This window comes from Zingiber officinale, chromosome 6B, assembly GCF_018446385.1.
Source record: "Zingiber officinale cultivar Zhangliang chromosome 6B, Zo_v1.1, whole genome shotgun sequence".
NCBI classification, from domain to species: domain Eukaryota; kingdom Viridiplantae; phylum Streptophyta; class Magnoliopsida; order Zingiberales; family Zingiberaceae; genus Zingiber; species Zingiber officinale.
In genome coordinates, this window is record NC_055996.1 from 135,192,823 (window position 1) to 135,335,176 (window position 142,354).

A 142,354-nucleotide genomic window follows, 5' to 3' on the forward strand; every position below is an offset into this window, starting at 1 on the left:
CAACCTTTGCATCTCGTGTCCATCGTTTGAGTATATACTTATCAGGCAAATGAAACACCTGGTTGATACGAAAAAAAGCTAACATATGCCTGCATGGAATGCCATCAAACTCAAATTTCCTACAGCTACATGATATGTTATCCCTCTGTTTGTCATGCGTGAGAACCCTTGGTTTGGAGGAAGAACAACTTTGAAAATTCATCACATGATAAACAACTGAGTCGACTCCTATAGATACTTGTTGCACATAATAACCATGACTCTCACTCATTTCACTTTGAAACTCCACCCATTTTTTTTTGTATACAACTTAACCATTTGAGATTCCATTGGCCAGTTTGTCTTCATCCTAGGATGCTCATTCATATCAATATGATCTGCAACAAATTCATTGTGTCTTTGGTGTCTCAGTGCCCTATTGAAACGAGTGATAAAGTCCATCAATGAGTTTTTATTTGAGACATATCTCTTGAAAAAAGCATGAGAGCCTTCAGATCTCTGACTACTTGACATTCCAGCACAAAATACATGACTAAAATAAGCTGGCACCCACTTATGTCGCAATTGATACATCAAAGATAACCAATCATTTTTCTTTAAATTAGCACACTTGATAACCTCTTCCCATGAATTCTCAAATTCATCAGGCGTTGTAGAATTTCTAATAACATTATTTATACTTTGATAGTAGTCACGAAAAGTCAAAGGATGCAATTTTTCTGGAAATTTGTTCAGTATGTGCCACAGACAATATCGGTGCACTGTTTGAGGGAAAACTTGGGCAATGACTTTTGTCATAGCAGGATCCTGATCAGTGATAATCACATTTGATGCACCTTTAGGCATGACTTCTATGAACTTGTTAAACAGCCATACAAAAGATTCAGTCTTCTCATCACTTATAAAGCCACAACCAAAAATAATTGTCTGGTGATGATGATTCACTCCTACAAATGGTGCAAAAATCAACCCATATTTGTTGGTGTTATATGTTGTATCAAATACAACTACATCACCGAATACACTATATGCTGTTCTTGATACATGATCAGCCCAAAAACATCTACTGAATCTGTTATCTGAATCAGTCTGGTATTCAAAGAAAAAAACTGGATTTTTCTCTTTCTCAGATGCAAATAGCTCGATTAGTGTTTCAGCATCGATACCTTTTTGTTCATCCTTTAGCTCTTTCTCAAAATTTCTAATATCTCTTTCTGTACATCCTACTTGCTTGGGCCCTCCATATTCTATCTCTAATAATCGCATTTGTTGGCAAGTTGGCACATTGGCTTCTGAAAACCGTTGAGTCAATGCTTTTTTTGCTGCTGAAACAGTACGATGTGAGCGTAGCAAATGCACCTTTGAAGGAGTCGATAGTGGATGATTATGACCTTCTGTGAAATTAGTGACAACCCATGCAGATCCAGTTTGTTTCTTGACAAGTGAAATCTTTGACTTACAACCAGTTCTAACTTCACCACGTGTTCTTTCCCTTGTCCGTTGATCACCCTTTGCTTGTTTATTCCGTTGATCATCCGTATGACATTCTTTAAAGCATACAAATGTTTTCCACACAACCTCATTTGTTATCTTATTTTTCTTGCTACTATTTATCCTGGCACTAAATCCGGATTCACGTGCATATTGGTTATAGAATAAAAAAGCCTCATCTATTGATGAGAATTCCATCCCATATTTTGGCTTTCGATCATTTGCAACTTGAGGAATGTATAGCTGATCTTCACCATGATTTTCACCCATTGCTAAGAAATTTTAGATGTAGATGAAATGAAATTCTGCATATCATTATCAAATAGCCAGAAAAAATATTGTAAGAGTGATACTTCAAGCTCATGTATGCAACCCGAACAAAAACACAAAGATAACAATAAGACATAAAAAAAAAACACAATCAGTTGCTAGAAAAGCAGATGTGACTTTTTATATAACGAATACAAATTGATGTAAGAACTCTTAGTAAAGAAAAAGAAATATTATAAAATTGCACATTTCCCTAATTATAAGTAGCTAAAAATCTCAATTGAATCGTTAACCAAAATCAGTTGTTAACCACCGGATTGCCCAAACTCATCTTGAATCTTACTATTAATTATCTGCCATGGTGATTAGCGGTCAAGTTGCTAAACAAAAACATAAATTTTAATATTAAGCTTTGAATCATTTCATTTAGGAATGGGTAAGAAAAATGAATCTTCTAAAGTCACATGAAAATAGAAACAGTGTGATCCTTTAGATACATGTCAAGAAAAATGAATTGCAAATAGAAATGAGGTATAGGAGTCTCACATAGAGGGGTGAAACTAGGGCTAGAAGTCGATAGAAAACCCTATATGCCTGGAGAGGAGACGACGGTGAGCAAGAACAATGAAGGAGAAACTTTGTTGCACAAGCCTCGCTACCCTAGCTTCGCTACGAAGCTTCCCCGTCGAGGGAAGAGGACACCGCACAGGGAGGGAAAGCTTCGCTGTGAGAGGATGCGGCGAGTGTCGGGGCGAGAATGTAGAGCTTCGCTTCGTCGCTTTGAGAGTTGCTGAGCACAGAGAGCGTCGCCAGGCTACCCTAGCTTCGCTACGAAGCTTTGTGGCCGAGAGAACAGCTTCGCGGCGAAGCTTCGCGGCCGAGAGAACAGCTTCGCGGCGAGGACGGCGTGCCCTAGCTTCGTCGTTTTTCCTTGCCGAACAGAGTTGTGCGGGACGTTCTATGAAAAAGCAAAGCCAAGTAAAAGTCAAATAAAAGAAACATCAAATAAAAACGAATTGCAAATAAAGCCACGTAATGGCTAAGGAAAAGAAGGAAATAAAATAAGCCACGTCGACTTTGCTTTTCTGCAGTCACGCACAAGCGCGCAAATGGAGTCCCGCAGGATATCACCATTATATATATATATATATATATAACCTAATACCTAATATCAAATTCTAATATTTTTCTTAATTCATTGAAAGAAAGTGAGAGAGAAACAGTCGCACTTAACAGTTGTCTTCGTGGCTCATCAAGCGAGGGAGCTAAAAGTAGTTTTTTTTTAAAGTTTAGTATTTTAAAAATATAAAAATAATAAAATATCTAAAAAAAATAGTGTGAGAAAATGTGTGACCATAAAAAAAATTGTTAGAAGGTTTTTTTTTTAACCTTGAGAGATGTGTAAATTTTTTTTATTTTTATGTGATTCGAAATTTCTAATGTAACATAAAGTTCTCATGATTATAATTATCATAAGAGTATCCATAATGAGAGTTTTTAAGATAAACGTGGCACACGAGAGGAAGCTTCCTCCTCAGCACCGAGCGTTCCCCTAAATAAGGAGCCGTTCCTTGCCTTTTTTTTTAATTAAAATAAAATTTTAAATTAAAATTTTGTAGTGAGAGATTTTTTTTTTTAATAATAGTAGATAGATGTATAGGTAGATATGTAAAAATTTTTATTTTTGTGTGGTACGGATGCTGCATTGAGACTCGAGAGTTCTTGGAGCGACCTCCCACTGCTGGGTGCCCTAACGGGCAGCTGTGTATTTCTGCGCCACGTCATCACATATATTTTTTACCGTTGATATTCCTGAAATAGGATACGAACAAAATATGGCTCGCTTCCCGATGCTCTTTAATATCTGCGTATTAACTTATAAACTGTGACTAGTGAAGAGTGGAAGCAGGCAGCCGCTTTCCAAACTTTTGAGACGAGCCCTAGCTGCCTTGCTCCAGCCCTCTAGCCGTTCTACTTCTCCCCCTCGCCGTGGGTGGTGGATCAGCCGATCAGGCAAGTTCAAGTTCAAGTTCGTCGCCATCGTTTCGGAAGACTGCGACTTGTTTCTATTAACCCCTTTTTTTTTTGTCTTCCTTTTCTAAAATTTTTTATGTTTCAAATCTGAGCATTGATCATGATGAGTTTTTTTTCCTGATCAAAACATGGAAACATGGAAGAAGTTCTCATCCTATATAGAGAAGATATGTGGGCATTTATTTTATGATATTTCTGTTTTTTTGTTCATTTCTCGGATCAAAACATGGTGAAAGTCAGTCTTTTTAGTAATGTAATCTTCTGCTAGTCATCATGGTCCAGCCAGATGCAGATTTCTATGATCTAAATCGTATGCACTATCTATATTTTGACATGGATTGGAAAAATCTGCTCTCCCTGTTGTGCTTCCCTGAGTGATAGATAAGACATGAGACTGCCTATTGATGGTAGTGTTTGCTTTGATGCTTTTAGTAAAGTTTGGGATAATCTTCTTCTCGATGCCTTTTTGCTGTTGATTTTAAAGGATTCGTTTCTTTCTTCTCTTATCCCTAACCCTAGCTCAAAGTTTCTTTTTAGCAGGTTGCTTTCCTGGTTTTCATCGCGTCGTGCTGTTCAGACTTTGCATTTTAACTTTCTCAAGTGTTCCTGTTACCGGTTTATTTCTCTAGTTTTCAGCAATTTTATTCATATTGGATCGTTGAAACTAGCTGTTTACTTTTCCCATTTTACTTGTCTGAGTGTTTCTCTTTTCTTAAAAGAAGTTCTTCTGGAGTCCTTTGTTTTCTAGAGACGATAAATTCCCAAAACCTAAAATCATACCCAACATATCCATTGCAATGCTGTTCCTACTATACGGAAAGTATTTGAACTCCTCTAGAACAAAAAAAAATTGAAAACTGCTCATCAGAAAATACCTTTTTCTGGTCTTTCATCCTATTCTTTTAAAATTTTTAGCTTGTTAATGGGTGAAATGAGTTGAGAGAAACTACATGTTGGTCTCTTTTCTCATTTTTTCTCTCCTTTTACATATGTTTGCCATGGAATTTGAAGGTTTGCTTTCTGGCTTGGCAGATGCTGCTTGGTGTGTCTGTTAAGTCTGACAGAGTGATGCTGTTCTTCAGAAGACACTGGACTATACTTGTGGAGCAGGAGCTGATTGCTCCACCGTTCTCCAAAATGGAGCTTGTTACAACCCCAACACAGTGAAAGCCCATTGCTATTATGCTACCAACAGTTACTTCCAGAGTAACGGGGAAGCACAAGGGGCTTGTGATTGCTTTGGTACTGCCACTCGCTCCACAACAGATCCAAGTCAGCTTCTTTGTCTCTTCTTACACTCCATCAAATTATTCTGCGTTAACCTCACGCTACTTTCTTTCAGGTTACAGTGGCTGCACATACCCCCATCGAGCTCCTCCCAGAACCACCGTTTCTTTGTGGGTCAGTTCGCCTTCCCATCCCTCCTATCTATTTTGATATTCTAGCTTTCTTTCATATTCCATTAAATCAGTTTTTCCCCAATTCCATTAAAATTCTAGCTGGCACATTAATCATTTTCAAACATCATAAAATCTCTATCACATTAATATTATTTTATTGTTTCTATTACATGAAGATGTCGGAATCAAGCATATTTTATTTCATTGCTCGTCCTGATTGTATCCTCTTTGTAAATATATACCATCATCCCACAAGGGATGGAAACAACTTTTCTTCTCTGTATCTCTAAATTCTCTCCTTCGATCCCTACTCCTCTTCCTGGGCAACCCATGTTCCTACTCTACCGTCCCCTTGGGACGGACAATAGGCTAGCGCATGTGTGCAACTAAAATCTAACTAATTGAAAAGACATTTAATCAAACACTTGTGCGTGAGTCAATTAAACCAAATGTGTGCAATTTGAAACATAGTAAGTCAAGTTAATACAAGCACTTAACATTCACATGAAATATATCAACCCAACACATGAAAAGAATCCAACGCACAAAAACAACCAACAAACATAAACTACATATAAGAGTACGACCCAAGCTCACGGATGGATTGCGGTTGTAGATGTGTCTTCAAATGTAGTGGTTGATTGGAGCTTGGATGAAGTAAGACCTCTGGTTAGAAGAGAAGAGGGCTGCTGGAATTTGGAAGGGCCTGACGTCGTAAGTGGAGATGGATTCTCCTCTTTTAACCCTAAGAGGAGGTGGAGATGAAGTGGCCAGATCTCCCTCTTCTAACCCGAAGATGAAGTGTGGCCGGATCTCCCTCTTCTAACCCGAAGAGAACAGATGGTCGGATAATAAAGAAGGGGCTGCCCGAAGTGGAGGAAGAAAATGAAGCTTCGGTTCTCCCCCTTCTAACTCGAAGAGGGATGGCCGGAGATGGTGTGATAGGAACTCGGAGACCTATCACGTGGAAAAATCGAAAGAGAAAAATGAAAAATGGGATAGGGTGATCGCTTCGAGGGGATCAACCTCCAATAATCAAATTAAATTGATTAACTAAAAGGGAAGTTACTTTTCTTCCAAAATTACGTAACATCTCTTTAAAAAGACATCTAAACGACCTTTTCAAAGGAAAAGGTCTAAAATAAAAATAAAATAAAACTATATTTTCAAGAGAAAATGTTGTTGGTGCAATCATGCCCTGGAAGTTTCAATGTGTTGACAATTATTTAAGTTTAGGTTAATACGGTGGAACTAACATGCATTGTGAGTTTGCAGGAGGAGTTTCTTGCAGGTCAGAAGATCAGATGCAAGAGAAGACCAAGAAGGTCGAGGACTGGATTCTTGGCAAAGAGAGTTCTTGCAGGTCAGAAGACCAGATGCAAGGCAAGAGAAGTCCAAGAAGGTTGGGGACCGGATTCTTGGCAAGAGAAACTCCTGCAAGTCACAAGATTATGTGTGTGATAGGCTCACTGTCAGAGATCGACTGGAAAATCGATTCAGACATGGCTGTGCGGCAGATTGCCTCTGAATCGATCAGCCGATCGATTGAAGGTTAGACAATCGATTGGCTGATCGATTGGTAAGGTTCTGCGCAGCACAGAATGCGTCTGGATCGATTAGCCGATCGATTTAAGGAACTGAATCGATCGGCCGATCGATCCGTGAACATTCTGTGCGAAGCACAGAATCGTTCTAAATCGATCAGCCGATCGATTCAAGGGATTGAATCGATCGGCCGATCGTTCCATGAACATTCTGTGCGAAGCACAGAATCGTCCTGAATCGATCATCCGATCGATTCAAGGAACTGAATCGATCGGCCGATCGATTCACGCAGCTGCGATTTCATGAGCAAGCGGCTGAATCGATTCAAACGCTGCCCCCAATCGATCCAAGTCAAATAAAAGAATTTGCACCGTCGATCTTGACGCGATGGCTTCTAACGGATAGTTGTGAATCGATTGGAATATAACCTCAATCGATCCACGGCGACGGCGGCGCGAGAAACGGCTAGTTTTCTCAACGTATAAAACACGGGAAGAAACTGGAAAACCATACACAACGAAAAACATACTGTTCCATTGCTCTCCAAGCCTTTTGAAAGCTCTCAAGTGATCAAGATTCAAAGCAAAGGGTTCAAGCTCCTCTCCATTACGTACTGAAATCTCACCTGCAAAGAAGAAGCTGATTAAAGCTTGTAATCCTTCTCTACTTCTTCTTTGTAGCGTTTGTGATATTTATTTTGAAGAAAAGGGAGAGGTGTATTTCTGTTAAGGTTTCTCCACCTTCGGTGTGATTCCGAGAAGGAGGGTTTTTGATAGTGAAAGAGTGTGAGTGGTGTGGATCCTTGGACTAGTCACCTCCTTGAGGAGGTGGATACCAAGTAAATACCGGTGTTAGCATTGCCTTCGATTGCAAAACAAAGTTGGTCAGCAAAAGAAGTGAGCCATTCACCCCCTCTAGCTCAACCGATCCTAACAAGTGGTATCAGAGCATTGGTTTGCTTTGAGGATTCATCGTCAAGAAAGCACAAGTTAAAGAGCTACAAGATGTCAATGAAGGAGGGATAGTACTTCACGACCACCATTCTATGAAGGCAGTAATTTTGCTTATTGGAAGAGCCGCATGGAACACTATCTCACGATCGAAATTGATATGTGGTTCTCAATCACGGAGGGATTCATGACGCCAACGAAAATGGAAAATGCTTGAGTCATCCAAGTGGATCGTTGAACAAAAATGAAGGCTCAAGCAAATGCAAAGGCGATTGTGACTCTTCATGTGGATTAAGCTCGGAACAACTCAACAAAGTTGGACCTTTAAGAGTGCCAAGGATTTGTGGGATAAGCTTATTGAACTAAATGAAGGCACCAAGGATTCAAGAATTGCAAAGAGGGATTTGTTGATAAATCAACTTCAAAACTTCACCATGAAGGATGGAGAAACGGTAAGCTCACTACATGGGAGATTCAAGGAACTCCTAAATGGTCTTCATTCAGTTGGAGAGAGTGTGGAGAACCGAGATCTCATAAGGTATGCTTTAAAATCTTTCCCAAGAAACTCTTTATGGTCATCCATGGTGGATGCTTATAAGGTTTCAAGGAATTTGTCAATAGTGAAATTGGATGAATTATTTTGTGAACTTGAATTGCATGAGCAAGCTAACACAAACCATAAGGAGAAAGGTATAACCTTGGTTGCAGGTGAAAAGAGCAAAAAGAAGCACAAGGAAAAGAAAAAGGAGTCATCTTCAGAATCCGAACAAGATAGTGATAGTGATAGTGATGGAGAGCTATCATCAAGTGAAATGGCAAACTTCGTTCGAAGAATGATGAGACATTCAAGGAAGTTTGACAAAAAGGATGTTAAGAAAATCTTCAATGATAAGAAAAGAAAAGGTAAATCTCTTGTGGATTCTAAGAATAAAACTGATGTAATTTGCTATGAATGTAAGAAAAAGGGGCACTACGAAACGGAGTGTCTAAAGTTGAAGAAGCAAGAGGAAAAGATCAAGAAAAAGAAGAAGGCTTTGAAAGCCACATGGGATGACTCATCATCAAGCTCATCGGAAGAAGATGAAAGGAAGAGCTCAAAGCACATGGCTCTCATGACCTTAAGTCATGTAGAAGATAGTGAAGATGAAGATAGTCATGAAGAAGATGTGAAGTCTTCAAGTGAGTCATCTTCTAGTGATGATGAGGTAATTTCTCCCAAGCTTGATAAGATGTATGCCACCATTGCATGCTTAACCAATGCACTAGCTAAATCAAAAGGGAAGGTCAAAAGATTGCAAAATGAATTGAAATCACTCAAAAATGAAATTGTGCCATGTGAAAGTTGCATGCTTCATGAAAATGACAAAAATGATGTTGATGATCTTGAAAAAGAAAATGTATCATTGAAATCACAAGTTGATGATCTTAGATGTGCTCTAGTAAAATTTACTTCAAGTTCAAAATACTTAGACATGATTCTAGGAGCTCAAAGAGGCGTGTACAATAAAGCGGGACTAGGTTTTAAATCTCAAGATAAGGAAGTTAAATTCATGTCCCTAATTAGTAGAAACCATGCTTCAAGGGTTAAGGTTGTTCAAGCTTGGGTACCCAAGCAATTTGTTATTGATGCTACCGGACCCAAAGTGTGGGTACCAAAACATTTGGTTCATCGTGTTTAAACAGGCATGCGCAAAGGGGGAGCATCCAACAACATGGTTCGTAGATAGTGGATGCTCTAAGCATATGACGGGAGACTCATCAAAATTTTCATCATTTAGACACAAAAGTAAAGGTACCGTTTCTTTTGGTAATAGTGGTGAGCTAAAAGTTATAGGAATTGGAGATATTAGAATTTCCGAGAAATTTGTAATAAAAAATTGGTTACGAGTAAAAGGCATGGCTTTTAATCTCTTGAGTGTTAGTCAACTATGTGACTCGGGGTATAGAGTTGAGTTCAACTCATCTCAATGCCTAGTCAAACATAGTGAACTAAACACCAATGTTCTCATAGGCCATAGAAAAGAAAATATTTATCAAGTTGAACTATTTGGTGCTACTAATGTGTTTGCTAAGTGTCTCATGTCCAAAGAAGAGGAGACGTGGCTTTGGCACCAGAGACTCGCTCACACCAACATGAAGAATATCAAAAATCTCTCAAGGAAGGAGTTAGTGCACGGATTGCCAAAGTTGAAGTTTCAAAAGGACAAAATATGTGATGCATGTCAAATGGGTAAGCAAACCAAAGCTACTCATAAAGGTAAAAATGTTGTAAGTACTTCAAATGCTTTAGAGCTCATTCACATGGATTTATTTGATAGTAGCAAATATATTTTTTTAAATGGTAGTAGATATTGCTTTGTGATTGTGGATGATTACACTAGATATACATGGGTATTTTTCTTGAAACATAAGGATCAAACTCTAGATACCTTGATTGCTTTTTGTAATAGAGTAGAAAATGAAAAGGCTCATAAGATAAACAAAATAAGAAGTGATCATGGAGGTGAGTTTGAAAATGATAGATTCACAAGTTTTTGTATGGAAAAAGGCTACAAACATGAGTTTTCAACCCCTAGAACACCTCAACAAAATGGAGTTGTTGAGAGGAAAAATAGGGTGTTACAAGAGGCCGCTAGGAGCATGTTAAATGAATATTCACTACATAGTTTCCTATGGGCCGAAGCAATCAATACGGCTTGTTATGTCCAAAATCGAACTTTAATACATAGGTTTCTAGGAAAAACACCTCATGAATTGTGGTTTGGTAAACAACCTACAATTAAGCATCTTAGAGTATTTGGGTGTAAGGTCTATATTCTAAACACCAAGGATCACTTGGGAAAGTTTTCCGCTAAGGCGGATGAGGGGATTCTTATAGGTTACTCAAGTCATAGCAAGGCATACCGAATTTACAACAAAAGATCAAAACTAGTTGAAGAATCACTAAATGTTGTATTTGAAGAAAATCGCTCTTTAAACTCTATAAGAACAAACGATGAAGAATTACAATTTGAGTTAGAAAAACTAACACTAAATGAGGTAAATCATCAAGGAGAAGAATATCAAGAAAGTGATGGTGAGAAAAATGAACCTTTGCCACTTGAACCCGAAATTATAACAAATCAAGACTCAAGACCTACTAGGACTCATGTAAATCATCCCGTAGATCAAGTAGTAGGAGACATTACTCAAGGAGTGAGAACTCGATCTTACTTTAGAAATGAAGGAAGTCAAGTTGCCTTAATATCTCAAATAGAACCAAAAATCATTGATGATGCCTTGTTTGATCCAGATTGGATTTTAGCAATGCAAGATGAATTATCTCAATTTGAGAGAAGTCAAGTTTGGGATTTAGTTCCTAGGCCTAACAACAAATCAATTATTGATACAAAATGAGTTTTTAGGAACAAACTTGATGATAAAGGGATAGTGGTGAGAAACAAAGCTAGATTGGTCGCTAGGGGTTTCAATCAAGTAGAAGGGTTGGACTATGATGAAACTTATGCACCCGTAGCAAGATTGGAGTCAATTAGAATGATGTTGGCCTTTGCCGCTCAAATGGATGTAAAATTAGCATTTTTAAATGTGTAATAAAGAAGAAGTATATGTTGAGCAGCCATGGATTTGAAAATTGGAGTGTCCAACCCATGTATATAAACTTAAAAGGCCTTATATGGACTAAAACAAGCTCCTCGGGCTTGGTATGAACGATTGTCAACATTTCTAGTATCAAAAGGGTTTCATAGAGGAAAAATTGATCCTACTCTATTCTTGAAAAATAATGGTAATGATTTGTTTGTGGCCCAAGTATATGTAGATGACATTATTTGTGGTTCCACAAATAAAGATTTTTTAAATGAATTCATTAATCACATGGAGAGTGAATTCGAAATGAGTTTGGTTGGTGAGTTGACATTTTTCCTAGGATTACAAATTAAGCAAACAAAAGAGGGCATTTACATTCATTAATCCAAATATGTCAAAAAGCTATTTAAGAAATTTGGAATGGAAAATGCAAAGGAAATATCTACCCCTGGCCACAAATACTAAGTTAGATAAAGACATTGAGGGAAAGAAGACTCGACATAGTGTGTGCCGTAGGTCTATCTCACGGCTAGTATCAATCTTGTGCCAAGGAGTCACATTTGAGCGCCGTTAAGCGAATTCTTCGTTATCTCAAGGGGACTCAAAATGTTGGTCTTTGGTATCCTAGAACCGAAACTTCTGACCTAGTGGGCTATACCGATTCCGATTATGCCGGATGCAAGTTGGATCGCAAAAGCACTAGTGGTAGCTGTCAATTTCTAGGGTCCTCTTTAGTAAGCTGGTCAAGTAGAAAACAACATTGTGTAGCTCTCTCCAGAACCGAAGCGGAATATATTGCCATGGGAGAATGTGTATCGCAATTATTGTGGATGACTCATACTCTAGAAGACTATAAACTTACCTATAACAATGTTCAAGTACTTTGTGATAATGTGAGTACAATCAATTTAACAAAAAATCCCGTTCATCATTCAAGAACAAAACACATAGAGGTTAAACATCATTTTATCCGTGATCATGTAACTCGAGGTGATATCATTTTAAATTATGTTGGATCAAAATCTAACTTAGCCGATATCTTCACCAAACCTCTTCCCGAAGTTGAATTTAGCTTTCTTAGAAGAGAATTGAGAATGTGTTGTATTGATTAAATCAAACCCTTCATGGTCACTTTATAGGTAGAGCCTTTGGGTTCTTCACCTTAATTTTTGCCCCTCACAAACACATAGGGTTATCTTTTTTGTGTGATTTAGATGGGGGTGAGAGGTTAGGAACATTTATCTTGATCATAATGCTTGTTATGATGCATTAAGTTGGCCAAGAAAAATGATTTTCACATGAAACATTCATTTGTCCAATCATAGGGAAAGCAAGTGTACAACTCATGTGCCCGTTGCCCTACGATTATGATTGGAAATTTTCAATTGACCATATAACAACTCACTTCTGAAACATTGGTTGAAGTGTGTTATTGGATGGGGATTATTATGAAAAAGATAGATACAAACTTCCTCATATCTTTGAAGTTTTCAATAATTTGTGGTTTTGTGTAAGTTTTCACTAAGATGAGTTTATTTTTATTAAAATTTATTTTTCCTTGATAATATGGGACACATATAGTGTCTATGCAAAATTTCGTGATTTTTGGAGTAATGTACAATTTTCTGTTTTTGGTCGAATCTGGGTTCTGAAAGTTCGTCAGAAGTGCAGAAATATCAGGCTTCTCAATCGATTGGGAGGCTCGCACTCGGTCACAGAAGGCATCTGAATCGATCCATGGATCGATTCAGAGAACCTCGATCGATCAATGGATCGATTGAGACGCCCTGTCGATTTTCCACAGAAGGCGTCTGAATCGATCTATGGATCGATTCAGCCGTCTGTTCGATTTTCACAGAAGCATTGTGAATCGATCGACCGATCAATTCATTTACTCTCAATCGATCGGTCGATCGATCGAGACCCTAAAACCCGTTTTAAACCCTTAGATCCGAATCGATCCCCTCACTCTTTTTCCTCTTTTCTCTCTCTCGACGCGGTCTTGCCCTAGGCGACTTCCCAGGCGACGTTTTCCTCTGTCTCGTTCGTCACTCCGGCGTGCTTCTCCGGCGAAGAGGAGCTATTCCACTTCTCTTCCAGCTCTCTCTCGACGCACTGGGCAGCTCCCTTCCTCGTCTCCACGTCCTCACACAAGATGCGGACTCCAAACCCTAACCCTAGGTAACATTCCTTGCTCTACTCCTTGTTGCTCTTTTTGCTCTTATTTTTGCCTAATCTGTATTTTTTTTGTGTCTTTATGCATTGCATTATCCCTCATGCATTGCATTCCTTGCATTACCCTTGAATCTTTGCATTACTTGCATTCCTTCCTGTTCACTGTCAACCCTGGGCATCTCGTGCATTTGTTTTCTATCCCACAGAAAGAAACAAAAGGTTCGTGAATCGGGCGAAGGGTCGTCTGTCCCTTCCTCACGTCCTCAACCTCCCACTGACCCTAGGTTTCCAAATGCTACAATGCAACAAGCTTTCACCAAAAATGCTTTCAAACTTATATCCCCTAGATCAGTGAATTTGCAATATTATAGATCTTCTTGTTTTGATACCTATAATAGGTTCAAGCATTATAAACTTGACTCTTTGTTGACTTGTGAGAGGGACATCAATATAGGTCTTGTCTCCGAATTCTATAATAATTTACACACTTCAGATGGTGTAAATTATCGCACTCGTGTTGCAAAACGGAGCCTGGATTTCTCTTATGAGATTCTTCAATCTTATCTCGAATGTCTTTTATCCAAATCTTCCCGATGAGCTGCCTCCACCTTTTGAGCATATTAGTATTGTATCCATGCATCAGTTCTTCTTTGGTCGTCCTCGTCCGGATGGGCCAGATGCTCATATCACTAAGTTTTCTTCTCTTGAGTTATCGGCTGAGAATGCCGCTTTGTTTAAAGTGATCATCAACTGTCTTTTCCCCATTGCCTCTCGTGCCCTAGCCACTCTACGACCGCCTCATATGTTTGCTCTCTATGCCATTCGTCACATCAACATCGCTCTGAACATCTTTCATTGCATCATTCATTTTACCCAGCCCGTGCAGCAGACGATACATATGCCTTTCGGGCATCTTATCACAGTTTGGCTGGCGTCCCAGAAGGTAGATGTCTCCCGGGGACGGCTGGAGCATATGACAGTGGCTTATTCTCGGATTTCTTCCCGCTCTTTCAAGAAGTCGGGTCTGATTGGTGGTCCAGCTGGAGTTCGATGGATCGATAGCCGTGCTTTTGGGGAGGGACCCCGGGCTCGCCACAGGGGGGATGCACAGGCCTTGGCTCATGCGGAGGATGAGGCTGAGGAGGAGTTCCAAGGGCCAGCTTCTCCGACTTTGGAGGAGACGGTTTCCACTCGCCTTGAGGAGCTGACCTTGGAGGTAGCCAGCCTGCGTACCACGTTGGATACCGTGGTCCAGCAGCAGACTTCGATGCAGCGGACTCTGGATACACTAGTGGACTTAGTGGGCTCATGGGTGACGGTTCACCCGTCTTAGTCTGGTCCATCCACCGCCCCTGTTCCTCCTGCTGAGGATGCCCCTGATCTTGACTCTGTGGCGGTTCCTGCTCCGGCTACTACGTCCGCTCCAGCTGCTGATCCTGATCCCACCCCTCCTGGAGACGAGCTTATCGAGTTTTATGTTCCTATATGATGTATTTTTTTCTTGTTGTATGGATGGTTGTTCTGGGGTCCTTTTTGTGAACTCTCTTTTATTTTGAATGTATGATATACTTTTATGCTACGCTCTCCTTTTGATTCTACATTTCAGTGTTGTTATGTTCTGTTGATATATGTGTGTTTTAGGGGGAGCATTCCTTGGATTTATCGTATTTGCTTTGTGCACTTATTGAGGGGGAGTTATTTGCTTTTGATTTTTGACAAAGGGGGAGATCTATGTTGAAGTTTATGCTTATTGCTTATGCTTATCTCAGTAAATTAAAATCAAGCTTACTGCAATTATGCAATTATTATTTCAGCAAGCTACAATCATTATTGGAAATTAGCCTAAATTTAAATAGATTGTCAAACATCAAAAAGGGAGAGATTGTTGGTGCAATCATGCCCTGGAAGTTTCAATGTGTTGACAATTATTTAAGTTTAGGTTAATACGGTGGAACTAACATGCATTGTGAGTTTGCAAGAGGAGTTTCTTGCAGGTCAGAAGACCAGATGCAAGAGAAGACCAAGAAGGTCGAGGACTGGATTCTTGGCAAAGAGAGTTCTTGCAGGTCAGAAGACGGATGCAAGGCAAGAGAAGTCCAAGAAGGTGGAGGATTCTGGCAAGAGAAACTCCTGCAAGTCACAAGATTATGTGTGATAGGCTCACCGTCGAGATTGGAAAATCGATTCGACATGGGTATGCGGCGGTTGCCTACAGATCGATCACCGATCGATTGAAGAAGCGATCGATTGGCTGATCGATTGGTAAGGTTCTGTGCAGCACAGAATGCGTCTGGATCGATCATCGATTTAAGGAACCGAATCGATCGGCGATCGATCCGTGAACATTCTGTGCAAAATTGTTTCAATCGATCACCGATCGATTAGGGATTGAATCGATCGGCCGATCGATCCATGAACATTCTGTGCGGACTGTCTGAATCGATCATCCGATCGATTCAAGGAACTGAATCGATCGGCCGATCGATTCACGCAGCTGCGATTTCATGAGCAAGCGGCTGAATCGATTCAAACGCTGCCCCCAATCGATCCAAGTCAAATAAAAGAATCTGCACCGTCGATCTTGACGCGATGACTTCCAACGGTTAGTTGTGAATCGATTGGAATATAACCTCAATCGATCCACGGCGACGGCGGCGTGAGAAACGGCTAGTTTTCTCAACGTATAAAACACGGGAAGAAACTGGAAAACCATACACAACGAAAAACATACTGTTCCATTGCTCTCCAAGCCTTTTGAAAGCTCTCAAGTGATCAAGATTCAAAGCAAAGGGTTCAAGCTCCTCTCCATTACGTACTGAAATCTCACCTGCAAAGAAGAAGCTGATTAAAGCTTGTAATCCTTCTCTACTTCTTCTTTGTAGCGCTTGTGATATTTATTTTGAAGAAAAGGGAGAGGTGTATTTCTGTTAAGGTTTCTCCACCTTCGATGTGATTCCGAGAAGGAGGGTTTTTGATAGTGAAAGAGTGTGAGTGGTGTGGATCCTTGGACTAGTCACCTCCTTGAGGAGGTGGATACCAAGTAACTACCGGTGTTAGCATTGCCTTCAGATTTTCGCTGTGCAAAACAAAGTTGGTCAGCAAAAGAAGTGAGCCATTCACCCCCCCCCCCCCTCTAGCTCAACCGATCCTAACAAGTGTCTTATCTAAGACTTGTCTTATAAAAGGAAAATGTCTAAAACTAATCTTAAAATAAAAAGGCTGCCCGGTGCACAAAACTCCCGCCATGCGGGATCCTGGGGAAGGATCCATTATACGCAGCCTTTTCCTGTTTTTTACAAGATGTTGTTTTCAGGATTCGAACCCGTGACCTTTTGATCATAAAACAATAACTTTACCGTTGCACCAAGGCTCCCCTTCATGTAAAACTTATCTTAGAAAAAGAAATAAAGTTAAAGGATTTATTTGAATAGATCCATTAAAAGATCCTATCATTCCACTGCCCTTCAAAACAACCTTGTCCTTTGTTTAGCAATAAACTCTGGAATATTTTCTTGAATGGTATCATATAATTCATAAGTACTGCTCCAATTCTAACTTCGGATGCATCGGGTTCAGGGACAAATTGTTTATTAGGTAGTGCAAGAACTAGTGTTGTCATTATAGTCTCCTTTAAATTCTTGAATACCTTTTTTTGCTTCAAAACACCATCTAAATGCATTTGTGAGACCAGAAAATCACGTAATGCCTTGATACTCTTTGGGGTGGGCCACTTTATCATAACTAGCACCTTTGAGGGATCAGTAGCTACTCCTTTTTGGCTTACAATATGACCAAGGTATTCCACCTTAGTTGTCCCAAAGTTGTACTTTTCTCTTTTCACAGAAAGAGAATGTGTTCGAACTCCAAGGTTGTTTTGGTGTGATCAACAAGTTAAGTTAGGTCCTGTGTGTTTCTAACCTTGTGTCTAAGTGTGCAGGAGCTTAGGAGCACAGGTAGTCGAGCGGAAGACGCAGCTAGCGAGAAGGAAGCGTGCGGTGGTTCTGAGGGACGAAAGCCGGAGCGGAAGATTGCTCGGGGAGCAAGAGACGCAGCTAGCGAGAAGGACGGCACGCGGTGCGTCCGAGGGACGAACACTGCGGATGAGTACGCCGGCGGACGAGAAGGGAACACGCGACGATTCAGAGGGACGAGAAGCCGGAGGGAAGCCCGCTCGAGAAGACTGGAAGTTCGGTTCGGGTGAGCCCTTTTCCGGATGATAGAGTTCACCCAATCAAGCGGATCTTGATCAGAGGACCCGGACGAAAGTTAACCAGAGTTGACTCAGCATCCGAGGCGCCCGGACCAGCCCAGGGCTCCCGGAGCAGTCCGGGGCGCCCGGAACCTGAATTTTAACCAGATCGAGCTTTGACTCGATCTGAACGTTTCCCCCCAGGGAGCCCGGAACCCTTCCAGGCGCCCCGACCAAGGCTATAAATATAGCCTTGGTTCAGAAGCTTCGAATCAACTCAGAAATTTACATTCCAAACACTTGTGCGCTTCTTTTCTAGTTTAGCTTCTGTCTTTTGTGCTTTCACTGCTGTAAGAGGCTTCTCCGCCTGAAGGAGATATTTTAGTGCACGTTCATTCCTTGGATTAACAACCTCCTTGGTTGTAACCAAGTGAAGTTGTGAGCCTCTTCTTTATGCTTTTTATTTACTGCTAATTTACTTATGCACGTGTTCTGTTGAAAGTTCGAGAAGGGTCTTTGTTATTTTTTTAGGCTATTCAACCCCCCTTCTAGTCGGCCCAACGGTCCTACAAGTGGTATCAGAGCCGAGACGCTTCAGGAGGACTTGAAGGGGACTTCACTACCTGGAAAAAGCGAATGCAGGTATTTTTTACAACAGATTTTGAGTTAATTCTAATAATGAAATTTGGTTTTGTAGCTCCAGAGGGAAAAGAAAAATACCAATGGACGAAAAAGGAGCAGACCGACTACATGGCGAACGGAAAAGCAGAATACCATATGCTGAGCGTTCTTCGGCCACAAGAAGTCAACTGAATCAGCAACTACAACTTCATGAAGGAACTTTGGGAGAAGTTCCTCGAGCTGCACGAAGGGACGTCCAAAGCCAAGCTCGCCAAAAGAGATTTGCTTCGCAATCAGCTCACCAGCTTGCGACTTGGGGAAGACGAGTCAGTCACGCATCTGCACTCGAGAATAAAAGAAATTAACACCGGACTTTCGAATCTCGGAGAAAAGGTAAGTAACCGAGATTCGCTCAGGTACGCTTTAAATTCCTTTCCTAGAAATACCAATTGGGCATCATTAGTAGATGCATTTTACATTTCTAAAGATTTAGAAAAGATTTCATTAGAAGAATTCTTTTCAACATTTGAAGTGCATGAGTCGAAATGTGCAGGAATAAGGGAGCCCAATAACAACGTCGCCTGAAGCTTCGAGAGACGAACCTGAATCAGAATCTTCTCTCGACGACGAGGAAATGATAATAATGGCAAGAAGATTCAAGAAACTTTGTAAATTTAGATCTACTAACCATCTGCAGGGGAAAAAGAAAAGGACAATCCGCTGCTATCACTGCGACGAAGAAGGGTACGTTAAGGACAACTGCCCCAAATTGAAGAACAAAGACAAGGAGAAGGGTAAGAGGCCTATCCAGAAACGAAAGGCCCTGAAGGCGACGTGGGACGATACGTCGTCCGAATCGGAAGTCGAAGCATTCTCCGGACTTGCACTGATGGCGAGTCATCAAGACGACGACTGCGATTCAAGCTCTTTCGAAATGAGCATCGAGAGCATCGATGAAGGGGGAGACACGTCGGAAGAAAGCAACAGCTCAGGGGGAGAAACAGACAACGAGATCGACAAGGTAAGTCAGGTACGACCTCTTCCTCCCGATAAAATGTTTAAGTTCGTTAAACTTTTAACAAAAGATTGATGCAAATTAGAAAATGAAAATAAAAATTTAAAAGTAATTCTAGCTAAGTCTTGTTCCTTAGAAGAATTAGATAAATTAAAACTAGCAAATGAAAAATTGAAACTTGAAAATGATGATTTGAAAATTCAAGTAGATAACTTGAAAAACTATGCATGTTCATCTAAAACCAATTTTAGAAGATTTAATAATTTAAATTAGTACTTTAAATATCATCCGGGACAAATTAAGAACATTTCAAGAAAATGTCCCTAAATAGTTTTTGATTAATCCAGTAGGCTGGAACCTATATTGAGTTCCGAAGTCATGCTTAAATTAATTTTAAAATTAAAATTAGCGCTTTTAGTAAGAAAATTAAACAAATAATTTCTTTATGAGGCTTTGTCAAGGAAGTGGTTGTTACTTCAATAACCAAGAAAGCCTAGTGCCTCGTCACGACCTGGAAGCCAAAATATTAAAATAAATGTTTAATTAACTTACTAATAAAGCATTAATCCAAGAATTAATTAATGCTTTAAAAAGGTTATTTAAAATATTTTTTTCAATTTAGAAATTTACTTAAAATTTTTTTTTACTAAAGTCATTTTTTTCTACTTAGAATTTTTTTTAAATTCTCAAATGATTAAGTTAGAAAAATTTCTTTCAAAAATAATCTTTACTTAGAAATTTTTTATGTTTTTCTTAAGTTAAAATTTTTTCTAAAATTAGAAATTTATGCTCAAATTACTTAGAAATTGTTTTTAACTTAGAATTTTTTTTTAATTTACTAAGTTTTTAACCCTTAGATTGTTTCTCTTGGAACCCCATTTTTTTGTGATCAAAGGGGGAGAAGGGAAAGTATAAGTCTAGGGGGAGGTAGATAGATTTAATTAAATTTTTTTTCTATCTTTTTGTACTTAAATTACAAATTAAGTTAATTTACTTAATTTTATTTAATGTCTATTTTACCCTAGCTTAACTTGGGTTGATCACACAAAAAAGGGAGAGATTGTTGGAACCCCAAGGTTGTTTTGGTGTGATCAACAAGTTAGTAATCTTGTCGTTCTAACATTGTGTCAAGTGTGCGGGGAGCTAGGAGCACGGTAGTGGAGCGGAAGACGCAGCGAGAAGGACGGCACGGGAAGAGTGTACACCGGCGAACGAGAAGGAAGCGTGTGGTGGTTCCGGGGAGCGGAAGATTGCTCGGGAGCAAGAGACGCAGCGAGAAGGACGACAGCAGTGCGTCAGGGACGAAGCTGCGGATGAGCACGCCGTGGACGAGAAGGGAACAGCGATGATTAGGGGCGAGGAGGAAGCCCGCTTGAGAAGACCGGAAGTTGGGTTTGGGTGAGCCCTTTGGATGGCAGATCACCCAATCAGCGGGTCGGGAGGCGAGAGGACCCGACGAAAGTCGACCGAGTTGACTCGATCCGGCGCCGGGCAACCGGCGCCGGAACCTGAATTTTGACCAGATCGAGCTTTGACTCGATCTGAACGTTGGGGGATAAATTTTATCCCCCAGGGCGCCCAGAACCCTTCCAGGCGCCCCGACCAAGGCTATAAATATAGCCTTGGTCCAGAAGCTTCGAATCAACTCAGAAATTTACATTCCAAACACTTGTGCGCTTCTTTTCTAGTTTAGCTTCTGTCTTTTGTGCTTTCACTGCTGTAAGAGGCTTCTCCGCCTAAAGGAGATATTTTAGTGCACGTTCATTCCTTAGATTAACAACCTCCTTGGTTGTAACGAAGTCAAGTTGTAAGCCTCTTCTTTCTGCTTTTTATTTACTGCTAATCTACTTTATGCAAGTGTTCTGTTGAAAGTTCGAGAAGGGTCTTTGTTGTTTTTTTAGCCTATTCAACCCCCCCTTCTAGCCGGCCCAACGGTCCTACAGAATGCTGACGCAAAAGTGTGAGTACTTTATAAAGATGATGCAAATGATCTTCAAACGATGAACTATAAACAAGGATGTCATCAAAGAAATTCAAAATAAACTTACGGAGGTAAGGCCTGAAGATATCATTCATCAAACTTTGGAATGTAAAAGGTGCATTAGTTAAACCGAAAGACATGACTAAAAATTCATAATGACCATCATGAGTCTGAAAGGTTGTTTTTGGAATGTCTGGTTGATGGATTCTTATCTGATGGAAACTTGAGCGAAGATCCAACTTTGAGAAGAATGAGGAACCTCCTAATTCATCAAGTAATTCATCAATGATGGGGATGGGGTACTTGTCTTTCACTGTAATTTTATTGAGTGCCTGGTAATCTACACATTCGCCAATTTCCGTCTTTCTTTCGTACATGCAGTATTGGAGAAAAATATGGAATTACACTTGGGCGAACGATACCAGCTTGAAGCATCTCTTGTACAATCTTCTCAATTTCCTCCTGTATGTAAGGGTAGCGATAAAGCCTAACATTTGCTTTAGGATACTTTTTGATGGAGAGTTGCATGAGAAAAATGGAGCAATCTTTCTTTAATAGTTGCTCTGCTTGATAACTACTAATTGATGTGATAGTATCTTGTCTCTTGCCTATGATACAAACTTCTTTTCCTTAGTCTTAGAAGCGCATTGTGTTGAGAGAAATTGTATATTATGTCTCTTAATGTTCTCAACCATTGTGCTCCAAGTATAATATCACATCTATCTAGGGGTAAAAAAATTGATTTGTTATTAATTCATAATTTGGTAAGAAAATTTTAATACTACTGTGATCTTCCATCCGCCACCTAAACATCAAATGTAAATGCTTGCTCTATTTTTTGTCTAAGCATGCTTGCCAAGGTTGAGTCTAGAAAATTGTTGGTGCTTCTTCAATCTATAAGCATCATCACTGGTTGTTTTAATGAATCCTTTTTACTTTTATCGTTTGCGGAGTTTGTAGTCCTTGTAAGGCATGAATTGATATTACCATAGAGTCATATTGTACTTCGTTGATATTATTTTGTGTTTCACCTTCATCGAAATCTTCTTCCTTGGAGTTCTCTATTGGTTCAATCATCACTATCCTCTTTTGTATGCATTGATGACTACGGTGCCACTTTTCATCGCAATGCCAGCATAATTCCTTTGCTATTCTTTCCTTGATCTCTTCTTTTGTTAATCTATGGGGTGTTGAATAATGCGATGTGTTTTCATGAATTACCTTATTATTTCTTCTTCCTTCCTCATTGATCTTCTATTCTTATAGTCGTGCAAAAGCTAAAGCAACCTTCATGGTGCGGGGTTGATTCATTTTTATTTCTCGTCGTATATCAAGGCAAGTCCTTCAATAAAAGTGCCTAGTAATTGCTTTTCTGACCAATCATGAGTTCAATTAGAGAGTCGCTTGAATCGTCCTTGGTACTCCAGTACAGTTGTAGTATGACGAATTTTGGCCAATTCTCTATCAACATTCTCATAATCGGAGGGACCAAATCGAGGAGTTCTTCTTTGAATTCCTCCCATTTTGGAGGTCCATGGCATGCTTCAAGCTAGTCATACCATTGGATGACATCGCCTTCGAGGTTTATAGATATGCTAATTCTACCTTTGATAGTTCGGTGTGCTGTGGAAGCGAAAATATTTTTCAGCCCTTGAAATCCATCCAATCGGATCGTTGTTCTCCCAGCGAGGAAATTCTACCTTCATACGTGGAAGGTTGTGCTCTCGATCCTCATTTGAGTTGGCTCTATGGTCATATTGTTGTTGTCGAGATTGCTGATTTATTTCCCTTGTGATTAGTATGCTTGAGTTGGAATATGCTTTTAAACGATCCTTCAATTCTTCCACTATTGTGACCAACGATGTCATAGTTTTTTCGAGTTTATCCATCCTTGTCTCGTGCTCAGCTTCAAACTCCATAGCCCATTTGGCATCAAGATGAGATCCTCCGGTCGTCATATCAAAGTGGATTTTCTTCTCTTGAAGTCGGGTTATGACCATGCGCTTGTTAAGTTGCTGCAAGATACTATAGGGCGATGATGAAGTGAACGTGCTCTAATACCAAGTTAATAGGAACCCGGGGGCCTATCACGTTGAAAAATCGAAAGAGAAAAATGGAAAAGGGGATAGGGTGATCACTTTGAGGGGATCAACCTCCAATAATCAAATGAAATTGATTAACTAAAAGGGAAATTACTTGTCTTCCAAAATTACATAACGTCTCTTTAAATAGATACCTAAACGATATTTTCAAAGGAAAATGTCTAAAATAAAACTAAAATAAAACTACATTTTCAAGAGAAAATGTCTTATCTAAAACTTGTCTTATAAAAGGAAAAGGTCTAAAACTTATGTTAGAAAAGGAAATAAAGTTAAAGGATTTATTTGAATAGATCTTGTAAATCTTCGACAACCAATAAATGTTATATCTCTTGAACATTCAAGGCCTTCTTCATGATCCTCATTGCTTCGAGTAACTGATAATTTATCACCAATAATGGCATCTAGAATTTCTAGTATTTCAAGATCTTGCCTTGTGTTGTGGCTATTCATGGTTCTCTCAAATAGTTGACTTGGATTAGTCAAGCCTCTTATGTTTTCTAGTTGGAGTTTCCATGTAGATAATTGTGGTATAGTTCAATCGTTCAATTGAGTATATGGTAATTGCAATGTATTTCCAAGATCCTTTAAATTCCTCAATCCGATCCCTGTCAATGTACTTGCTCTCATAACAATTTCAACAAAGGTAAGTTGTATATTGTTCTCTTGGGTACTTGGGTAAGATTCCGAGTCCCTTTCAGAAGCAAGTACTTGAGATTAGCAAGGTTAATCAACTCTACTGGTAGTGTTTTGACTGGGGTGAAGTTCAAGTTTAGATATTGGAGCTCGGATAACATGTTGATTTCCCTATGAAACATTGTGATGTTTCTACCCAAGAGATCCAAGAATGTCAAAATACGAAAAGACGGGACAAGTGGCCAAGAATTAAGTTTAGCTTACGGATCCATTGGAACATGAGCATGGAAAGTTTACGAAATGTGGGAGTCCACAAGTTGAAGATGTTAAAAGTGATACCGTACATATTTTAAATTATATACTGTATATCATATACTAAAAAGTTTGGTATAAAAAAATTCATATTGATAACGTATCAAAATTTTAGTATACTGAATTTTCGGTATTGTATAAAATCCATATTAATTAATTAAAATTTCGGTATTGATGTGGTATACAAATTTTATATCAATACCAAAAATTTTAATAATATATTATACCATATTAAAACTTTTGGTATTTCGATAATATTAATATGGTTCAATATATTCTGATATGATATATGTGATAAATCAAAATTTTAATATTTTTTCCGCCTATAAAGTGAATATTAATATTGACGGAACTTTCAATAGGACTTATTAATTATTACATATCACAAAATAATATTGTTAAGACAGTGAGATTTAGTAGCTGATAATCCATGTCACATTTCTAACTTTATGTATTTATCAATATTGAAGTTTAGAAATCTAAGAATCTTGTGAGCATATTATCCTGCCAAATCATTTCATCTTTTTTCCAAAAACATCAAAGTCCTAGGCACATTAGTTTTTGTGATTTAAACAAAAACAGACAGAGCTATTTTACTATTGTAACAAGCCAGATTAACTAGATTTACCATTTAAATTGGTTTTAGAGAAAAATTATTATAATAAGACAAGAGTTCGAATTTCGATAAAATCAAAGAAAAACAATCTTTCTAGTACTAGTCAACTACAACTTCCTGATTTATTTCATCACAGATAATCGTGAGATCGGAAATGGCTGGGATGATGGATTCACTTTGTGTTACAGTGTTCGAGCATTCGAAATCAAAAGCTCTTCCGTAACATTCAATCACAATTCAATATTTGGAAATGTAAAAATAAATATATAATACAAAATCTATATTATTTCTCCAAAAAATAATTAGGCCATCCACAACGGCGTTAATGCCTTAGGCATTAACGCCGACGTGGACCATTTTTTTAGCACTGTGGTGCGATTCATTAAAAAAATAAAAAAAATGTATTAACGCATTGAGATGTTAAAAGCGTTACAAATGCTCTTAGAATGAACCAATAAATCAATTACAGAGGGAAATATACATTCAAAAGCTCTCACATGGGGTGGATTCAAACCGGAGCATTCTTGAAGCTACATCGTAGATTATGTGCATATTTTGTTGTTGGTAGTTGCCGATGATGGTCAATTTGTCTCCGTTTTGCCCGGGTCGCATAACCAAGCAATAGGCTCTCGTTCTTTTATCGGCGAACATGTAGTTCATCTGCGGCATCCTCATGTCGGCGCCGTTGTCGAAGTGGAACACCATGTCTGGCAACGGCGGCGGTGGCCATGACGACAAACCAAAGCAGAGGTCAAGGCCAACAGTCTTCGACATATCTTTCACCCGAAGACCCACCAGAGACTGCAGCTCCTTCTTGATCACGTCGAAGGCCGACTGCGGCAGCTGCGTCTGCCCGGTGCCGGAGTCAACGAGCACTCCGGTAGATTCTTCTTTGTTGTACTCAAAGACGGACGCCGGAATGGGCAGGAGGTTCCCGCCGATGGAAATACCTCTCATGGCGACGTAGTACTGGTCGGTGGCATTCAGAAAAGGCGTCGATTGCACTTCGCCGGAACTCGCCTTCTTCGCGCTTGCTAAATCGCCAAGGAGAAGGTGGCTTTTGCTCGAACTTTTGAACGGAGTGAGACAATAAGAAAACCTTCCCAAATTAAGCTGAGAAACCAACGAGAGTTTGCCTTGGCCGAGGTCGACGACGCCGGAGGCGCCTGAGAAAGTGCCCTTGACAAGTCTGTTGCAGCCGAAAGTCAAGTTGACCGTCGGTGACTCAGCGCCGAGCGAAAACATCTCTGTCGCCAAGAATCCGTTGATCATCGCCGACCCATAAACATAAACATATTCACATTTTGGCACGCTGACGGACTTGAGTGGCTGGTAATCATACAGAGGACTGGAGCAGGGGAGCTTGGAGAAGGTGGAGGATTTCGACGGGTCATAAATACTTATGCCTTTATGATCACATTGCTCACATGGCTGACACTTCGCCCAGACAACCTCACTTCCGGTGTCTAGGACGCCAGTCACGGGGAGCTTTGGAGTCCCTATGGAGTATTCTATGAAATAATCGAACATGGAAGCTTTGAGAAGAACATTGAAGGATGCAGAGGAGTTATTTGCTAGCCTAGATTCGAGAACTTTTCGACGATGGTGACTCCGTTGCACGAGGCGATGAATGCGGCCAGTCGAGCTAAAGGGTTGGCCGGAGTCGACGTGGGTCAACCGGAGATGAAGGCTGGCGGTATGAGCAGCAAAGATTGAGGGGAGAGAGGAGGACAATGCAAGCAGTGTAAACAAGAACAAGTGTGCCATCTTTGTTTTTATTTATGGTATTGAAGATTGCAATGTGGAGAGGGATACGCTAGCATGCTTTTATAAGCGAAGAAGGAGAGTCAAAATAGACTTCCAACAAATTGTTATAACGATTTGTTATATATAGATTTAGGTGTTTAGTTTATTATTCTAAATTAAATTGAGATATCCATTAATTAGTTGGGTGTATTATATGTTAACCTAACTTTCTTTTCACTTGATTTAGACGCCCCCAATATGGAAAATAATATAATTCAATTAATTGTTTTATAAAATAAGATAAAAATATGTAATTCAAAATTCAAATAGAATAATAAATTGAAATTTAATAATTAATTTAAATAAAGTTAATGAAAAATCTTTTTTTTTCCTAAATTGGGCCTTGTTCTTACATTTGGGCCTCTTATTAATTGGATCTAGTTGTCTTAGGCTTGACATTATTAAATGCGATTTCGCCCGTTGTTCTTGTCGCCTCTCATGGCCGTCCTCATCGCCGTCTTCTTCTTCTCCTCCTCCAGCGTCGGGGCCTTCCTTCTTCGTCTTTCTTGCATCCGTCCTCAGATCCAATGACGGCGCGTAGCTTCATCCTCTGGCTGCATGGGTTGAGCGACTCCGGACCGGTCAATGAGCCCATCCGGACCGTCTTCTCCGCTCCCGAGTTCAAGCTCTCCAAGTGGTCCTTCCCGTCCGCCCCTCGCTCTTCCGTCTCCTGCAACTGCACCATCCCTTATATGCTCCTTTATTTCCTTTTTTTTTTTTTTATAAAGATCAACGGAATGGGGCAAGGCTTCGTGCTGATGCAATTGAAGTAACCTTTTTTTTATCAGTTTCCGCTTCTGATCCAGCGGTATTATGCCATAAGTTTACCATTGAATTTCTGTGTACAAGGAAAAACACTTTTTTTTTAATGCAAAATGTAGTATTTCTTCCCATTTTTGTGCAAATTTGGGATGCTTCTGATCTAGGGTTTATGCTTTGGAAGGGGTACTAGTTGTGCTTGGTCAGTAGAAACCTTCTAAATGAAGTTTGATCTATATGCATTCATCAAAAGAACATTCTTTCATTTGATACTTGTAGTATTTCTACTAGGAGATTACATTTTCGCCTGAGTAGTGTTTTCTTACTTTGCAGATAGTGGTGTTATGCCTTCCTGGTTTTACATTTATGAGATACCTGTGACTTCTGTAAGTTTTTCTTTAACTAATTCACGTTTTAACTCTTGTTCATTGCTAATGCTAGTCATTGCAAATTGTATTCCTGTAAAATAGCTGTTCACTGTCATCCATTCCAATATCTTGTTGACCAGACGTGTGTTTTTTCACCCATCAATCCTGAGAGGCCCGTAATCTAAATTTTAAGTAGTTGGACATTTTCCTAACCTTCAGAACGTGCATGCTATGATAGAGAAAGAGGTTGACAATGGAGTAAACTCTGAAAACATATTTGTTTTTGGATTTACCCAAGGAGGTATAGAAAGAAATCACCCCACTTTGACGATTTATAATAACATGATCACAAAAGCTGATTTGGGTGATTAACATTTTACAGGTGCCTTGAGATTGGCAAGTGTGTTGCTTTACCAAAGAATTATGGGAGGTGGTGCAGTTTATAGTGGATGGGTCCCTTTTAATTCATCAATTATTGAACGTATTTCACCAGAAGCAAAAACGGTATTTCAAGTTATTTTGAAACAAAATGGAAGAATTGTTATATATCTTGTTTAAAAAGATCAAGTTAGTTTAAGTTAATGGATATCAATTACCAATATCTGGAAATAAAGATTATGAAAGCATATATACCAAATTGGATTGTGAAAATGTCAACATCTAGATATAAGTTATCTATGAAATTATAGCAAAACTCCAATAATTAGATGCTTATTATTCTTTACATGTCCTTGTGGTAAGGAATGATTGTAGTTGAAGGAAGCTATGTGCGTAGCAAAGTTTATGTTTTTAATCTTCCTGTTGAGATCTATGGTGTCCATCCTAGTGGCAAAAGGTGATTCGTTCGCCCCCATGGTCTCCGCCAACCCGTCCCTAGCCAACACGGAAAAGGTAAATCACGAGTGACTACTAGCTTTGGGTAGTTGAATAGTGCATAGGGGAGGCTAGGATGTCCATCCTGTCAAGATATTTAAGATTTGATTTATTGAGTCTAATCAGTATCTTCTTTTTGCTTGTAACAAGAAGCAGTTAAAAACTCAAAATAAAAATAAAAAAATCAATAAATGAGCAAATTTCAACACTCACCAGGTAATGATCTAGATAAGAAGAGTCCAATTTCTTACTTGAATAAGATACAAACCCATCCCCCAAATGCTCGTATTTAACAATTGGCTTGTGAACATTAAATAGTGATTTCAGACACCCTAGCATCTCCCATGCGCTATTTAACTGCCCAAAGCTAGTAGTCACTCGTGATTAACCTCTTTCGTGTTGGTTGGGGACAAGCTGGTTGAGGCCGCGAGCGAGCGAATCACTTTTTGCCACCAGAATGGACACCCTAGATCTTAACAAGGGGATTAAAAACATAAACATTGCTACACACATTGCTTCCTTCAACCATAATCATTTCTTACCACAAGGACATGTAAACAACAATAGGCATCTAATTATTGGAGTTTTTCTATAATTTCGTAGATAACTTATATCTAGATGTTGACATTTTCACAATCCAGTTTGGTATATATGCTTTCATAATCTTTATTTCCAGATATTGACAATTGATATCCATTGACTTAAACTAACTTGATCTTTTTAAACAAAATATATAACAATTCTTATGTTTTGTTTCAAAATAACTTGATACACTTTGATTAGAATATCTAGAGTCTTAAAATTAGATGGTGTATTGATGCATGATTAGGTGGTGTATAAATTTATACTCATCTTGTTCATTTGCATCTTTTCACAATTCTTAGTGTACAAGTTTGAATTATATTTTACTAGTCTACTCCCTCAAATAGTTGAGGATTGTGTTTCTCTAGAAGTTTCTATTAGCAACATCTGCATACTTGCATTTTTTTATACTAATTCTTTATCTAGATCTTACAATGCGCATTGAATCTACATTGGACTAAAAAAAAGGATTTGCTTCTCCATGATTTCTTCTTTTGGTTGAAGCTTATGCTTCCTTTTCACCAATTTAGTCTATAGGCTTATAATTTAGCATGCATCATCTGTTCTAATACTTTTACTATGATACCTCATGCTCGTTACATACCATCAAGCTATATGTTTCTTAAAGTCAAGATGTTGTGATAATAATCAACTATTGCTATTATTTAACTAGTTATGTTATATTTTCACTTACAATGTGTTATACATTTGTTGTCGACATTATAGATAATTTAGCCTCAGAAGCATATTATAAGTTGCATTCTTGATTGACAACCGTGAAAGAGTAATTAAATCTTGCATGTCATTTGTGACAAATTGTAAATTATATGGTAAGTTTCACTTGTAATGTCAGTTGCCTGTCTTAGCACCACTAGGCAAAAGAATCAAGGTATCAACTCAAAAAAATTAAACTCTTTAGTTACTGGTTGGGTTTTTATTTGATCCACAATGCCCTTAGGTGTGGTCTAGCCAAATGTTGATTTGGCAGGGAAAGCGGAATAAACACAATTGAGACGGTTACAATATTTTGTAACTTACTTTTGTCATATTTTTATTAAATGATATTTTAGTTGCAATAGACTTATATCTAATAGTAAACAAGCTAAGTGGATGAGGACTATATTAAAACTTATTTGATTTCATCTTGACATGCCTGGGAGCAATCATATGCATACGTCAATATGATCTATGATGGTGAATCAAAAGTATGTGTTGTTAGGGTGATAGATGTACTGAGTGCTAACAATAACTATATAGAGTAATGCTTTGTCTGAAATTATAGTCTTGATATCAAGCTAGGCCTACCCTGCATATACCATGTCAAAAGTATGTGTTGTCTTTTTTTACTTTCATAAGCTAGAATATTCTCATTTTATGGTAAAATTTCATTGAACAATTTGAAAAAATAATAAAGTATGAAGAGACACATCAACTTATAACATGTATAGTTACGGATCTCCCTACTGACATTAGGGAATCTAAATGATTTGTTTATCATATAAGACTAGTTTATTATATAATTAATTATGGAATCAGATTGTGTATCCACTTCTATAAAATCAAATATAAAGAATAATCTCATATTATATCACCATCATTATCAAACAATATTGGTCTTGATTATTTTAGGTTGTATCTTATTCATCCATTGTACTTGCATCGTGCAACCTTCTATCTTCTTACAAGAAAGATGAGGATGTTGAAGTACAAGAAGAAGAACCGATCGTAAAAGATGAGGATGTTGAGGTACAACAAGAAGAAAAACCGACCGAAGAAGATGAAGTTAAATTTATTAAAATCGAAGAGTCAGAAGAAGAAGATGCTATTTGTCTTCTTCAAAAGGCAGGAGCATCATTTGACAAGTCTTTAGTAAGTAGCCTGTGCTGTTTGCTTACAAATTGTCTTTTTTTTTTTTTGCACTGTTTGATACATCAAAGATTAGGGATGGGAAAAAATGCTGAAAATTTAGTATACCGTACTCATTGTATAAAAATATACCGTACGATATTATACTATACTAAATTTTTTGGCATTCGTATAAAATTTATATCAAAATTTTTAGTTTACTGCATCAATATCGAAATTTTACTATAAACAGTATGGAATTAATACTATATCTGAATTTCGGTATATCGAAAATTTGGTATACCAAAATTCCGGTACGGTATCTGTATGAAATTTCTTATACCGAATTGTTGGGTATGATAACGGTATATGAGTTGGTGGTTCGGTATACCGTAATGAACACCACCCCTATCAAAGATAGTCCTTTCACTATTACAAAGTGATCCTGTCGAGAATCTGAGAAGATGGAACTGTCAGTGATGTGTCTGGAATGTTGACCACATCTCCATGACCCGGATGGCGAGCTGTCTTTTATGTTGACCAAGTCGTCAGAAGTCCTCTAGTCAGCAATACCTGTAGCCAGCGATCGGGTTGCCTCGGTCCCTGGTACCTCGATGCTCGAGGCGGGTCCCACGAATATATAAACAGTCGAATAATAGTAGAACAACTAAATAAATACAAGATGAGTACAGTGACGTACCCTGACCCCGGGAGGGTGGGGCGCTCTCAGATGGATCGATGAACTGGTTGCGATGCTGTTCGAGCCGTCGCGGGCCTGAAGGGTAGATGAATGTGAGTCAATTGAGGAACTGGATTTACATGGGCCACGCGCGACCTGGGTCCGGAAAGTGACACGTCGGCCGAGAGATAGTAGCGGCACGTAGGCCGAGAAGTGACGTCGGTATACAAGCTGGGAGATGACATCGGCATGCAGCCTGAGATATAATATCGGCACGCAAGCCGAAACACCACAATGACACGTAGGATGAAACACAACAATGGTGGCTCAAAGGCCATATCAGTGCCGAAAGCGTCCGTCGGCATGGATCGACATCAAAACTATACGGCAACGCGGATTATAGGATGACAACAGCCGTGAAATCGACGGAGGTCGTGGATCGGCCGATGGATGCCGCTGGATGCAGCAGCCGAAAAGGGGACGAGGATGAGGAACGTAGTCTGACAGCCGGTAAAGGCAGTGGGGTGGCTAGCCGGAAGTGGTGTTGATGGTTAGAGGTTGCTCGCCGGAGGTTGTCGAGCGGACGACAGCGCTGGGAGGCAGAGGCGTGGTCGGTGGTGGCACCCGCTGGGGGCAGAGGCAGAGGCACTCGCTAGAGGCGGCGCTCGCTGCAGGCGCCGACCACGGGAGGCGCCGGCCACTGGAGGCGGCTGCGGTAGCTGGCTGAAGCGATGGTGATGCTCCTTGGCGACGTTTGCGCTTGAGAAGAAAGGGGAAGAACAGGGTTATGTATAAGCTCAAAGCTCTAATCGTAAAAATACCAAAATGCCCCTCCCTTATTTCCTAATTACTCCTATGCCCTCAGCTACATCCGCATCACAAGCCTCCCTTTAAGTCTAGTCGTAGGAGGCGCAAGTCCGATTGACTAGATAGTCTGTCGCAAAGACTGACTCGCTCTCGATATCAAAGTCAAATCACTGAACCCCTCGTATAATGGCAGGCGAGCGACCGCTATCGTAATGGTGTCACATGAGAGATGGTAGCGATGCCGAGCGAATGATGAAGCAACGAGTGAGGCAAGTGCTGACAGAACGACGCACACTTGGCAGAGTGGCGAGAAAAACGTGTGTCGACCGAGCGACGAAAAATAGTGTCGAGCGGATGCCAAACAAGCTATCGGCCGAACGCCAAGTGAGTGCATAGGCGAATACCGAGCGAGCGATAAAGCAGCGCCGAGCAGGAGTGGAGCCCAAAAACTGAGCAGGAGCATAGCCCGTAAAATCGAATGCGCACGAAAACGAAAGTCATGAGCCGAGCGAACTCAGGGCCCATGAGATATTCTGGTCCGAAATCAATAGAGGTGCTCTCGTCCGCGACCATTGGAGATAGCTTGATCCCGAACGGCGAGAAGGATGTTCTAATACATTGAGCTGTGCCTAGTGAAAATCGCTCGACCCTGAACATGGAAGATAAGAGAATGCGCTAAGTTGGTCCGCGACCAGTGAAGACCGCTCGACCCCAAACAAGGGAGATATGAGATCCAATAAGCTGGTCCGCGACCAGTGAAGACTGCTCGACCCCAAATGGGGGAGATAGATGCTCTGATAAGCTGGTCCGTGACCAGTGAAGACTGATCGACCTCGAACGGGGGAGATAGAATATCTAATATGCTAGTCCGAGACTAATGATGATCGCTCGACCTCGAACGGGGAGATAAAATATCCGATAAGCTAGTCCGAGACCAGTGACGACCGTTCGACCTCGAATGGGGAAGATAAGATATCCGATAAGCTGGTCCGTGACCAATGAAAACTGCTCGACCCCGAATGGGGGAGATAGACAATCTGATATGCTGGTCCGCGACCAGTGAAGGCTGCTCGACCCCTAACGGGGGAGATAGATGCTCTGATAAGCTGGTCCGTGACCAGTGAAGATTGCTCGACCCTGAACGGGGGAGATAAGATATCCGATAAGCTGGTCCGTGACCAGTGAAGACTGTTTGACCCCGAACGGGGGAGATAGGTGATCTGATATGTTGGTCCGCGATCAGTGAACGTTGCTCGACCCCGAACGGGGGAGATAGGAGATTTGATATGTTGGTCCGAGACCAGTGACGATTGCTCGACCCCGAACGGGGGAGATAAAATATTCGATAAGCTGGTCCATGACCAGTGAAGGTTGCTCGACCCCGAACGGGGGAGATAGGCGATCTGATATGCTGGTCCGTGACCAGTGAAGGCTGCTCGACCCCGAACGGGGGAGATAGGAGATTTGATATGCTGGTTCGAGACCAGTGACGACCGCTCGATCCCGAACTGGGGAGATAAAATATCTGATAAGCTGGTCCGAGACTAGTGACGACCGCTCAACCCCAAACAGGGAGATAAGATATCCGATAAACTGGTCCGAGACTAGTGACAACCGCTCGACCCCGAACGGGGGAGATAAAATATCCGATAAACTGGTCCGAGACCAGTGATGACCGCTCAACCCCAAACGGGAGATATAAGGGAATCTACTAAGCTGGTCCAAGACTAGTGAAGACCGCTCGACCTTGAACGGGGGAGATAGAATGTCCGATATACTGGTCCGTGACCAATGAAGGTCGCTCGACGGTGTTCACATGGGTTTAACGTCGTCGCTCGACGGTCTTCACATGTGTTTAACGTTGCCGCTCGATGGTCTACACAGGGGTTTAACGTCGTTGCTCGACTTCTTGGGTTTATAGTCGCCGCTCGCCTTTTAGAGCACTCTAATATAACTTAAACTCAGTCGATCGGCTCAGGAGTCTCTGACTCAAGGGTTTATAGTCGCCGCTCGACTTCTTGGGTTTATAGTCGTCGCTCGACTTCTAGAGCCTGTGGCTCTAATATAACTCAAACCCGACCGATCCACTCGGGAGTCTCTGACTCAAGGGTTTATAGTCGCCGCTTGACTTTCAGAGCCCGTGACTCTAATATAACTCAAACCCAGCCGATCGGCTCGGGAGTCTCTGACTCAAGGGTTTATAGTCGTCGCTCGACTTCTTGGGTTTATAGTTGCCGCTCGACATCTAGAGCCCGTGACTCTAATATAATTCAACCCCGGCCGATCGGCTCGGGAATCTCTGACTCAAGGGTTTATAGTCGCCGCTCGACTTCTTGGGTTTATAGTCGCCACTCAACTTCTAGAGTCCGTGACTCTAATATAACTCAAATCTGACCGATCGGCTTGGGAGTCTCTGATTCATGGGTTTATAGTCACCGCTCGACTTCTTGGGTTTATAGTTGTCGATCGACTTCTAGAGCCCGTGGCTCTAATATAACTCAAACCCGGCCGATCGATTCTGGAGTCTCTGACTCAAGGGTTTATAGTCGCCGCTCGACTTCTTGGGTTTATAGTCGCTGCTCTGCCCGTGGCTCTAATATAACTCAAACCCGGTCGATCGGCTTGGGGTATTCGACATTGAGCCCGTGACTCTAATATAATATAAACCCTGCCGATTGGCATGGGAGTCTTCGACATTGAGCCCGTGATTCTAATATAATATAATCCCGGCCGATCGGCACGGGAATCTTCAACATTGAGCCCGTGGCTCTAATGATATAAATTCGGCCGATCGGCACGGGAGTTTTTGACATTGAGTCCGTTGCTCAAATATATCTTAAACCTGGCCAATCGGCACGGGAGTCTTCAATCGGGGAACTATGGCAGATTCTATGACCGAAAGAGAAAATATAATGGAAAAACTGACCTGCCGACCAACAGAGGATCTGACTCAATTCCTCAACTCTCGAATACCCGTGAAGTGAGGAGAACATGATATGCTCGTCGAAATCCACCAAGGTCATGAGTATAATAGAATTTTCCGGCGTCGTCCATCTTCACGTTCCAGATCAGGTGAAGTTCCCACAAACGGCGCCAATATGATCCTGTCGGGAAACTGAGAAGACGGAATTGTCGGTGTGATGTGTCTGGAATGTTGACCGCATCTTCATGACTCGGATGGCGAACTGTCTTCTATGTTTACCAAGTCGCCATAAGTCCTTAAATCTCTAATCAACAGTACCTGTAGCCAGCAACCGGGTTGCCCCGGTCTCTGGTACCCCGATGGTCGAGGCGGGTCCCACGAATATATAAGCAGTCGAATAATAGAACAACTAAATAAATACAAGATGAGTACAGTGACGTACCCTAGCCCCGGGGGGCACCCTCAGATGGATCGATGAATTGGTCGCGATGTTGTTCGAGCCATCGCGGCCCTGAAGGGTAGATGAATGTGAGTCAGCTGAGGAGATGGATCTACTTGGGCTGCGCGTGACTTGGGTCCGGAAACTGACACGTCGACCGAGAGATAATAGCAACACGTAGGCCGAGAGGTGATGTCAGCGCTAGAGCTTATGAGCTTCGGAAAAAAGAGGAATCATGTCAGTTTATCGTAGGCGGAGAGGGAGTTGTTGTCGAGAGGGATAACCTCTTTGGGGAAAAAACTACGACGCACTTTTTGAATATTCCGCCTTTTTTAGATTTACCTCAACAAAATACCGATATATATTATTCTAAACACTTTTCGGTTTGAACTTAGTGCATCAGCACAGTTGATTTCTTCCTCTTGTATGGCGAAACTTCCATCGGCTCTGATGAGGTAAAGGATCTTTTCTTCTCGATGGTTCTATTTTATTTGCAAGGCTAATGGGATCTTTTGTTTGATCCTGAATTTGCTTTATGTAACCCGTTTCCTTGTAAAGCCTCGTTGATAGATTTCTTAGCTTGTTGTATCATTCACTTAGGTCTACTTGAATAAGAGTTTATTGAATCTGGTTTGTCGTTGAAGATGATCCTGTGGAGCAATATTACTATCTCTCCCCTGCATTCATGGAGGTTAGCTGGGTAATTGTTATTTCCTGCTAAATATCTACTTTCTCCTTCGATCGATTAATGTTACTGCTCTTCTCAGACAAGCGATCGATCTAAGAACAATTTAAATATTACTTTAGCATATTTTTGTTTAATTTCTATGGATTAATTGGATGTATGTGTTGGTTATGTTGTTTTCTCTTTACTGTGAAGCATAATCGCCAGTCCACCATTTGGCCGGCCTAATCCGAGAACTTCTCGATTGTTGATGTTTCCCTCTTCCCAATTCCTTATCCACTGATTGCAATCCAAGCATTTGTTGTTTCGCCTCTATCGCCATGGCCACCATCGACTTCGGTAAATTCCTCAACAGGATATACGATATAGCTTTGTTCCACCTCGTCAGGCCTCGATCCGGCGTCGAAGACTTGCAGAGAGACGTGGAGCTATTGCGGGCCAAACTGGAAGACATCGATCGGGCCATCGATGAGGCTGTGCGCAATGGGCAAATCGTCAGCGTAGAAACTCAATTGTGGAAGCGCCAGGCCGAGGCATTTATATCTGACGAGGTCGCCGCCATCCAACGGGACTATAGGGCGATGGTGTGCTTCAGAGGCTTATCATGGAATTGCATCTCCATCAATCAGAGGGTCAAGAAGATGAAGGAGATGTCGGCGTTGATTTGAAGTAGATAGTTCTAGGATTGCCACGCAGCTGCCTCAGCCACTCCTGCCGTGGAGGTTTGTGCCATTTCAAATAATGCCGTCGGGATGCCGTGGAGTTTTGTGCCATCATCAATGGCCCGATCGACGTCTTCTGCAAGTCTTCGACGCCGGATTGAGGCCTGACGAGGTGGAACGAAGCTATATCGTATATCCTGTCGAGTAATTTACCGAAGTCGATGGTGGCCATGGCGATGGAGGCGAAACAGCAAATGCTTGGATTGCAATCAGTGGATAAGGAATTGGGAAGAGGGAAACATCAACGATCGAGAAGTTCTCGGATTAGGCCGGCCAAATGGTGGATTGACGATTATGCTTCACAGTAAAGAGAAAACAACATAACCAACACATACATCCAATTAATCCATAGAAATTAAACAAAAATATGCTAAAGTAATATTTAAATTGTTCTTAGATCGATCGCTTGCTTGAGAAGAGCAGTAACATTAATCGATCGAAGGAGAAAGTAAATATTTAGCAGGAAATAATAATTACCCAGCTAGCTTCCATGAATGCAGGGAGGAGATGGTAATATTACTCAACAGGATCATCTTCAACGACAAACCAGATTCAATAAACTCTTATCCAAGTAGACCTAAGTGAATGATACAACAAGCTAAGAAATCTATCAACGAGGCTTTACAAGGAAAACGGTTACATAAAGCAAATTCAGGATCAAACAAAAGATCCCATTAGCCTTGCAAATAAAATAGAACCACCGAGAAGAAAAGATCCTTTACCTTATCAGAACCGATGGAAGTTCCGCCATACAAGAGGAAGAAATCAACTGCGCTGATGCACTAAGTTCAAACCGAAAAGTGTTTATCGAGAGCGATGAGCCTCCTGAAGTAGCTCTTGTAAGACCGAGTGAGACCGAGGTACGTATACTCTGCCTCGGAAATATAGAATACCCTCCTCATCTCGGGTGAACTCGGCCTGCTGCCCGGAAGCTATCTGGCTGCTAATGAGCTGAAAATGCTGATCACCGGCCTGGGCCTCTCGGATCCTCGTCCTGATCGACGACTAAGCAACCATGATAACAAGAATACTCTGCTCTGTCTGTCCCTGCTCCTCAAGGCCTAACTCGGAAAAACCCTGAATCAAGTTTGTGACTGAAGCCCGGTGGCAAGCCAAAGTCCCTCTGGACTTCCTGCTGAGTGCATCGGCAACCACATTAGCTTTCCCCGGGTGGTAGCTAATGGTACAATTGTAATCTTTCAGGAACTCCATCCATCTCCTCTGTCGGAGATTAAGTTCCTTCTGGGTAAAAATATATTTGAGACTCTTATGATCAGTGAGAATCTTAAATGTAATTCCATACAAATGATGCTGCTAAATCTTCAGAGCAAATATAATAGCAGCCAACTCCAGATCATGAACTGGGTAGTTCTTCTCATGCCCCTTCAACTGTCGAGTAGCATAGGAGACTACCCTGCCGTGCTGCATTAGAATAGCGCCCAAACCATGAAGAGAAGCGTCGATGTAGAGTACAAATCCGTCCTCTCCAGAAGGTAAAACCAAAACTGGAGCCGACACTAATCTCCGCTTCAGCTCCTAGAAGCTGGTCTCGTAGTCCTCAGACCACGTGAACTTCACGCCTTTCCTGGTCAAGCGTGTCAGCGGCATAGCAATCCGGGAGAAACCCTCGACGAAGCGTCTGTAATATCGTGCAAGTCCCAAGAAACTGCGGATCTCCTGTACTGATTTCAGCTGCTCCCAACTGGTGACAGCCTTGATCTTCTGGGGGTCTACTGAAATACCTCTGCTAGAGACCACATGACCCAGAAAATCGACTGAAGATAGCCAGAAGGCACACTTGCTGCTATATGTCGTCGAAGAGTCTCCAAGATTATGCAAAGATACTGTGCATGTTCCTCCTCGGAACGCGAATAGATCAATATGTTATCGATGAAAACGACAACGAACTGATCTAGATACTCCAAAAAGATACGGTTCATCAAGTCCATAAACACCGCTAGAGCATTGGTAAGCTCAAATGACATTACCAAAACCTCATAATGTCCGTATCTGGTGCGGAATGCTGTCTTCTAGATATCAGAATCTCGGACTCTCAGCTGATGATATCCGAACCATAGATCGATCTTAGAATACACTGATGTACCTCTGAGCTGATCAAACAAATCCTCAATCCGTGGTAAAGGGTACTTATTTCTGACGGTCACTACATTCAGCTGTTTGTAATCTATGCACAACCTCATAGTACCATCTTTTTTCTTGACAAACAACACTGGAGAACCCCATGGAGAAACACTAGGGCAAATAAATCCCTTGTCCAAAAGATTCTGGAGTTGAACCTTCAGCTCATTCAACTCTTTTGGTGTCATACGATAAGGAGCTTTCGATGTCGGCGTGATCCCCGAAATCAGCTCAATAACAAACTCCACTTGCCTTCTGGGAGGCAAACCTGGTAGCTCTTTTGGGAATACATCAGGGTACTCTCGGACCACCGGAATGTAGAGCTGCGAACTACTGTTGTCGTCAGTACTAATCAAAGATAACAGAAAACCTTGACAGCCATGCGACAGCAGCTTCTGAGCCTAAATCGCCGAAATAGTCGATATGCTGTCGTCTCTGATGCCAATGAAATTCCACGAGGGTTGGTTCGGAGGCCAGAATGTGACCACCCTCGTCTGACAATCAACAGTGACATGATATGCTGACAGTCAATCCATACCAAGAATGATATCGAACTCAACCATCTCCAGTACTAGAAGATCTACCGTAAGTATCCTAAGTTTAACGGGCAACCTCTTACCTCCTGGGTGACATCCAATGTATTATCGGACGGTAGAGAGACGGTCAGTCGTTGCAGTCTAAGAGTGAGTAATCTACCAATCTCCCTCATAAAGGTACGGGAAATAAACGAATGCGAGCTACCAGTATCTATCAGCATATGAGCAGATAAGGCATAAATAGAAATCGTATCGCAGAAAACGGATCTGTCGGCCCGCTGCGCATCCTCTCTGGTAATCGCATGAATACGCCCAGTCTCTGGCAGAGGTGAAAGTGGTAGCGCTACCAGCGGTCGCTGCATCTGGCAGGAGCCTGCCACTGAGAGGGTGCTGGATACCGTGCCAGAGAAATCTGAGAGGGCTGCGACTGATACTGTATCGGTGGCTGGGACTGAGTCTGGTATTGAACCAGAGGCTAAGGCTGCAGATACTGGGCTAGGGCTGAGGCTACAGCTGAAACTGAGGTCCCACGCCAGAACTCTGGGTACCAGTAAGGCACTGGGGTGCTCCTGTCCATGCATGTCATACGCAGCTACTGCAGGGGGGGCGGACATCTGCTGACGATGCGAAGATTGGGGACTCTGCCCTCCTCGCCGAGTCCTTGACTGGCTGTGCTGTCCTCCATGAGCAATGACTCCGGAGGCAATATGCTGAGTTTTCAGCGGACAATCCCGGCTCTGGTGCCCAGGCAGTTTGCAATAATTGCAAACTGACTGTCCTAGAGAGCAGGCTGGGGTGATGTGGTCTCTGGATCCACATCGGAAACAGTGAATGTCGCTGGCGGGTTGTTTCCTGTTCTGCTGAGAAGACCAGAAATGTCTGAAGACTGCCCTGACTTCTGCAGCTGACCAGATGCCCCAGAAGTACCCTGACCTGGCCGACCAGTCTGCTGCTGTCCGGTAGCCTGAGGCGGCTGAATCTGTCCTGATGTCCTGTCAGTCTGCTTCCTTTTCCTGTCCGGAAACGCTTTCTGCTGAGCTGACTCAATCATGAGGGCTCTGTCCAACATCTCTAAATAGGATGAACTCCCAAATCCGGCAAGCTTTACTTGCAGATGACCATCCAGTCCCTAAATAAACTATAGCATGCGGGATCTGTACTCACAAACTAATTCTGGACAAAACCTGGTCAATCTGTTAAACTCTACATTATACTCTGTCACCGAGCGGTTGTTCTGCCGCAGACTCAGAAAATCCTGCCGGCGGATCATCTGATATGCCCGTGGAAAGTAGCGGCTCTCAAAAGCCTCTCTGAATCTGGCCCAAGTGATGTTCTGCTCGCCTATGATAGAACGCTGAGTATCCCACCAGGTGTCGGCCTCATCCCGTAGATGGAAAGCAGCCAGCTCTGCTTTCTCCCACTCGGAGCAAGCCATATAGAAGAAAGTCCGCTCTATCGTCTCAATCCAGGACTAAGCCACACCCAGATCAGTCTCTCCGCGGAACAGTGTGAATCGACTCTTCATCGACTCTGCCAATGCTGGGATCCTGAATCGTGTCGCGACAATATCCGTGAGGTGGGTAGCGATCGCCGCGGGAGCTGGCGGAATCACCGGGGTTGATGCTGCAGGTGGTACTGCTGGATAGACCGGGGGAGGTACTCCCGGTGCTGCTACATAAACTGGAGCAGGTGCCGCTAGTGGCACTGCAAGGTCAACATGGGTAGCCCCAGCTGGAGGTACGGGGGGTGGTGGGTATACTGTAGGCACTGGGGGCGTCGGTGCCGCTGGCGCCGGGTGCATGGTAGGTCCAGGTGGCGATGGTGCCGGGTATGCCGCAGGAGGTACTGTGTGTACTATATGGGTGGGCACCTCTAACGAAGTCATCGGTGTCTACGAGCCTGACGCGCCCGCAGTATCTTGAGTTTGTCCCTGAACGAGAGGCTCAACTCCAGTAGGGATCTTGGCGACTCCGTTGCCAGAGGTTCCAAAGTCCTCTTACGTGGCCGTCCTGCACCACGTCTCGGCGCTGCTGCACGAGCAGATCTCCCAACCAAAACTGAACCTCATCGTGGATTGATCAAGGGCAGAGGACACTAGAGCAGCGGCGTCGGCGGGGAACAGTGGCGCTTAGTGGCTGGCACAGAGGAGGCGATCTGTGGTGGGTCGGCGTTGCTCCGTGCGGCGGCGATCTAGGGCAGAAACGTCGCAAGAAAAGGGCGATCAACACTAGGGTTCCTGTGGCCGGCGGTGTCTCAGGAGGGTGAGGGAGTCGCGGGTCGGCCGGGGCTAAGGCAGAGGAAGCCGCGACGGCGTAGGCTGTTGCGACGATAGCGACGCAAGGCTTGGATGCCGGTGGATCGGGGGTCGGCGTTGCGTCGGCCAGAGGAGAGGAAGAGGGGCGGCACGATGTGGCGTCGCTAGCGGCAGTAGGAAGAAGGGTTCGACTCGGGGAGGAAGAAGGAGAAGAAGGGGATCGGCTCGGCTTTAATCGTGGGGCAGAAGGGAACCGTCGCAGCGCCGGTTAGGGCACGTGAGGAGAAGGCGTAGGCGAGGCTCGGCACGCGGGGGAAGGAAATGAAGGGGAAAGGCACGGGGAAAAGAAATAAAGAAAAAGAAAAGGAAATAAAAATAATTAAACATTTCCTCGTTAAACGGAGTAGCCTAAACAGGCTTTCCCGTGACCCTATATTTATCCCCGTAACCTACACCATACGACCTCCGAAAAATTCTCAGAAAATTTTCAAAAATTCCGGAAAATTCCCTTATGATGATTCGCCCATTTTCGGTATTTTACATCTTCTCCGCTCCCGAGTTTAAGCTCGGCAAGTGGTCCTTCCTGTCCGCCCCTCGCTCTTCCGTCTTCTCCTGTAACTGTACCATCCCTTATATGCTTCTTTATTTCCTTTTGTTTATAAAGATCATCGGAAAAGGGCAAGGCTTCGTGCAGATGCAATCGGAGTAACTTTGCTATCGGTTTTCGCTTCTAATCCACATCGGTATTATGCCAAAAGTTCACCACTGAATTCCCGTGTCATTTCGACGAGGAAAACACACTTTTTTTTTTATGCAAAGCTTATCATTTCTCCCCATTTTTGTGTAAAATTAGGATGCTTTTGATCTAGGGTTTATGCTTTGGAAGGGTACTTGTTGTGTTTGGTAAGTAGAACCTGCTAAGTGAAGTTTGATCTATATGCATTCAGCAAAGAAACGACCTTTCATTTGATACTTGTAGTATTCCTACGAGAATAAATTTTCATCTGAGTAGTGTTTTCTTACTTTGCAGATGGTGCTGTAATGCCTTCTTGGTTTGACATGTATGAGATACCTGTGACTTCTCTAAGTTTTTCTTAACTAATTCACGTTTCGATTCTTGTTCAATGCTAATACTAGTCATTGCAAATTGTATTACTTCACTGGTAACTTCCTCTTTTGATCAAATGCTCTTTGGCAGACAATCTAGCTATGAGTGGCAGGGAACAAACATATCAAAACTAGCCACATTATTTGGTCAAGCATTGTAGCTACGTGCATATTTTTTCCCACTATATCTAAGTTCATTTCTATTTACTCGTGTTCATTTGTCATATGGGATGGTTGCAGACACCTATTCTCTGGTCTCATGGTATGGCTGACAGAACTGTATTATTCGAGGCGGGCCAAGCTGGACCTCCTTTTCTTGTGCAAGCTGGTATGAGCTGCGAATTCAAGGTAATTGAAGTTATCTTCTTGCCTTTTGCATCATGGGAATTAGAAGATAAAAAAGCTTTAAAATGTCTTCCTTTCCCTTGGCTTTTCTTCCTTAATAAAACAGGCGAAAGAAGCTTAATGAACTTTTCCTTCTAATATGCAATTACAAGTTTACAACAACAACCAACCCTTATCCCACTAGGTGGGGTCGATTATTCCTTCTAATCTGCAATTAAGTAGTCAAAAAGGAAAACAATTTCGAATATTTTCTCCCTTCAGCTCTTCCATTTTGTTCCCAAAAGTGTTAACTTCATTCTACTATTATCTTCCTTCTACAACCTAGGAATATTTAGTTGCTGTTAAGTTTTCTGTGTTCAGTAGTTGATGGGAGATTTGGATGTAATATTTAGAGCATCCACATCAATTACCCTAAACTAAACTTTTACCTTAAATTTTACATTTTGCATTAAAAAAACATCCGCATCAGGTACCCTACTCATTCCCTAAATATACATTTTATGAATAGTAGTTCTTTAAATTTAGGGAATGGATTTCATTCCCTAAACATTAAAATACTATTTCTCTCTCCTCCCTTTAATAATAAAAAATTTCTCTCTCCTTCCTCTATTAATAAAAAATTTCTCTCTCCTCTATCTCTTTCCTCCCTCTAATAATAAAAAATATGAAGGAAAGAGAAAAAATAATAAAAAAATAAACATATGACAAATTATAGAGAAGCTGATGTATCATGCAGTGGAAAATAGATATCTAAATTTAATAAAGTAGTTCTTTTACCCTAAATTTTAGATTTTGGATGAGGATACTGATGTGGATGGTCTAAATATGAGATTTGTATAACCACGGTGAATTGCATTTATAGTGCCTAGGAGAACACATGGAGTGGATGCTGGCTATTATTTCAGTGTGACATATTTATAATCACATGAGATGAGATGTTGTCAATTTCTTTTAACATTTGACCATTAGTGAAGGATTGTAACTCAGAGAACTTCAAGTGGGAATTTGTTCAAGTAAGGACGTTTTCCATTCAGTAAGAAAATAGTGGGTGTATGCTGTGATGATGTGGAAGGATCATGGGAGTGTTCTCAGACATACTGCTGCAGGTCCCAGACATAGGGATAGCTCATTGGAGTCTATACTGCTTGGCTCCTGTCCAAGATGTGGTGTTTCTTTCCAACTGTAGAGGACCACACCAGCCAAGGCATGTGGGTTTTACCATCTTGCTGTCACCTCTACTGTATGACGGAACTAGATGTATGCTAAGCGTGTCTTCAGTAGAAGAAGGGGCATAGTTGAGGCCGTTAAAGATTCTACAGTGTTCAGATTATGCTGCCACGGTTTGTTTCACAAATTGTTTTAGAAATTAAATATGTTGTATGCAAAAAAATTTTTGGATGCAAAATGTAGCATTTGCGTCCAACTATTAATTGTGTATTTTTTTTTTTTGTGAAAAATTATGATGCTTCCAATCTAGGGTTTATGCTTTGGAAGGGGTACTAGTTGTGTTTGGTCAGTAGGAACCTGCTAAGTGAAGTTTGTGGATTTAGCCAAGGAGGTTTAGAAAAAAAACGCCCTACTTTGACAATTTATAATAACACGGTAACAAAAACCGATTTAGGTGATTAACATTTTACAGGTGCCTTGACATTGGCAAGTGTATTGCTTTACCCAGGAACTTTGGGAGGTGGTGCAGTTTTTAGTGGATGGGTCCTTTTTAATTCATCAATTATTGGACGTATTTCACCAAAAGCAAAAAAGGTATTTCAATAGGATCCTTTGCCAATTTGCTGTGTTGTAAGAAGAGAATTCCCTGTTGATCACCATTTGTGCTTTAACTTTTAAGGTCCCTGTTGATCACCTTCTAGTTATTCTAGTTGGTCAGGCATTTGCAAGAAATGTACATGTTGAGGAATTTAACTACCTACATTTTTTTCCCACTATATCTAAGTTCATTTCTATTAACTTGTGTTCCTTTGTCGTATGGGATTGTTGCAGACACCTATTCACTAGACTCATGGTATGGCTGACTGTACTGTATTATTTGAGGCGGGGGAAGCTGGACCTCCTTTTCTGGAGCAAGCTAGTATTGAGTTGTGAATTCAAGGTAATCGCTGTTATGTTCATGTGAATTAGAAGATAAAAAGGCTGAAATGGGTTCTTTTTCTTCATTTTATTGTTTTGCCTGGAAGGAGTAGAAACGCAGAGAAACTATGATACCTTCTTTCCTTACATTTTATTGTTTTATCAGCTCAAAAGTAGACCAAGAAGTAGTAGATTTATGATGAAAAATGCTTTTCATTCCCCTTCACTTTTCCTCCTTAGTAAAACAAGCGAAAAAAAAGATGAGTGAACTTTTCCTTCTACCGTGCAATAAAGTAATCGAAAAGAAAAAGCTTTCATTTATTTTCTCCCTTCAGCTCTTCCACTTTGTTTGAAAAAGTGTTAGCTTCATTCTACTATTAATATCTAAGATCCTTTCGAATTTGCAGGCTTATCCTAATGTTGGTCATTCTATCACCACCGAAGAATTGTTGCATCTTCAATCGTGGATCAAGGCTCTCGTCTGAAGAGTTCATGAAGACCATCACCAACTTCGCTTCACAATTTTTAGATCAAGCTTGGCAATAGAAGAAGAGATCATGCTTGGCAAGTGTTAGCTTCATGCTATTATTATCATTTAAGATCCTTTCAAATTTGAGGTGCCGCAAATGCAATTGCGTAATTTGAGGTTGTTGGTGTTAGCTTCCAGGAAATGGTTAAACATCAAGGCTCATCTGTGTTGGCTGTCGATCAGCAGTTATCTTCCATATTATATTCATTTTTGATAATCGTGTGATTTGATTTTGAAATATTTATAATTTCCAGCCTTCTTTGTGAATGCCTAACGCAGTGTTAGTTAAATGATTACTTGCTAGTACTATTGGTGAATATATTTTCATCATATCTTAGAGTTTCTATCTAACTCAAAATTCAGATTCTTAATGCTTCCCATTGATGTATTATTAAAAAAAAATAGTTATCTTTTAATAAATTAATTGATTTATCTTTAGATCTTATTTTGTCATGCTCAGCTTTTTTTTTTTTTTTTTTGTATTTTTTTTCCTTTGAATATAATGTGAAGGTAGGGGAATAAGAAAGACACATTTGAAGCTCATCAAGATCTCCAAGCTCAAGTTTGAGCATGTCGTCTGAATTGTGGCCTTCAAAGGAATGCAAAAGCTTTAGATGGATCTGGCTAAGGTAGGATTGAATCTGGAAGATGATAAAAGTGAAGACGATTGTGCTTATAAGCTCTGTAACTTTTTAAAGAAAACTAATTGCTTATTATTTCCGGATGACATTTGGCAATCCTGTGCATCGTGAAAACTACCACCAGACACTGCTCCTGAATCTCTCCGCGTATGGCATTTCCGTTGTGTTTCTAAAGTCCCATCTTGTATTTGCCCCTTGTAGACGATTCGAAAGACTACCTTTTCCGAGCAAGATTTTGCTGCTGAAATTATTTGTTGCAACTTGAAGCTCCCTGAAGTAGGGATGATAATGGGGCAGGGTAGGGGCGGATTTGTCATTCTCATCCCCGTCTCGTTTTTATTTTTTTGGGTTCGGGGATTCCCCGAACTCACGGGGATTGAATCCCCATCCCCACCCCGATCCCCGCTTCATTCCCAAATTTAATTTATATTATTATTATTATTATTTAATAATTATTATTAATGATAATATTAATATCAATATTAATAATATTATTATTAATCATATTTTCAAAAATTTTAATATTAATATTAACACTATTATTAATATTTTTTTTAAAAAAATCATATTATTATTTATTAATATTAATAATAATAATATTCGGGGCGAGTTCGGGGATAGGGATAGTATTCCCATACCCGCCCTGAATCCGCCCCATCCTCGAAAAATCAGGGATCCTCATCCCCATTTCGGGTTTTCCCCATGGGGCCCTAAATCCGTGGGAAAAATTGTCATTCCTACCCTGAAGTGCAGAGTTCTTGCTTTTCTTGGTCTGAGAAAAAGATATCATCAAAGATGTAAGATTGGGCAATGTCAGTCATTGATTTTGCGTATAATAGGGGGCTCTAATAATATGGCAAAGTCAATAGTCAAGCGGCGTAGAGGTCAAAAGTTAAGAAGAGGTGACAATTAAAATTGGAGAGTTCTTTAAAGACCACGTCGACGATCCACGGAAGCAATTCTCAAGATCCACTCTTGGTCGGCTTCTCAGCAGGCCGGATCATCAGGGCTTAAGCCCCTCATCCATTCCTGGGTGTTGTCCCAATCAAAAGTCCCAGCCAACTTCTCAGTCAATCAAGATTTTAGAGCTCAATTCCCTCATACATTCCGAGGTACCGTCCCAGTCAAAAATCCCGACTGGCTTCTCAACTGGTTGAGCCTTTAGAGCTTAGTCCCCTTATCCACTCCAGGGCATTGTCCCAGTCAAAATTCCCGACCGACTTATTAGCTAATCGAGCATTTAGGGCTTCGTCCCCTTATCCACTCCTGGCCACCATCCCAATCAAAATACCCGACTAGCTTCTCAGTCGATCAGTCTTTAGGGCATAGTCCCCTCCCCTTGCTTACGGGTATATGACCCTAATTAATGCCCAACTTATTGCTCAGCCGGACGAGTTCTCAAGGCTGACCTTTACTACGAGATGACGCTCCCTACACTCCTGGGTGGCCCTAACATCGGTCTAACCATAGGTTAACGACAAAGCTATCGGAGAATTGTAACTACTTGTAGAGAATAACGACTATACGTCAGGGAATATTTTGATACCTTGCCACCTACGTCATACGGAACTTTCCTCCACCCAATAGGAGTTCTCTGTACTTTATCCACTGCCCAGCATATTCTGATACTAGACATTCTCTGATCTCTCATCATTGCGGAGGTTATAAAAGATAGTATACAAATGGAGGTTCTTCCCTTTGGCCAAGTAGCATACACATACGCATCTACTTCATTTCTTCAATTCGTGAGGCTCTCAGTTTGACTTGAGTATTAGAGAGCCTTCGTCAATGACCTCTTCCCTAGTTTTTAGAGCTAACGCTCCTGGGTGATTGATCTCTAGTGTGCGCAGGTCCTCCCTCCGTCAACATTATCGCCTCGTCATTGGCACCCCCATCTGATGCAGCTTTCAGACGAGATCAAATTTGACGTCGTCTGTATTGGTGCCATATGATAGCGTTCTAGAATTTTCGGAGGTAATCCTCCAAGTCATTGTTATCCCTATATTCTCCAATAGTCGGGGGCTTATAGCCTTTCGGTAGTTTTTCATCCAATACTTCTTGAAAGAAAGGCACGCTAAGTTGTTCATGTATTTCACGAACGACCAGGGCCTCCCCCTTCCTAGGTCTCTACTATCTTTCATAACCTTCGCAATGATAAGAGATCAGAGAATGTTGAGTGTCAGAGTATGTTGGGCGGTGGATGGAGTACGGAGAACTCCTATTGGGTGGAGGAAAGTTCCGTGTGGCTCAGGTAGCAGGGTAGCAGGGTATCAGAATATTTTCTGACGTATAGCCGTTATTCTCTACGAGTGGTTACAATTCTCTGACAGCCTTGTCGCTAACCTATGGTCAGAATGGTGTTAGGACCACCTGAGAGTGTAGGGAGCGTCATCTGGAAGCAAAAGTCAGCCTTGAGAATCCGTCTGGTTGAGCAATCAGCCGAGCGTTAATTAGGACCATACCCGTAAGCAAGGGAGGGGGACTGTGCCCTGAAGACTAACCAGCTGAGAAGTCAGCTGGGTATTTTGACTAGGACAATGCTCAGGAGTGGATAAGGGGACTAAGCCCTAAATGCTCGATCGGCTGAGAAGTCGACCGGGACTTTTGACTGGGATGGTGCCCTGGAGTGGATAAGGGGACTAAGCTCTAAAGACTCGACCGGCTGAAAAGCTAGCTGGGACTTTTGACTGGGACAGTGCCCCAAAATGTACGAGGGGATTGAGCTCTAAAGTCTTGACCAACTGAGAAGTCGACTGGGACTTTTGATTGGGATGACGCGCAGGAATGGATGAGAGACTTAAGGCTTGATGATCCAGCCTGCTGAGAAACCGACTAGGAGTGAGTCTTGAGAACTGCTTCTATGGATCATCGACATGGCCTTTAAAGAATTCTCCGGTCTTAGTTGTCATATTCTCTTAACTTTTGATCTCCACATCGTCTACTATTGACTTTGCCATATTATTGCCCCGTATTACATGCCACATCAGTCATGGATTCTGAAGTAGAAAAGAAGGCATTCTCTTCGGCAAAATTTAATGTTGGATTACCATTTGCATTCAAGAACATTTGTCGATTAAGCTTTCGACTGCACCAGATAAATAATCCCAATGCGATGCTCAGGGAGGAGATTGATTTGTTTGTATCAATGACAAGCCCTACTCTGTGCCTTTGTGGATTTGTGAAATTGGCACAGTGCCACTGAAGAAACAAAGGCGAAGTGCTCGCCCCCTCGACCATTTCTCCTCTTCTATTAATTTGTTGTTAATGATTCTTTAGAGAAATAATACAGATTTGAGAAACAAAATAAATGGAAGAGATGTGGCAGCTTTTGATTTAAAATTGTGAAACCTACCGTCTAACTTTATGGGACTGTCTGACTTGTCAGTATATTAAAATAGCTCTTCTAAAAAAAATTATAAAACTAATTTACTGAGAAATAAATAGTCATTTACATTAAAAGCTACCATCTGTTCTTGATGGACTCCAGGAGGGATATCCCGTTTAGGGAAAAAAAACTGCGTTAACTTTTTTAGATGTTCGGAAAAACTTTCAGTTTGCCCGTCGGTCTAAACACTTTCGCTTTGAACTTAGTGTTCCAGCGCAGTTGATTTCTTCCTCGATCGTTGGCGAAGCTTCCATCGGCCATCGGACCTGATGAGGTAAAGGACCTTTTCTCCTTGATGGTTGTATTTTATTTGCATTCTTGGAGGCTAATTGTTATTTGCTGCTAAATTTCTACTTTCTCAGGCAAGCGATCAAAGAACAGTTTAAATCTTACAGCATATTTTTGTTTAATTTCTAAGGATTAAATGGATGTGTGTGTTGAATTTTGAAACAGGGACTATGTTGTTTTCTCTTGCGGCGGTAGCGACGGGGGCGCCGTTGCTATTAAAGCATAATCCCCAATACACCATTTGGGCTAATCCGCTTCTCCATAGCTGAAGTTTCCTTCAGTTTCTCCACTGATTGCGATCCAAGCATCCGCTTCTAGATCGTTATGGCCACCATCCACTTCGGGAAATTCCTCGACAGGATATACGATGTCGTTCCACCTCGCTAGGCCTCAGATCTGGAGTCGAAAACTTGCAAGAGAAGTGAAGTTATTGAGGGCTAAACTGGAAGAGTGACGCGGATGAGGCTGTGCGCAACGAGGCAAACCGCCAATGACGAAACTCTACTGTGGAAGCGCCGGGCCGAGGCGTTTGTACCTGAGGAGGTCCATCCGCCACCTCCTCCTCCTCTTGTTGCGAAGCTTTTTCCCATTTCAAGCCACTGCCTCCTCCTACTCCTGTCGTGAAGCTTGTTCCATTTCAAATGATATCGTCGGGATGCAATTGAATCTGATCTATATTGTGAACCAGATTAAGAATGAAAATGTCAGGGTTATAGACATCTATGGCATAAGGGATAGGTACAACCATGTTTTTGAAGCTAATCAACAACCATAGGATCTCCGAGCTCAAGTTTGATCAAAGTCGTCTGGATTGTGGCCTCCAGAGGATGCAAATTGCCACATTATTTGGTCAAGCATTTTAGTTACCTAAATATTTTTTTCCCACTATATCTTAGTCCATTTCTATTGACTTGTGTTCCTTTTGTCATATGGGAGGGTTGCAGACACCTATTCTCTGGTCTCATGGTATGGCTGACAGAACTGTATTATTTGAGGCAGAGCAAACTGGACCTCCTTTTCTTGAGCAAACTGGTATGAGTTGTGAATTCAAGGTAATCACTGTTAGCTTCTTGCCTTTTGCATCATGGGAATTAGAAGATAAAAAAGGCTTTGAAATGTCTTTCTTTCCCTTGTCTTCTTTCATATATTTTCTCCCTTTCAGCTCTTCCACTTTGTTCCCAAAAGTGTTAGCTCCATTCTACTATTATCATCTAAGTTCCTTTCGAATTTACATGCTTATCCTGATGTTGGACATTCTATCACCACTGAAGAATTGCTGCATCTTCAATTGTGGATTAAGGATTTAAGGCTCGTCTGAAGAGTTCTTCATGAATACCATCACCAACTTCTCTTCACAATTTTTCGGCCCTCTCTTGACCATATTCTATAAGCTTTGCTATGGCTATGCATCAAGTGATACACCATCTTGTTTTCCAATTCATGTGAGTGGATATTCAAAACTGTTATCTAATTTTTACACACAATTATTTATCTGCATTGAGTTGGGACAGCTGCGAATATTGATGAGCATGTTAATGAAGTTGTCATTTTTAAAATTTTGATTGTGAATTGTTACTCGCTGAAAAAGACCTAGAAAACTTCAATCCAATGGATATGATGGGTTTACATCAGATTTTATCATAAAAACAGTAATTTCTTTTGTGAACCTCTTTCAATGGGTCTTGTGACAACTCTAGATTCTATCACATCAACAAAAGTTTGATCTTCATTATACTCCTACCTACCTCTTGTAGCAACTCTGTATCTATCCTGTAATGTTGGGTAAGCTTCATGCTTTGTTGTTAGCCAATTATTTCAGGAACTATACAGTTTTTTTGGATTCATTTGTTTTTTTACTTCTCTTTCCAAACCTGATGTTGGGATTCATTTTGTTTTATTATGTTCTTATTTCCCAAATTCCCAGTATGTGACTAAACATGCCTTGTTTGCCAAATAATGGGATGATGGTATCTCAACTCTTCCAGGGCTGATATTGTTGTTTGCTTGTTTATATACAGAGAGAAGGAGGCTTCAACTTAGCCAGAATGGTCATGAACATTCTGTTGCATTCTCCAGGAAAATTTCAACTTAGCCAAAAGCAAACTGCAAGAAGTCGATCATCAACAATCTCAGCCACTCCCACAAAAGGTAATTTTAGTGCTGTCTCTTACACAAATTTGAGTAGATCTTATCAATCTTATTTGAAAATTTATATTTTAAATGAACTCTTATCATCCTTTGAATTTCGCCTAATTATTCAACCTTTTAGATACCTAGAAACCTATGAAGCTTGACGATGCGGGCCAGGGGTTCCCTCCATGGTTTGATGGTTTACGGGTTATGATTCAACCAGAAATCAGATCCCAATGTATAAAGATCATAGAAATCCAAAATGTTATTGACAAACAAACAATTATTTTACCTGAGGAAGATGAAGAGGTTAAAAGCGCAATCTTCTTCACTCTGATCATCTTCAAGATTCAATCCTACCTTATGAGCCAAATCCATCTGATGCTTTTGCAATTTGTATCCTCAGGATGCTACAATCCAGATGACAAGATCAAACTTGAGCTCGGAGATCCAGCTATGGTTGTTGATTAGCTTCAAAAATGTCGTTTTACCGATCCCCTATGCCGTAGATGCCTATAACCCTGGCATTTTCATCCTTAATCTGGTTCACAATATGGATCAAATTCTATTGCATCCTGAAGATATCATTTGAAATGGGGCAAGCTTCACGACAAGAGAAGGATGCGGCGGTTAAAATGGGAAGAAGTTCACAACAGGAGGAGGAGAAGGCGGAAGTGGCGGATGGGCGATCTCCTCAAATACAAACGCATCGGCCTGCCGCTTCCACAGTCGAGTTTCTTCATTGACGATTTGCCCATTGCACACAGCGTCATCTGCGTCACTCTTTCAGTTTAGCCCTCAAAAGTTTCACGTCTCTCTGCAAGTCTTCGACTCCAGATCGAGGCCTGACGAGGTGGAACGAAGCTATATCGTATATCCTGTTGAGAAATTTTCCAAAGCCGATTGTGGCCAGAAGCGGATGATTGGATCACAATCAGTGGAGAAATTGAGAAGAGGGAAACTTCAGCGATCAAGAAGCGGATTATGCTTCACAGTAAAGATAGCACGGGCACCCCAGTCGCTACCTACCGTCGCAAGAGAAAACAACATAGTCCCAATTTCACGATTGAACATATCAAAAGCTGACCCATCTCTTCCATTGTTTTGCTTCTGCCATGGCATTCAATCACATTTAAACATTTAGAAATGTAAAAAATAAATATATAATACAGAATCTTTATTATTTCATCAAGGAATAATTAGAATGAACAACAAATCAATTGTAGATGAGAATATTCAGTTTAAAAGCTCTTGCAGGGGTGGATTCAAACAAGAGCATTATTGAAGCTACATCGGTGCATATTTTACTGTTGGTAGTTGCCGATGATAGTCAATTTGTCTCCGTTTTGCCCGGGTCGCGTAACCAAGCAATAAGCTTTCGTTCTTTGATTGGCGAACATGTTCATCTGTGGCATTCTCATGTCAGCGCCATTGTCGAAGTGGAACACCATGTCCGATAATAGCGAAGGCGCTTGAAAAAGTGCCCTTGACAAGTTTGTTGCAGCGGATAGTCAAGTTGGTCGTCGCAGACTCAGTGTCGAGCAAAAACGTCTCCGTCTCCAAGAATCCGTTGATCATTGCCGACCCATAAACATATTGACATTTTGGCATGCTGATGGGCTTGTGTGGTAATCATACAGAGGACTGGAGCAGGGGAGCTTGGAGAAGGTGGAGGATTTCGACGGGCCATAAATGCTTACTATGATGTAATAAAACATGGAAGCTTTGACGGGAACATCGAAGGAAGTAGGAAGGCTATTTTTTTAGCTTGGATTCGAGAACTTTTTGACAATGGTAATTCCGTTGCATGAAGCGATTAATGCGGCCGGTCGAGCTGAAGGGTTGGCCGGAGTCGACGTGAGTCAACCGGAGATAAAGGCTGGCGGTATGAGTAGCAGAGATTGAGGGGAGAGAGGAGGACAATGCAAGTAGTGTAAACAAAGAACAAGTGTGCCAGCTTTGTTTATGCATTGCGATGCGGAGAGGAATAAGTTACAATGCTTATAACGATTTACCATAACGTTAGTATGCGAAGAAGGGGGACAAAATACACTACCAACAAACTGTTATAACGATTTGCTATATATAGATTTACATTGATTGTTGCACACTAAATTTAGATATCGATTAATTAGTTAGTTATGAGAAAATGATGATCATCTTGAGTTATAATTATGGCTTTAAACTAGCAAATAACTATGGTTATAAGATTTGCTAACCTAATCAATTAGCTTAAACTTCTCTTCAGTTGATTTAGACACCCCCGATATGGAAAATAATATAATTAAATTAATTATTTTATAAAATAAGATAAAAATATATAATTCAAAATTCAAAAAGAATAATAAATTGAAATTTAATAATTAATTTAAATAGAGTTAATGAAACATCTGTTTTTCCCATAAATTGGGCTTTTGTTAAAATATTTGGGCCTCTTATTAATTGGATCTACCTATCTTGGGCTTTACATTAGTAAATGCGACTCCGCCCTATGTTCTCGTCGCCTCTCACGGCCGCCCTCGTCGCCGTCTTCTTCTTCTTAGCCGTCCTCCTTCAGCGTCGGGGACTCCCTTCTTCGTCTTTCCTGCATCCGTCCTCAAATCCGATGGCGGCGCGTAGCTTCATCCTCTGGCTGCATGGGTTGGGCGACTCCGGACCGGCCAACGAGCCCATCCGGACCTTCTTCTCCGCTCCCGAGTTCAAGCTCTCCAAGTGGTCCTTCCCGTCCGCCCCTCACTTTTCCGTCTCCTGCAACTGTACCATCCCTTATACGCTCCTTTATTTCCTTTTGTTTATAAAGATCAACTGAAAAGGGCAAGGCTTCGTGCTGATGCAATTGGAGTAACTCTGTTATCGGTTTCCGCTTCTGATCCACACCGGTATTAAGCCATAAGTTCACCACTGAATTCCCGTGTCGTTTCGACGAGGAAAAACACACCTTTTTTTGGATGCAAAATGTAGCATTTCTCCCCATTTTTGCGCAAAACTAGGATGCTTCCGATCTAGGGTTTATGCTTTGGAAGGGGTACTAGTTGTGTTTGGTCAGTAGGAACCTACTAAGTGAAGTTTGAACTATATGCATTCGTCCAAGGAACTATCTTTCATTTGATACCATGCAGTATTCCTATTAGGAGAATAAAGTAGTGTTTTCATTCATCCAAGGAACTATCTTTCATTTGATACCACGTAGTATTTCTACTAGGAGAATAAAGTAGTGTTTTCTTACTTTGCAGATGGTGCTGTAATGCCTTCCTGGTTTGACATTTATGAGATACCTGTGACTTCTGTAAGTTTTTGTTTAACTAATTCACGTTTCAGTTCTTGTTCAATGCTAAGACTAGTCATTGCAAATTGTCTTACTTCACTGGTAACTTCCTCTTATGATCAAATGTTCTTTGGTAAACAATCTAGCTAGCTGTTAAATAACACTGCTTGAACATGAATATTGGGAATAACACTTGTCCATATGAATCTAGCATGACTAAATCCTGGAAAATAGTTGTTCACTGTCATCCATTCTTTTATCTTATTAGACCAGACGTGTGTTTTTTCACCCATCAATACTGAGAGGCCTGTAATCTAAATTTTTAGTAGTTGGAAATTTTCCTAACCAATTTAATGCCTTGCTGATAAATTCAGGAATCCCCCAAAAATGAAAGCGATGTTCTTAAAGCTGTTCAGAACGTGCATGCTATGATAGACAAAGAGATTGACAATGGAGTAAACCCTGAAAACATATTTGTTTGTGGATTTAGCCAAGGAGGTATAGAAAAAAAAAACACCCTACTTTGACAATTTATAATAACACGATAATGGAAGCTGGTTTGGGTGATTAACATTTTACAGGCGCTTTGACATTGGCAAGTGTATTGCTTTACCCAAGAACTTTGGGAGGTGGTGCAGTTTTTAGTGGATGGGTCTCTTTGAATTCATCAATTATTGAACGTATTTCTCCAGAAGCCAAAAAGGTATTTCAATAGGATCCTTTGCCACCTTAACAATATATATAGTTTAACTCATACATTTATGTTTTAACTTTTAAGTTCCCTGTTGATCAGCTTCTAGTTATGCTAGTTCAGTATTTACATTACACCCAACGATACACAATTCTTTAACAATGATCGGCAGGGAACAAACATATTGAAAACTAGTTGGTCAGGCAGTTGCAAGAAATGTACATGTTGACTACGTACATTTTTTCCCCACTTTATCTAAATCCATTTCTATTTACTTGTTCCTTTGTCATATGGGATGGTTGCAGACACCTATTCTCTGGTCTCATGGTATGGCAGACAGAACTGTATTATTTGAGGCGGGGCAAGCTGGACCTCCTTTTCTTGAGCAAGTTGGTATGAGTTGTGAATTCAAGGTAATCGCCTTAGCTTATTGCCTTCTGCATCATGGGAATTAGAACATAAAAAAGGCTTTAAAATGTCTTTCTTTCCCCTGAGTTTTCCTCAACAAAAAAGGCGAAAAGAAGATTAATGAACTTCTCCTGCTACTCTGAAATTAAGTAGTCAAAAGGAAAAAGCTCTCCTGTATTTTCTTCCTTCAGCTCTTCCACTGTCCCCAAAAGTGTTAGCTCCATTCTATTATTATCATCTAAGTTCCTTTCGAATTTGCAGGCTTATCCTAATGTTGGTCATTCTATCACCACGGAAGAATTGCTGCATCTTCAATCGTGGATCAAGGCTCGTCTGAAGAGTTCTTCATGAAGACCATCACCAACTTCTCTTCACAATACTTCGATCATGCTTGGCAATAGAAGAACAGATCATTTACCCTCTCTTGACCATAGGCTTTGCTATGGCTATGCATCAACTGCTACACCATCTTGTTTGCCAATTCATGTGAGTGGATATTCCAAACTGTTGTCAAATTTTTAGGCATACAAGTGAGAATATTGATGAACATGTTAATGAAGTTGTCATTTTTTTTATTGAGGATTTGTAACATCTTAAAAATCGGATTAGTTATAGTGCTAATTTGATTTCCCCACTGCAAAATTTTAAGAATGTTATGGGGGGAATATTTGAGCAATGCATTTTAACATTAATTAAACAATCGACAATGCATCCCTACAAGTCTAACCAATAGGAAGTAGTAATTTCCCTCCCCACTTTCCCTTCTTCCACCAAACCCTCTTCTTAAACCAGACAAAACACAAACCAGGAGCCCTTTTCCTTCATTAATTAATGGTGTCTGTGGCTCAACAGCTACACGGGAGCTAAAACACTTCCTGTTTCCATCACTCATCCTCCTTCCTCACCAAACTCTCAATCCAAAGCAACCATTTTTACTGCGCCTCCCCTGCTTCCTTCCGCATCCAGACCTTCAAAAAGCGATCTTGCAGATGAAGAAGCCCTCCAATAGTGTCGCGGCGCGGGGGGTTCACCCCGCCCCGCAGCTCGACCGCCTGGCGGCGCTCCCGTCGGCGGTGCTGGCGCTGGCGGTCGCGTTGTCCGCCGAGGAGCAGGAGGTCCTCGGCTACTTGCTCTCCTCTGGTGGGGAGTGGCCCCGCCAGCGGGAACACCTGCCGGAGCTGGGATGCCGCTGCTTCGGGTGCTACAAGAGCTTCTGGGCGCGGTGGGACGCATCGCCGAACCGGAAACTCATCCACCGCATCATCGACGCCGTGGAGGAGGGCATCGAGTGGCAGGAGCAGGAACGCGGCCGCGTCCGCCGCAACCGGAGGCGGAGGACGAAGGGAGCCAACTTGGAGGCCACCTCGATGGCAGAGGAAGATAAATCGGCGCCGGAGGCGACGCACTTCCCGGATGACGACGACGGCGACGAGTGCGACGATCGTGCCAGTGACTCCACCATTAATGGAAGCAAGAGCTCTGCGAGGGGATTGATGAGCTTCATCGGTGAAAATTTTTGGCGCGTTTGGAAGTGAACTCATTGAGAAATTGAAATGGGAAAGAAAAAAAGGCAGGATTTTTGACATTCGAAGGTCAGATTTTGATGGAAGAAGTGATCTTACTCTTGTTTTTGCTTTGTCGCAACGATAACTAGGGTTCTAACTTCTTGGCACACAATGGCCTTTTTGCTCAGTGTAAACAATCACTCCTTCAGGAACAAGATAGTTTCCATAAAATTTTTGATTTTCTTTTAATTCAATTTTATGTTTTTTCAAATAAGAAAATATGGAACATGAATTAACTTATTCGCTAAAAAATAATTTATTCAAGGAAAATATTTTTTTAATATAAAATTGCACGAATAGTGACGTAATAATCCAAACCGACAAAATTAATAAAGAAATTTAACTATTTAATACCTTTTTATATTGGTAATTACTTAAAAGGACTGCTGATAAGATATTCTGAACTGTATCAATATATATCATTTATCAAAAATTTTAATACGGTAATTTATTAAAAGGCTTAAGTAGAGATTTAAATTTATCAAAATACGTATTACTTTGATATTTATCAAAGAACGCACTTTTTAAAGTGCATTTCCTATTTTATCCTCCTGAAAATTTTATTTTTTCTACCGTTTTCTTTTTTTCATTATATTTCTCTCTCTCTTTTTTTTTTAATCAACAGAACATATAGACAACACTAATTAAGTTTTTCATAACATTTTAATACATTTAAAGAAACAAAAATAAACAACAAATAGCATATTTGAATTCCTTACAATTTCAAAAATCCACTGGAACTAAAATAAGTACAATCGGAGCTCTCTAGGTCGATAAGTGGGTTTCGGTCAAAATCCACTGATGGACCTAAAGAGCTCCGATTGCACCCATTTCAGTTTCTATGGATTTCTAAAATTACAAGAAGTTCAAATATGATGTCCATTATTTATTTTTTCTTTTTATAGATGTTAACATGCAAAATCAAAGAATCGGCAAAAAAAACCCACGTTGGATTTGATATGAGTCCATATCAGGCCCAACATGGATTTTTTTATCGATTCTTTGATTTTATATATTAATATATATTAAAAGCTGAAATAAATAATGGACACCAAATTTGAACTCCTTGCAACATCAGAAATCCATAGGAACTGAAATGGGTTCAGTCGGAGCTCTATAGGTCCATCAGTGGGTTTTGGTCAACGTGAGCCTGATATGGAATCATATCAGGGCCCACGTTGAGTCTGATACGAGTCCATATTCAGTATTTTACAAATGTTATCCATATGTTATAAAAAAAAAAAAGAAGAGAAAGAAATATAATGGATAACATATGTTATAAAAAAAAAAAGAAGAGAAAGAAATATAATGAATAAAAGAAAATGATAGAAAAAGTCAAATTGTCAGGAGGATAAAATAAGAAATGCACTTAAAAAAGTGCGTTCTTTGATAAATACCAAAATAACATGCGTCTTTTGATAAATTTAAATCTCTATCTACAGCTTTTAGTAAATTGCCGATTTTAATATGATATTATAACATATTAAATTTTTTTATATGGATATTAATTTTATTATTTTTAATATACTAAAATATTGAATAATTTTGTTATAAAACACTATTTTCTTAAGGTATAAAATTCATGAGTTCTCAGTCTGTCCCGTCCAGTGGAGGTGATTTATGCAGGGCAAGAAAATGTGGAGGGTCGAAATAGAAAATGTCAGAAAGGGTCAAATCGTAATTTTCAATATTTTCTGAATGTTGGATATCTTGTAGAGCAAGAAAAGAAAGGCTATAAATAGCTCACTCGATGCTGCCGTACGTTTCCTTCTCGTCTCTCCTCTTCTACGGCGGAAGGAGGAGGTCATCGGTTGCTCGTTTCTTCCAAGAACGCATCGGTTGTTGGTGCGTTCTCTCTTCTTGTTTTTTTTTTCTTAGGAACGCATCGGTTGTTGGTGCGTTCTCTCTGGTTGCTTTTAGTTCTTTCTTTTTCTTTTTTAATTGTGAGCTAGAGACGAACGAATGGGGTAAACCATTTTAGGTCATATGTTTAATTTTCAGTTCTGTTTTGTCTCTAATTAACAGAAACTACGATTAGACCCTAGGGATTTCTTTATCGGATGAAAAGCGATATTCAATGCATTCGATGTTTGAGATTTTCCATGGTCACATGGAAATTCAAAATATCACAGGCAATTATTACAAAATCTAAGATATTTTGTGATCATGATTTGCTGATTGGCGGCTGCATTGGCTCATATTAGATTGGTAAAACAATACTCTTTCTCTCCACAGGTTCACTCTGAATAGTGGTTCCTGGCAAGGCTTGTAAGTTGATTTTTCCAGTTTGATTTCATGTCGGTACTTTGGGGTTCTTAGCCATCCTGCAAGTCGAGGTTTTTTTGTATCAGCCATATTACCTTACAGTTTACAGAATTTCATAATCCGTATCCAAAGCACGACCTAACTTTTCTGAATTGCAAGTGTGCAAGGTCAAAGCAGACATGATATTTTCAATTTTGCTTCATGTGGTAAGGAGTAGATTGAAATAAGTACATATGCTCTGTAGAAATGTTTTGTGGGCAAATCAGATCTCAGCAAGACGTAGGCATGCTTAAGTGCTGTTGAGGACCAAATGCAATCTGATATACTCCAGAAACAAAGTTCTACAACCTAGGAATATTTGGTTGCTGTTAGTTTTTCTGTGTTGATGGGAGATTTGGATGTGATATTCAATCTAAATATGAGATTTGTATAATCACGGTGAATTACATTTCTAGTGCCTAGGAGAATACATGGAGTGGATGCTGGCTATTATTTCAGTGTAATACATTTATAATCACACAAGATGAGATGTTGTCATTTTCTTATAACATTTGACCATTAGTGATGGATTTTAACCGGGAGAACATCAAGTGAGAATTTGTTCAGGTAAAAACATTTGCCATTCATTAAGAAATTAGTGTGTATGCAGTGATCGATGTGGAAGGATCATGGGAGCGTTCTCAGACATACTGCTGCAGGTCCCAGACACAGGGCTGGCTCATTGCAGTTTATACTGCTTGGTTTTTTTTTTCCAACTGTAGAGGACCACACCAGCCAAGGCAGGTGTTGGTTACCATCTTCCTGTCACCTCTACTGTATGACGGAATTAGATGTATGCTAAGCATGTCTTCAATAGAAGAAGAGGCATAGTTGAGGCCGTTGAAGATTTCAGATAATTGTTTTAGGAATTAAATATGTTCTATGGTTAGTTTTCCACCAAAGAAATGGGCATTAGTAAGCAATCAGATTGAACCCAAATAACACCATGCCGTACCTCATAAAAAAAATCTATGTAACTCGGATTAAAATTTATCTTTATCAATATTTGGCTTGGAACTTTGTAAACCATGTTAATTAGATTTATTTTATTATTTAAGACAACATTTTTTTCAATATCAATGAGCATTTCGTTGATTGCTTTCTCTTTATATCAGTGTGTAACTTAAGATTTGTAGGTCTTCGAATAAATGGTGATGCACACATTTGTTACATCACCAGCACCAACAGTACAATGGCCAGCTTTTCTTCATTCCCAGAGATTATTAGGTACAAATATAACACTGCTAAAAAGTTCTATTTTGATTTTGACCGAGTATGTGCAGATATTTTGTTTTCTCTGTAGTTTTTCAATTTTACTATTGTCTCAATTCATTGAGCACATTTTGTCTACTGAGAATGTGCCTACTGAGACTAGGGGATAATTGTTTGAATTAATTAGGTATCATGGGAGTTTATTTAGATAATTGCTTCATTATGTGGTGCAAACATGCAATGCTTGATCAATTTGAAGATTCATTAGATATAAGTTGCTTCTGAACCTTTGATAAAAGCAATGAACTAGCTTTTAGGTTAATATTTAATGCACTTTTTGGTTGGGAGGGAAATCAGGTTTTCAACGAAATTGGTGATGTAAAAAGGCAACAATTTCCATTTCTAGTTTTGAGAGCCATAATTTGTTTGTTACATGAAAATAAAGTTCAACTAAAAATTGTTTTCAACAAAAATTCAGGAATAACTTTGATTAGCTAAAATAGTTACTTGGGCAGATAAACTAAATTCAATTAAGTTGACTAGCCTGTCGAACTAGGCTATTCTGTATGTCAAGCTAATTTGACCTATAGGTAACACCAGCCTGATTGAACCAACTAAGTTGGTGATGCAAAATAGATATGGATTTTTTGTATTTGTAAGGGATTAATTTGGTAGGCTCTCCTCTTCAGGAGAACAAATTTTTATTAGTGTTTTAAGATGATAATTTTTTTGTTTTAGGATGTTTAATAGTTTTGAGAGACAAGATGTTTCAATATCATTTCTCTGAGTTTGATTCGATCTGGTTTTGTATCAATTTGGTAGCATAGCATTTTTCAGGCTATATCAATTTGCTATCAATCTATTAGCCCATCAGTTTATCAGCCATCTGCTTGAACTTGGTAGATTGGCTCCAACTACCGGTTGACCCAAAGCCAACCTGTCTAGCTGAAATAAGTTGACCTTATCAATCAATCGATTAATTCAGATTGACACTATCAAATCTGTCCACTTCTGATCAATAATTCTTACTTGCTAACAAAGACCCAGAAAACTCTAATTCAAAGGATCTGATGTGTTTACATCAGATTTTATCATATAAGCAATGATTTTTTTTTGAACCTCTTTCAATGGGTCTTGTAGCAACTCTGAATTCCATCGTATCAATAAAGGTTTGATCTCCATTATACTTCTAGGTACTTCTTGTATCAACTCTGTATCTGCCTTGTATGGGCAAGCTTCATGCTTTGTTGTTTTTTTGGATACTGTAGGTTGGACAGTACTCTAATGTAAATCGATTACTTCAGGAACTATACATTATTGGGTTTCATTATTTTTCCCTTCTTTTTCCGAACCAGATCTTGGGATTCATTTTGTTTTATTATGTTCTTATTTCTAAGTATATGACTAAACATGCCTAGTTGGCCCAATAAAGTAGATAGCAAACCAAATGGGATGATGGTATCTCAACTCTGCCAGAGCTGATATTGTTGTTTTCTTGTTCATATACAGAGAAAAGAAGGCTTCAACTCAGCCAGAATGGTCATGTACATTCTGTTGCATTTGCTAGAACAATTTCTCCATCCACAAGGCTACGTGTCGTGAATTCGGTATGTGGCACAATAGAACAATCAGTCGTCCAATATAGATACATCATTTGCCACTTAGCAGCATTTTTTAATAGCTCACTTGCATTTGTTTTTCTTCTATTGATTGTATCCAATTGTATGCTTCAGAACGCCACTTGTGCGGCAACTCAGACTGAAAAGCAAACTGCAAGAAGTCGATCATCGACGATCTCAACCACTCCCACAAAAGGTAACTTTCCTAACTTTAGTGCGGTCACTTATCCAAATTTGAGTAGATCTTATCAAAATCTTATTTGAAAATTTATATTATAAATGAAATCTTATCCTCCTGTGAATTAGATACCCAGAAACCTAGGAAGCTTGACGATGGGGGCCAGGGATTCCCTCCATGGTTTGGTGGCGGCGGAGGCGGTGGGGGAGGAGGCGGTGGGAGTTCATCGGGGGGATTTTTTTTGTTTTCTTTGTTACTATTTTTTGATTACTTGAAGGAGCTAGAGGGGGATGACCCTTTCGATGATAGGGGAAGGATGTACTAATTAATATTTCAGATACATTCCACGGTAGCATCGCATCGCATGCATCCCTTTTCTTGTTGCAAGGAATTTCTTTTTCATGTATATTCCATATACCAGTTCGGATCTTTTGAATAATTAATAATATTCTAATTTGCTGTTTGATTCTAGTTTTTTATTAAGGAAATTCAACTAAATTAAATCAATTTTAGGTCTATTTTGTAAAGTCAAGCCCGTGACGAATTAGTCATAGGCGGTCTAAGTTCGGATAAAATATAAATGCTGGATATATTAAAAAAAAAAGATAGATTCGTTATCTTAACAGTTTTCCTATTGCCGACTCCACGGATATGAAGGGAGGTTCGTAGATTTAAAAGACTGACAAGGGAAGTATCTTGATTAGCGACTTTCATCTATTTGCACATCTAAGCTCGAAATAATTTATTGTTACTCTTGGGTTGATTCGTGTCATTTGCTCCCAAAATTATTAAATCATTTTATAATTTTTAAAACCCTATCGTAATGCATAGTTTGTTTTTTATATTAAACTAGCTATCATGCACAAGCATCATAGGTATAATGTAATACATAAATATATATAAATTATTATCTAAGGCTCATAAGGGACGCTAGATCATACAGTAGTACAACACAAGGACGATATTTGATGATTCTATCTGAAATTGATGGGGATGATACGTTGGGTATATGATTCTATTGTTGACTAGGAGAAGACTCCAAAAGAGAGAAAAGATGACATCTGATCCTCCTTCCTGTGCACACCGCAAAGAGAGCAAAAGGAAACATTAATGAGAATCAGGAAGGAGATTCCTGAAGCAGACACTCCGACGCTCAAGTCAGTATAATAGTTGGGCGAAAAGTGCAGAAGGAGATGACCAGTACATGTGTGCGTGTTATAATGTTGTCAAGCATAACCGGTCAACAGAAAAGGCCTCACTTTTTATACTAACTCTCAGAACCTTCGTAATTGTGAACTGTCAGAAAATGTCTAGTGTCTGGCTACCATTCGAGGAAGTTTCTGTTATAGATATCTGAACTGTCTTTTGTAACCTTCGTATTAATGAGGCGACTGAGAATGTTTGATGTCAAAATATATAAAGTAACGCCGGACAATGGAAGATGTATGTGCACCCTCAAAGAAAGGTTCTCTTGCATGCATATGTTATAGCAATGAAATATTTCTTGACGAGTAGCTATTATTCTCTGACAAGTTATTGTGATTTTCTGATAATGTTGTCTCCTAGAAGTAATTCGCCCGGCCGTGTAGTTAACCGATTGTATAATGGGAGACTGACATATGAGAAGTGGGGAGCTTAGTCCCATAGCTCCGCCCAATACTTTTGGCCGATCGACCATATACTAAGAGTTGTATTGCAGAAGTAAGGAGCTGGGGCCTCATATGTCTGATCGGTGTCGGAGAATGGAGTGTTAAGTCCCTTAAGTCTGGCTAACTCTAGGGTCGACTGGCCGTCTATTGAGAAACTTATATTTGAAGAATGGGGATCTATGCCACGTAAGTCCGACCGACTCTAGGGTCGGCCAGTCGTATGCTGAGAGACTTGTATTTGAAGAATAGGGATCTACGCCCCATAAGTCCGACCGACACTACGGAATGGGGTGCTAAGTCTCTTAAGTCCGGCCGTGTGTACTCTATGTATCCTGCCACCGAGGAGTGGAGTGCTAAGTCCCCTAAGTCCGACCAGCTTTGAGGTCGATCGACTGTATGCTGAGAGACTTGAACTTGAAAAATTAGGGGTTGAGCCCTGCAAATTTGACCGGCTATATATTAAGCGCCTTGATACTAAGAAGCGGAGCGCTAAGGCACCTAAGTCCAACCATCTCTGGGGTCGACCGTCTTCATATTGAATGTCTTAGCATTAAGGAGTGAGGAGCCGAGTCTCGGTGAGAATGATTCGTTTAGCTACAGATACTCTGACTCACTTTCACCGCCACCTCACCTTGATCATCAATTCCACATTATCCTTGGGATCACCCGCAACACATTATATCACTCGAGAATCACAACAGCAAGTTGTAACAAACTTTTTCTCATAAAAAATTAATTTAATTTTTTATATTAGATATTAAATTGATAAGAACAAATATAATACTTGATCTTAGCTAAAAGGCCGAGAAAAATATATTTTTTAGCATTGTCGAACCAAGATATTTAAAAAATTTCTCCGCTTGTGATATTATCAATTTTAAAATGTGGGACTAAAGAAAAATATGATAGTTATATTTTTTTATATAAAAATAATCAGAAAAAATATTAATAAATAAAAAAAATATGAAAAGCAAAAAAATATTAATATAGTTTTATTTTAGACTTTATCAAATTATTAAAGGTCCTTATTCTTCTTTATGGTAAGATTTATGGCATTTAAACTCAACTAAAAGTGACGTGTCGTACCTATCTATTCGCCATCTACTAGTTGCCATAAAAAAATAATTATTATAGAAAGATAAATTTGGAAGATAAATCCCAAATAGCAGCAACGACAGCCATTTAATTGGAATAAATAAATAAATAACGTTGCAGTCTAAATACTTTTAGAAGAAAATTTCCACAAGAAAAACTAATAATTACGATATGAGGATTTTTATTTTTTCTTTCTGAACATTTAATAGGGCATTGGAGTACTTTTGCCTCTCTTATTTTATTTTTTTAAATTTGGCATTAGACGTCGTCTAATTTTATTAAAAAAAAATTTATCCGTTATTAAGTTAAATTAAGAAGTGTTCATGAAGATTTCTCTATATTGACTAGTTTTTTTTTTATCTACTATTTATTAGAGGAAAAAATCTTCTCTAATTTATCATAATTGAATCTTAATTATGAGATTTTTAAGATTACATTTGAAGATCTAATCATTGTACTATAATCCCGAAAGAGATACTTCCTTGTCTACTTATTCTTAGGCATTTATTAGGTATTTGCATTGCCATTAGCACGGTCCTCGTCTATTTAGGAAGTGGTCGATGTTAAGATGATTTGTAGTCGTCGGGTTGGGCATTAGGCTACTCATGTATGTGGCAATCAAGGCCAAGAAGTGAGGGGTTATTGTTGACAAGGCTTATGGACGGGGTGTTGATGTTAGAGGCACCTGTTGAACCAATATTAGGCACCTTATAAACGACAAGTTAATACTAGTAAATACGCATATTATATATTTGGATATTTTTCTTTATTATACCGTTTATTATAAGTACCTTTAAATTTATCCTACAGCGAAAATTTTTTAAAGATTGTATGGATCATTCTCATAGTTAACTAGATATTTATTGCTAATTAGAAAATATATATATATTAAGGACATTTGTAGTAGTGCATGCACAAGTGTGAAGATGCCACATGAAAATTTGAGATGTTAAAGGACCCTCATATATATATATTTTTTTATTAGACAAATATAAACAAATACTTTGTTAGTACGACGTGAAGCCTTACTAAAAATGTTAAAACGAAAAGAAAAAACAGAGTCGTAAGGCAGAATGCTATCTTAGACAAGAACAATCTTTACAGAATCTAACTTGCCTACCATTTTAGACCCCCACCCCTACTTTTTTGCCACTTTATATGAAAAAGGACCTCACCTCCCTCTCCAAATTCTACAAAAAAAAAAAAAAAAAAAAAAATTCAAGTCAAGAAATATTTAATTCCATATATATTTTTTTAGTGGAGACGCAAATAGTCAAATTCAACTGCGTCGACACGTAAAGCCTTCTAAATGCTCGACTCGTGCACTTTTTTTCCCACACTTATAATGTATCCTAAACAAATCAGTCCACTCGTCATGTCAATTAACTATTTCATTTCTAATGGGTAGCCGCCACTTGTTTGACTCTGAGGCCGTAAACAAATCCGGCCGAATCCAGGGTGCTAAAAGTTCTTTACAAAATAATTAGATTTAAAATGAGTTAAATTGTTAAAATAATTATTTAAATTTAATTTAGTTGAATTTTTTTATAAATTTGAGTTCGATTTATTTAAATGTCATCCAACTCTCAATTTAAATTTATTTAAAAATTTTACATTTTAAATCTATTCAATTACTTATAGAACTTGATAATATAAACATGTGAGTTAACTCCTCAGGAAAAAAATAAAATCGGTTCAAATTTTTAACTTTTTACATAAAGGAAAAAAAAGAGATGTTTGAGTGTATGGCACGCCATCGATCGTCCTACACTCACCAAAGTAACACAAGCACGCAAGAAAGCGTAAACGAGTTAAAATGATGAAGTCATTCTACATTAGATTCCATAATTAATTAATTATGTATTATTTTCAATGTAATTATCTTATATAATGAAGAAGTTATGATCAGAAATTTTAAATTTTATAATGTTTGAAGTTAAAAAAAAAAACATATGATAGCTTATTAATTATCAGTTGTTGGAGAAGCAAGAAGATCAAAGCGGAGAAGATCGACATAGAAGAGCCCGAAGGAGAAGTGTAAGAGGAAGAAGAGGAAACAAAAGTGGAGGGTGAGATGGGAGATAGCGATATCGATAGTGTGAAGCTACTGGAGAAGTTGATTGAAGGCATTGATACAAGTGGAAGAGACATACATGCACATTTTTGTAGAAAAAGAAGTTAAGTTTTTCTTCATCAACTCAACTACCTTTTACACCAAATATAATAGAAAAAAGGAAAAAAAAAACATACAACTTTGATTCATTTTCGCACATTATATTCCATCAACTAACTTGGTCAAGCAGCCTTTGCATTGAGAATTGCATCATGGAACACTAAAAATTAATTAAAATTCAACAAATAAATAGATTAAATTTTCCACAAATGCATGAAGAATAATTCGGTTTGAGTTGTACTGCCGGCCAAGTCTCCTTCGTTTGCACTCGCTTGGATGCTTCCCTCCACATTAATTCCCCATGCATTCCGCCACGTGAGCGTATCTAACCATCTCCATTAATCAGTTTCCATGGTCAAACTCAACCAATTAGGCCCCTCCTCACCCCAAAACCCCTATATAAACCCTACTCCACCACCTTCCATTTCACTCGTCAAGCTTCGCCTACCTCCTCCTCCTCCTTGTTTCGTCATGGCTTTTGTTGTGCGCTCACTCTTCCTAATTCTGTTAGCGATCACCATAGCTCTCGATGGCGTGCTCCTATCCACTGAGGCCCGCGCTTTGAAAGAGATTGGGGTGCTCGAAGATGGTAGGAAGATGGTCGAGTTCGTTAATGATGAAGTGACTTTTGAGAGAATGAAGGTAGGAGGGTCGAGCCCAATAATCAAGCATGCGAAAGAGAACAACAACTACTCGCATCAAGATGAGGGATCGAGTCCGGGGATTGGGCACCGAATAATCAAGCACACAGAAGAAAATAACAATGACTCGCAAAATGTAAAGGATGAGGGACCAAGTCCTGGGATTGGACATTAAATTATAGCGAAGATATATTTACTTTATATATCATCAATTGGATTAGTTAATCTATCGAAGTAGTATGAATGCAAGCATATATAAATGTATTTAGTTTGGAGTAATTAATATACATGATGGGATGGTTTGACTAATTATATCGGAATAATACAATTTATATGATCAATTATATAAAATCAATTTTTTATTGTTGAAATTTAAATTTTATGGTAAATGAGAGGGAAATTAGGAGAATAATAAAAACCCCCTTAATTTAATAGCTTTTCTAAACTACTACTAATATTAAAAATAAATATTAGTTTATTTTAAACTGCGTCAAACTGCGCATAGGTTCGTCTCGTTCACTCTGGCGTGGCGACGAGGATGGCGAGCGTTTGCCGGAATGGAGGTTACGGCGAGTTCTTCTCCATTAAAAGGGTCAGCATTGTGAGAGATTTAAGCTCCTCCGTTATTTTCCTTTCTATTTTTTTTTTACTGTCACAGAGATTGACGAATCGAATGATTATTAGGTTTCCTCGGACCAGGAAACCATCAATCGGAACCCTATTGAAAGGGGATTTTTTTTTTTTTAAAAAAATTCATTTTGGTTTGAAGTTTGCGGGATTTATCTTTGGGATTGTGGAATGTTGTTAAATGTGTTTATTTTTGTCGCACTTCTCATGGGGCTGCAGCTGCAAATTCTTCCGCACAATGGCAGACCTTGAGTGGTATGATTAAGGGTTTTGTTATCAGTTCTATGCTTTGAGGATGCATGCTATTCTGCTCAATGGATGTATTGTACAAGAATTGAGAAGAAAAAAACGAACTTTCTTCCATCAAAGGCATCAAATTTATGTTGTTTCCTCTTTGTACGAGTTAAGTTGATTTTCTTTACAAGTTGAACCCTAAGTTTTCATTTAAAAATTTGGTTTTCTATTATACTACTTGATATTAGGCTTGAACCCAAAATCATAAAAGCAATATACTGTTGAATTTGAATGGTTGGAAAGTAGAGAGTTTGTTCCATATAGATGATAAATAATCCCTAAGAAATTCCTCAAGGGGCACAGCCACTATCAAAGATGATCGAATTTTTTTCCATAGTTTTTCTTTACCTGATACATCTCAGTACTACCTTACATGTTGTAATTTGCTAATAGTATCATATGTTATTATTGGATATTTGTTACAAGGTTATTCAAGCGCAATTCTGTATTCTAAATTACTATCTAACTAATATGGAAATTGTTAAATTTCACTTTCCAAGCTGCCATTGTATAATTTATGTGACTTGTCATAGTATATATTTACTTTCACATCCATTTCGCAGGTAATGCTCCCTTAGTTATATCACGTGGCAGCTTCTATGGAGTTTTCCCAGAGTCCAGCCAGTATGCTTACCAATTTGCACTGGCAAATAGTGTGGAAAATGTATTTTATATTGTGACCTTCAATTAACAAATATGGAGCTGGAATCTGCCAGTCAGATTATAGACTGGATAATTCAACAACTATTTCATCTGTCTTCCCGGAAGGGCAAAAACTTATCCTGTCAATGGAAAACAGCTTCAAGGATGGTTTTCTGTTGATTTCACTTCAGATCAATTAGATAACAATGTCTCATGTGAGTGTAGCTTTTTTATGTTTACTAATGAGTTGAATTAACTTTTTTATGCAGTCAGTTTAAGATTTAACTGGGAGTGAAAACCAAGATTTAATGAATTGCAAATTCCATAGATTATTTTAATTAGGTATCTTCTCATAAAGTTTCTCTTTTATTTAGTAAATGATGCTTTCCCATGTTGAAGTTTATTGATGAATATCTGTATATAACATTGATTATACTAAAAAGAAAGAAACTTTCCATTTTACTAATAATGTAGGTTATTAAAAGGTTCCTTAATCGATTACTTGCCGTTTGCATTGGTTTTGTAGTGAGTTTAAATATTTTGCAAAGTATTTCTATCCATGAATGACATAAGGTGTTTTTGACCGGTGAGGATTCTTGTTTGGAAACAAGCAATGTATTGAGTTATGAGTGAAATCATCAACTATTTTTAATGGTTTAAAGTCATCCTCGACCTACTATGCCTCCTTATTGAGCATCAGTATCTAGTCCAGCTTACATAAATTAACCATGTGCTGAGAAGTATTCCTTTTATGGTTATTGCCACATGATTTATTACTTGTATATCGATATATGACTCTAATGCACATCTATTGAAAGAAAGGGCAAGTTTGGATGCACAGAGTGTACAATAGCACCATTTTTTGTTTGCACATCTACTCTTAGCTGCTGCATTCTTGTACATGCATGGATAGAAGCTTCTCCTATTCTTTTTAATAATGAAAAGATTCTTCACAGTTATAATCTTAAAAACAATATGCATTGACATTGATAGTGATTTTTTTCACCATATGAAGTGTTATAAAAATTTCAGATAATGACTAATTCCTTGTTTCATATCAATATAATAATTAATAAGTCATCTAAACTTTTCCTTTTTATGTTTTAAGTGATTCAAAGTGTCTTTTCTCGACCAGGCATATTTGATGCAAGTCTGCCAATATCTATGGTGGAAGATGTTGCTGGGCTTCACCCATCTCAATATTGGATAAATGTTCACGTAAGAGCTTCAAAATTTTAGTTATTTTATCTTGATGTTCTTTGGAGAAAAATCTTTATTTCATCTTCATGTTTCTACATTTATCTTTTCTTCGGTGAAATACTTGAGCTTGTATGGTAAAATGAAGATTTAGAAACTAATATTAAGGAGTTATCACTAAGATGTCCCATCTATTTCTATGAACTTGATATTCCACAGCTATCTAGAAATTCAACATATGAGATACCGATTAACTTTATGATGTCTTTCAACTTGTCATCCAATACATTTTTCAGGGATCACAATCTGGATGTTGTGGACTACATTACATCAGTTTCAAAGCAAATAGTTATTGATTTTATATCGTCTCCAGAAGTAGAATTCCTAAAAACTATGAATGGGATGTTCGGAAGAGCCAAGACAAAGTTCATTTTCCTATTCTTAAATGTGGATGATGTGGAACCTTCCACAAATCAAACTTATAAGGCTCTTCTCACTGATATTTTTGTTGGTGCAATTGACCTCTGGGGTTTCGATATTTGATAATATTTCAATGTCAGATCAGGTTGACTAAGGGTTAATCCAAACAGGAGGTTTGAAAGAGTAAAGTCTAGCCAGGACTAGATGACTAGCAAGGGTAAGTCCTAACAAAAGGTTTGGCAAGTGAGAAGTCTACTAAGTGACTAGTCCTAACTGAAGGTTAGTTAAGAGGTAAGTCCTAACTGGATGTTAGGCAGACGAGAAGTCTACTGAGTGACTAGTCCTAACTGAAGGTTAGTTAAGAGGTAAGTCCTAACTGGATGTTAGGCAGACGAGAAGTCTACTGAGTGACTAGTCCTAATTGGAGGTTACGCAAGAGAAAGTCCTAGTGAGTGAAGCCGGGCAATGTAAGCCCTAGTGAGTAAAACTAGGCCATAGTGAGTGAAGCTAGGTGATGGAAGTCCTGGTGCGTGAAGGTAGGCAGTAGAAGGCTTGGTGAGTAAAGCTAGACCCTAGTGAGTGATGTTAGGTAGTGGAAGTCCTAGTGAGTGAAAATATGTGCTAGTGAGTGAAACTAGGTGAAGAAAGTCTTAATGAGTTAAGCTAGACAGTGCTCTACGTAATGAGTGACCGACTGGTTTCCGGTTGACCACACGCAATCGACCGAACAAGTGAATTCATAATACTGCTAACATTTTTCTATTTTACTATTTTATACATATTGTGTTAACTCAGTGTTGTAGGTAAGCCTTAGTAGATCAGATTGATTAGACATTAAGCAGGACTAGAGAAAATTCAAACAGGTCTGGAGGACCAGATGCTTGGTAAGTAAGTGGAGGTAAGAATTGGAAGAGAAATCCAGTGAGGACGCATTCTCAGTTGAGCGAACAGTAGACATCGGTCTGACGTAGGGTTCCAACGGAACTCAAAGTCAGGACTGTCTGGTCCTGAGACTGTCAAAATATTAATACTTATTTTTCAAAATATTAATACTTATTTTTCATGTAATTGCATGTCTTCCTAACTCTGTGATATAGGGAAACGTAAGCTGAGAGTTGGATGGAAAAAGGAGGTCTGGGCTCCTCGGAAGGGTTCAAGCGCGCGGAGATCCAAGCGCCCCGAATAGGTCCATCCGCCTAGAAGAGGTCGATCCTAGCCACGTGTGCAGCTGAGTTGGCATGCTCCGATTGACTGGCAAGCACCCGGACCGATCTAGGTGCTCAGACCCTTCCAAGCACCGGAGTTGGATAAAACTTTCACGGATAGAGCTTCGCCGAAGTGTAGTCACATCAGTGGTCCAGGTGCCCGGGCGTGGTCTAGGTTCCCGGAGCTGGATAACTCAGCGACGAAGCAGAATCAGATAGGTCTCGATTGAGGTGCTCAGGAGTGGTCCAAGCGCCTAGAAAGCTCTATAAAAGAGACTTCGACTAGTAGCTTTAAGACGATAATTGTTCCGACTTTCGTACTCACGCACTGCTCCGAGAAGCTCTCCACGACACCGAAAAGCTGCTCCGACAACCAATACTCAAGCTACTAGTCTACTTGTTGTCGGTATATTTTGTTTATTGCTTTGTACTTAAAATCTTTGTATCTATTTGAGCTCATAGTGAATTACCCAATCAAAGCACTCACTGAGTGCGGGCCTTGGAATAGGAGGCGTCGAAAATTCTGAACAAAGTAAAATCAACTTTTGTTAGCGTTTGCTTTTCTCCCTTTATTTTCCGTTGCATTCTCTTGATTTTCGAGAAACGTAGAAAGCAACTCGCATGATTCACACCCCCTCTCTCGCGTGCATTGATCCTACACTTTCTACCATCAAGTCATATGCTTCTGGAATCCTTATTCCTAAGAGTTTCATATTGCCAGTTAATGAAGATTAATATCTGCAGCTCCATGCTTCTTTGGTGAAGATGCTCATGGTCATTTTGATCCAACAGTTGAATATTTGCAGTTTATTGACAATTCAAACTTCTCAGTAGATGGAGTGCTTACAGATTCCCCTTCGACAGCACCATAACCTATATGTAAGAATATAATACTCATATTCCATTTTTTTTTTTATCTTAAATGCCATTTATCTAGAATATATTTCCATGGAACTAAAAGAGTTATCCATTTATCTAGATTTCTTAGTGTGATAATGTAGGATCGAGGGGTGAATAGCGCATTTCGTACGCTTCCTGCCCGATCCCTCCGACCAGGACTTCCTTGCCCAACCCCTCTGACCAAGACTTCTTTGCCTAGGCTCAACTAGGACTTTCCTGCAAACTTGATAAACACATCAAACCTCAAAAGGACCTAACCTTTAATCCTTTGCCAACATCAATGCCTAAGTTCAATCATATGGTACTTCTTGCACCGACATATAAGGCTTCTCAAAAGTATAAATTATGGCGTCAAGAAAAGAATGCTTAGTGCTACAAAATTAAATAAAGAGTAGGATGCTACATTTGATAGAATACATTAATGATTATCTTTAATTGATAACTTGCTTTTCCTCAAACATCTTATACTGTTTTAATATAAATATTTAACTAAATGCCCTAATAAACAAAGCCTTACCAATAACGATGTTCTAAAGTTTGTTATATTGATGTAAATCTCTTATTATTTGTCCTTTTTGTCTGATGCAGTTTTCTTGGCACACAACAACAAACGGACTCGACCTGGAAAAGGTAAATACATTTTACTTCAATGAACACACTGCTTTTTTTGTGCTGAAAAACTTTTTGTTTGTCTTTGATGCACATACTGTTGGTTGCTACTCGGAAAACCTAAAGGTTCCATTGTACAAAAATTTTGTACAAAGGTCTGAACCTTTTCCTAGCTACCATGTGTTCTTTTAAATTAAATTTTGGATCGCCTGCGGAACTTAACACGTTTGATCCAAAACTTAATCTATTTGTTCTTTAAGGTTTAGACTTGGATCTCCTCCGGAACTTAACACGTTTGATCCAAAACTTAATCTATTTGTTCTTTAAGGTTTAGACTTGGATCTCCTCCGGAACTTAACACGTTTGATCCAAAACTTAATCTATTTGTTCTATAAGGTTTAAACTTGGATCTCCTCCGGAACTTAACACGTTTGATCCAAATCACCTAAGTTATTAATTCCATTAAATATTAATTTCCATAATTGGTTCCCAGTACTGACGTGGCGAGGCACATGGCCTTCTTGGATATGGGAACAACCACCACCGACTAGACAAAACCTTTTATGGAAAGCTAATATTTAATTTCCTAAAATAACTTTAGGTCAACCAAAAAGAACAATCAAATCACAAGGAAAAGAAAAATAAAAGAACACAACTTCGAAAAACATATTCGAAATACTAGAATCGTAAGCCTCTTGTATTTGGTATTATTTTCATAAATAACTAGCATGATGCGGAAAGGAAAAATTACTAGTTATACCTTCTAAAAAGACCTCTTGATCTTCTACCGTATTCCTCTTCTAACCTCGGACGTTGTGTGGGCAACGATCTTCCGAGATGAGAACCACCAAGCACCTTCTTCTTCCTTGCAAGTTTCGGCCACCACAATTCTCCAAAAGAAGTAGAGGTCCGGCCACCAACACCAAGCTCCAAGGGATGCAAGAAACAAAACCACCTTTATCTCCTTCTTCTCCTAGCTAGAACCGGCCACCATCAAGAGCTCCAAGAGAGGTTGCCGCCGACCATAAGAAGAAGAGAAGAGGAAGAAGCTAGGGCCGGCCACCAAGGAGGAAAAGAGAGGAGAAGAATAATAGAGTTGATCACACGTGAAGGCACCTCTACCCCCTCTTTTATAATCCTTGGTCTTGACAAATAAGGAAATTTTAATAAAAAATTCCTTAATTGTTTTGTCATAAAAAATAAAAATTATTTTAATTAAAAAACAATTTTCTTCTTTTAATAATAATGGCCGGCCACTTCTAATTCCCCAAAACAAGGAAAATTTAATTCACACAAGAATTAAAACTTCCTAATTTGTTTCTAGAAATTTATAAAAATTTCTCCAAGAATTTTTATCCCTTCATGATTGGTTAATAAAAAGGAAATTTTATAAATTAAAATTCTTCTTCTAAACATGTGGATAATTTCCAAAAGGAAAGTTATCTCTAAAAATTAAAATCTCTTTTCAATCTACAAATAAGGAAAGATATCAAATTTTTTCTTAATCTTTTGTAGAAACTAATAAAAGAGAATATTTAATTTTTGAACTTTTCTTTTAAATTATTATCATGGTCAAAAAGGAAAGTTTTTCTTAAAAATAAAATCTCCTTTCAATCTACAAATAAGGAAAGATTTCAAATCTTTTCTTAATCTTTTGTAGAAAGCTTTAAAAGGAAAGATTTAATTTTTAAACTCTCTTTTAAAACTATGATATCCACATAAGAAATAATTTTAATAAAAATCCTTTTTAATATGATGTGGCCACCCAAACTGGGCTCCAAGCTATTGGTCCACCATTAAGGCCAACCTTAGGGCCTAAGCTCGAGCTTGCTTAGCTCCCCTATTGGTTGGGTAAGAAGGTGGGTATGTGGTGGTATAAATCTTATATACAAGAGGCTACGATAGGGACCGAGAGGAGGAAATGATTTTGGTCTCCCGATGAAATTAAGCTTCCGTGTTCGCCCGAACACACACTTAATTCCATCAATAATAATTCATTCCACTAAAGAACTATTATTCTACCGCACAATCCCAAATTACATTTGGGCTCCTTCTTATTATGAGTGTGTTAGTCTTCCTGTTTAAGATGTCAAATGTCCACTAATTAAGCGAGTTCTTCGACAACTCATTTAATTAATATCTTAGTCCAAGTAGTACCACTCAACCTTATCGTCATGTTGGACTAAGTCCACTGCAGGGTTTAACATGACAATCCTTATGAGCTCCTCTTGAGGACATTCTCAACCCAGATCACTAGGACACGCTTCCTTCTATAATCAACAATACACACTATAAGTGATATCATTTCCCAACTTATCGCTTATTGATTCATCGAACTAAATCTCACCCATTGATAAATTAAAGAAATAAATATCAAATATATGCTTGTTATTATATTAGGATTAAGAGCACATACTTCCATAATAATCGAGGTCTTTGTTTCTTTAAGTCAAGATAAAAGAAACGACCTCTAATGGTCCTACTCAATACACTCTAAGTGTACTAGTGTAATTATATAGTTAAGATAAACTAATACCTAATTACACTCGACCTTCCAATGGTTTGTTCCTTTCCATTATGGTCGTGAGTTACTGTTTATAATTTATAAGGTACGATAACACGATCTCTGTGTGACACCACACACCATGTTATCTACAATATAAATTAATTGAACAACTACATTTATCATAAATGTAGACATTTGACCAATGTGATTCTTATTTCTAGATAAATGTTTATACCAAAAGCTAGGCTTTTAGTATACACTCTAACAATCTCCCACTTATACTAAAAGACTAAGCTGCCATATCTGCTGCCATACATCTGATTCCCAACCCTTCAACATGTCCATCAAAAGCTCTCGCCTTAAGGACCTTAGTGAAAAGATCTATAGGTCATCATCCGATGCATTCTAGGCGCAACAACTTCTCCTCGTTTATACAATTTCTCGTATTGGGTAATACTTGCAATGTGTTTACTTGCCTTATAGACTCATGGTTTCTTCGAGTTTGTTACTGCACCATTATTATTACAATAAATTGTAATAATCTTTGGACAAACTAGAAATCATATCTAAGTCTATCTTGAGGTAATTAAGTCATTCAGCTTTTATGGTTTCCTCAGAGGCTTGCCATATACTAAGCTTCTATGGTGGAGTCCAGAAAAACACCTATGTTTATCACTCTTCCATAGTTATGACTTTACCTCCTAACACAAAACCCCGAGGTTGACTTACTATTGTCCCTTTCCGATTGGATGTTAAAATCCATGCAACCCACAGGGAACAAATTATCTGCATTAGAAGCTAGCATATAATCTCTAGTGCCTCTAAGGTACTTCAATATATGCTTTACCGCAGATCAATGTCCTTGTCCAGAGTTGCTTTGATATCTACTAACTATGCCCACGGCAAAATAGATATCCAGTCTTGTACACAGCATTGCATACATTAGGCTTCCCACAGCCGAAGCATAAGGAACTGCCTTCATGTTCTTTATCTCCTTTGATGTCTACGGAGACATTTCTTTAGATAAAGTTACTCTATGCTAAAAAAGTAAGAAACCTTTCTTGGAGTTTTGCACGCTTAAAACGAGCAAGGATTTTTTCGATATATGAAGCTTGGGATAAGTAAAATATTCTTTTCTTGCGATCCCTTATTACTTTGATCTCAAGAATATACATTATCCCAAGTCCTTCATATCGAATTGCTTTGGACAACCATACCCTTACTTCTGACAACATTTTGATATTGTTTCCAACTACCAAAAATGTTTTCTACGTATAGTACAAGAAATACCATCACGCTTCCATCACACCTTTTGTATACACAAGACTTATCCGGTTACTAAATAAATCCAAAGGTCTGGATTACTTTGATAAACCGGATGTTCCAAGACCTTAAAGCTTTGCCTCAGTCCATAGACTGATTGAGCTTGCACACAAGATGCCCTTTGCCCTTTGTAATGAACCCTTCTGGTTGCTTTATATGGATGCTTTCTTCAAGACTTCCATTAAGGAAGGCTGTCTTGACATCCACTTGCTAAAAAGAAACTGGATAGACTTTAGCATGACTACCGATAAAAGGTTTCCCTTTTTTCAACAAGCTTGCTTTGAAAGTATACACTTTCCTGTCTGTCCTTCCTTTTTTATTGTAGACCTATTTAACACCCAATGACTTTTACACCATCTGGTGGTTCTACAAGCTTCCAGATTTTATTAGAATACATATATTCTAATTCTGTTATTCATTACTCTTTGCCAAGATGCTACATCTTTATCTTGGAGTGCTTCATCATATGTCCGGGATCAGGCTCATGTTCATTTGGGATCAAGTCCAAAGACTCTCCCAAAACATGAATCTCTTAGGTTGCTTGACAACCCTCCCACTACGATGAGACACTATCTGTAATTGTGTATCATTTATGATACGTGTTGTAGTTTCTTGTGATATTTCATCTTGTACAGTTGGTACTAGATTAGACATGTCCTTTTATTATTTCCTTAAGAACAAATTTACTTATGGGCACGTGGTTTATTACATAGTCCTATTCTAAAATCGGTCATTGATAATGACCTTATGATTTTTAAGACTATAAACCTACTTTTATTCCTCTAGGATAACTCACAAACAAGTGTACTCCTGCCCAACTTATCAGTGTCTCTCATGTGCTAGACCACCCAAATCCGAATATACTTCAGACTAGGCTTATACCCATTCTGCAATTCTATGGGAGTAGAGAGTTCTGACTTTAGAATGTATTATGTTCACTTCTGTTTCTAGTGTATATCCTTAAAACAAATTTGATAATAACTCATCATCGATCTAATTATTCCATAAGAGCCTTATACCTTCTTTCTACTACACCATTCTGTTGGGGTGTACCAGGTGCAGTTAGTTAGGATTGAGTCCCGACTTCTGATAAGTGACTCCCAAATTATCCCAAGAGGTACTTGCCACTACGATCTTACCATAGTGACTTAATACTTTTACTTTAACATTTCTCCACATCAGCCTTGTACTCTTTGAACTAATCAAAGTACTTAGTCTTACGGCACATTAAGTAAATGTATTTGTATCTTGAATAGTTATCTATAAAATAGATGAAATATTCGATACTACCTCTTGTCTGGATAGTCATAGGATCAGAATGAACCAATTCCAATATATCTTTGACTCCATCCCCTTAGACTTAAAAGCTTCTTGGTTATTTTTCCTTCCAAGTAAGACTCGCAGGTTGGAAAGATTTCCACTACTAATGAACCCATAAGTTCATCAGCTACCAATGAATCCTACTCAAGTTAATATAACCTAGCCTTATATGCCAAAGATATATTGGTTCATTTCCGAAGGTTGCTTCCTCTTAAATTAGAAGATGTGTTATTAATTTCCATTTGTTGCATCGTGGGAGTTATTGGATTATAAATTGTCAACCAACATACCAGAATAGATAACTTGTCTATTTTTCTTGATAACAACTTTGTTATCAAAATAGACACAATATCTATTCTATAATAGTTTAGAAACTGAAATCAGGTTCTTTCTAAACTTAGTATGTAAAGACAATTCCTAATAATCCAAATTTTATTCCTATTAGAGAATAAACCTCTCCCACTGCAACAGCTGCTACTTTTGCAGTAGTGCCCATGTGGACGGTGTTTTTTATTTTCATTTAGTTGTCGGGTTTCCTGGAACCCTGCAATGAATTGCAGACATGATCAATATCATACCAGGTACCGGGAGATAACTCCACTAAACATGTATCAACTAATGAATAAAATACACCTATATTGTTTAGTTCTAAGAGGACAGTCTACCTTAATGTCCAAATCCTATTTCTAATCAATTATAATTGGGACCACTAAGTCTATCCTAAAGTATATCAGCTAGGGATTGACCATCATCCTAAGAATCACAAAAATATTTGGTTAAGACCAACTCCTTAAAAATCCCCATGAATTTTGTATGCCACGTTAGTGTGGACGTATACAAATTCAAAGAGGAAATTTTATCATTTAATTTTATTATCTCGTCAACCTTACTTTATGACGAATAAAATTAATAGTTGGTCTATCTTTAATCAAATATTTGGTCAAGACTCTAAATTTAAAATAATATTGATTCCTCTAACAATACTATTTAAATTTACCAACACCTCAAAACACCTTGAATTTTGCATGCCACGTTAGTGTGGACGTATACAAAATCAACATTTGTAAGAGGAGGGTTTTCACCCATTAACTATCTTGTCAGCGTAACTTTATGACAAATAAAATTATCTCAAACACCGTTAATTTTGTATGCCACGTTAGTGTGGACGTATACAAAATCAATCATTTGTAAGAGGGGTTTTAACCCTTTAATTTTATTATCTTGTCAACCTAGTTTTATGACAAATTAATAGTTGGTTTCATTTGGTCACACAAATAATAGTAGTGACTCCGATGGGGAGGATACTATTAGATGTGTCTAAGTGTATACCATTACTTGACACTAAGTCCATTAATAAGATTATGCCCCTTCCGTTGGGGAAGATCACACGCTCTTAATTAACTTCCTATAGTCATCCAAAAATGGAAGTCTGTTCTAGTGATCCACAAACAAGCTCATCCGTTATGGAGGAAGGCACTCAGAGCCAACGCGCAAGCTTGTTTGCATCACTTACAAACCAGTAATGGAGACCATGAGATTTATTTAAAAATCCCTCTCCCACTTAGTTATTTATAAACGAGGAATTTTAACTATGCTAGCCTACTAGTCATGTATACTAACATGCACACACAGCACAATATAAAAGCAATAAATAGAAAATCTAAATTTCAACTATTATGGCTTTTATCTCTAGTTATCCTCCGTGTGTTGTCATCCCAAGCTGCTGTCATATTTGGCTATCGCCACCGGGCCCTAGCTGTCGCATCCATCTTGCTCCTAGTTCCGCTGCGCCTCTGGTCCTTGGAAGGTTCCACGCTTTGCAAGATTCAATCCGCGACATAAATAGAATTTTACATTTTGATCCTATATTCCATAAAAGGAATGTACATGTATCTAGATCAAAAATAAAATCCTAATAAAACTAAATACAGCTCCTGCTGTATTTTAATACAATCATGCACACACATATAAATGCCCTTGACATGTCCAAGGGTCCAATCACACACATAATAATTAAAAGCCATAATAGTTGGATCCTGCATCCACAAAGTTAGCACATCCTACTATTAACCCGCCTAAATTATGTATATGTGCATAATTAACCTAATACCAAATACACAGAGGCAAAACCCTCATACCAATTGTTGGTTGCTACACGAAAAACCTAAAGGTTCCACTATACAAAAATTTTGTCAAAGGTTTGAACCTTTTCAGCTACCATGTGTTCTTTTAAATTAAATTTTGGCCTGCGGAACTTAACACGTTTGATCCAAAACTTAATCTATTTGTTCTTTAAGGTTTAGACTTGGATCTCTGCGGAACTTAACACGTTTGATTCAAATCACCTAAGTTATTAATTCCATTAAATATTAATTTCCATAATTGGTTCCCAGTACTGACGAGGCACATGACCTTCTTAGATATGGGAGCAACCACCACCGACTAGACAAAACCTTTTATGGAAAGCTAATATTTAATTTCCTAAAATAACTTTAGGTCAACCAAAAGAACAATCAAATCACAAGAAAAAGAAAAATAAAAGAACATCGAAAACATATTTGAAATACTAGAATCGTAAGCCTCTTGTATTTGGTATTATTTCCATAAATAACTAACATGATGCGGAAAGGAAAATTACTAGTTATACCTTAAAAGACCTCTTGATCTTCACCGTATTCCTCTTCTAACCTCGGACGTTGTGTGCAATCTTCGAGATGAGAACCACCAAACCTTCTTCTTCCTCCACATTCTCGAAAGTAGAGGTCCCCACACAGCTCGAGGGACGAAACAAAACCACCTTTATCTCCTTCTTCTCTAGCTAGAACCACCATCAGAGCTCCAAGAGGTTGCCGACCATAAGAAGAAGAGAAGAGCCACCAGGGAAAAGAGAGAAGAATAATAGAGTTGATCACGCACCTCTACCCCTCTTTATAATCCTTGGTCTTGACAAAGGAAATTTTAATAAAATTCCTTAATTCTTTTGTCATAAAAAGAAAAATTATTTTAATTAAAAACAATTTTCTTCTTTTAATAATAATGGCCGACCTTCTAATTCCCCAAAACAAGGAAAATTTAATTCACACAAGAATTAAAACTTCCTAATTTGTTTCTAGAAATTTATAAAAATTTCTCCATAATTTTATCCCTTCACGATTGGTTAATAAAAGGAAATTTTATAAATTAAAATTCTTCTTCTAAACATGTGATAATTTCCAAAGGAAAGTTATCTCAAAATTAAAATCTCTTTCAATCTGAATAAGGAAAGATATCAAATCTTTCTTAATCTTTTAGAAACTAATAAAAGAGAATATTTAATTTTAAACTTCTCTTTAAATTATTATCATGGTCAAAAGGAAAGTTTTCTTAAAAATAAAATCTCCTTCAATCAATAAGGAAAGATTTCAAATCTTTTCTTAATCTTTTAAGAAAGCTTTAAAGGAAAGATTTAATTTTAAACCTTTTAAAACTATGATATCCACATGAAATAATTTTAATAAAAATCCTTTTAATATGATGTGGCCACCCAAACTTGGGCTCCACCGGCCACCTTTGGCTTCCCAAGCTTGAGCTTGAGCTTGGTGGTTGGATAAGAAGGTGGGTATGTGGTGGTATAAATCTCTATACAAGAGGCTACGATAGGGACCGAGAGGAGGAATTGGTTTTGGTCTCCGATGAAATTAAGCTTCCCGTTCGCCCGAACACACAACTTAATTCCATCAATAATAATTCATTCCACTAAAGAACTATTATTGAACTACCGCACCAATCCCAATTACATTTGGGCTCCTTCTTATTTAGTCTCCCTGTTTAAGATGTCGAATGTCCACGAGTTACCGACAACTCATTTAATTAATATCTTAGTCCAAGAGTACCACTCGACCTTATCGTCATGCCACTGTTTAACATGACAATCCTTATGAGCTCCTCTTGAGGACATTCTCAACCTAAATCACTAGGACACAGTTTCCTTCTATAATCAACAATACACACTATAAGTGATATCATTTCCCAACTTATCGGGCTTATTGATTCATCGAACTAAATCTCACCCATTGATAAATTAAAGAAATAAATATCAAATATATGTGTTTGTTATTATATTAGGATTAAGGAAGTGTGTGCTCTTAATCCTAATATAATAACAAACACATATATTTGATATTTATTTCTTTAATTTATCAATGGGTGAGATTTAGTTCGATGAATCAATAAGCCCGATAAGTTGGGAAATGATATCACTTATAGTGTGTATTGTTGATTATAGAAGGAAACTGTGTCCTAGTGATTTAGGTTGAGAATGTCCTCAAGAGGAGCTCATAAGGATTGTCATGTTAAACCCTGCAGGTGGACTTAGTCCGACATGACGATAAGGTTGAGTGGTACTACTCTTGGACTAAGATATTAATTAAATGAGTTGTCAGTAACTCGCTTAATTAGTGGACATTTGACATCTTAAACATGGAGACTAACACACTTATAATAAGAAGGAGCCCAAATGTAATTGGGATCAGAAGTAGTTCAATAATAGTTCTTTAGTGGAATGAATTATTATCGATGGAATTAAGTTAGGGGTGAACACGGAAGCTTAATTTCATCGGGAGACCAAACCATTTCCTCCTCTCATCGTAGCCTCTGTATATAGAGATTTATACCCACCACATACCCACCTTCTTACCCAACCAATGGGGTCGGCCAAGCTAGCTCAATTGGGCCAGGTCTGATCCTAAAGGTCTTAATTAATGAGCCCAAGTTTAGTGGCCACATCATATTAAAAGGATTTTTATTAAAATTATTTCATGTGGATATCATAGTTTTAAAAGAGTTTAAAATTAAATCTTTCCTTTAAAGCTTTCTAAAAGATTAAGAAAAGATTTGAAATCTTTCCTTATTTAGATTGAAAGGAGATTTTATTTTTAAGAAAAACTTTCCTTTGACCATGATAATAATTTAAAAGAAAAGTTCAAAAATTAAATATTCTCTTTTATTAGTTTCTACAAAAGATTAAGAAAAAATGATATCTTTCCTTATTCGTAGATTGAAAAGAGATTTTAATTTTAGAGATAACTTTCCTTTGGAAATTATCCACATGTTTAGAAGAAGAATTTTAATTTATAAAATTTTCTTTTATTAACTAATCATGAAGGGATAAAATTATTGGAGAAATTTTTATAAATTTCTAGAAACAAATTAGGAAGTTTTAATTCTTGTGTGAATTAAATTTTCCTTGTTTTGGGGAATTAGAAGTGGCCGCCATTATTATTAAAAGAAGAAAATTGTTTTAAATTAAAATAATTTTTATTTTTTATGACAAAAGAATTAAGGAATTTTTATTAAAATTTCCTTATTTGTCAAGACCAAGGATTATAAAAGAGGGGTAGAGGTGCCTTCAGTGTGATCAACTCTATTATTTCTTCCTCTCTTTTCCTCCTTGGTGTGGCCGGCCCTTTCTTCCTCTCCTCTTCTCTTCCTCTCTAGTGGTCGGTTTTATCTCTTGGAGCTGAGCTTGGTGGTGGTGGTCGGACCTCTACTTCTCTGGAGAATTGTGGTGGCAAACTTGCAAGGAAGAAGAAGGTGCTTGGTGGTTCTCATCTCGAAGATCGCTGCCCACACAACGCTCGAGGTTAGAAGAGGAATACGGTAGAAGATCAAGAGGTCTTTTGAAGGTATAACTAGTAATTTTTCCTTTCCGCATCATGCTAGTTATTTATGGAAATAATACCAAATACAAGAGGCTTACGATTCTAGTATTTCAAATATGTTTTTCAAAGTTGTGTTCTTTTATTTTTCTTTTCCTTGTGATTTGATTGTTCTTTTTGGTTGACCTAAAGTTATTTTAGGAAATTAAATATTAGCTTTCCATAAAAGGTTTTGTCTAGTCGGTGGTGGTTGTTCCCATATCCAAGAAGGTCATGTGCCTCGCCACGTCAGTACTGGGAACCAATTATGGAAATTAATATTTAATGGAATTAATAACTTAGGTGATTTGGATCAAACGTGTTAAGTTCCGCAGGAGATCCAAGTCTAAACCTTAAAGAACAAATAGATTAAGTTTTGGATCAAACGTGTTAAGTTCCGCAGACGATCCAAAATTTAATTTAAAAGAACACATGGTAGCTAGGAAAAGGTTCAGACCTTTGTACAAAATTTTTGTACAGTGGAACCTCTAAGTTTTCCGAGTAGCAACCAACAATTGGTATCAGAGCCTAAGTTTTTGCCAGCATTTGAAAAATATAAGGTAGGGGTGCAAGAAATACCGACAATTTTGATATACCATATATGTCATAACGATATTTATCATTTATATCAAAATTTTTAGTATACTAAAAAGTGGTATTATACCATATCAAATTTTTTTAATATTAATATAAAATTTATGATTTTTTAGTATTTCAGTATATACCTAAATATCTAATCTATTGTTTTTTAAAATTATTTATTATTTTACTATGTTTCAAAGTTATATTAAAATTTAGTCATTTGGACAGACTCCTATATACAAAATGAAAAGAAATTATGATTAAATATAAATTATTTATTATATTTATATTGCTAAATAGAGTCTAGAAGTCTGGTTTTTTTAAAATCAGCACTAAGATGGTAATTTTTAAAACCAACACCACGTTTTGTCAACGTTTGTAAGGAATCAAACTAGAACCTGAAGTTAGTACCATGAGTGCTGGTTTTTTCAAGCTAGCACCAAGATGGTACTTGTATTGTTGATTTTAAAATTTTCATTGATTGATATCTTAAAATTATTAAAAGTCCATTATCCTCATCTTACATTTGTAGATTTATTTCTACAAATATGCCTATTATTGACAGTGTAAGTACAACTAATGTTACTTTACATTCCTTTAGAAAGTGATTTGATTTGACCTAATACAAATTACAAAATGTTTCCTTTTGTTTTTTTATATGATTTTTTTTTGGATATGACAAAGTACTTTTATAATCAATACGTTAGTTGTTGTTGATAAACTTTATTTTATAATTAATACTTTGTTAAAGTATGTTGTTAATGTTTGATTATGTTTTTTTTTTTCAAATCCTATATATTTGTCATTGTTGTTATATTATAAACAAGGATATTATGCGACTCCTGAATTTGTTATGTTTCTTAATGTCAAAATGATTTCGGTATATCAAAATTTTTAATATAATCAGTATGGAATTTATATTATATAGAAACTTCAGTTTATCGAAATTTTGGCATATCAAATTTTTGGTACGATATCAATATAAATTTTTTATATTAAAATTTTTGATGCAACATATGATATCGTGTAAAAAATTTGGTATATCTTACCGAAAAGACCCTAAGATAAGATGCCGCTTTAATTTTTTTTTAATTAAATGAAAATTTTGGGGTTAATTATTCTTTTTTTTAATTAACCAGGTAAAAAACTCACTGAAAAAGTTGGAGAGGAATTGGCGGTAAAATTTTTGAAAAACGGGCATTCTTTCCTTTTCAAAGTTTATAAATAAAGGAGAATCAAATTAATAAAATTGTTGAAATTTAAATTTGCATTAGTAAAGTTTGAGTTATTTGGTTATAGATGAACATAAAAAATATGCGGCCCCAGTTACCAGTTACGGCGTGAGCAATTATTTTACCAAGTTCCTTAGTTTTTATGTTATCTTAATTTTTAAAATTTGATGGTTTCTTTTTGTTGCAGAATTTGCTTAATACAATTGGTATTTATGTTTCGAACACTAAAAAGTATAGTTGAAAGCATATTAAATCTATAATCGATATTATGTTTGGAGCTACGTCCATTTGCACTCAACAACAAAAATTAAAAAGAGAATGCTCTGAGTGTAAGGTGAACATACCACCTTATCATCGAGTACCATTTTATCATCCAAGTTAGTAGTAGTACTTATTCATATTTAGAGAATTATAATTGATGCCCTTTATTTAGTCATAGAGTATCTAGGAGGATTGGATGAAAACAAAGAAAACTCAACTGGGAGCGACAATAGTACCTCGATGTAAATTTCTTTTGGCGTTGAAATAAGTTGCGAGCTTCACTTTAAGCTCATGAGAATTGAGACGTAAGATTTTCATAATATGAATTAAAATTGTGTTAACTTAGAGTTATTATTTTCAGGAACTATTTCTCCATATATGAACAAAGGATTACTCAAAATTAGTGACACTCGTCGTGTAAATATGATATACTAATAAGAAGTGCAATAGATTAAAATCAATTAATTGATTTATGTGCATTTTTTCACGATCAAGATCATTAGTGTCTTAGGATGAGACAAATAAATGATAGGCTATTTATAACAGAAACATTGGCTAGATGGAACATTAGAAAGGGGGAAACGTGGAGGACATATTAATTAGGGTTTAGAATTCAAGAAGAAACCATGATATTTGTTTATCATGAGTGGAGATATTGATATTATTGGCGGTGCTATATATGATAGAGATACATACACATAGGGTTGTAAATGAACCAAGCGTTCGTGAACAAGTTTGGTGTTCGGCTTGGTAAAATCTTGTTTATTTTCGTTCAATATATATTAGATTAATTAAACAAACAAGCTTGAGCAGCTCGTTAAGCTAAACAAACAAGCTTAAACACATATGTGTTCAGCTCGTTAACGTTCGTGAACAATGTTCGTGAACCATATTTATTAATAAAATTATTTTCAATATGCTAAATAAATAATAAAATAAAAAAAAATAAAAAAAATTTAAATTATCAATTTTAATAACTAATCAAACAATTAAAAGTTTTAAACAATCAAACAAGCTTAAATTGAGAGCTTGATAATATCTAAACGAATCAAGCTTAAATCAAGCTCAAGCCAAACTCGAACTAAGCTCAAGTTAAGCTTGAATTGAGAGCTTGAATTGAGATACATACACTGAAGGATAAGATGTATATCATATTCTTTGAACCCCATTAGTTGGAAAATTTTCGATTCAGGCCCAAATATTTCGGTACATTTCCAGTTTTAACGTTCTTAGTTACATCCCAAATATTTTTTAAAAAATTATGATTCAGTCCTAATTGTTTTAACATTTTCGGTTGCATCCCAAATGTTTTAAAAAAAATTCCGATTCAGTCCTAATTGTTTTAACTTTCCTGATTACATCCCAAATATTTTTTAAAAAAATTTGATTCAGTCACTCCGTCTATTTCATTATTAAAAGTAACAGAACATGTTCACAGGCAACTCACACATAATAAAAAACCCAAAAACTCAAATGAGAAAACCTAATTTCTTTCTTTCTCCCCATCATTCTTTCCCCAAATGCATACATCGTTCTTTCTCTAAATTATGGTAATTTATCAATTAATTTATTATGCCAAAGTACATACTAATTAATATATGATGCATATTTTTTGCCCGTATCATTCCAAATAAATATTATGGAATGTGAATGTGGTAGTGTAGTTAATTTACTTCTCAAATAATGAAGCCACGCCAATTTTTTTAGAATTGGAAATTCTAAATTCTATCGAAAAAAGAGAATGAAGGGCGAAAAAATTATTATTTGGGTCTTTTATTATGTGTGAGTTGCACATTTACATGTTCTATTACTTTTAATAATGAATTAGACGAAAGGACTGAACGGGAATTTTTAAAAAATATTTGGAATGCAATCAGGAATGTTAAAATAATTAGGATTGAACTGGGAATTTTTTTAAAATATTTAGGATGTAACCGGGAATATTAAAATAATTATGACTGAACTCAAAAAGTACCCAAATATTTGGGACTGAATAGGAAATTTTCCCCCATTAGTGAGTTGAGGGTTTTAGTGGTGGTAGTGTTCTTTATTATGCGTATTAACAAATGGAAAGTTAAATTTCTCAAGAGTAAAGCAATAGTAGCAATATGCAAGACCAATCATGATCTTTTCATGCTATTGTATATTTATGCTAATCCTATGGAGTTATCTGAGATTATAAGGGGTGGTTACATTTACAGTTAAAAATGCGAAGCCGAACCATAGGGATGTCGGAATGTCAATCTCTGAACCTTGTGTACCTCATCTCACACACCACTTATCCTCTCGACTACCATGATTTACTTTTCTTATGATGACCTTAGATTGGGTGCGACGGAGGCGCTAGGAGTGAGCGAATTCGTCTTTTGTAATATTGTATAGTAATGCTAGATATATATAAATTTCTTAAAAACATGTTCGATAAATTACAACTTGTTGAAAAAAAGTTCAATGTTATCGTGAAGACTAATTGTTCTTCTACCAACTGTTGTAGGATTGAGAATTTGCATGGACTTAAATACTTGGGAAAGTTGCAAATTTCAGAATCTTAACACAAAAGTGAGGAATAAGCTATTATTATTACTTTTATAATATGTAGGTTTCCTATTTAATGAAATATAAATACATGATTGAAAATTTATTTTCCTCACATATGGTCGTATGGTCGACTGTGCGGAAATGCTGGGTGGTTGATTCCACCTTTTGCTATAATAATTGAAAATTTATTTTGAGAATGTTTTTAAGGACATTTTGGATATTCTTAATGAACTTTATTTATTGATGGAAATTGTTGGGACCAAGGGGCAATGAAAATGATCTTGCAAATCCTAGCTTGCTTTTTTCTTACTTCGACACATCTCCTGATCAACTTGGAAATGCAACAACAATTCACTTTAAGTCTCCAAGAACTGTCTGTGTATAATTGAGAAATTGTGAGCGACAGAGGTGAGAAGCAGTGCTCGTGTCAATCCTTTTCTAGAGCTCTTCGACCGCCTTGAATCACTTAAGAGTCTCAAGCGATTACCATCTTTGCAACTGCTCAGAACAGTTATATTTTTTAACTTAAGCGATTACCACAATTGCTTAAGAGAAGTAGAATCGATTAGCCTGATCGATTCCGCTTCCTTCTACTTGATCGCGTGAAAGACCGTAAATGATTAAGCTACCCTGCTTAATCGCTTACCACCCTTTTTGTTTCTTATAAGAAATGACCTTAAGTAATTACTCTAATCGCTTAAGTCATGTTGAATCGATTAGCCAGATCGATTCAGCACCATTCTATGCTTTCACGTAGAACAACTTTTAAATGATCAACTTGATTGCTTACCATTCTTAAGCGATTTTCTTAATCACTTAAGATTTGCCGAATTGCTTAACCTAAGCGATTCGGCACCTCATTGGTCGATCGCAACTCTAAGCTCTTAAGCGATTAAGCACTATGTTTAATCGCTTAAGCTTTGTCAAATCGATTGTCCTAATCAATTTGACAACCTTAGCTCCTAAACTTAAGTCCTAGGGCTCCTTGTCTAACATCTGGTCAACCATAACTTGTTGGGACTCATCATTGCCTAGCATCTAGTCACCCTTGACCTGTTGGAACTTCTCCACCAATTGTCTCATCAATCCTTTGACCCACTTAGACTTTTCTTCTCGTGCCAAGTATCTAGTCCTTCATGACCCACTTGGACTTCCAAACACCAGGTGTCTGGTCAACCTTTAACCCATCTAGCTTTTCCTCCTCGTGCCAAGTGTCCGGTCATTCATGATCCACTTGGACTTCCAAACATCAAGTGTCTGGTCATCCTTTGACTCACCTGGATTTTCCAATGCCTAGCTTCACTCACCATGACTTTTCACTACTTATTTTCAGTCACTAAGATTTTTCCACCTGACTTCACTCACCAAGATTTCTTCACTACCTAGGTTCACTTACTAGGACTTTCCACTAGGGGTGCAAATAAGTCAAGTCATTCGCGAGCAACTTGGTCAAAGCTCGACTCGAGCCCGAAGTTGACTAAGCTCGAGTCGGCTCGTTTAGTATTTGAGCTGATCTTGAGCCCATCTAATATTGGCTCAATGGCCCGTCAAATCTGCTCGAACCAGACTAATTCAATATTATAATATTTAAAATAATTACTATTTTAAAATTAAATAATAATAAGTTGAGTAAATGTTTGCGGTGGCTAGAGTATTTTTTGGATTTTCGTTCAAATCCCAGTCTATGCAGTTAATTTTATTTTAAGTTGAGTTTGAACCCATGATTAAATGGCCGAGCTCAAGCCTTTTTAATTTTCTCGAGCTCGGCTCGACTCAAGTTGAAAAAGAGTTATCAGTCAACTAATGAGATAATTGAAACCAAGTTGAGTTGGAGCAGTCGAGCAACAATCACCTTCTAGGGTAGATTAATCAAGTTCTTACGCAATAATAAAACTCAGACATTCCGAGATCTGGTGTTCAAAGCAAGGGTACTCAACACTTGGACTTACGCAATAATAATACTCAAACATTCAGAGGTCTGGTGTTCAAAGCCGGGGTACTCGGACGGTTAGAGTGTGTGTACTCGAAACCCACCCAGGCTTGGGAGCCGACATTCAGAGGTTCTCGAGCATGCAGACATAGGTGCTTGAGCGTTTACGAAGATGTCCTTTCGGGATGGTCTAATGGTTAACACATGAGGTATTACTATCATGAAGTCTGAGGTTCGAATCTCGATAAATTCAAGATAAATATCTTCTTTATGTGTTAGTCATTATTCCAAAGGATAGTAATCATTTATAATTTATCTTTTCCATATTAATCCTGAGACGGATTAATAGAGACGTCGAGAACAAACATATTCAGCGTCAGCAATTGACTGATAGCATAATAGCAATAGGAGTAAATCATGGAATAGGAGCCGTAGCCCGTAGGTTGTAGGTTATAAAGCACGTAATAATTTATTTTGTCATGTTTGTGCTATTTATTTCTTATGTTTTTTCTATTTTTATTCATCTTTTCTAGACAAGCATATGTGAATGATCGAAAATCACTATTCATCTCTTCTGGCGATGTCAAGATCCTAAAAAAACCACTTTTACTTACCGTCTCAACTCTTTATTGACTGATAAATTATTATAATACAGACTAATATAAATTTTATCCAAACATTTTTCAACTCTTTATTGACTAATCTTACCTTTCGCTAATAAATTATCACCTAAATTTATTTGGCGAAAAATATGCTGATAGTGAATTATAGGGAAGAGAGAGAGGGTACCTACAATAAAGAAGAATTAAAATTTTGATAGGAAAAAAAAAATCAAAGACGGATTTCATTAAACTTTTATCTACCACTAAAATTTAATAGAAATGTTGGCTAGTAAATTAATTTTTCAGTCAATAAATTTACTGGTAAATTTAATGAATTTGACCAATAAATTTTTTTAATTTATCGGTCAAAATTAATTTTGGTCCAAAATGAATTTTATCCCATAATTACACAGGAAAATCAAAATCCAAAGCGACTCCAAGTAATTGAGTTCCTAAACATATTCAACATTTTCTTCTGCTAAACAGCGCGCGGACTGGTTGGTCAGATTTAAAAAAAAAAACAAAGGACAGCTTAATTTGCGATCACGTAGGATTTCTTGGATCCTAAATCCTAGTCCTCTTGATCATCTCCTCTAAAATGACATATTTTGGAAGTTGTTTCATTAAAAACGATAAATTTAAGCATGTTCATAAAAATTGGAGAATGTTTTTAGCTTTTTTTCTTTGAAATTTATAAGCTTTGATTGAATTTATGTTTTTTTTCATAAATAGATGTTATTTTAAACTTAAGTAGGTTGAATGTAGCATTCTTTACCGAAATTTAGATTGTGAACATAAATAAAATAACATCAGAGATCTAACATTTTCATTTTCGAAAGGGATAGGAGGATTGAACAAATATATTAATGATATTTTTATCCAAAATTTATTTATCATTCTCATTTTCATCAAAAACCAAGAGAGAAGATGTGTTTCATCAATACCTAAATTTTTGACTTTTATTCTAAAATCTTGATTCAATTCCCATTAATCAAACATAAAATTTGAGAATAAATTCATTTCCTCATTCCTAAATCCCTAAACTAAACACCATCTTAGTGTCTGAGAGTACAATAATATATATCTGGTGATGTATGAGTTAAAAGTCATCTCACTGATGAAACGCAACAATATAGTTCAAACTTACAAATAATTATGGATCTTAGATGACTCTTCACTACTAGATATCTTCTTACGTACAGTTAAATACTTTGATAATATAAGGTTAGATTTCAAATTTTAGTATTTTGCCTCTCTATTTCACATCTTTATTGTTTTACTTCAATTCTTTATACGTACTATAATTATTTTATTCTAAATTCACATCTTAATAATTAGTTTAATCAACTGACAAAAATCAATTTTATAACATAAATTATGTTAATTAGGTATTATTTTATATAAGAGTTATCGAACATGAAAAAAATAGCTAGCTAGCTAGCTACATTTAAATGTTCGTAAATTAACATGCTCTTCTCAAATCCAATAATCCATATCTTCAAAACCAATTTATATAAAATAACTCAAAAAAAAAAACTTGAAATATTATTCAACAACCATAATAACACTAAATTCTAAACATTAATATATGGTTAAATATATAGTTGTTAACTTGATATATATAATCTCAATTCTTATACAATATTTATTTTATTTTCTATTTCTCAATTACACAACCCAATCTAAATAAAATTTTAATAAAATAAAATAAAATATATAACTTCAATATATATAATAGGCCGTGGATTAACAAAGCTCGAGTCACCGAAACCTTTTCCCTCAATCAATGAGATAACTAAGGTACTCGTTTCGTTGATATGGATTACTACTCGATTCAATTTATTTATTTTTATTGTTATTTAATTTTTTTTTCTATTTAACAGGTTGTGTTTATTGGAAATTGAGTGACAACTCTATCCAAATAATTTAATGAATATAAATTAGAATCTTTCCCTTCACCTTAGCGGTGAAAAGCGGATAATCCACCTCATTTGAGATGCAAATGAGGTCACTGCGATGATGCATTAATAGTTGTTATATTATACTAGGTATATATATTAATAAATCCGATAAGACTTATATGCCAATTTAATTAATGAATTTAGGATAGGGATCTCTGGTATAAGATTTATGGATTAGTCCTAGATCCCTGTCTATTCATCAGTAGGATGAACGGTACTATTTGTTAAATAAGTGAGGTCCAGCTCACCCGACTAATAAATATGTAAGGTCTCTTTTAGTACTGGACTAGAGGATTTGCTAATAAAACAATTTAGATTTTAATTTAAAAATATTTTTTGAGAAATATAAAAGACTATCTAATTTAGAAAATTATTAAAATACTTTTACTTTCCAAATATAACTTTTTAATAATAATTTTTAAAAATGTTATATAAATCTAAATTTAGATTTCAATAAAATCGAACAACTAAGTTTTGGATTTGTACAAATACGTTTATTGTAAAAAAAAATAAATTCTTAAAATTCCATTTTAAAATTTAATGTAAAAAAACACAGAAATAAAATTATGGTTTTTATGAAAATTTCATAAAATGAAAGGTACTATTTACAAAATTGGAAATCCAAATTAAAAAAAAAAATCTATAATCTACATTTATATAGAATTAATATTTCATAAAATTAAAATCAATTTTTTATTCTTTGAACACAAATTTTGATTTTATAAAATTTAATCCTAGCGGAAAGGAAAGGATTGAAAGAGGGAAGGGTAATGCTATGTTTACTCTAGAGTGTGGATGAGGAAAGGAAAGGAATCAATGATAGAAAGTTATTTTTGGAGGAAGAGAAAAGAAAGGGTGAAGAAATCTTTTCCTTTGCATACTTGTTTACCTTGATAGAGGAAGATGAATACTTATGATGTAATTTTGTAAATAAAAAAGGGTGCATGCGTCATTTTTTTGATACATAGTGTAATTTTGTGAGTTAAAAAGGTTACATGTGTCATTTTTTTTGGTATATGGGGTAATTTTGTGAATGCAAAAGGGGTGCATGCGTCATTTTTTTTTCTATCCGCTGCTTTCCGTCCGATTTTGAGGTGATCGATTTTGGCTCCAAAATTATCCGCTGATGGATTGCGTTACTTTTCCTTCGAAAAATTTTAATGAAGTAAACGACGGAAACTTTTCTACCGTGGAAACTTTTCCTTAATTTTACTTTCCACTCTTCCAAGTAAACAGAGCCTAAGTATTTTCAATAAGAAGGGCGACTTAGGTCTCCCTGGCAACTTCCTCCATGAGAGAACGGAGGAAGTGAGCGGTCGAGATAAGAAAATGGCAGACGAGGAAGGGAGAGAGGTGGATGTGGTAGACGTCGTATCGCTTCTCTCCACCGACGGGAGGAACTTCCTCATCCGGAATAATGGCGACAAGGTTTGTCCCTTTTCACTACGCACTCTGATATGTTGTAGTTTATGAGGATAGGTTCACTACGCACTAAGCAAAGCCTTGGTTTTGGGGATTTTGTTTCGTTCAAGAGATATGTTTCGATGGGTTGATCTGATTGTTTGTTAACGATTTGACTAAGATGAACAGAGGAATGGATTTTGGTTGAGGATAAGTACTCTTTCGGCGTGAAAATTTTGGCCTATGCTGGAAATGCTATTTGATCCTTGATGAGAGATTTTACAGTAGTTTGTGGGAGTTATTGGATGAGAAGGGACGATACAATTGGAGGAACACTTTGGTTACATTTCGTCTTCTTCTTCTTCTTCCGCTTTTTTTTACCTTGAATTATTTAAAAGTGGAGGTAGTTGAGCATTCTTCGTTGCACTTAGAATTTCCTTTTTAGCTGAGTTGTACTCTGTTTCTCCTTTTGTCAAAATTTTTTAGCTTGAGCCTACTCCTCTGAATTATGTCCTGTGTAATTCCAAGCACTATGATTGACTGTCAATCCAGCCCATCCAATATTTAAAGAATAAAGGAAAGCTTAAAATTCCAAATTAATTGGATATGCAGTTGCTCCCCTTGTCCATTTTTTATAAATATAATATGGGTGTCTAGACTTCACCCAACTAATTATAGGTAAACGGCCTTACCCTTGGTTCCTCTCCATTATTGACTGTATTAGTGGATTACATACTAATCATCACAAACTCATTGCAGGGGTTTTTCATCATGCTAGAGATCCTACTATTTATTTTGCTTATTGTACTTGTGCTAAGTTAAGATTCAAGTTTATGCGAAAGTATGTAAACATCCTGAAGCACACTCAACTTGTGGGAAAAAATCACAAATCATCACAAATTATTCAATCCAAACTTTAATGAGTAATTTATCTACATGGAATGCACAAATCTTTTATTGACAACTTAGTAACAACTCGGGTGGTGACTTATTACTAAAGTTATATGCATAAGCTTTGAACGCAGGACACACAACTTGAGTGTTCTGTTTCGTGCAAATATTTTCTTTATTGTCGAATTATATCAGAATATCCTTTTGATTCTTTTTCTACTTTATCTGCACTTTATAGCCAATGTCCTCTTGCATGTTAACATGAGTGAGCTTATGAACAGTTTGGAAAATCATGCGACTAATCAGTTATCTACTTGTTTAGGTGGCTATTGGTAGTCTTGAAGGGAAAATGATTGCTTTTTACTTCTCAGTCTCATGCCTTCCACATTGCCAACTCTTCAATCTTAGGCTGATTGAAGTGTATAATGAGCTTTCTTCCCAGGATAATGGCTTTGAAATTATTTTTGTATCTGATGATCGTGATGAGGACTCCTTTAATGATTACTTCTCAAAAATGCCATGGTTTGCAATCCCATTTTCTGACAGTTGGATGAGGAGAAAACTCGAAAAAAAATTCTCGGCCATGGGTGTTCCCACCCTTGTCATCCTTGATGTCAATGGGAAGGTTCTTAATAGAGAAGGTGTAAAAGCTGTAAAAGGATATGGTGCAGAGGGTTATCCATTTACTGTCGAAAAGATTAGTAAATTGAGAGAGGAAGCGGAGAATGCTAAGAAGGTTCAAACTCTTCGAAGTGTCTTGGTCTCATCTTACCGTGACTACTTGATTGCAAACGATAGATCTAAGGTGATGCAAATGTTCCAGTAATTTTTTGAGATGTTAATGTTTCTGTTGACTAACACACTAAATGCCTCAACATATACTAAATGCTTAATTACTTACGTCTATAATTATTGTGTACTGATATATGCTGATTTTGATGCAGGTTTCTGTTTCAAATCTCGAAGGAAAAATAGTAGCTTTGTACTTCACATACAATGATGATTCTAGCCGTGAGTTCACTGCAGAACTTGCACAAATATATAGGAAGCTCAAGGAAATTGGAGAGAGCTTTGAGGTTGTGCTAGTGTCCTGGGATGACGAGGAATCCTGTTATGATGAAGCCATAGAAAGCATGCCCTGGCTCGCATTTCCTTTCAATGACAAAAGCTGTGATAAGCTTTTTTGCTATTTTGATCTCAATGAATTTGTGTGGCCTAATATCATCTTGATTGGATCGGATGGGAAAACTATGAATATTGATTTAATTGAACTTATTGATGAGTATGGATTTGAGGCATGGGAAGCATACCCGTTTTCTCAGGAGAAGTTGCATGAGTTGTCAAAGAAAGCAAAGGCCAAACTTGAGTCACAGACACTCGAGTCACTTCTTGTTTCGGGGGATCTGGACTATGTCATTGGAAAAAAAGGATTGAAGGTAATGAATTTTTTGCTTAACATGTAAACAGCTTCCACATTTTCCTAACTGAACTTTTCTTATTTTTTGCTGGAGTACATTTTTTTCCTTATAATCTGGTAACTGAGCGTGCGTGGTAATATCCTTCCTTTAGGTTCCAATAAAAGAGCTAGTTGGAAAGACCATCCTCCTGTACTTCTCAGCACGTTGGCATCCTCGCTGCCGTGATTACCTCCCTAAACTGATCGAAGAGTATCACGAGATCAAGAATGTGGATACTGATTTTGAGATTATCTTCATCTCCAGCGATCATGATCAGGATTCATTTGAGAAATTCTTCTTACGCATGCCATGGTTGGCACTACCTTTTGGTGATGAGAGAAAGAAATATTTGAACCGTATATTCAAATTCCATCCCCGCGGACAATCTTTTGTAGGTCTTACCATGGTTGTTATAGGTCCTACAGGACGAACGGTTACCAAAGAAGCCAGGGAGTTGTTGATGATACATGGAACTGATGCTTATCCATTCACTGAGGAGAAGATCAAAGAGTTGGAGCATCCAATTGAAGAAATGGCAAAGGGGTGGCCTGAGAAGATAAAGCTTGACCTCCATGATGAGCATGAGCTTGTCCTTACCCGTTGCTTCACTTATGACTGTAATGGTTGTAGAGAGATGGGACATAGTTGGACTTACCGTTGCGTAGAGTGTGATTTCGACCTGCACCCAAAATGTGCACTGAACAGAAAGAAGGAAAATGGCGAAGCACATGGGGAAATGACCGAGGAAGAATATGTGTGTGATGGTGAGGTCTGCCTTTTCAAAAGAAGAGAGTAACCTTATTTGACTTGTTCATATAAAATAAGTTGCCAGCTTTGAGCTCATTAAGCCTTTAATAGTCGACTATATCCTCAAAGTCTATGTCACTGTATCAATTATTAGAAAATATTTTATAATAATTATATAATAATCTTTTCTATTTTTTATTTCTATTTATCTTAATTTCAAATTTTATAAAAAGAGGATTATGTACTTAAATTGGCGTGTATAGATTGCATAATGTTGATCAAATAAATCAGAGTTCACTGTAGCCATATGTTCAAACTCTAATGATAATTCTAAACCCTAGTTTCCTTTTTTTTTTTTTTCCTTCCATTGTTAATCGACACCACTTAAATCATAGGTATATAGAAGTCATATTTCATCCAACAAAGTCAATCACAACAATCAACAAGGTATATTTCAAAGGATTATAACCAATATAACAGATTATAACCAACAAGGTAGCAACACTGTCAACTTTCTCATGCTTTATTAATGATGAGCTCAAATCATACTGTCAATAATAAAAATACTTATCCCATGATTTATTAATGATGAGCTCAAATCATACTCTTAGCAATAAAAATACATACTTACGTGGATGATTCGCTAACAATTTGTCTCTGGATCAACACGGAAGAGGTAAATCACGGATGGTTAATAGCCATTGGTGCAATGACTAAATTATGAGGGAAGACATGCTCGGACCGCTGAGTTTCAACACCATGACTTAATGTGGTAACACCTCATGTTAGGATGCTGGGTTTATGAGCCGCTCATCGCAAATACTTCCCGATTTATCTTAGCATCTGATAAAAAATTTTCATAGGACTAGATCGATCATCTCAAGTTGAACATTATCTAACTTAATTGTTTTTTCTTATTCTACCATTTTCACTAAAAACAATTCTTATACATATTAATAGTATTAATTTATCAACTGATATACAATTCATCATTGTAGCACGAGCATTATTTCTTTTCGTCTCCTTGGACGGTATGATGATTAAAATATAAGGTATTATTATATGAAGTCTTGGGATCAAAATTTGATACGTCTTAGTATATCTTTCCCCATGTCTTGAGCACCTGCACTAATGACTAGCAGTTATCCGTAATTTATCTCTTCTGTATTAGCCTAGGAACAAATTGATAGGGACACTAGGGATGAGTAAATTGCCTTTTGTCATACCAGCATTACTTTTTCAATCTCACTCGCCTTTGTATTTTTTGGATAAGTTTGTTTTAATTGTTATTTATCTCATTAATTGGTTATAATCTCCACTGCTCTCTAATAAAGCCCCTTTTGAAATTCTAGACAATCTCCAACTCTCCCTTGATCATTTAAAGGTTTTTAGTTATTTATGTTATGCAATTATTGTACACCCAATTCATAAATTTGAATCTTTTACCAAATGATGCATCTTTGTTGGATATTCGACTAGACAAAAAGAATACAAGTTATATGACATGAAAACTGAGAAAATTTTGTCAGTTGTGATATAAAATTCCATGAAACCACCTTCCCCTTTTTGTCCACCCCAACGCCATCAAATTTTGATTTTGTAGTACCCAATTTCTATCTTTGTCACAATTTCCTTCTAACACTTATTCTCACCAGCTTGAACAAACAAAACAACTAATACACATGAATCCATCTCTCCCACACATAAGCAAATCGCACCTACTTTTCCCACTAACATACTCAGCCTCCCACATCCATACAAGAAGCTAAAATTATACTACAACTTTCAAATGTGTCCAACACTCCTTTTGAACTTACCACTACCAAAATTCCACCTCTAAGATAATCAACACAACTTAAGTGACCTCCGGTGTGGCATAGAGGTTTCCTAATATTATTTTAAGCTAATCAATGTACCTCAACACCAAGTTCTATAACAGAAACTCGATATCCATTTTCTAGTTTGTTTTCCTATTTACATCTTTCACTTTCTCATTTTACTTTTCTAACTACTATCACAAATAGCAGTGAACCCAAAACTTACACTCAAAGCTATCCTTGATCCACATTGGCGGTAAGCTAAAAAAAAAATAATTAGAAGCTCCCTAGGACGTAGCGCAGATGGTGGACACATGGTATCTCTGGCGTAATGGTCAGGGGTCGATTCTCAGGAACTGACGACCTGGGGTTTACCCTGCCATGCGCCTATGGCCTGTGTACCTGCATGAACCTCCCTCCATATCCATGGGACCGGTACTAGGGGGCCGCTAAGGTAGCGGATCTACCTTTTAAAAAAAAAAATAATTAGAAGCATTACAACTCAACAACACATGAAATCTCTCCCTTTACCCATTTTCTATAAACCAATCGGATATGTTGGTAGAGACGTTGAGGGCGAGCGAATAACCTTTTGTTATCATAAATCAATTGGATGCAAATGGATTTACAAAATCAAATACAAGTCTGGTGACACTATTGATCATTATAGGCTCATCTCATTGCTATGGGATATAATCACGTTGAAGGGGTTGACTAGTAAGAAGTATTTTCACTAATAGTTGAGCTTACAACATTTTGATGTAGCATTATTGTGGTTCCTGCGCGCTCACCATTGGTACGTACATCAATTAGATGTTCAAAATGCATTCCCCCATAAAGATTTACATAGAGTTATTTACGTGGGGCCTCCACTTGGTGTTCATCAATAGAGGGAGAATCTTAAATGTTGCTTCAACAAGTCTCTATGGACTTAAACCGGCATAAAAAAATTGAGGTGCGTTTGGTTTATTCTTTCATTTTTATTTTTATTTTCATTTTCTGAAAAAAATATGTAATTTTTAATTATTTTTTATTTTTTCAAAAAATACTATTTATTTTTTAAGAAAATAGACATGAAAAATATAAACTAAACATCATTTTTCAAAAATACTTATTTTTTAGAAAATAAAAACTAAAAATGAGCAAACCAAACACCCTTAGTTTCCTAATTTTCAAAGCCTAAACTAAAGGTCAATTATCACCAACCAAATGCCGACTATTCAGTTTTCACCAAAACTCGAGATACTTCTTTTATAATAATTTTCATATATGTTATGATATACTTTCATAGGAAAATGATCTGCATGAAATGGAACTTCTCAAAGAATTTCCTAGTAAACACTTTCATATGCAGAGGATATTGTTTCCTCTGAGGCGTCGCCGGATGGAGAGTCAGAAAAGAGGGGTCGGAGCACAGTCCCAAGGAGTACCAACAATGATGCCAGCCCATGCCTCTACCAGCTGGGTAATGGATAAAGCACTTATTCCAATGCTGGCCCAGTCAGTTAAGAATTGATTCATCTTCTTCAATGGAGATTCTGATCCATGGATTACTCGTACTTGGTTGAATAATTTGAAGAGTATGTTTGGATATATGATATGTGTAGAAAAGGTAGAGTTAGCGATATATCATTTACGAGACCAGGCCACCTCTTGGTGGAGGATGTAGTAGACGATATTCGGAGGGAAAAGCGTCACTTGTGTAGGATCGATGATGTGCTAAGGGGAGAGGGGGGGGTGAATATCACTTGTAGATAATTTGTTTATTTTGAAAAACTCAAAGTAAACGCAGCGGAATAAAGAATGAAAAGACAGGCAACGCTAACAAGCTTTCTTTTACTTGGTTCGGAGCCTGTGACGACTCCTACTCGAAGGCCCGCGATCGTTGATCGCTTACGTTGGACAATCACTATAGATCCGGAAATAGGTACAAATATTAAGTACAATTGCAATACAATAAAGTTACAGATAACAATAGAAATATAAGTCTTTCGGCGATTGTCGGAGTAGCGTCGGAGAGAGCAACAATTGTTCATTCTTGATCTTGAAATTTCTTGTTTGTCAGTGTTGTTTGAAGCTACTGGTCGACCCTCCTTTTATAGTCGAGGTAGACTTGATACAGATCCACTGATCTCGGAATCAGTTTTTGACTCAACTATGATCGATCGACCGATCCAGATGTTCGGTTGACCGAATCCTCTGAACCTTCCCAACTTCTCATCCACATGCTTCTGCCGCTTGGATAAGTCTTCATTCGGTCGACCGATCTTGTCGTTCGGTCGACCGATCCCGCTGACCTCGCTGGCCTATCTGATCCGATCCACCCGGCTTGACCACATCGACGCCTATCCATCGATCGGTCGACTGAATCCTAGGTTGGTCGACCGATCCTTCGGTCAAACTCGATCAGCTGGTCTGGAAGTCTACTCTTCTTGCTTGGAGGTTCGGTCGACCGATCTCCAGTTCGATCGACCGATCAAGGTCGAAACTCCAACCTACAAAATGTTAGTTTGCCTGCAAAATAGAGTTAGACAAATATCAAGTAAAGCAATATATAACTTATGACAGCCTTCAAATTATCCGGTTCTGACTTCAGATTTCCTCCGGAAATCCTAGGTCTAACCGACGTCTACTGTTCCCTCAACGGGGAACGCATCCTTACCTACTCCTCTTAAGAGAAGTTACATGTTTCCAGACTGGTCCTCCAGACCGATTGGGCTTTCCGCCTAGGATTACCACCCCCTATGATCTAGGGTTACCTCCCCCTAGGGTTTTCCATAACCTAGGGTTACCACCCCCTAGGTCTTAGGGTTACCTCCCCCTAAGGTTTTCCATAACCTAGTATTACCACCCCATAGGACCTAGGGTTACCACCCCCTAGGGTTTTCTACATGTCTAACCACAGCTAGGACTTTCCATCACCTAGGGTTACCGCTCCCTAGGACTTAGGGTTACCATCCCCTAGGGTTTTCCACCTGCCTAGAATCCACTAGAACTTTTACCTAAGACAACTTAGGACTTTCTTGCAAGCTTAATCAACCTTGTTAGATCACAAGACAATTTAACTTTAGACCCTTTGACATAATCAAAACCCAGGTTCGATCGTCTAATGCTTCCCGCACCAACAATTAGGGTTGTAAACAAGCTGAGCCAAGCCGAGCTTTGGGGTGTTCAAGTTTGTTTAATAAGATAACCGAGCCGAGCCTAGCTTAAAATGAACCAAATTCTTTTGAAATGAGTGTTCAAGCTTGACTTGGTTTATTTTTTATGAGCTTGAGCTTGTTTGAAGCTTAGCTTAGCTTGGTTCATTTAAATGTTATCAAGTTCTCAATTCAAGCTTGGCTTGAGCTTGGTTCGAGCTTGGCGTGAGCTTGATTCGTTTAGATGTTATCAAGCTCTCAATTCAAGATTGTTTGATTATTTAAAATTTTTAATTGTTTGGTTGGTTATTAAGATTGATAATTTAAATTTATTTATTTTATTTTATTTTATTGTTTATTTAGCATATTGAAAAGAGTTTTATTAATAAATATGGTTCGTGAACATTGTTCATGAACGTTGTTCATGAACATTGTTCACGAACGTTGTTCACGAATATTGTTCATGAACGTTGTTCACGAATGTTAACGAACTGAACACATATGTATTCAAGTTTGTTTGTTTAGCTTAATGAGCTATTCAACCTTGTTTGTTTAATTAATCTTATGTATATTGAACGAACATAAACAAGATATTACCAAGCCGAACACCAAGCTTGTTCACGAACGCTTGGTTCATTTATAGCTCTACCGACAATCTCCTCCTTTTTGATTATGGCAACACGGTTCAAAGTGAAGTGTTCCTGTCGGGAATCTGAGAAGACGAACCTACTGGAACGGCGTGTCTAGAATGTTGACCGCATCTCCATGATCCGGATGGTGAGCTGTCTTCTGGGTTGACTAAGTCATCGGAGGACCTCCAATCAACGCTACCTGTAGCCATCGACCGGATTGCCCCGGTCTCTGGTACCCCGATGCTTGAGGCGGGTCCCGTGAATATATAAGCAATCAAATAATAATAGGACAATAAAATAAATGTAGGACGAGTACGGTGACGTACCTTGGCCCCGGGTGGGGGGGGGGGGGGCGCCCTCGGATGGATCGGTGAGCTGATCGCGGTACCGATTGAGTCGTTGCGGCTCTGATGAGTAGATAGATGTGAGCCAACTCAGGAGTCGGATTTGAGAGTGACGCCCTGGAATCTAGTGCAGCAGGGATCCAAAAAGATGGCATGTCGACCGAAATATGACATCGACATGCAGGCCGGAATGTGACAATGGCGCGTAGGCCGAAATACAACACACAATACCACTGGTTGTATAAATGGCAAAGCATAGCGGCTCGATGGCCGGATGCACAACAGATGGCTATCAGAGATACATCGGTGGATCAGATATCAAATCGACGCCGAAAGCATGCTACAGTGCGGACGACTCAGAGGACGGTGTCAATCAACCGTGGTGGCAGTGAGGAAGAGGAGGCAACTATAAATCTGATCGGCGTCGTCGGTTGAAGAGGGGGTACAACGCCCGAGGCCAAAAGGGGGCAGTCTGGCCGTCTGCGAGAGGCCGGGGGATGGACGGCTGTAGAAGACTGAGGAAAAGGAAGGGCCGACGGAGGCGGCCATCGTGAGTACCTGAGTGAAGGCAGGGCCAGCAGAAGAGGCGTGGTGCTTGCGTGTGCCGTCGGCGGCGTGAACAAAGGGTGGCGTCGACTGCTGGAGGCCCGGGGCTGGCTGCGTCCAGAATCGATGAGGGGGAAGGGGAACAGGGATGCTAGGCCTGTGGGGGTGACGACGTCTGGCTCCAGGCGAAGGCGGCGAGAGGAACTATCGACCTCGCAGTGAGAAAGAGAACTCTGGAGAGAAAGGGAAACACGACTAGCCGGCATGCGCGAGGAAAGGGAGAAGTCGGCGCGGAGAAAGGAGGAGATGACCCAGAGGCGGTCGTCGCCGGCGGATCCTCCCAGTGGCGGCGGTGAGGGACCAAGAGGGAGCTCTCTATCTTGGTTCACCATGGCGGCGGCGGAGCCCAAACCAAAGAAGCCCCCCCCTCTGCGCGTGAACAGTGCTCCCCTTTAAAACCCCTAATCTCAACACACCAAAAGACTAAAATGCCCTCTCTCCCCTTCCTAATTACATTTGAGCCATCCCAATATATCCGCATCATTAAGTAAAACATAACAATAAATAAAGGAATTTAAGCATGAACAATAATTCATAAAAAAACTCCCTTATGCTCCCCCTTTCATAAAAATTATGTTTAACTCTTAACTTTTAACTTTTAACTTTTAACTTTTAACTTTTAACTTTTCTCTTCCCCTTTGTCATATATCAAAAAAGAGATAAGGGTGTTTGACAAATTTTTTTTTTTACTTTGGTTAATTTTAAGTTCCCCTTGAAGGGTAGTACTTAAAAAGACTTAACTAAACTTAGCTTTGATAGTAATTGCTTTGAAAAACAATCATCTTTCAAAAGAAATTGATAAAAACTTAGCTTTAACACTTACCTTTATATAGGTTTTGAAAAAGGCTTAGTTAAAAATACTTAGCTTAAAGGATTTTGATTAAAACATAGTTTAAAAAATTTGATAAAAATTAAGCGTTACGCTCAAGATTTCCATATCAGCTCAAGAGTGTTGTTTGTTTTTTGAATAAAAAATTGTACTTATTTATTTATTATCCATGTGCTTGTGTTATTAAATTATAAGACGGGTTTCTCCGGAACACTTCTAGAAAGGAGACCACTAGTGAACTCATTCTGAGTACGTAAACTTTGGATGTACTGACCTTGGGGGTCGAAACTAAGTAAAAATCACGTGTGTCTTTTTTTTGTCTGTTTATTTTTTATATTCTGCTGCGTACTAACCCTGATAAAAAGACGAACAAATGTCAAAATCAAGCATGAAAAAGATGGTTGATATTCACCCCTCTCTCTATTAACGTTCACTGGTTCTACAATTAGTATTAGAACAGAAGACTCTGATCGGACTAATCGCCAAAGAAGCAAACATACCAAGGATTGAGGGGAGTCAATTATGATTTTGAAATTTCACATAAATATGTTTTAAGTATTGGAAGAGAGGACATTATAAAAACCATGTCATATTCATAAGATTTGGACGATGTTACTGGCGGCAAAGGAGGAACTGATGTTAGGAACTTAGAGGAGAAAAGAGAACATCACATGCTTCAAATGCTAGAGATTCAGACACTACCAGATCCATTCCCGGAAAAGAAGATTGAGACAAGTCAGAATTAGGGGTTACAAGGTAATTAAGTGTAATTATGAAAATACCCCTATGCATAATATTTTTTTAATAAATTAGATAATATGTATTTTAGTATTTCTTAAAATCTTATGATAATTTTTTATATTAAAAAAACATTCACGTGCTTCCTCCTTTTATATAGAGTTTTCATTTTAAAGTGTCTTTCAATCCTTTCCTATGTGATTAAATTTAAAAAATATATAATTCAAAGAATAAAAAATTAATTTTAATTTTATGAAATATGAATTCTGTATAATGTAAATTATAGATTTTTTAAATTTGAATTTTAACTTTGTTACTTTTTATCAAATGTTCATAAAGCCCGTGATCTTATTTTTGTGAATTTTTTTTGACATTAAATTTCAAAATAGAGTTTTAAGAATTTTTTTGTAAAGACATCTTTACAAATTCAAACTTAGTCGTCGAATTTATTGAAATCTAAATTTAGATTTATGTAAATTTCTGTAAAAAAAATGTTATGAAAAAGTTAAATTTCTTGGGAAGTAAAAGTAGTTCAATAATTTTTAAAAATTAGCTATGCTTTTAAGTTTCTTAGAAATTGATTTTAAAATAGAATTTAAAATTTTTTCATTAATAAATATAAGTTTATTAACTAAATTGGTATAAACGTCTTATCATCTTACTATTTTATTAAAAATCTTGCTCTTTACTAACTAGTGAAGTTTAAAATGAATTTACGTTAATATTTTTTTTTTCTATTCATACTAAAAATAATTTCAAGATTTATTAATAATTCCATAAGTGAAATAATCAGTGATCTAGAGTTCGAGACTCAGTTGCAGCATATTAGTATAAATTTTTTTTTCATTAATTCTAATGACTCTATTTTAATATTTTAATATTAAAATATTTTAATTATATAATTTTATTATAAAAAGTGGATGTAATTTCAATGTATTATACTATCACTAGTATTTAATCTCTCCTTTTCTTACGCGTCTTCCTTTTTTTTTTTTCTTTTCTTTTTTTTTACACGTGCCGAGCTCCCCCTTTCCTTTCTTAATTCCTCCTCCTCCCCAGCTACTTTCCTACCTCTTCTTCAACAACACCAGCAAATCACCGTCTTGTCCTTCTGCTCACAGCAGCTTCTTTGCTGCTGCCCTCTTCCAGCCGGCGGCATCCCTTTCTCCTTCTTCTCCAGCAACCCAATAACAGTAAGCTTCTCCCATTTTCCAGCAACAGCAGCTAGCGAGATAGTGTCCTTTCTTCTTCTTCTTCTTCTTCTTAATTTTCTAACAACAAGGTCAGTATTTCAGCACTTTCTTTTGCAATTATCCGGCTAGCAACAATGAGCGGCCTCTTAATTTCAAAGTAAACATACTGTTCGAAAATGGACGTGCAGGATTTAATTGATCGAGCGATCCATATCAACAAAACGTTTTTCTCATTTCATTGATTGGGGTAAAATTAAAGCTTGATTCACTTCAACATTCAAAACCTTTATTGTTAATTTTGTAAAAAATTATGAGAGATATATATTTTATTTTATTAAATTTGTATTTAGGTATCGAAATGACATTTGTCCTCTAGTAATTTGTGTTATTTACTCGCGCGATCATCTTCAACTGGAATCCATAATATCTGCTGTAGATATGGTAGATTTTGAAAAATTAATTGAAAATTCGGAAACTACACTAAAAATAATAATTTTTATGTCAATCTCCCCTAATTGTTTTAATGCGACGACAATTCAAATACATATACGATAAGTTTGTATATGTGAGCATAACAGCGGAAGGTCCTGTTATTATCTATTTCCATTTAGATGAAAATCAAGATGGTATGAATTAGGGCTTTGTAAATATACTTTTATTATTAATATTAGTAGTATTAGAGGTTGAAGGAAGAAAAAACAAAAAGATAATTTTCCTTGTTCGAAAGAATTTGTTTAAGATTTTTCCTTCGTTTAAAAAGTCTTTAGTTGATAATAATTTTTATCACATTAAATATTAAAAAATAAAATAAAAATATTTTTCAAAAATCATTCTTTTTGGTAAACAAATAGAGAAAAAAACTATCAAAGAATTTTATTTTTTAATTAAATTCAATTCCCCAGAACCGTGGATTTACATGTATGTATATTTATAGTCTAATATATAAATAGACTTAAATAAATGTATATATACTCACAATGTCAAAAGCACTTCAACGAAATTCTCATGAGTACACGTGAATTGTGTTCCCGAATTATTCGATAAATTACTCCGGTGAAGAGGTCATCTACCTGCAAGCCACGGATTATTCGAATGAAGTTCAAATATTTAAATTATATATATATAAAAAACACCGGCCAATCAATTGTTTAGATAATCATTTGAAATAATGTAAAAATTATCCTCATTTCAAGTGGCCATAACAAGTTTTAGTAGAATTACAAAAAGCTACGAGAACAGGAAAAAATAAAATTTTGAATGGGACAGACATAATAATGCATTATTCACACATATCCCTCCTTCCTTCCTAGTTCGGATCCTCTGTCCCCATTTCTATCTCTCTTTGTGTCTCACTGCCGATCGGACGGGTCAGATTACATCTCAAGGATATCTTGCACATCACGAGAATACTGCACACATCTTAAAAATATCATAATGCATTGAGATATAATCTGATCCGTCCGATCGACAGTAGAACACGAGGACAGAGAGAAATGGGGACAAAGGATCTGAATTACTTCGTTTGTCACTTCACCATAGTGCACATTTTGGGTGTAGGTCGAAATCGCATTTTATGCAACAGTAGGACCAACTATCTCCGCTCTCCTCACAAACACCACAGCGATAATCCGAGCAACAACGGATAAGGAGAAGCTCATGCTTATGGATGTGATACGCTATCTTCTTAGGCCACCTCTCTGGCATTTCCTTATTTTGATGCTCCAACTCCTTGAGTTTCTCCTCGGTGAATGGGTAAGCATCAGCTCCATGTGTCATCAATAATTTCTCGACATCTTTGTTAATTGTTCCACCTGTAGGACCTATTGCAACCAGGGAAGGTATGCCGTGGATTTTGAATCTACGGTTCAAAAATTCAACCCTCTCATCATATAAAGGTAGTGCCAACCATGGTATGAGTGAGAAGCATTCATCAAATAAACTCTCATAATCTTCGCTGGGAATGTAGATAACCTCAAAATCAGTATCGACATTCTTGATCTTGTGATACTCTTTGATCACTTTAGTGAGGAAAGCACGCCCCCAACGAGCTGAGAATTGCAGGAGGATGGTCTTTCCAACAAGCTCTTTTACTGGAACCTAATGGAAGAATATTATCACACAGGCTTTAACTACCCCATTATAAAGAAAAATGTACAACAAAAAATATGGAAGATGCGGAAGCTGCTTAAATGTTAAGCAAAAAATTGAATACCTTCAATCCATTTTTTCCAATGACATAATCAAGATCATCCGAAACAAGAAGCGACTCGAGTGTATGTGACTCAAGTCTGGCCTTTACTTTTTCTGACAACTCGTACAACTTCTCCTGAGAAAACGGGAATGCTTCCCATGCCTCAAATTCATACTCTTTAATAAGTTCAATTAAATCTACATTCATAGTTTTCCCATCAGATCCAATCAAGATGACAGTAGAGCACTTATATTCCTGGAGCCCAAAATAGCCAAAAAGCTTATCGCAGCTTTTGTCATTGAAAGGAAATGCAAGCCAGGGCATGTTTTCTATGGCTTCATCGTAATAGGATTCGTCGTCTTCCAAGGACACTAGCACAACCTCAAAGCCCTCTCCAATTTCCTTGAGCTTCTTATAGATTTGTGCAAGTATTGGAGAGAACTCACTGCAACAATCCCTATTGCATGAGAAGTACAAAGCCACTATTTTTCCTTGGAGACTTGAAACAGAAACCTGTATCAAAATCAGCATATATCAGTAAAAAAAATTAACTAATGCACAATAATTATAGACATAAGTGATTAAGCATTTAGTATATGTTGAGGCATTTAGTGTATCAGTTAACAGAAACTTTAAACATCTCAAACAACTACTACTGGTACATTTGAATCACCTTAGATCTATCATTTGTGATCAAGTAGTCACGGGAAGATGAAACTAAGATACTTCGAAGAGTTTGATCCTTCTTAGCATTCTCCACTTCCTCTCTCAATTTACTGATCTTTTCGACAGTAAATGGATAGGCCTCTGTACCATATCCTCTTATAGCTTGAACACCTTCTCTATTAAGAACCTTCCCATCGGTATCAAGGATGACAAGGGTGGGACGTCTGCTGACCTGGAAAAGCTCATGAAGTTTTTTCTTTATCTTATCATCAGAAAATGGGACTGTAAACCATGGGATTTTGGAGAAGTACTCAATAAAGGACTTTTCACAACTATTACAAGATTTACAACAATCATAAGGTAGAAAAATAATTTCAAAGTTATTATCCCGGGAGGTGAGCTCATTATACACTTCAATCAGCCTCAGAGTGAAGCGTTTGCACCGTGGACTCCATGAGATTGAGAAGTAAAGAGCAATCATTTTCCCTTCAAGACTACCAATAGCCACCTAGACAAGTAAATAACTGATTAGTCGATTGCATGATTTTGTTCATAAGCTCACTCATGTTAAATGCAAGAGAACATAGGCTACGAAGTGCAGATAAAGTAGAAAGATCATTGAAAGGATATTCTGATATGGAATGAAGAAGATATTTGCACGAAACAGAACACTCAAGCTGTGTTCCCTAAGTTCAAAGTTAAAGTCACTTAATTTTGGTAAGAAACTACCCCCAAGTTGTTACTAAGTCGTCAATAAAAGATTTGTGCATTCCATGTAGATAAATTATGAACAGTGCAACGAAGAATGCTCAACAACCTCCACTTTTAAATTAATGCAGATAAATTTAGAGAGAGAGAAGAAGAAGAAGAAGAAGAAAAGAAATGTAAGCATTAGTGTTCCTCCCTTTTCATCCAACGCCCACAAACCACTGTAAAATCTCTCATCAAAGATAAATAGGATTGCCAACATAGGTCAAAATTTCCCGGCCGAAAGAGTTCTTAGCCTCAATCAAAGTCCAGTCCTTAGTTCATCTTAGTCAAATCGCGAACAACCATGCATATCAACCCATCGAACATATTCTCGAACCAAACAAAATCCCCAAAACCAAGATTTAGCTTAGAGTGATCGACATGCAAAGAACAAGATCCCAACTTTCTATAGTGATCAACCTGTATCTTACTCTACGATCGCCAAAACCTGAGATGAATAATCATTATCATCTCAAAGAGATAGATTCCTCATAAACTACAATAGAACAGAGTGCGTAGTGAAAGGGAACAAACCTTATCGCCATTATTCCGGATGAGGAAGTTCCTCTCGTCGGTGGAGAGAAGCGATACGATGTCTCCTACCTCCTCGGCTGCCATTTTCTTATCTCGATCACCTAAGTTCGCAGTCATTAGTTTTCTCACGGATGAATCGTTGGGGAGAGCTAAGACGCCCGGACCAGAGGATCCCGCCTACCTTGTTACGCAAGCAAGATGGAACGGCAATACCAAAGTACATTATCCATTTTACACTTCCATTAAATTTTATAAACGCAAAATTTATAATTTAAAGGAAAAAAATAAATTTTATTTTATGAAATATGAATTCTATATAAATATAAATTTCAGATTTGTTTAATTTGGATTTAAATTTTGTATATATTAACTTTCATTTTATGAGATTTTCATAAAACCCATAATCTTATTTTGTGAATTTTTTCGCTTTTTTTTTTTTTTTTTTTTGCTCTAAACAATCGTATCACAGCAACGGTGTAAATCATGTTTAGCACAAAGTTTTTCACTCTATGCAATCCGGCCATATGTATATTTTCTTCTATGAATTTTTATATGTCATTTTTTATTTTAAAATTAACATTATCCAATTTTTGTTATACAATCTTAATTACTCTTTAAGTTTACTATAGGAGATTTAAGTATAAAATTACAAATGAAATCCTGAAAGACTTATTTTATTTGTTGAAATGATCTTGACGTAAGTGTTGAAAATAATATCCCAAGTTGGGAAGGATTAGCTATTTTGGAAGATTGGGATGCCTCTGAACAAAAAAAAAAGAAAGATTTGTTACCTAAGCGATCTTTTAGTATCGGTCCTACGGATATGAAAGAAGGTATATATGGGTACATAGACCATAGGCGTATGGTAGGATAAACCTCGGACCATCAGTTTCTGAGAATCAACCCCTGATTATTACGTAAGGAATGTCATACATCTATCATCTGTGCTACGCCTGGGGATAATTGAGATGTCTCTGAAAGTTGAACTATTATGTGTCCGAGCCGACCAAGTGTTAAGTGAGCTGAGCTGTCGAGTGTTAGAACTAGCTGAGTGGGGCGAATAGGTCGAGTAGGCTGAGTTGGAAAGTTGGACAATGTGCTATTGATCGGAGGTCGAGCAAAGAGCTTCCGAACTACTAAGAATCGGGAGATTAGGCAAGAAGCTGCCAAGTAAGAGGCTGAATAGAATCATGCAAAACTGGAAGGTTGGATAAGGAGGTGGCAAGCAGGAAGGTAAGACCATTGAGCATGATGGATTGCCAAGCGAGAAATAGGATTATTGATTCTATAAAATGTAAAATCTATTATCCTGGCAGCCTCCTACAACTGTTATATATTATTGGAAGGAAGTAAATCATGAATCGAAGTTAGTCATTACATGAAAAGATAATTCCTCGGTATTTATCTGGATTCAATCCTTCTTTAAGTCCATAAACCTACTGTTCCGGATATGAGAATGGCATGAGAGGAATTAATGAGAGGTCAAAGGGCGTTTTGGTCTTTTGGGCTCATTGAGGGTTTGGAGTGCTTTTAAGCACTGTTCACAGATTCAGGAAAAAGAGGGGGGGGGGGGTTCGTGATTTTGGGCCGCCGCCAGCCATCAAGGAGACTCTCTCTCCTTCTCCAGCTCTCCGCCGGCGCCGACGAAGCCGCCGGCGCTCCCTTCTTCTCTTCCTCTCCTCCCTCGCCGGCAGCCTCCGCGCGCACAGCGCCTCCCTCGCCGGCAGCCTCAGCGCGCACAGCAGCTCCCTCGCCGGCAGCCTCCGCGCGCACAGCGCCTCCCTCGCCGGCAGCCTCCGCGCGCACAGCGCCTCCCTCGTCCTGGTGTCGACTTTGCCTAGTGTTCCGGCCTACGCGCCGTTGTCACATTCCGGCCTACGCGCCGTTGTCGCATTCCGGCCTGCGAGCCGATGTCGTACGCCGGTCGTGTCGCCGTTGTATTCTGATTGTGTGTCACCTTTCAGATCCATGCCACATTCGGCTCCGCGTTGTCACCTCCAGACCCAGCTCCTCTTCGGTCGGTTCAGAGGCATCCACCCTTCCGGGTCAAGACGACTCGGTCAGTTTCACGACCAGCTCACTCATCCATCCGAGGGCGCCCCCCTGGGCCAGGGTACGTTCTCGTACCTTTTCTGCATTTAGTTAACTATTCTGTCATTATTATGCGGTTACTTATATGTCTGGGATTCGCCTCGAGCACCGAGGTACCAAAGACCGGGGGAACCCGGTCGCTGGATACAAGTACAGTTGACCGGAGGAGGACTTCTGACGATCTGGTCAACGTAGAGGACAGATCATCGACCGGGTCATGGGGATGCGGTCAACCTTCCAGACACGTCACACCGACAGATTCATTTTCTCAGCTTCCAGACAGGATCACCTACTATGTGATAAGCAACTCAGTTATACTTATAACTGGGGACGAAAAATAAAGCTATCAAACTGAGAGGCTAGATTGCCAAGTGGGAAAGTGTACTGAGTACCTTCGAGGTATGTGTTAAATATAATTTCTTTAAAATAGATTTATCCTGTCTGACGATACTTAAAAAGCTTTATTGGATATCTGTTGAAACTCAATCATGGTCACAATCAAATATGGATTGTAAGCGGCGTACTAAACAATACCCGAATGTTATCACTTGGAAAACCAAAGAAGAGTGCGTAGGGTGGTTTCAAGGGTGTAGCCAGGATCTAAATTTATCTGGAGCTAACCGTCGAAGTTATGCTCTTCGATTCTTCTTAGAATCAAATTTATTAATTATTATATCATTATTAATTTTTTCAACCAACTCCCGTTCAATATAGATAACCATAGAATCTACTAAAAACTCTTATTCCATCTTATTATGAAGAGTTGTTTCAACCAGTTTAATAACTGAAAATGCTCATTTTGTTGTTGTTATAGAAATGGAAAGAATTAAAACGAATTAACCTGTCAATTAAATAAATATATTAGATTTAATATATAAGTAAATAATATAATTATAATATATAAACTTAGGGGTGTAATCGAGCTGAGCCGAGCCGAATCCTTGGATGTTTGAGTTTGACTCGTTAATAATTGAGCCGAGCTCGAGTTTTATTTAACGAATATATTCATGGCTCACGAGCTTATTCGAACTTTTATCGAGCCTAAACGAGCTTAATAAATATAAATTATAAATTTAAATATTCATTAAAAACTAAATTATATATTTTAAAAAAATTATAATATTCTTGTTAAAATTTATAATTTTATTCTAATAAATAAATTTAATATATTTGTCTATGTTTTTCATAAGTAGAATGTAAAATCTATAAATTCAATATCAAAACTATTATTTTTTATTTAAAAGTTGATTCATAAGCTTAACGAGCATGTTCACGAGCTAATGAGCCGAATATTGTGAAGCTTGAGCTTGGTTTGTTTATCTTAACGAACCTCATTAAACGAGCTCAAATAAGTTTTTATCGAATCAAGCTTCAAATAGCTCACGAGCAGCTAGACTCATTTACACCCCTATATAATAAACTATAGCAAATGAGAAAAATAATAGTTGACTCGTAGAGATATCAAAATAATATCAAGCAGGGATATTAATAGTAGTTGACTCGTAGAGATGATATCAAAATAAAATAAATCTGCGGCAATGGTCGCACAGATATCACTGTTATTTGAGAGAAGGGATGTCGTGATTGTACTCATCGAGTCATTGCTTAACGCTTGTACCAGACATGAATATGAAATATCAAATGAAGGATAATGTAAAAATCTTTAAGAAATATAGAGATTACATCATTAAGAAAGGAGGTCCAAGAAAATTCATTTCAAAGATAAATAGATCTATTTGAACCCAATGAAAGAAAAGGATAAAGAAGATCAAAATTAGAATCTTTCACACCTATGGCTGCTACGAGGAGCAGCAAGCAATTACAGTGTTGGTTGCTCTTGTGGCGAGCGACAAAAACGTCATGAAGGTGGCACTGATAAAATGATGAAATTGTTTTGATTTAATTAAAATTCAAGCAATATAAGTGCTCTGGCTTCAAATAGGAAAAAAGTTACTGAAACTTTAATAGGGAAAAAATAAAAGAAAATTATTGATGATGGGGCTATTAAAAAATTTTAGTTTTATTTTTTTTAAATTGGTGGGGCTAGAGCCCACCCTAGCCAAGTGTGGCTCTGCCCCTGGATGGTTTGCTTGGTAGGGAGGTGGAGAACTTGAGACGAGGTTGGAAGAAATTTGAGGCCAAAATCTTTCAGAAGGTATATATACTACTCATATATCTTCAAGAATTCTATGTTATTATTATTACTGAAATTTTCTTTGTTTTATTTAAGTTGTGCCAATTAATTTTTTGTTCTACTAGCTAGATTCTTGAAGAAGAAATTGGTGGCGTAAAAGGACATTTTGGACCAATAAATGCTTGGCTTTCAACATTGATTGGAGAATGTTTGAATTCCTGCTAGGTTTAACGGAATAATCAATTCTCATTGGTCTTCTGAATGATCTAAAATTCAAAATAAAATTTTTAATAAAATTTTTCCACTGAAGTTTAAATTGATTTCTCAATTTTTTGATTGGCGTGTCTGCATTTCATTTATCCTAGCCCGCCGTACGTATTCTTGTAATTTTTTTAGTATGAATGTCCGACATTATATATAGATAGATGATGGCGCAATACTTTTTCATATTTTGTTTTATTCACGAAATAGTACTGTAAACACTTGATTTTCGATGTAGAGCGGATATAGTACGTTGACTCTAGTGGATGATTTATTAAGTTTAAAATGAAACATTCCTCCGATTTTACATATAATTAGATGATCCAATAAAATATTAGTGACCAAAAATTAGGAAAGAAATTCTTGACAAGATCCTCTGATGTTCAAGTTTATAATTTCTGACGAGTGAATGGAGAATAGTAGTGGATATGCACGAGCGTAAGGTGTAGATGATGCCAATTGCGTTCCTTGCCAACGGAGATGACTCCCTTTATATACCTGAAGGTGTTAGAATTTCGTTCTATTTAAATTGTCTTTGTACAAAATTGTACAAGTATAGAACTTTTCCTAGCAACCCACATGTTCGATCAGACATGTGTTTGATCAATCAAGCAAGTTCTTGATTGATCAAAACACACCTTGATCGAAGCATAAAATCGTTGGCCTATTGTGTTCGTATTCATAATCCATACAAAGAAAACTAAACTAATTACGCAGCGGAATTAAAGAACTAATTGTATCTTTCCTTTGTAGTCAAAGACCTCTTGATCTTCTGCTGTATTCCTCTCCTCTTTTTGGACGTGTGGGCGACGATCTACCAAGACAAAACCACCCTTCTTCTCTTCTTTGTTTTCAAACCGCCGACCACCAAAAGGAGGCTCTAGGATGGGCGCCTTCTCCTCTTCTTCCTCTCTTCCAAGCCACCGGCCACAAGGAGGTTTCTAAGCAAGGGGTGCCGCCTCCTCCTCTCCCTCACTTCCGCCGGCCCTAGCAATGGGTGAAAGAATCCTAAGGTGGGTTGTTTGGGCACCACCTAATCCTCTCCTTTCTCTCTTCTGTCGACCACAACAAGGATTGGAAGAGAATTGTGTAAAAGTTAGGTTTGGAGGTTGCCATCTACTCCCTTTTATAACTCTTGTCGCTGGCTATAAAGAAAGAAAGAATTAACAAAATTCTGTTTAAAAAAATCTCCTTTTTTTAAATCAAATTCTGTTAGGATGGATGTGAGGCTTTATATAGAGGCTACAATAGGAATCTAGAGGAGAAATTGGTTTAGGCCTCCTGTTGGGCTTGGGTTTTTTGTGTTCGGCTCGAACACCCAACTCAAGTCCATCAATAATAACCCATACAATATGGGCTCCTTCTTATCATGAGTGTCTTAATTTCCCTGTGTTTAAGATATCGTATGTCTGTTAATTAAATGAGTTACTGACAACTCAATTAATTAACATCTAATTCCAAGAGTAGTACCACTCAACTTTATTATCATACCGGGCTAAGTCCACCTGCAGGGTTTACATGATAATCCTTATGAGCTCCTCAAGGGGCCGGACATTATCAGCCTAAATAATTAAGACACAGATTCCTTCTATAATCAACAACACACCATATAAATAGTATTATCTCCCAACTCATCGGGCCTATTGATTTAACGAATAAATCTCACTCATTGATAAGTTAAAGAAATAAATACTAAGTATATGTGCTTGTTATTATATAGGGATTAAGATGATGTACATCCATAATAACAGAGGTTCTATTCTTTTATGTAGTTAGTATAAATCGAACAACCTCAAACAGTCCTGCTCAATACACACATAGTGTATTAGTGTAATTTTATAGTCAAGACAGACTAATACCAAATTACACTACAACCGTTTTAATAGTTTGTCCCAAACCATCTTGGTTGTGAGTTACTATTTATAATTTATAAGGAACCGATAACATGATCTTCTGTGTGACACCACACACCATATTATTTACAATATAAATAAAATGGACAACTGCATTAACATATATAAATATAAAATGCAAATATTTGACCAAAGTGATTCTTATTTCAAAATAAATATTCACACAAAAGTTAGGCTTATAGTATATATCTCAACAATCTCTCACTTATACTAAAAGATTATGCTGCCATAAATGTTGTCATACATTTGATTTTCATCCCCTCAACATTCCTATCAAAAGCTCTCGCCTGAAGGGCTTTAGTGAAAGGATCTACCAGGTTATCTGCTGATGTAATCTTGGCGACACCAACTTCTCCTCGTTTTACGATATCTCGTATCAGGTGGTACTTGCGTTCAATGTGTTTACTTGTCTTATGGGCTAGTGGTTCCTTCGAGTTTGCTACTACACCACTGTTATCACAATAAATTGTGATAACTTTGGGTAAAGCAGGAATCACATCTAAGTCCATCAAGAAGTTTCTGAGTCATACAGCTTCTTTGGCTGCCTCACCTCTTGCCTGGATAGTCATACGCCCACACAAATCAGAATGAATCAATTCCAACACTTCTTTAGCTCTATACCCCTTTGCCTTAAAAGGCCTCTTGGTCATTTTTCCTTCTAAGCAAGACTCGCAAGTTGGAAAGTTTTCCACCACCAATGAACCCAAAGGTCCATCAGGTATTAACCTTTGAATCTTACTCAAGTTAATATAACCCAACCTTAGATGCCAAAGATATGTTTGGTTCATTTCCGAAGGTTGCTTTCTCTTATTAGAATTAGAAGATGTGTTATTAATTTTCATTTGTTGCATCGTGGGAGTTATTGGATTAAGAGTATACAAATTGTCAACCAACGCACCAGAATAGATGACCATCCTATTTTTCTTGACAACTACTTTGTCATCAAAATAAATAGAATATTCATCCATAAATAATTTAGAAACTGAAATCAAGTTCTTTCAAAACATGCTACGTAAAGATAATTTTTTAAAATCAAAGTTTTATTCCTATCAAAAGATAAATAAACATCTCCCACTGCAACAGCCGCCACTGTGGTAGCATTTCCAATGTAGACGGTGATCTCTCCTTCATGTAGTTGTCTGGTTTCCTGGAACTCATGCAATGAATTGCAGACATGATCAGTGGCTCCCGTATCTATACACCAGGTACCGATAGATAACACCGCTAAACATGTTTCAACAACTAATGAATAAGATATACCTTTATTGTTCTCCTTTCTGCGAGGACAGTCCACTTTCTAATGTCCAGACTGCTTGCATGTGAAGCACTTGTCCTTCGGCTTCTTCACACTTGCCTGCGGGCGAGTCCCTTGAGGTCAAATCACTTTCTTTGTTAAACCAACTTGTTTCTTCTTCTTCTTTCCGCCTTTCGGTTTAGAGCCAGAAACGCTTTCAGCAATGTGAACTTGAGAACTTTGATGAAACAACCCTTCTGCTGCTTGGAGTTCTGTCAGAAGTTCCACCAACAATTAAACCCTTTTGTTCATGTTGTAGTGCAGATGAACTGCTCAAAACTCTTGGGTAGCGTTTGCAGAATGATATCGACCTGGGTTTCCCCATCGATTTCAACTTAAAAGACTTCCATCTCATTTAAATGAACCATCATCTTGAGGATATGATCCCTCACGGGTGTCCCCTAAGTCATGGTGGTCGTAATTAAGTTTCTCATGGCCTCCTGCCTGGCAGCCCAATTCTTGTGTCAGAAGAGTTCCTTGAGATTGAGTATCATGTCATAGGCAGTAGGTATGACCTGATACTGATGTTGCAGCACATTTGACATAGAAACCAAAATTTAACACCGCGCCATCTCATCTGCCTTGACTCATTTCCTATGTCTCTCTATCTCCTCTTCACTGGAATCATTGTCAGGCACGCTAAGACAGACCTCAAAAAGTACGAACTTGTATTCTTCAGCAGTTAAGACAATGTCCAAGTTTCATTTCCAATCAATATAAGTTGGACCAGTAAGTTTATTTTCTTTTAAAATAAAAGCAAGAGGATTGAAAGTCATTTTGAAATCCTGATAATCACAAAATAAAATATTTGGTCAAAACTTTAGAATTTAAAATAATATTGATTTCTCAAACAATATAATTTAAATTCACCAATACCTCAAAACACCGTGAATTTCACATGCCACGATAGTGTAGACGTATACTAATTCAAACGTTTGTAAGAGGATGTTTTACCCATTAATTTTATTATCTTGTCAACCTAACTTTTTGACAAATAAAATTAATAGTTTGTTCATCTTCGGTCATAGAAATAATAGCAGTGACTCCGATGGAGAGGATACTATTAAATGCGCCTAAGTGTATACAATTACTTGATACTTAGTTCATTAATTAGGATTGTGCCCCTTTAGATGAAGAAGATCACAGATACCTAAATAATTTCCTATAATCATCCATAAAGGAAGTTTGATCTAGTGATCCGCAAACAATCTCATCCGATATGGAGGAAGGCACTTAAAACCAACGTGTAAGTTTGAATGCATCACTTACAAACCAGTAATGGAGATCGTAGAATTTATTTAAATAATCCCTCTCCCACTTATTATTTAAATTGAGGAATTTTAACATGCACACACATCATAGCACATAAAAATAACATATAAAGGCAATAAATATGAAAATAAAATTTCCAACTATTATGACCTCATCCATCGTTATCCTCAAATATGCCGCCAATGGATCACGTCGTCGCGTCTATCTTGCTTCCTTCTTCGCCGCACCTCCAGTCCTCAAAATAGCACCACGTATAGCAAGGATACAAACCGCGACAAAAAGAAATAAAATTTACATTTATCGATCATATATTCCACAAAGGAATTTACATGTAATCTAGATCGAACATAATGTAAAATAAAACTAATACAACAACCGGTTGTATTTAATTATTACAATCATGCACAACACAAAATAACCTCAACATCCACGAGGGTTCAAATCATACATAAAAACAAAAGACCATAATAGTTGGAACTAGAACGCCTGCAACCACATAGTTAATCTTTTTTGCACATCCTATTATTATCCTGCCTAAATTCATATATGAACAGTGGATAATTTAACCTAAAACCAATCACACTGAGCCAGAAAACCTTGCTCTGATACCACTTGAAGGCGTTGAAATTCCATTCTGTTTAAATTTTTCTTGTACAAAAATTATACAAGTACAGAATTTTTCCTAGCAATCCACATGTTCAATCAGACATATGTTTGATTAATCAAGTTCTTGACGGATCAAAGCACACCTTGATCGAAGCACAAGATCGTCGGCCTCTTGTGTTGGTATTCAGGATCCATACAAAGAAAACTAAACTAATTACGGAGCGAAATTAAAGAACTAGTTGTACTTTTCCTTTGTAGCCAAAGACCTCTTGATCTTCTGCTGTATTCCTCTCCTCTTCTTAGACGTCGTGTGGGCGACGATCTACCAAGATAAAACCACCCTTTTTCTCTTCTTTGTTTCCAAACCGTTGGCCGCCAAAAGGAGGCTCTAGGATGGGCGCCTTCTCCTCTTCTTCCTCTCTTCCAAGCCGTCGCCTCCTCCTCTCCCTCACTTCCACCGGCCCTAGCAATGGGTGAAAGAATCCTAAGGTGGGTTGTTTGGGCGCCACCTACTCCTCTCCTTTCTCTCTTCCGTCGGCCACAACAAGGATTGGAAGAGAATTGTGTAAAAGTTAGGTTTAGGGGCTGCCACCTACTCCCTTTTATAACCCTTGCCGCCGGGTACAATGAAAGAAAGAATTAACAAAATTTTGTTTAAAAAAAATCTCCTCTTTTTTTAAACCAAATTCTGTTGGGGTGGATGCGAGGCCTTATATAGAGGCTACAACAGGGACCTAGAGGAGGAATTGGTTTAGGCCTCCTGATGGGCTTGGGTTTTCTGTGTTCGGCTCGAACACCCAACTCAAGTCCATCAATAATAACTCATACCACTAAAAAGTTATTATTGAACTACCGCACCAATCTCATATTACAATATGAACTCCTTCTTATCATGAGTGCGTTAATTCTCTGTGTTTAAGATATCGTATGTCTGTTAATTAAATGAGTTATTGACAACTCAATTAATTAACATCTAATTTCAAGAGTAGTACCACTCAATTTTATTATCATACCGGACTAAGTCCACCTGCAGGGTTTACATGATAATCCTTATGAGCTCCTCAAGGGGACATCATCAGCCTAAATAATTAGGGCACAGATTCTTTCTATAATCAATAACACACCATATAAATAGTACCATCTCCCAACTCATCGGACCTATTGATTTAATGAATAAATCTCACCCATTGATAAGTTAAAGAAATAAATACTAAGTATACGTGCTTGTTATTATATAGGGATTAAGAGGACGCACATCCATAATAACAGAGATTCTATTCTTTTATGTAGTCAGTATAAATCAAACAACCTCAAACGGTCCTGCTCAATACACATATAGTGTACTAGTGTAATTTTACAGTCAAGACGGACTAATACCAAATTACACTACAACCGTTCTAATGGTTTATCCCAATCCATCTTAGTTGTGAGCTACTATTTATAATTTATAAGGAACTGATAACATAATCTTTTGTGTGGCACCCACCACACACCATGTTATCTACAATATAAATTAAATGGACAACTGCATTAACATATATAAATATAAAATACAAACATTTGACCAAAGTGATTTTTATTTCAAAATAAATATTCACACAAAAGCTAGGCATATAGTATACATCCCAACAATACCACCTCTCATAACCTCCATGATCATAAGGTGGCTCAAGTTTTCGAAGTTTGTTAGGTAATGGAAAATGTACAACCTAGACAATACGAAATAATTATACAAGAAATCTTTCATCTACTCATTGATGTATCTCTTTTGTCGTTTATACTCCATGTCATTATTGAGGTAGTTAAAAAAATATGTTATCGTGATTAGCTGGCTTATGAGAGACATAATAACCTTCGAAGAAGGTTTCAAAGGAATATTCCTCGACAGGTTCTGGTAAGTTGTTATAATGTTGTCAGAAGTGTTGGGACCTTGACGTCCGCTAGAGGGGGTGAATAGCGTCTCACCCAAATCGTCGCTTCCTACGCTTGTTAGTGCATAACGGAAACAAAAATACTAACAAACAAAAGGAAAGCTAACCCAATGACACGTTGTTTAACGTGGTTCGGAGATGAAGCTCCTACTCCACAGCTGTCCGTAAGGTGGACGATCCCGATCCGTCGGTGGATGACTCCCCGGAAAACCTCCGGCTACCTCGTATAGCTCCTTGTGGGTGGAGAAACCTCGCCACAACCTTGTACAAGCACGCTAGATCACTTGGGCACTAGGAGACTCTAATTAGGGTTAACCACCACTAATTTCGTCAACTTTAACCAAGCTTCCAATGCTTGGTTATATAGGCCACGGGTTGGAAAACCCCGTATACCAGTCGACTGCCAAAACATGCAGTCGAGTGCCCTTCATGGAAATTCGACCGTTGCAGTCCAGCGGCTCGATACCAGCCCTCTATTCGCTCCCAGTCGACTGCACCAGTCGACTGATGAAACCATCAGTCGACTGCTACAGTAACACTACAGTAACACTACAGTATTACTACAGTATTACTACAATACTGCTACAGTAAACCCTAATTCTATTATTTTGCCCCGAGTACATTCACTCAGCGCTCGTTCTCGCCCGACCAACCTAGACCTAGCCTTCTAGCCTCCTCCATCAGCCTTGCGTCCCTCGGATGCCTCCCCATCTTTCACGTCTTGTCTTCTAGAGCTTCCATCGGCCTTGTCATTGTTGTCGGGTTTTCATTTGCCAAGAGGTCGCACCTCCGGGACTTCGTCCATTGCCAAGTCACACTTGGACTTACGTTGCCAAGACTACATACTTGGACTTACACCGCCAAGACTCATCCTTGGACTTTCCTTGTTGTACCTGTATCCTGCACACTCATAATGCATATCAAATACAACAATAATTCTAACTTAAACTTTTGCCCAAACATCAAAACCTAGGGTCACTAGATTGCTCCAATAATCTCTCCCTTTTTGATGTTTGGCAACCCGTTTAAGTTAGGGAAGCATTATATCAATAATAATGCAAATAAATATGCAATCTACACATGCATAAATCATGGAACCTAATCCTAGGCTCCCCCTTCACCTAAACTCCCCCTTGAGCTAGGATTTCTTGCAAAGGTAAACTTCTCTCCCTTTGCTAATAAATGAGCAATCACTCCCCCTTCACCTAAGCTCCCCCTTAGCTAGGATTTCTTGCAAAGGTATGTAGGTTTCCCACTTAAACCTAAATTTCTCCCCCTTTGCCATACATCAAAAAGAGCTCCAATAATATCCCAATTATTGAACTCTTTGACCTTTAATGACCATAAACATCATGTATTAATCCCTCATAAGATTACATACATGTTCACCACTCTTTTGATCATTTTCTAATGTTGAAAAATATTTTCAGACCGTATCAGTCGACTGCTATAAGTACCAGTCGACTGCCATCGTCAACATGAGCTTACAGAGACATTCTGTGCTCATGAACAGTGTTACCAGTCGACTGGTAAAACCAGCAATCGACTGGCCTCGTCAAAATAAGCTTACAGAGGTCCTCTGTGCTGAAAATTACTGTTACCAGTCGACTGGTATTCTTTTTGGGTAAAAATCAACCTTTTTTACCCACTTTTAGAAATGCGCCAAAAATTTCACATACCTCCAAAAAATCTCAAATTTTGTGGAGAGGTATATTTTATCCATGTCTATTTGGAAAAAATATATTTATCACAGATCCCAAGATTTACATAAAATTCAAAACTAGCTAAATGGTTCAATTGAATCTTGACCTAAAGTCCTAATTTTGGCTTCCTCTTGATGTATCTGCCCATATTAAACCATAATGCATCCCTAGCATTAGTTTATATGACATATATACATCAAAAACTAATTTTCATGCAATATGAACCCAATTCATATTTCCATGCACGAAACATATCCCAATTGTGTCAACCCACTAGGTTAGAGGCTTAAGTCTGTCTCCTAACCACTTGACACATTTGATAACCCATCTACCATGGGTCCCAAAGGCTCTTCCTAACATTAGGAATCTTAACCTTAGTCACCTCCCTTGGTGACTCATCCACTATGGCTAGGCCACTTCGGTGCACCTCGGGTGACACTTGGTCTACAAAACTCACCTTCTTAACCTTAGACACATTGTCTTTGGTTAATTTCTTCTTGTCCTTAACCTTGGACATCCCATCCTTGCCATAATTATATGTCACCTTAGCATATTCCTTCTTATTGGCTTTAGATGACTCTCCCTTATCCTTGGTCACACCTCCCTTACCAATGTCATGTGCTACCTTAGCACTTGACCTACTTTGGGTCTTGGAGGGACCTAATTTGATACTTTTGGGTCTTTGACCATCCAAATACATGTCAAGTCCTTTAGGTCCAATAATGAACCTCTCTAGGACTTTCTCCATTTCCTAAAGCTTTGTCTTCAAGGCTTGATTTTCCAATTCTAGGGTTCTAACCCTAGAATCAACATGTCCATCATGGACATTCCTAGACCTACCCTTCCTAGGCATGTGTCTCCCCTTCTTGGGATTAATGCTTAGGTTTTCACCCACTTTCCTTCCCTTAAGCAAAGTGGTTTGGGTCTTATTAGGTCTACCCTTAGTGTATGATTTCTTAGGGTTATCTACCATGTTAACCCTATTTCTATCATTATACCTAAATCCATGATTATGCTTAGGTAAATAATTTACATTATTTCTAACAAGCATATAAGAATTGGAGATTGGATTAAACTTCAAAATAGGGATTACCTTCCCTTTTACCTTTGAAGCTTCCCCTTGACTTGTGCTCCTCTTCTTTTACCATTTCTTCAAGTGCGCCAATTTCTTGGGCTCTCCTCTCCTTGGGCACTTTGTGTGGTAGTGACCCCACTCACCACATGTAAAGCACCTAATGTGCTTCTTCTTCTTCTTCTTCCTACAACTCACATTAGTTTCTAAATTAACTTTAGTGAGTGACCTCCTTTACCTTCTTGAGCGAAGGACACCTACTTTTGTAGTGCCCCATCTTACCACACTCAAAGCATTTGATGTGATCCTTTATGCTCTTCTTGGTAGTTGAGGTGGAGGGTTGAGCTTCCAAGATCTCCTCTTCCTTCGATTGCTCTTCTTCCTCTTCACTTGAAGATGTGGACGGTTCCACTTCTTCCTCCCTTGAAGATGTAGATGATACCTCCTCATCTTCCTTCTCCTACTCGGATGTTGAGCTCGTGTCAACATTCGATTGATCCTTCTCTTCTTGGACCAATGAGTCCTTCTCCTTAGGTTCCTCCTCTTCTTGGATTTGTGTAGGACTCTCATGAAGCACAATTACCTTTTTCCAAAGGTCACTTGCATTCTCGTATTCACCTACATTCAATATCACATTAGAAGGTAATAAATTAATTAAAATTCTAGTTACCTCCTTGTTCGTCTCCGATTGCTCCCTTTGCTCATCGGTCCAATATTGACGTCGGAGACGCTTTCCCTTCTTGTCCGTTGGAGCTTTAAACTGTTCCTCCAACGTAATCCATTGGTTCCAATTCATTTGGAACCACATCTCCATGCGCTTCCTCCAATAGTCGAAGTCCTCGCGCTCGTATGAAGGTGGGATTCGGATGCCCCATCCGAGAGGTCCCTCTGACTCCATCTTCTTCCTCTAGCCGCTCTCTTGGCGATTAGTCCAATAAGATCTCACCTAGCTCTGATACCACTTGTTGGAACCTTGACGTCCGCTAGAGGGGGGTGAATAGCGTCTCACCCAAATCGTCGCTTCCTACTCCACGGCACGTTGTTTAACATGGTTCGGAGATGAAGCTCCTACTCCACGGCTGTCCGTAAGGTGGACGATCTCGATCCGTCGGTGGATGACTCCCCGGAAAACCTCCGGCTACCTCGTATAACTCCTTGTGGGTGGAGAAACCTCGCCACAACCTTGTACAAGCACGCTAGATCACTTGGGCACTAGGAGACTCTAATTAGGGTTAACCACCACTAATTTCGTCAACTTTAACCAAGCTTCCAATGCTTGGTTATATAGGCCACGGGTTGGAAAACCCCGCCTACCAGTCGACTGCCAAAACATGCAATCGACTGCCCTTCGTGGAAATTCGACCGTTGCAGCCCAACGGCTCGATACCAGCCCTCTGTTCGCTCCCAGTCGACTGCACCAGTCGACTGATGAAACCACCAGTCGACTGCTACAGTACTGCTACAGTAACCCTAATTCTATGATTTTGCCTCGAGTACATTCACTCAGCACTCGTTCTCGCCCGACCAACCTAGATCTAGCCTTCTAGCCTCCTCCATCAGTCTTGCGTCCCTCGGATGCCTCCCCATCCTTCACGTCTTGCCTTCTGGAGCTTCCATCGGCCTTGTCATTGTTGTCGGGTCTTCATTTGCCAAGAGGTCGCACCTCCGGGACTTCGTCCATTGCCAAGTCACATTTGGACTTACGTTGCCAAGACTACATACTTGGACTTACACCGCCAAGACTCATCCTTGTACTTTCCTTGTTGTACATGTATCCTGCACACTCATAATGCATATCAAATACAACAATAATCCTAACTTAAACTTTTGCCCAAACATCAAAACCTAGGGTCACTAGATTGCTCCAACAAAAAGTTGTCTGCTGAGTATATCTCGGTCGGTTTCTAAGGCTAGCCTTATTTATTAACTTTACCAACAATGGTATACATGCTTTATCTATTACCCAACTAGTAGTGGTGAGGGTTGGCATGGTTAGTGACATTCCTTGAGACTGTAACCCCTGATCTCTAGAAGGGGGTGATGGGCTTGAACTCTTGCTTCCAACTCGGCATCATTCGACACTCCAAAAAAATTCACATTCTTGGAGCTAGATTCAAGTCCCATCGACTCCACATGTTGTTTCCGTGGTCGACTCAGAGCACGACTGCAAAAAGTGATTCACTCACTACGTGTCATTATCCACTATAAGCAACTAAGTGAATATGTAACCGAAGGATATATTGTTGGATCGAGACCGCGCTAGAGGGGGGGTGAATAGCGCTCGTGGCTATTTCATTTTTCGGAATCGTAAAACTATCGGAGTAAAATACGCAGCGAAAAATGTAAATAAACACAAACACAGAGACACGATCGTTTACTTCGTTCGGAGCCTAAGGCGACTCCTACTCGAAGGCCCGCGATCCTTGATCACTTCCGGTGGGTAACAACTATAAGCTCGATAAAAGATTACAAATTGAAGTACAATGAACGACAGTAAATAATTATACCAACGACAAAGAAATGAAGATTCGGAGCTCCTGGTCGTCGGGCACAAGTAGCAGCACTTCGGAACGTCGGTTGGAGCAGCACGTAGCACTTGAATCACTTAAGACTTGATATTCTGAAGTGCTGGTCGAAACCCCCTTATAAAGGGTGTTCAAGGCGCCTTGAAGGCTGTTCAAGGCGCCTCCATGCTGCCGATTCTTCCGCACGGATCAAACTTGATCTGGTCGAACTTCATCTGCTTAAGGCGCCTCAAACCCTGCTCAAGGTGCCTTCCAAGGCGCCTTAAACCCCCTTCAAGGCGCCTCCATTGAAGCTTCGCAGCCAGGTCAGCTTTTGCACCCGAGGCGCCTCCAAGCTCCATGGAGGCGCCTCGGACACTGTTCATCCGAGGTTAACTTTTGCACTTTGGTCCCTACAAGATACATTAATCCAAATATACCCTGCAACACAAAGTTAGCACATAACGCATAATAGAAGTGATATTGATAGTCTCCGGACTATCCGAGCCTGACTTCGGGTTTCCTACCGGAAACCCTAGGTCGACCCGACGCCTACTGTTCCCTCTACGGGGAATGCGTCCTCACCTACTCTACTCAGGAGATTTACCTGTTGCCAGTGCGATCCTCCAGATCGACTAGACTTTTGCTCAGCACTCGATGCTTCCGGACTTTCTGCTGGACATCCGCTTCCCGGCTAGTCCAGACTTTCACCTGGTTCGCGACACCAGGACTTTCCACCTAGGGTTACCACCCCCTAGGACTTTTGCCTGAAGCCATCGACCTGCCAAGACTTTCCGCATAGGGTTACCACCCCCTATGACCTAGGGTTACCACTCCCTAGGGTTTTCCCTTTTGCCTAACCGCAGCTAGGACTTTCCTGACATTCTCAAGTAGACTTGTTAGATTACAAAACATCTTAACTTTGAATTCTTTGCCGTTATCAAAACACGAGTTCGATCGTCGGATGCTTCCCGCACCAACAATCTCCCCCTTTTTGATTATGGCAACACAAATTCGAAGTTAAGTAAACAAGCGAATAGATAGTCATTTTTAACACAGGCAAAATTTGCTAAGTATAGATGAATAAGGTAACTAAAGTAAATTTTGCCCTATATACTCCCCCTTAACTTTGGCTCCCCCTTAACTTTTGCTCCCTCTTAATTTTTAACTTGAATTTTATGTTTTACATTTTTGCTACTCTCCCCCTTTGCCATAACTCAAAAAATGGGCAATGCATAAAGAGTTGTACATAATTAAAGTTAGCAATATTCAACAAAGTTTGGAAGTTAAGGTCAATTGGAATTTAAGTTTTTAGGACAAGATTATTCATTTAAGTTCAGTTGGTCCTTAAGTCCAAGCACAAGTCATGTTTATATATTTAGGTATCAGAGCCATAGAGAACAAAACATTCTTGAAAAAAGAAATTGAGTATCTTTTGCCAACTGTCTAACCTTTAGTTATTTGCTGATTGTCTATATGACAATAGCTTTTACTAGGTTAGTCAAGTTAAGTTATTTAGGTCCAGATAGACTTGACTAGAGCTGGAGAACTTTAACTTGATTAATGTTTATTGCATATTTAACGCCCAGACTTATATTGATGCACAGATATAAGCATTCTTGAGTCCAGGCTATACCCTATGCATCTCACGTCATTCTATGTTTTTCAATCACAATCAAGGTAAACCTAGGTGTTTTGTGAGATGCTCTGGCTTAATTCTAGGGGAACATGATATCTAGGGGGAAAGGCTAGGCTAATTCCAGAAAGTTTTAAAAATCTAACAAAATTGGCGTTTTGAAAACTGTTTTTCCTAGAATTTGAAAACAAAATAATAATAGTAAGATATCTATTCTACCCAACACATTCCTATTTGCCTTCTAAGTCCACTGAACTCAAGTTCAGGTAAGGGTTTTGTAAAAATGTCAGCTAGGTTTGATTTGGACTCAACGTGGTTGAGTGCAATTTCACCTTTAGCTACATGATCCCTTACAAAGTGGTGTTTTACCTCTATGTGTTTGGTCCTAGAGTGGTGTATAGGATTTTTGGTCAGATTAATTGAGCTGATATTATCAATAAAATTTTTAGTATTTTTATAGTCTAGTTGATAGTCTTTTAGTGTATGCATCATCCATAACAATTGAGATGCACATTCTCCTAGAGCTATGTATTCAGCTTCTGTAGTGGATAGAGCAACACAATGTTGCTTTATGCTTGACCAACTTACTAGGCACTGACCTAGAATCTGGCAGCCACCACTTGTACTTTTTCTGTCTAGCTTGCACCCGGCATAGTCTGAATCAGAATAGCCATAAAGGTCAAAAGTGCAAGTTCTTGGATACCAAAGTCCTACATTTAGAGTTCCTTTAATATACCTAAGTATTCTTTTGACATAAGATAGGTGTGACTCTTTTGCGCATGATTGGTATCTAGCGCACATACCTACTGCAAACAATATGTCGGGTCGACTTGCAGTTAGATAGAGTAAGCTACCTATGACACTTCCATAGTATTTTGAGTCAACTGGTTTTCCTTCAGGGTCAGAGTCAATGTTTATGTTGGTTGCCATTGGAGTATTTATTATTTTTGAATTTTCCATACAGAATTTTTTAATCAACTCTTTAGCATATTTAGTTTGATAAATGTAGGTTCCATCTTTAGTTTGTTTAATTTGTAAACCTAAGAAGAAATTAAGTTCTCCAACCATACTCATTTCAAATTCACTTTCCATTAATTTGACGAATTCTTTTAAGAATTTTGAATTGGTTGAACCAAAGATTATGTCGTCAACATAAATTTGGGCTATAAAGATGTCTTTTCCTATACTTTTTACGAACAAAGTAGGATCGATTTGTCCTTGGTTAAATTCTTTGGATATTAAGTAATTAGATAATCTTTCATACCATGCTCTAGGGGCTTGTTTTAGTCCATATAGTGCCTTTTTTAATTTAAATACGTGATTAGGGTAGTCTATGTCTTCAAACCCTGGAGGTTGGCTTACGTAGACCTCTTCCTTGATAAAACCATTTTAAAAGGCTGACTTAACGTCCATCTGGTACAATTTGAATCCTTTATTGGCTGCATAGGCTAATAACATCCTAATGGACTCGAGTCTAGCTACTGGAGCATAAGTTTCATCATAGTCTAAGCCTTCGACTTGACTAAACCCTTTGGCTACTAACCTTGCTTTGTTTCTTACTATATCACCTGATCATCCAACTTGTTCCTAAAACCCATTTAGTGTCTATTATTGATTTATCTATGGGTTTAGGTACAAGGTCCCACACTTGTTTCTCTCAAATTGGGCTAATTCTACCTGCATCGCAATGATCCAATCGGATTCAGGTAGGGCTTCTTCTATAATTTTAGGTTTAATTTTAGAAATTAGAGCAATCTGACTAAGGTTTCTATAGGACGATCTAGTTCTGACTCCTAGGTTTGGGTTACCCAAAATTTGGTCAGGTGGGTGAGAGGAGCTTATTCTAGTTGGTCTTATTTGTGAGTCAGAAACTGGTTCTTCTGACTCATTAAGATTAGGTTGGATTTCATCATCGTCTGCTGCTCTAGGAGTAGTGTTAATATTTTCATTTATATTAGGTAAATTGTTTTCTTCATCAAATATTACATTAGTTGTTTCTTCAACTTTCAAGGTATTTTGATTAAATACTCCAAAGGCTCTACTGGTTGAGGAGTATCCTAAGAATATTCCTTGGTTAGATTTGGGTGTAAATTTTTCTAAGTAATCTTTAGTATTTAAGATGTGAACATTACACCCAAATACTTTTAGATAGTTTAGATTGGGAATTTTATTATAATAGAGTTCATATGCTGTTTTATTATGAAATTTATTAATTAAAATTTTGTTTTGAATGTAATTTGCAGTATTTATTGCTTCAGCCCAAAATTGATGATTTAAGTGATATTTATTTAACATAGTTCTAGCTGCTTCTTGTAAAGTTCTATTTTTACGTTCCACTAGACCATTTTGTTGGGGAGTTCTAGGACATGAAAATTCATGTTGGTATCCATTTATTCTACAAAATTGGGTGAACTTATGATTTTCAAATTCCCCTCCGTGATCACTTCTTATTCTTTTAATTTTAGTATCTTTTTCATTTTCCGTTAAGTTGCAAAAATTACTAAATATTTCATAGGTTTCATCTTTTGTTTTTAGAAATTTCACCCAAGTGTACCTAGAGTAGTCATCAATTATTACTAAGCAATATTGGTTCTTGTTTAGTGATTTGGCTCCATGTGAATCAAATAGATCAAGGTGAAGAAGCTCAAGTATGGTGTTGGATCTTTCTAGGTTAGTTGACTTGTGGGTTGACTTGGTTTGTTTTCCTTTTTGACATGCATCACAGATTGAATTTTCAATAAATTTTAATTTGGACAAACCTCTAACTAGACCATTTTGACTCATTTTTGAAATAAGTCTTGTGTGTGTGTGACCCAGCCTTCTGTGCCACAGTTGGGTTTCCTCTTGCTGTGTCAGGAGACACTTTATTGAGGAAATTGATAAATCAATTGTGTATATGTTATTTTTTCTAAGTCCCTTAAGTTTAATTTCTGGATGTTCAATATTTTTAACTAGACATCCAGATTTATCGAAATTAACTAGGTATCCGCTGTCACACGATTGACTTATACTTAGTAAATTAAAGTTAAAATTTTCAACCAATAAAACATTTCGAATAATGAAATCGGAACTAAGTTCAATATTACCTTTTCCGATTACTTTAAGTTTACCGTTGTTGCCGAATGCAACTGATCCTAGACTCTTGTACTTGAGTTTGGTAAACTTCAACTTATCTCCAGTCATATGTTTGGAGCATCCACTATCCAATATCCATTGATCCAATTCCTACACATGAAGTAGTTGAATTGGTTTAATGGAGATAGAGTGATTGAAGCAGACACTGTGTTTATTGAGTTTGAGATTTCAAATAATTTTGAATTTTAAGTTTTTCAAATAATTTTAAGTTTTTTTTTTAAAATAATTTTAACTTTTAAAAGATTTTTTTTTTAAAATGATTTTGAAATTAATTTTGAAAAGATTTTTAAATAATTTTGAAATTAATTTTGAAAAGATTTTTAAAGTAATTTTGAAATTAATTTTGAAAAGATTTTTAAATAATTTTGAAATTAATTTTGAAAAGATTTTTAAATAAATTTTAAAAATAATTTTGAAAAGATTTTTAAAGTAATTTTGAAATTAATTTTGAAAAGATTTTTAAATAAATTTTGAAATTAATTTTGAAAAGGATTTTTAAAGTAATTTTGAAATTAATTTTGAAAAGGATTTAAAGTAATTTTGAAATTAATTTTGAAAAGATTTTTTTTTTAAAGTAATTTTGAAATTAATTTTGAAAAGGATTTTTAAATAATTTTGAAATTAATTTTGAAAAGATTTTTAAAGTAATTTTGAAATTAATTTTGAAAAGATTTTAAAGTAATTTTGAAAATAATTTTGAAAAGATTTTTAAAGTAATTTTGAAATTAATTTTGAAAAGATTTTTTAAATAATTTTGAAAATAATTTTGAAAAGATTTTTAAAGTAATTTTGAAATTAATTTTGAAAAGATTTTTAAATAAATTTTGAAATTAATTTTGAAAAGGATTTTTAAAGTAATTTTGAAAAGACTTTTAAATAATTTTGAAAATAATTTTGAAAAGTTTTTAAAGTAATTTTGAAAATAATTTTGAAAAGTTTTTTTTTAAAGTAATTTTGAAATTAATTTTGAAAAGATTTTTAAAGTAATTTTGAAATTAATTTTGAAAAGGATTTTTAAAGTAATTTTGAAATTAATTTTGAAAATGATTTAAAGTAATTTTGAAATTAATTTTGAAAAGACTTTTAAATAATTTTGAAAATAATTTTGAAAAGATTTTTAAATAATTTTATTTTTTAGTCATCTCACCCGATCTAAGTTGTCAATCAGGGAATCCTATAATTGATGTGAGATGATTTATTTTTGAGTTCAAGGGTCTGGTTTAACTTTGTGTTAGATTCAGGTTTAGCTTTGGGTTCAACAAGTAAGCATTCTTTGGATAAACTTTTGGGCTATGGTGAGTCACAAGGTACTCATTAAAGTAACCATGCCTTCGAGGTTTCCCAAATAGTCATACCCATTGATCTTAATACTAAACCTTGGTCTAACTAGTTAGAATCCATTTAAGGGTAGCTTCGGTCAGTTCCACTTGGCCAAATGCACCAGGTCGAAGCCATATCTTCCTAGACATGCGATGCCCAAGCTTCCCTAACGTACTATCATCCAAAAACTTCATCAGTACTGTGGGTCAAGTTAAACCTAGCCCGTTTTGATCTAACCTTAATTACCCTGCCGGGTAATCTACTCTTGTTTTACCCATTTCGGGTAGATTAGGTTCAGTTACCCTGTCGGGTAGTTCAGTTTGGGGGTGCCAGCTATTCTGGATCCTCCATCTATATTTGAATTCGAATTATTTTGAATTTGTAATTTAATTTCGAATTTTAATTTGAATTTGATTTTTAATTTTAGATTTTTAATTTAATTTCGAATTTTAATTTAATTTCAAATAAGTTTTGAATCTGATTTTTAATTTTTAAATTTTTAATTTAATTTCGAATTTTGAATTTTAAATTTTGAATTTTGAATTTATATTTTAATTTCGAATTTTTAATTTAGTTTTGAATTTCGAAATTTGAATTTATATTTTAATTTCGAATTTTTAAATTTTAAATTTTGAATTTAAATTTTAATTTCGAATTTTTAATTTGAATCTGATTTTTAATTTTAGATTTTTAATTTAATTTTGAATTTTGAATTTTGAATTTGATTTTTAATTTTAGATTTTTAATTTAATTTCGAATTTTGAATTTTGATCGTTTTCATTTTAGCTTTCCCTGGATCACGACCTCGATATGGTCTGTCGAGGTAGTATATTTGATCCTTCGGAACCCAGTATTTGCCAAGTCCAATTTGATTGATCAATTTGGACTTGGGGACCCATGCTTGGACTGATTTACTACTTTGTTTGTTTATTAAGGATAAATAGGATTTATATTTCTTTTTACTTTTATATCCTAGTCCAGTTCTATTGTAGACGGCTCTTTGTGTTCCAAGAATTAGATCCAAATTCTTGGATCCCAGAGAGAACTTTTCTAAAGTAATTTTTAAATCATTTAACTGATTTTTCAGATTTGAATTTTCTTTCTCAAGTTGTTGTACTTGAGTTGAATCTTCAGTTAAAGATTTTGAGTTAGTTACTCCTTTAAGAATGATTATTTCTTTTAAGAGTGACTTAATTTCCAAATTTGACTTGGCTAATTTGCGAAGTAAATAATTGACTAAATTATTAAGCCTAGGAATACTTACAGCAGAGTCTGGCCCTTCGGAAACGGATGCGGATCCGTGGCTTTGCTCGGAGTCGGCTTCTGACTCGCTGATCTGGTCCCGGGCCATCAATGCGAGTAGACTCGTTTGGTCGAGTTCGTCGTCTTCGTCCTCTGAAGAGGATTCGTCCCAGGTTGCCTTTAGGACTTTCCTTCTTCTTTGCTTCTTGGCTTCCTTTTGATTTGGGCAGTTGGCTTTTATATGCCCCTTTTGGTTGCACCCGTAGCAAGTGACTTCGAACTTTGTCTTTGATTGAGCCTCCTTGGATTGAACTGCCTTCTTCAGATCTTTCTTGTTGAAGCCCTTCTTCTTCTTGTAGAGTTTCTTTACAAGATTCACAAATTCGCTGGCCAGTTCATCTTCTGAATCTTCTGAATCGGGTTCGTCTTCTGATTCCGATTCAACTTTTCGCCGTCCTCTTGATTCCCGTGTTCGACTCGTTCCTGCAACCAAAGCAATCCCTTTCTCGGATGGTTGTGCATTAGTTTGTTCATGGAGTTCAAACTCACTAAATAATTCGTCTAATTTTAAGGAGGACAAATCCTTAGAGACTTTATAGGCATCTACCATTGATGCGCATAGTGTACTCCTAGGGAATGAGTTAAGGGCATACCTTATTATGTCTCTGTTTTCTACCTTCTGCCCGATTCCATGTAGAGAATTCAGGATATCTTGAATTCGGGCGTGCAAAGAGCTTGCCATCTCGCCTTCCTGCATTTTCAAATTGTACAGTTTATTTAGTAACAAATCACGCTTACTTACCTTGGTTTCCGAGGTGCCTTCGTGAAGTTCGATCAGTTTCTCCCATAGTTCCTTTGCGGAGGAGAATGGACCGACTCTGTTGAGCTCTTCTTTGGTAAGACCGCATTGGATGGTGCAGGTGGCTTTTGCGTCGGCTTCCACCTTTTTGATAAATGCTGGCTCCCAACTTTCACAGGATGTGGGCTTACCGTCGGTACCAGTTGGCAGTTCCAGTCCTGTTTTGACGATCATCCAGGTGTCAAACTGGATCTTCAGATATATCTCCATTCACCCCTTCCAATATCCGAAGTCTTCTCCGGAAAATAGTGGGGGACGAACGGTGCTATATCCTTCTTGTTGGGCCATTTAGATCTAAAAGAACAAAAACAACAAGATCTATTCCAAGACTGAGTCTTGGATTAGTAGTGTGGGAAGAGAAAAAAGAATAACAGGCTCAAGTGGTATTGACCAACTTTGAGCAGAAAATCGATTCGTGAAAAGAAATTAGAATATAGCTATGAGGCTAAATTCTAATCGACTCCGAACAAAACCACAAAAAAATTTGTCTCGAATAGTGGTTGCACTGATTCAAGACGACCCCGCTCTGATACCAATTGTTGGATCGAGACCGCGCTAGAGGGGGGGGGTGAATAGCGCTCGTGGCTATTTCATTTTTCGGAATCGTAAAACTATCGGAGTGAAATACGCAGCGGAAAATGTAAATAAACACGAACACAGAGACACGGTCGTTTACTTCGTTCGGAGCCTAAGGCGACTCCTACTCGAAGGCCCGCGATCCTTGATCACTTCCGGTGGGCAACAACTATAAGCTCGATAAAAGATTACAAATTGAAGTACAATGAACGACAGTAAATAATTATACCAACGACAAAGAAATGAAGATTCGGAGCTCCTGGTCGTCGGGCACAAGTAGCAGCACTTCGGAACGTCGTTTGGAGCAGCACGTAGCACTTGAATCACTTAAGACTTGATATTCTGAAGTGCTGGTCGAAACCCCCTTATAAAGGGTGTTCAAGGCGCCTTGAAGGCTGTTCAAGGCGCCTCCATGCTGCCGATTCTTCCGCACGGATCAAACTTGATCTGGTCGAACTTCATCTGCTTAAGGCGCCTCAAACCCTGCTCAAGGCGCCTTAAACCCCCTTCAAGGCGCCTCCATCGCAGCCAGGTCAGCTTTTGCACCCGAGGCGCCTCCAAGCTCCATGGAGGCGCCTCGGACACTGTTCATCCGAGGTTAACCTTTGCACTTTGGTCCCTGCAAGATACATTAATCTAAATATACCTTGCAACACAAAGTTAGCACATAACGCATAATAGAAGTGATATTGATAGTCTCCGGACTATCCGAGCCTGACTTCGGGTTTCCTACCGGAAACCCTAGGTCGACCCGACGCCTACTATTCCCTCTACGGGGAACGCGTCCTCACCTACTCCACTCAGGAGATTTACCTGTTGCCAGTGCGATCCTCCATATCGACTGGACTTTTGCTCAGCACTCGATGCTTCCGGACTTTCTGCTAGACATCCGCTTCCCGGCTAGTCCAGACTTTCACCTGGTTCGCGACACCAGGACTTTCCACCTAGGGTTACCACCCCCTAGGACTTTTGTCTGAAGCCATCGACCTGCCAAGACTTTCCGCATAGGGTTACCACCCCCTATGACCTAGGGTTACCACCCCCTAGGGTTTTCCCTTTTGCCTAACCGCAGCTAGGACTTTCCTGACATTCTCAAGTAGACTTGTTAGATTACAAAACATCTTAACTTTGAATTCTTTGCCGTTATCAAAATACGAGTTCGATCGTCGGATGCTTCCCGCACCAACATATATAATATCAATTATAATATCTTACTTTCTATAGCTCGAAGATGTCTCGCTGTTATTATGTCCCAAAACTCACAAAATCATAGTTGAGTAAATAAACTATGATGTTTGAAATACGAAAGAAAACCATAAGTGGACTTCGCAATCTAACTCTAATACCAAGAAAATTGTCATGCCTGGGAGGTATACTTATCCGTCAAATCGGACGATATCCCCTTATGACAATATAAGACACAACATAATACTGGCCCAAATAGATGTTGGCTAACATAAACCACAAACCACGATAAGACAAAACTAACAAGTATAATGGCAAATGTGCGTACCGGTATAACTTCAACATAACAAGCCAAACACAATCCATGGCAAAATAACAAAGCAAAAAATTGATATTGCAAGTTAAGAGTTACAAATACAAATATGAACCAAGTGTGAAATCAAAGAAATATAGACTGAAAGCTCTTGGGGTGAGATGGGACCGACGACAAACAGGACATTTGAGTGTTATACTATATCCTCTACTTGTTATTTGACGAAAGAAAATTAGTAAATGGGATAGTGAGTACAAGTACTCAGTGGACATAGGAAAGATAGTGTATGAACTAAGTGTAAGGGGATCCACGAAAATACAGTTTCAAAGGTAATATCAACATAAATAATAGTAAAAACATAATAAATGCATATATCAATTAATCAACTATAGAAAAAGGTGATTACGCGCATTCAGACGTCCCTCACAGCCCACCCTTGGTAATGTGAAGGGAGAATTAATCCACCAAATATAATATAATGAACAGAAATAAATGAGGATATGCGATAGTGCTGCTCGTAGCCACATGACAACATATAATAGCATGTAACATGCATGACAATGTCAAACACATGCAACATCCATATCTCAAGTATATGCAACATATCACAGGCATACGCAACATACATCACATGCACATGCATGGTCACTTCTGCTACCATGATATTTGTGTAGTCGAGTGGGTAAAATATGACAACTATATGACGCTCTAATTATCACTACTCTCGAGTGACTGAGTGAGCGGTATGAAAAATAGTTATCTAGCTATATACTAAGGAGGCTCCCTACCTGTACACAACTCCAACTACTACTTGTTGGTCTGGGTAGACCACCTGCAGAGGGTTGAGTTACCTGAAACACTAAACCAGTATCTTCTCGATCTTTCAACTCAGGTTAGTAGCAATAGCAAATAAAATTAAACAATAAAAGAAATAAAAAAAGAGGCACCAAAATTTACTTGGTTACTATCGGGGTGGTTGTTAATCCAAGACAGATGAATGCACTAAGAATCTCCTTCGGTGAAGGCGGAGAAGCCTCTTACACTCGTTAACAGCTCAGACTATTGCTATGAAATGAATACACAAGTTGTTGTTAATTTCCTAAGTTCATAGGTCTTTTTATAGTCTCTGGAAAATCTTATCCGCAAGCTGAAGGCGCCTTCCATAGGGCTAGAAGGCGCCTCCAGCGAGGCTAAGGATAAAACTTTATCTTCTTCCGCAACGGCCAGATTGCCTGGTCAAAGGCACCTTCCATGGCTGGTTGAAGGCGCCTTCTGCCTGAAGGTCGCAGAGGCGCCTTCAACTCATGTTGAAGGCGCCTCTAGCAGCTCCATAGCTCCACTTTAGCTCTTCTGCTGCTCCGATTGCCTGGGTCATTTCGGACAACTGAAATAGGGCTCACCCGAACCCAATTTCTAGTCTTCTTCTCAAGCAGGCTTCCGCTCCAACTTCTCATTCCTCGAACGTCGTGCACGTTCTTCTCGTCCACCGGTGTACTCTTCTGCGACACCTCATCCCTCAGACGCACCGAACCCATCTGCTCTCTCTCGTGCCGTCCTTCTCGCTAGTCATGTCTTCCGCTCGATTTCCTGTGCTCCTAAGCTCCTGCACACTTAGACACAGGGATTAAACCAAAATAGGACCTAACGTAACTTAGTTGATCACACCAAAAATAATCTTGGGTTCCAACAATCTCCCCCTTTTTTGATGTGAGCAACCCAAGTTAAGTTAGGGTAAACTAATCATAAAGTAAAAATAATAAAATTACAGTACCAAGTAAAAAATAATAAAATTGCAATACCAATAAAATTGCAATAAAGTGCAAACATAATAGATTTTCAAATTTAATTTTAAAATTGGATTTGAACTACTACCTCCCCCTAGACTTAATGTTTCCTTCTCC

General features: G+C 38.1%; 6 protein-coding genes, 2 long non-coding RNA genes and 1 pseudogene across 14 annotated transcripts; 7 read left to right on the forward strand and 2 right to left on the reverse strand.

The window, feature by feature from the left end:
• The first annotated feature begins 9,866 nt into the window (after nt 1-9,866).
• On the forward strand, nt 9,867-46,746 carry LOC121989705. The gene is made up of 7 exons (XM_042543900.1): nt 9,867-9,920; nt 27,818-27,870; nt 30,937-31,176; nt 43,684-43,791; nt 45,464-45,549; nt 45,787-45,895; nt 46,281-46,746. The coding sequence occupies exons 1-7, from the start codon at nt 9,917-9,919 to the stop codon at nt 46,356-46,358; spliced, it is 678 nt and encodes a 225-aa protein (XP_042399834.1). The 5' UTR covers nt 9,867-9,916; the 3' UTR covers nt 46,359-46,746.
• Nucleotides 46,747-50,513: 3,767 nt separating this feature from the next.
• Nucleotides 50,514-54,066, forward strand: LOC121989707. Its single transcript, XR_006114307.1, has 6 exons — nt 50,514-50,702; nt 50,882-51,565; nt 51,661-51,768; nt 52,735-52,864; nt 52,986-53,155; nt 53,253-54,066. It is a non-coding gene; the product is annotated as an uncharacterized LOC121989707 (long non-coding RNA).
• Nucleotides 54,067-55,308: 1,242 nt separating this feature from the next.
• Nucleotides 55,309-57,785, forward strand: LOC121989704 (probable carboxylesterase Os04g0669500). Of its 2 annotated transcripts, none has more exons than XM_042543898.1 (6): nt 55,309-55,602; nt 56,080-56,132; nt 56,486-56,609; nt 56,693-56,814; nt 57,108-57,215; nt 57,472-57,785. In XM_042543898.1, exons 1-6 carry the CDS (start codon nt 55,323-55,325, stop codon nt 57,559-57,561), a joined length of 777 nt encoding a protein of 258 aa, XP_042399832.1. In that variant the 5' UTR covers nt 55,309-55,322; the 3' UTR covers nt 57,562-57,785. The 2 variants fall into 2 exon arrangements, with proteins under 2 accessions (XP_042399832.1, XP_042399833.1); XM_042543899.1 differs by having other exon boundaries at nt 55,346-55,561.
• LOC121989706 lies at nt 57,555-58,819 on the forward strand. Its single transcript, XM_042543902.1, has 2 exons — nt 57,555-57,696; nt 58,063-58,819. The coding sequence occupies exon 2, from the start codon at nt 58,200-58,202 to the stop codon at nt 58,743-58,745; it is 546 nt and encodes a 181-aa protein (XP_042399836.1). The 5' UTR covers nt 57,555-57,696; nt 58,063-58,199; the 3' UTR covers nt 58,746-58,819.
• Nucleotides 58,820-60,476: 1,657 nt separating this feature from the next.
• Nucleotides 60,477-64,559, forward strand: LOC121989708 (protein YELLOW LEAF 1, choloroplastic-like). 4 transcript variants are annotated; one of them, XM_042543904.1, is made up of 6 exons: nt 60,497-60,620; nt 61,011-61,043; nt 62,216-62,306; nt 63,801-63,898; nt 64,025-64,106; nt 64,217-64,559. In XM_042543904.1, the coding sequence occupies exons 3-6, from the start codon at nt 62,228-62,230 to the stop codon at nt 64,411-64,413; spliced, it is 456 nt and encodes a 151-aa protein (XP_042399838.1). In that variant the 5' UTR covers nt 60,497-60,620; nt 61,011-61,043; nt 62,216-62,227; the 3' UTR covers nt 64,414-64,559. The 4 variants fall into 4 exon arrangements, with proteins under 4 accessions (XP_042399839.1, XP_042399838.1, XP_042399840.1 ...); XM_042543906.1 differs by having other exon boundaries at nt 60,502-60,620; nt 62,208-62,306; XM_042543905.1 differs by lacking the exon at nt 61,011-61,043 and having other exon boundaries at nt 60,477-60,620.
• A 1,834-nt stretch (nt 64,560-66,393) lies between these two features.
• On the reverse strand, nt 66,394-66,552 carry LOC121993518 (annotated as a pseudogene).
• A 3,576-nt stretch (nt 66,553-70,128) lies between these two features.
• LOC121990702 lies at nt 70,129-75,587 on the forward strand. 2 transcript variants are annotated; one of them, XR_006114668.1, is made up of 4 exons: nt 70,129-70,238; nt 71,131-71,424; nt 72,345-72,427; nt 75,520-75,587. It is a non-coding gene; the product is annotated as an uncharacterized LOC121990702 (long non-coding RNA). The 2 variants fall into 2 exon arrangements; XR_006114667.1 differs by lacking the exon at nt 75,520-75,587 and having other exon boundaries at nt 72,345-72,522.
• Nucleotides 75,588-96,748: 21,161 nt separating this feature from the next.
• Nucleotides 96,749-100,170, forward strand: LOC121989709 (probable nucleoredoxin 1-2). Its single transcript, XM_042543907.1, has 4 exons — nt 96,749-96,898; nt 98,085-98,567; nt 98,707-99,198; nt 99,332-100,170. The coding sequence occupies exons 1-4, from the start codon at nt 96,800-96,802 to the stop codon at nt 100,013-100,015; spliced, it is 1,758 nt and encodes a 585-aa protein (XP_042399841.1). The 5' UTR covers nt 96,749-96,799; the 3' UTR covers nt 100,016-100,170.
• A 10,456-nt stretch (nt 100,171-110,626) lies between these two features.
• Nucleotides 110,627-113,624, reverse strand: LOC121989710 (probable nucleoredoxin 1-2). 2 transcript variants are annotated; one of them, XM_042543911.1, is made up of 5 exons: nt 113,588-113,624; nt 113,407-113,507; nt 112,130-112,630; nt 111,478-111,969; nt 110,627-111,362 (listed from the first exon to the last, which is right to left on the reverse strand). In XM_042543911.1, the coding sequence occupies exons 2-5, from the start codon at nt 113,488-113,490 to the stop codon at nt 110,796-110,798; spliced, it is 1,644 nt and encodes a 547-aa protein (XP_042399845.1). In that variant the 5' UTR covers nt 113,491-113,507; nt 113,588-113,624; the 3' UTR covers nt 110,627-110,795. The 2 variants fall into 2 exon arrangements, with proteins under 2 accessions (XP_042399845.1, XP_042399842.1); XM_042543908.1 differs by having other exon boundaries at nt 113,407-113,609.
• Nucleotides 113,625-142,354: the final 28,730 nt, after the last annotated feature.

What these genes read in the sequence shown, in the direction of transcription:
- LOC121989709 (XM_042543907.1), top strand. Translation starts at nt 96,800, where the DNA reads ATGGCAGACGAGGAAGGGAGAGAGGTGGATGTGGTAGACGTCGTATCG. An exon ending in TTGCAAACGATAGATCTAAG is followed by an intron (nt 98,568 to 98,706) that starts GTGATGCAAATG and finishes ATTTTGATGCAG; the next exon opens with GTTTCTGTTTCAAATCTCGA. An exon ending in TTGGAAAAAAAGGATTGAAG is followed by an intron (nt 99,199 to 99,331) that starts GTAATGAATTTT and finishes TCCTTCCTTTAG; the next exon opens with GTTCCAATAAAAGAGCTAGT.
- LOC121989708 (XM_042543905.1), top strand. Translation starts at nt 62,228, where the DNA reads ATGGTGATGCACACATTTGTTACATCACCAGCACCAACAGTACAATGG. An exon ending in TCATTCCCAGAGATTATTAG is followed by an intron (nt 62,307 to 63,800) that starts GTACAAATATAA and finishes GTTCATATACAG; the next exon opens with AGAAAAGAAGGCTTCAACTC. An exon ending in GGCTACGTGTCGTGAATTCG is followed by an intron (nt 63,899 to 64,024) that starts GTATGTGGCACA and finishes TGTATGCTTCAG; the next exon opens with AACGCCACTTGTGCGGCAAC.
- LOC121989705 (XM_042543900.1), top strand. An exon ending in ATGAGATACCTGTGACTTCT is followed by an intron (nt 27,871 to 30,936) that starts GTAAGTTTTTCT and finishes TGATTATTTTAG; the next exon opens with GTTGTATCTTATTCATCCAT. An exon ending in GTATGAGCTGCGAATTCAAG is followed by an intron (nt 43,792 to 45,463) that starts GTAATTGAAGTT and finishes TGCTTTACCCAG; the next exon opens with GAACTTTGGGAGGTGGTGCA.
- LOC121989710 (XM_042543908.1), bottom strand. Translation starts at nt 113,523, where the DNA reads ATGACTGCGAACTTAGGTGATCGAGATAAGAAAATGGCAGCCGAGGAG. An exon ending in TCCGGAATAATGGCGATAAG is followed by an intron (nt 112,631 to 113,406) that starts GTTTGTTCCCTT and finishes TTACTTGTCTAG; the next exon opens with GTGGCTATTGGTAGTCTTGA. An exon ending in TTGGAAAAAATGGATTGAAG is followed by an intron (nt 111,363 to 111,477) that starts GTATTCAATTTT and finishes TTCTTCCATTAG; the next exon opens with GTTCCAGTAAAAGAGCTTGT.
- LOC121989706 (XM_042543902.1), top strand. Translation starts at nt 58,200, where the DNA reads ATGAAGAAGCCCTCCAATAGTGTCGCGGCGCGGGGGGTTCACCCCGCC.
- LOC121989704 (XM_042543898.1), top strand. Translation starts at nt 55,323, where the DNA reads ATGCGACTCCGCCCTATGTTCTCGTCGCCTCTCACGGCCGCCCTCGTC. An exon ending in ATGAGATACCTGTGACTTCT is followed by an intron (nt 56,133 to 56,485) that starts GTAAGTTTTTGT and finishes TGATAAATTCAG; the next exon opens with GAATCCCCCAAAAATGAAAG. An exon ending in TTGTGGATTTAGCCAAGGAG is followed by an intron (nt 56,610 to 56,692) that starts GTATAGAAAAAA and finishes AACATTTTACAG; the next exon opens with GCGCTTTGACATTGGCAAGT.